Here is a 129,775-nt window from a genome sequence, read left to right on the forward strand (position 1 = left end):
ATTGAAGGGATGCTGAACAAGCTCTAGGAATGGGTAGTGATGGTTGCACAACATTGTGAATGTACTTAATGCCTCTCAATTGTGCACTTAAAAATGGTTAAAAGGTGGCTCACGCCTGTAATCCCAGGATTTTGGGAAGCTGAGATGGGTGGATCGCTTGACTCCAGGAGTTTGAGACCAGCCTGAGCAGCATAGTGAAACCCCATCTCTCCAAAAAACAAAAAAAAATTAGCTGGGTGTGGTGGCACATGCCTGTAGTCCCAGCTTCATGGAAGGCTGAGGTGGGAGGATTGATTGAGCCCTGGAGGGTGAGGCTGCAATGAACAGTGATCACACCACTGCACTCTAGCTTCGGTAACAGAGAGGAAATTCTGTCTCAAAAAAAAAAAAAAAAAAAAAAAGTTAAAATGGTAAATTTTGTGTTACACATATTTTACTACAATGAAAATTTTTAAGGAAAAAAAGGTAACCCACGTAGCAATCCCCATGCTTATCCAACTCTTTCTTTAACAGGAGACTCCTGGGTACTTATTAAAGCAGAAGCAGTCTTAACCCAGGCCTGCACTTGAAAGCAAGAAAACACCATGCCTTTAAAAAATAGCTCACGAGCGTGTGTTTTCACTAAACACAGGAGGCTGGTATTCCCCTCAGGTATTCCAAGTGAGCAAGATATGGCTGGTAGAGGGGAGAATTGGGAGGTGAGTCACTGGTTTGGCAGGTGACGTCACCATGAGGTGACCGTCTGCGTGGTGTGCCTTCCACCTCCCACGTCTCCCATTTTCTCCACTCAGGGGCGGCCAGGTCACCAGCTGGCTCAGCTGGAAGTCTATCTGTTCTGGTGTGATGTTTAGTGAGAAACATTCCTCTTTATGACTCAGTGACTCAATATCCCAACAGATGGGTTCAGGAAGGCTCCAGTAGCTAAAGCCAACTCCGAGGTCAAAACCTGGATAGCCAAGGAGGAGATGAAAGACATAAACCCTTGGGAAGGGAGAGAAGAGAGCTTGTTTTCTGTTTGTTGGAATGCTAAATATCTAAGAAGTAATGGGATGATTTAGGATAATAATTATTATCCTAAGACAACTTAGGAGACTGGCACACAAAAGGGGATAGTAAATATTTATTGAATGAAATATTCATTGATTATTATTTCAGAGGTATTCAACTGCAAGAACAATCCCAAACTACGAGTGAAAAACACAGATTCTGGGGCGGGCACAGTGGCTCACGCCTGTAATCCCAGCACTTTGGTAGGCCAAGGCGGGTGGATCACTTGAGGTCAAGAGTTCGAGACCACCCTGACCAACATGGTGAAACCCTGTCTCTGCTAAAAATACAAAATTAGCCAGATGTGGTGGCACACGCCTGTAATCCCAGATACTCAGGAGGCTGAAGCAGGAGAATCGCTTGAACCCAGGAGGCAGAGGTTGCAGTGAGCTGAGATTGTGCCACTATACTCCAGCGTGGGTGACAACAGCGAAACTCCATCTCAAAAAAAAAAAAAAAAAGAAAAGAAAAAGAAAAATGTATATTCTTACTTATGTCTCACCAACTCTAGTTTTCTCAAAGGGGCACCAGAAATGGAGCTTGATATATTTTCGTGGAATTGACACAGGTTTGATATGGACAACTATGATACTGACACAAAGAATCATGATGTTTATGCAGGTAATGAGGTCATTAATAAGTAGTAATGTGAAGGGATTGTCTTGGACATGTTCATACACTCATCCAGCAATTGTTAGCAGAGGTACCCTATCTATATAAGATGAAAGGAAGTGAGAAAGAGAAAGTATTTGCTTTATTTGTTTTTCCTTTTTTCTCTCTAGGCTCTATACTGTTGAGTCAATCTGGGATGGTTTAAGGTACATGAGCCTCGGTATCAAGCAAGCCTCAAATTAGTCAGTGAGGACTCTTAGTTGCAAGACAGAAAGTGGATTCAAATTAGCTACAGGGGGAAAAAAATCCAACAGATGGCTTCAGGCATAGCTGTTTCCAGGTGCCCAAATGCTGGTGTTAGATTTGCTGTTTTTTTAATCTTTCAGCTCTGCCTGCCTATAAGATGACAAGGAATTGTCCCAGTAGCTCTGGTCTTACCTTTTGTGAGCTTAACAACCTCATTAGAAAGAGATCTTTCTTCTCAACAAAAATATCAGGATTAACTCTGGCCGGCCTGGCTTGAGTCACATATTACTCCCTAGACCTGGAGATGGTGTTAAAGCCATAAGATGCTGTTTCCAGAATAAAAAGGAATGGTTGCTGGGCAGGCAAAAACAATAGGTGTCACTCCCTGTGTGTAAATGTATGCCTGTGGGAGAGAGGGTTTATAGTTTATGTGACACTTTCCTGATTTGTCACTACCTAGTGAGTCAGTCTGATGTGGTGGAATGCGTGCGCTCTGGACTCAACAGGCCTGAGTCAAAATGTTGGCTCTTCATTAGCTGTGTGGCCTTGGGCAACTTACTTAAAAGTAACCGTGCTGATAACTACCATGTTTTGAGCACTCAGCATGTGCTAGGTGTTACATATATTAATCTCATTATTCCACAGCTCTGCAAAATAGTTATTATTTTCTCCTTCTTATAGATGAGGAAGCCAAAGATCAGACAGATTAAGTGACCTCCTCAAGGTCACTAAGCTAGTTAGGGACACTCCAATCCAGGGTGCTCTGACTCAAGGCAGCCTCTCAGGCCCTCCCTCTCCATGCCTGAAAAATGGACATGACATGGAGAAGAAGAAAGTGGCAGAAGAGGAGGAAAAGGAAAAATACTGAAACAGTGAAATGCCCACAACATATTAGGTATGCAATAAATCTAGTTCCCTTCGTCTGTTCTTCCACTCACTTCTTTCCTTACTTTTCTCCATCTTTTTCTTTCTTTGGGCACTTCAAAAGGTCCTAGCTTTCTCCTTCCTTCCTTCCCTTCCTTCCTTCTTTCCTTCCTTTCTTCCTTCCTTTTTTTCCTTCTCTTTCTTCCCCCCACCTGCCTTTTCTTTTTGGACAGGGACTCGCTCCATCATCCAGGCTGTAGTGCAGTGGTGCGATCTCAGCTCACTGCAACCTCCACTTCCCTTGTTCAAGCGATTCTCCTGCCTCAGCCTCCCGAACAGCTGGGATTACAGGCGCCCACCATCATGACTGGCTAATTTTTGTATTTTTAGTAGAGACAGGGTTTCACCATGTTGGCCAGGCTGGTCTTGAACTCCTGACCTCGAATGATATGCCCACCTCAGCCTCCCAAAGTGCTGGGATTACAGGCGTGAGCCACTGCACCCAGCCCATTTTTTCCTCCTCTTTTTGAAGTCCTTACCTGGTCCAAGGTGATATTTCTGAATCATAACAGGATATAGTCATTGTTAAAGCACTCACCCTCATAAACGTGACTGCCACCCCTAGAGGAACCCCCAGCCATGGCCCCTACATCAGCACTCTGGCTTGACCAAGATCATGTTCTAGCTCACTGGGAAGAGCGAAACCCAGGTACATGGGATTCCTCCCACTCCAATTCACGCCTCTGTACCCACCAGTCTCTGCATGAAGTTTTCCTAATCTGTTTAACTCATGTGCCAGCTCTGACTGAGGTGGGGCAGTGGCAGGGGCACCCTTTTCTCTGCACACTGTTTTGGCTTCAGCCCTCGCCTGACCTTTGTTTCACCCCCTCCTGCCTACTTGGGGAGCCTGCCCAAGCCCTGATGAAAGGCAAGGGAAGTGAGGGCCAGGCTGAGCCGTGGGGTTTGGAGATAAGCACCTTCCATTTTGCACATGTCGGAACTCGAAATCAAGAGGAGCTGGCGCTCCAAAGGGAGAGTCGGGCTTCTTCCAGATACTGGGCTGGTGGTTGGAGGGGGGGTCCCCTGGGCAGAGGCAAGGGTGAGACTTCACAACATAGTCTTGCCAGGTGAGGAACTTGCCGAGGGTGAGCAAACAGTGAACCTCTAACTCCTTGATGATTTTTATAGCATGGTCTGGCCTTGGGAACAGGAAGTCCTCCTAGGTGACAGAGCCACCACTTCACACACACCTTGTACAATGTGTGAGTGTGTGCAGGTCATTCTCCACATGGCCACATGCCCTGTTTGGTGTGGGAGCCGTATCCCATGCCCAGGCCCCTCAGGCCACTCCACATGGGTTCCCCCACCCAGGTGGGCACTGCAGTTGGGCTCAGGGTCTTCCCTCTTGGGGTAGCATCCCTGGTAGCAGAAACTGCCTCCTGTTCACCCCATCCTCAACGTAGGGCACAACATTAAGAAAGTCCAAGTCCAAGAAGGCTTTTGTGAGATAAAGGGGGAGCTGTGGCCAGAGAGGAAAGGGGGCATGGCGATGAGTTCACACTTACTAAATACCATCAGCCCTAAGAAAGAGTATGAATAATCCCCATTCTAGAGATGGGAAAACTGAGACTAGAGTTAGTTAACAGGAAGAGGCGGTGTCTACCAACAGAACAGTTTCATTTAATGGACTTGAGTCGCTCCCAAGATGCCTGGCCCCTGAACATTCTGATTTCCTCACCCAGTTCTTCTTAAACTACAATGTGCCCACAAATTCCCTTGTTCAAAGGCAAATTCTGATTCAGCAGTTCTCGGGAGGGGCCCAAGATCCTGCCATCTGACAAGCTCCACTGCTGCTAGTCTGAGACAACACTTTGAATAGCAAGCAAGGCTCCAGGCTGAGGCTGTCTTTCTGATGAACTTAAAACAGCACGCGCTTAAATTCCTCACTCAGGCAGCAGGGCTGGGTGGTCTAGAGTCGCGCTATCCTAATTGAGATGTGCCGTGAGTGTGAAATACACACCAGATTTTGAAGATGTTGTAAGAACAAAAGAATATAACATATCTCATTCATAATTCTTTATATGAATTACATGTTGAAATAATATTTGAGGTAAAATCAAATAGATTTTTTAAAAATCTATTTTAACTGTGTCTTTTTTCTTTTCTAATGTGGCTACTAGAAAATGTAAAATCATGCATGTGGCTTGTATTTTTTTTTTTTTTTTTTTTTTTGAGACAGGGTCTCACTGTCACCCAGGCTAGAGTGCAGCAGCATGATCATAGCTCACTGCAGCCTCAACATTCTGGAGTCAAGGGATCCTCCCTCCCATCTCAGTATCCTGAGTCGCTGGGGCTACAGGCACGCACCACCATGCTTGGCAAATTTTTTTATATTTTGTGGAGATGGGGTCTCCCTATGTTACCCATGCTGGTCTCCAACTCCTGAGCTCAAGTAATCCTCCTGTCTCAGCCTCCCCAAGTGCTGGGATTACTGGCATGAGCCTCCATGCCTGGCCCCATTACCTTTTTAGTGAACAGCTCTGGTTTAGAGCAGTGGTTCTCAACCAGGCAGGGGTAATTCTGGCACCCCAGGAATATTTGGCAATGTCTGAAACGTTTTTGGCTTGGTTGCCCATAAGTAGTGGGGTTGCTACTGGCATGTAATGGGTAGAGGCCAGGGATAGTGCTAAACATTCCATACTGCCCCAGACAGCCCCTTATCACCATGAATTTACCCAGCCCCAAATGTCAGTAGTGCCAAGGTTGAGGAAGTCTCATCTAGAAACATCGCCACCATCTCTGAGATTATTTTATTGACTTTTTAATTTCTCCAGTGCCTTCACTCCTCCTACTAGAACATGAGCTCATGAAATCAGGGACTTGCCTGCCTGTAGCTGCCAGAGCAGTGCCTGGCACAAGGCAGCATTCTGTAGCACACATTAAATGTCCCTCTGTCCACTTGAGCCCACCAAGTGGTTCAAATTCGCCCATGCAAACTAGCACAGGCCCACTAGCCAAGGGCCTCAGAACACAGTGAGACCACTCCACTCTGAAATCAAGCTAAGACAAGACAAAATCTAAATCCACATCTTGACTGGTTGTCCTCACAACTGCACATTAATCAATCTCTCCACAGGCAGACATTAACCCCAGGGAGCAGAGATAGGAATTGCCTCTGAAGGGCTTGTTAGGCCTCTGTGCACAGCTTGGCCCAGCCCAGCCCTGGCAGGCCTTTCATCCTGGGCGGGGCCACCTACCAAGCTGCCACAGACCAAGCTGCATTGGTTTCCAGTGATTTTATTCACCACTCAGTGGTGGTTTCAAAGGGCTGGCTCCAGCCCATCTGATCTGCTGCCTTTTCTGAGTTGCTGGGCCATGTGTGGAGCCCAGACCTGGGCTTTCTAAGGGAGAGTTGTCTCCTAGCCCTCTCCTTTCGCAAGCCGGTGGGTGGGGTTAGGGTGAGGCCAAAAGAACAACTTGGGTCCACCCAGGGTGTGCGAGGGAATGGAATCAGGGCAGATTAATTTCTCTTGTTGAGATAACTCTTTAATCTTCAATATAAAGTCTTGAAAGCCACTGTTCTGGGCCTTCTCCCTTTCCCTCTTGTCACTCCCTGGGGTGCGGCCCTGTCCTGGTAGGAGTCCAGAGACCTGGGTTTGGCCCCAGAGCTGGGCTGTGGGACCTAGGGTAAGGGAAGAAAGCCCTTGGCTGAGCTTTTTAAATTTTTATTATTATTATTATTATTTTAGACAGAGTCTCGCTCTGTTGCCAGGCTAGAGTGCAGTGGCGTGAACTCGGCTGACTGCAACCTCCATCTCCCAGGTTCAAGCAATTCTCCTGCTTCAGCCTCCTGAGGAGCTGGAACTACAGGTGCGTGCCACCACGCCCAGCTAATTTCTGTATTTTTAGTAGAGATGGAATTTCACCATCTTGGCCAGGATGGTCTCAATCTCTTGACCTCGTGATCCACCTGCCTCAGCCTTCCAAAGTGCTGGGATTACAGGCGTAAGCCACCGTGCCCGGCCTCTGAGCTTTCTTCTAAATGGAGGAGGGGAGAGAGGAGTAGGAGTTATACTGATCTTTAAATCTTGTAGCATTTCAATCTTGCCTCTAGTCTTTAAGATAAAGCCCGAGCCCTTTAGCATGACCCAACTTCACTCCTGTCCACCTTCCTGCCTCCCAGTCGACAGTCCAGCTCCTTGCCCCATACGGTGAATACATCCCACTTCAGCCGCAGTGGCCTATCTTCAGTTTTGTTAACGTGCCTTGCTCTCTTTTACCTTCTAGTCTTTGGACATGTCATTCTGCGCTTCCACGGAGTTTTCTAGGGTAATGCTTAAATCTATGTATGGTAGATCACATGACATCTGTTCACTGTGTGCCCTTGGGAAAGTTACTTAACTTCTCTGTGCTTCAGTCCCCTCTTGTAGAAAAATGAGAATAACGCTGCTCCTTAATTCATGGGGTTATTGTGCAGGTTGAATGAGATGATGCTTGCGGAGTTGTTCACAGCAATATCTAACACCCAGAAAGCAACAAGGGGAAACGTTCCCTGCCATCATTATGATCATTTCTGGAACGTGTTCACACTCAACTCTCAGGAATCAGCTCAGTTGTTACCTCCTTTCAGGAAGGCTTCCCAGGTTTCCACTCTCCGGCTCCAGTGTCTGCCCCTCCTCTGCCTCCTGACTCACCCCGGGTTCACTGCTGTCACCACCCTTATCACTGGTGTGGTAACTGCCTGTTTACTTGTCTAGCTCCTCTCAATAGATTGTCACTTCCTCAAGTCTAGAGATTAGAAACAGACCACATGCTGGCCCAAACCACAGGTGTGCTTTAGCTGGACTGGGGGCAGGAAGTTTGGAAAACTTCTAATAAGGTGTACTTTTTAAAACCGAAGAAAATAGTTTATTTTAAAAATGGGATGATTTCACATAAAAATCTGAGTTTCCAGCTTCTCTTGGAAAATTAGAGACTCTGCAAATACAAGCCCCTGTCATCGCCTGCACCTGCGGGAGCATCGGCTTCAGTGGGTCAGGTGCTCCTGGCTTACTGCAGGCTCCACCCAGCCCGATTACTCACACTCTGCCCCCAAAATAAGGTGATGACACAAGCCTCTCCTCTGAATCAGGACACCTTTGAGAGTGAAAGTGATATGTTATTAATAACCACAAATAAACCAGACAGATCAGGGAAAACTGGAAAACAGACTCCCCCTAAACTACAGAGTCGGGGGCTTTGTCATCTTTGGGTCCCACATGACACACTTCCTGCCACATACATGCTCAATAAATGATTATCACAACAACTAGGGCATCTTGAGCATTTGCTTAATGCAAGCTTGTCCAATCTATGGCCTGCAGGCCTAGGACAGCTCTGAATGAGGCCCAACACAAATTCGTAAACTTTCTTAAAACATTATGAGGCCGGGTGCGGTGACTCACGCCTGTAATCCCAGCACTTTGGGAGGCGGAGGCAGGCGGATCACAAGGTCAAGAGATCGAGACCATCCTGGCTAACATGGTGAAACCCCATCTTTACTAAAAATACAGAAATTAGCTGGGCGTGGTGGTGGTTGCCTGTAATCACAGCTACTCGGGAGGCTGAGGCAGGAGAATTGCTTGAACCCAGGAGGCGGAGGTTGCAGTGAGCTGAGATCTCACCACTGCGCTTCAGCCTGGTGACAGAGTGAGACTCCGTTTCAAAAAAAAAAAAAAAAGTTTTTTTGCATTTTTTTAAGCTCATCAGCTACCGTTTGTGTTAATGTATTTTATGTGGGGTCCAAGACAATTCTTCCAATGTGGCCCACGGAAGCCAAAATATTGGACTCTCCTGGCTTAATGTATTAATAGCCCTCCCAGGAGCCTTATGAGGTAGAGACTGTTGTCCGCATCTTGCAGATGAGGAAACTGAGGCACAGATATATTTAATACTGTAACCTGTCTCAACCGCACAGCTAGGAAATGGGGAACCAAGACAGTTTGAGTCTAGAGGTTGTGTGTTGGCAAAATCAATAATTCGCTCCTAGGGTCCTTCCCACCTCTACAAACCTTGGGTTCTTTTGATGTTTTTCCTCTTGTTTTCTCCTTTCCCACGTCTCTCTTTTTGTCCTCTCCTTTCTCTCTCGTACTCTGTTCCCTTTGTCTCCCTCTCGCTCACTGTTTCTGTTCCACCAACTCTTGCTTTCTCTGTCTCTCTCATCTTTGTCTCTCTGTGTCTCTAACTGTTGTTCCTGTTCTTGGGAACTCTCTGTTTCTGTCCCTCTGTATTTCCCTTAACATCTTTTTTTTTTCTTTTCTTTTCTTTTTTTTTAAACAGGGTTTCACAATGTCACCGAGGCTGGAGTGCAATGGTGTGATCTTGGCTCACTGCAGCCTCAACCTCCCAGACTCAAGTGATTCTCCCACCTCAGCCTCTCAAGTAGCTAGGACTATAGATGTGTACCACACTCGGCTAATTTTTGTATTTTTTTGTACAGATGGGGTTTTGCCATGTTGCCCAGGCTGGTCTCAAATTCCTGGGCTCCAGCAATCCTCCCGCCTTAGCCTCCCAAATTGCTGGGATTACAGGCCTGACCCACTGGCACCTGGCCGCGACTCCTTTCTTGAAAGACTCTCACTGTCTCTTCTCTTGCCATCTCTCTGCTCTTCCTTTTTCTGTCCTCCCTTTGTCCTCCTCTTTCTCCTTCTCTGTCTCTCCCTCTCTCTGTGTGTCTCTCTCTTCCGCACATCGTGCATTCTTACCAACCATGACTAAACACTTATGCGATAGAAGAATATGTTTTCAGTAACTCACTGTGGGTCTTGGCTTGTAGAAATCCCACAAGCTAGGCCCTGTGCCTTTGCTACGCTTTTGGTGAGAACTTCTGTGGACAGAGGCACAAAAGCCTCAAGCTGTGAGATTCAAAATCTGGTGGTTAAGCCAGCCCCTCAGCGCTCCCAGCCTGCGCCTCCATCCTCGTTGGAAACAATAAGCTGGAACGTGTCTTGATGACTTTCAGCAGACAGACCTGCAAAGAAGAGAAGCTGGTCTGGACTCTGGCCTTCCTTCACAACACACTGACAGGTAAATAAAACTAATGGCATGTGTTTCTTTTCTGTAAGAGAAGGATAACCAGAGTATATTTTTTGCAACAAATATGTATATTTCAAAGCACATGAAATGAATGTCTCTTGAAGGAGAAAATAGCCTTGGAAATATCAGTTTGAAGCCAAGGAGAAAAGTAACATTTTTCTGGCTGGGCGCAGTGGCTCACGCCTGTAGACCCAGCACATTGGGAGGATGACGCAGGAGGATCTCTTAAGCCCAAGAGTTTAAGACCAGCCTGGGCAACATGGCAAGGCCCCCATCTCTACAAAACCACAAAAATTAGCCAGGCATGGTGGCACGCACCTGTAGTCCCAGCTACTCAGGAGGCTGAGGTGGGAGGATGGCTGGAACCCGGGATGTCAAGGCTACAGTGAGCTGAGTTTGTACCACTGGACTCCAGCCTAGGCGACAAGAGTGAGACCCTGTCTTGGAAAAAAAAAATTAACTTTTTATTAACATGGAAACAGGGAGAAAAGTAATCGAAAAGGAGAAAGTGGTACTCCTCATCGGTGAAGTGAGTGAAGAATTAAGTGGGGAGAGCAGAGAGGGAAAGAGAGGGGAAGGGATATTAAGCAGAAGTCACAGTGGCCGGAGGAATGAAGCAGAGGAGGAGGAGGGGGAGGAGAGGTGGAGGAAGAGGAGGAGGAGGCAGAGGCAGAGAAGGAGGAGAAGGAGAGGAGGAGGAGGAGGAGCTGAGAGTGGGGGGAAGAAGGTGACTGATCTTAACAAATTTGAGATGAGACTTCAGCACCTCCAGCTTAGGCAACTACCTGGTTGGCTCTGCCTGAATGAATGTCCACTTACGGAGGGAGGGAGACAGAGAGAAGGAGGAAACCTGGAGACAAAAAGGGCCCCAGTGATGTAGATAATCAGTCTCAAATCCCAGACTAGGCTCCACCCTCTTTTTCACCTTGGTTTCCAAATGGGTGTCCCTGTGCTCTGGAGGGGAAGTGTTCAGACAAAGTCTCACTGGTAGCAATGAGTCAGGGCCCCACCCAGACCCTACCAGCCCCAGGAGGCCTCTCCTTGCCCATAGGCCTGACAGTGGCTGGGTGTTATCAGGAGAAAGCAAGAAACAGTAGGGGCATGGGAAGCCATTCAAAGTCACTCCAAAAGACCTGCTGTGGCCCTAGGGTCTAGCTGCCAGAGCCCTGTAGCTGGGGTGGCTCCATTCATCCTGGCAATTAATGGTGAGTTGGCTGCCCAGTGTTTGCCATTTCAGTGTCAACAGCCCAAGGGAGACAGCCCTGTGGAGCGGGATCAGCCCAGCTATAAAGATCTGTCACTCGGCCTGGCCCGGTGGCTCATGCCTGTAATCCCAATGCTTTGGGAGGCCGAGGCGGGTGGATCACTGAGGCCAGGAGTTTGAGACCAGCCTGACCAACATGGCAAAACGCTGTCTCTACTAAAAATACAAAAATTAGCTTGGCATGGTGGCACATGTCTGTAATCCCAGCTACCCAGGAGGCCAAGGCAGGAGAGTTGCATGAACCCAGGAGGTAGAAGTTGCAGTGAGCCGAGATCATGCCAGTGCACTCCAGCCTGGGTGACAGAGCAAGACTCCATCTCAAAAAAAAAAAAAAAATCTGTCAACACACTTTTTCCACCATCAACACCCTTCCTTTAGCTGTAAGACCTGAGAGGGCAGTATCCCACAGCATACCCAGCAATTGACATGCAGGCTGGTATGCAGCAGGTGCTCAATAACTGAACAAGGTAGCATGCATTTAACTCTCCCTGCTGCCACAGACCAGCTGTGTGACCCTGCTCAACTTCCTTAACTTGTCTGAGCTACTACTTCCCCTACTGGCACACGGGAGAGTGCCAGTGAAAACACAGACTGTTGCCTTCCCACCTTTGTGAGATAAGAAAGCCGGAGCATCCAGTCCATAGCTGTCGTCAAAATATGGTGGGGGTGGAATGGAGGAGCTACTTTCCCTTTCCAAAAGTCTGCAGCTTCTGTTGCTGCTGGTTCCGAGGGTGTCGTACAGATGTTACTTTTTAGGAAGATGGTGTGGGGATGTGGTTAAGAGCTCATGATTTGGGGGCTGAGTACCAGGGTTCAAATGCTGCCTCCTCCACCCGTCACTCCCTGGTGGCCACTGGCAAGCCACTTCATCTCGCTGAGCTTGTTTTCCCATGTGTAAAACAGAGTTGTCAGGAGGCTTACGGGAGATAAATCCCACATCCCTGGCACGTAGTAGATGCTCCATGCACCTTAGCCATGATCACCAGTTTCCACCTCCCAACCCTGTGAGGGAGATGTGACTCTCCCCAGGGTGCAAAAGAGGAAACCAGGGCTTGCCAGGTGGAGAGGCCCTCTCCTCACAGCAGAACCAGAACCAGACACCCTTCTCCCACCCACCCAGGCCCACCACAGCTGCCAAATATGAGGTGATGGGACAGCCCTCGTGGCCTCCACCCACTGCCCTGGTGGAGAAGTGAAACATGAACCCACCAGTGCAAGACAGAGGAAGAGGCACCAGCGAAGGTAAGAAGAGTCGGGTGGCCCTGAATTTTGTCAAAGGGACAGTCCAGGACAAGGTCAAGTTCGGGGTGGCAAGAGGGTGGAGGCAGTGGGAGGATAGTATGACAAGAGGGGTATGGGGCTTGAGTCGGCCAGCGGTCCGGGGTGAAAAGCTGGTCCCGAGAATGAGGAAGGAAGCCTTTTTATCAGTGTTAACAAGAACAGAGAGGGAAGTTCTTTGCATCTGGCCAGATACCTCAGCTGTGACCTTCTGTCTCTAAGGAGGGGGTCCCTGCAAGTTTTGCTTTCAAAAGTCTCTTGGGAGAAAACACAAGTCCCTGATTCTTAGAAGCTGCCTTCATCTTAACTTAAGAAATCCCTCAGTGGCTTTTTGGTTAGCACAACAGGATTAGCCTTTCTGACTGGTGGGCTTCCCGCCTCTAAGGATAGCTGGATTTCCCTTGCTTTCGCCTACCCATTTGCAGGTGAGAAAACTGAAGCTGGACCCTGGCCTCCAGTCCTGTCTTTGCCATTAGCAGCCCTGGGATCTTAGCGCCTTCACCAGCTGAGCTTCAGTTTTTCCATCTGTAAAATGGAGGGTTGAGGCCACATCTTCCTTTTAGTCTTTCCTCTTCCCTTCCCTCCAGAGCAAGTGGTGTGGAATTCTAAGGCAAAAGTCACCCTGATTGAATGGCGTGGATTAGTCAAGAACCCAGCACTGGGGTCAGCCTCTGGAAGCAATTTAAGATAACCCAAGGATTTGAGATTCCAACCTCCCGCAGGCAAGCAGAAGTGCTCCCTTCTACATAGGGCCGCCCTCCTTCCTGGGCAACTGGGCTGATTTGTGGAAGAAACAGCTGTGCTTTCTGGTGGGTTCCAATGCCAAACACGTAGGCCTTGGATCAGGCAGGATGTTCCATCAGCAGTCATTGTTCACACCTGTGCTATATGGGCCAGGCATCGAGCCAATGTAACACCTCCTTTCACCCCACAACAACCCTGTACCAAGCACACACCCATTTTACACCTGAGGAAGCCGAGGCTCGGAGAAGCACCGCGCCCAGGGTCCTGTAACCACAGGTGACAAAATGAAGGTGTAAATGCAACCTGAGTGATTCCTTTTGACGGAGCCACACCATTTAAATCAATGCTGGGTGATTGGATTATATGTGATTTTTTTTAATTAAAAACATTTTTTGCCAGACACAGTTGCTCATGCCTGTAATCCCAGCACTTTGGGAGGCCGAGGTGAAGTGGATCACTTGAGGTCAAGAGTTTGAGACCAGCCTGGTCAATACGATGAAACCCCGTCTCTACTGAAAATACAAAAAATTAGCTGGGTGTGGTGGTGGGCGACTGTAATCCCAGAGACTTGGGAGGCTGAGGCAGGAGAATCAGTTTAACCTGGGAGGCGGAGGTTGCAGTGAGCTGAGATCGCACCACTGCACTCCAGCCTGGGCAACAGAGTGAGATTCTGTCTCAAAAAAACCCAAAAAACAAAACAAAAACATTTTTTTCTCTATAATGAATAGGATTGCTTGTGTTTTAAAAGGGAGTAACCAATCACAGCACTTGCAGATAACATTATATGTTACCTGGAATCTGATTTAAACTATTCCATGTGGGTGGTGGTGCAAAAATAAAGCAAACTTATCCGTGAATTGATAATCCTTGAGGCTGAGTGTTGGGTATGACATTCATTATCCTATTCTCCTGTAGTGAACGTGTTTGAGAAGTTCCATGATATTAAAAAAATTTAAACTTAAAATTTAATAAGTCTAAATTCAAGATAAATGAACTAGCCTGGGAATGCCCTGTCATGAGGGTAGCAGTCCTTCGCCCCACCCGACAGCTGAAAGCATTTTAAGGTCGGCTTCGAGAAGGTATTCATTAAGGCCTCCTGGTTCTGCTCTCCCTGGACCACAATGGCTCTCTTTGCGTCCAAGAGAACAATCTTCCCCCAGATTGCTGGCCAAGTCGAGACTGCGTGTTAGGGATCCCACAGCCAAGTTGTGGTTTTATGACAGAATTTGGAACCATATGTGGTTCACGTTCACTCAGTCCGGAGACTTGGGGAATCTCTTATAAATGTTCTCAGCAAAGGCACAGTGGCTGCCCACATCCTGGGACACCCAGAAAACTGGGGAAGATGAGACCTCTGGCTTCCACAAGACAGCCAAGCATCTGGGAGTGGCCCCTCTGCACTGGCCCCCCTCAGGCCCAGCACACACTGCTCCTGCCTGTCCCTAGAGTCCCTGGGGAGTTTGACTTGTCTTCCCAGACCCCTCTGAAACAAGGAGACCTCACCACGTACAGCCTTCCCTGTCCTCAGACAAGTGGAATCACCTGACCACTGGCCTGTATTAGATTGAACTATAGTCATTCATTTAGTCAATAATTATTTATTCAATTATTATTTATTTAGCACCAGCTATATGTACAGCCTTCCCTGTCCTCAAATAAGTAGAAGCACCTGTCTAATGCCCTGTATTAGACTGAGCTATAGTCATTCATTTATTCAATAATAATTTATTGAGTACCAACTATATGCACTAGGATTCTAGCATATAGCAGATAGATGGCCTATAAAGCATATACAGCATTTAAAAGACACAGTCCCCATATTCCAGGAGCTTCTAATTTCCTAGAGGAGAAAGGCAATAATCAATAGTTAATACTATTAATCATTTCATTATAATTCTGACAAATGCTTTAAAGAAGTACAGGCACTATGGGGGCATCAGGAATGTGATCTGATTGGGTGAGAAGGAAGGGAGTGGAGAGGATTCAAAGAAGGCTTCTTGAGCCTTGGCAACACAGTGAGACCCCAACTCTACAAAAAAAAAAAAAAAAAAAAGCCAGACATGGTGCCCTGTTTCTGTCATCCTAGCTACTTGAGAAGCTGAGATAGGAGGATCTCTTGGGCAAAGGTTGAGGATGCAGTGACCTGTAACCGCGCCACTGCACTCCAGCTGGGCAACAATGTGACACTCTGTCTCAAAACAAAACAAAATCAATGAAGGCCTCTTGGAGAGAATAATGTCTAAATTGAGATCTGAACATTCGAGGCATTAGCCAGCCAATCAGAGAAAAGGGGGTTATTCCAGAGAGAGGAAACAGCATATGCAAAGATCAGATGGACCATGGCTCCTTCAAGGAAGTGAAGCTATACCGTGTGGACTGCGTAGTATGAGTATGAGAGGGAAGGAGATGGTAGAGATGGCACAGAAGGAGCTGGGGGCAGGTCACGAAGGAGCTTGAAGGCCAAGTTAAGGATGATGGAGTGCTCATGAAGTAATAGGTGTGTGTGCAGGGGCAAGTAACTTATACCTAAAATGAGTGCTTTAATTGGTGGGAGCTGATTGGGTCAGAGCAAGGTAATGTGGATGCTGCAGGAGCTAGGCCAGCCCACACAGCACATGTGTAAGAATTAGGAGAAGGTGCCCCTCTGGGAAGATGCAGCCCTATCGGCCCATGCTTAGGAAAGGGACCTGACCTGAATTTCAGCCCCTCTATGCCCGAGCCAGCACCCTTGTGCAGTGAACAACCTACACAACTGTATACAATGGTCACAGATGCCAGGGAATAGTCAGAAGGGTGTAGCAACATTTGTTGACAAATCTGTCTCCTCCATCTTAAGCACCTTGAGTTCTGAGATCTTGAGCTCCATATCCATGTTTGTAACCTCAGTACACATAGGAGATGCTCCTAATATTTGTCGAATGGATTGTTCTTTGGCTACTTGTTTTTTCTTCAGACTTTCTGTCTTCTTGTCCTTCTAAATTCATAACGGCTTCCTCTTAATGCACTCCTGCTAGGGTTAGAAAGCAGGAGTGTTGGCTAATTTGACTTCTTTTTTTTAAGACAGGGTCTCGCTCTGTCACCCAGGCTTGAAGTGCAGTGGTGCGATCTCTGCTCACTGCAGCCTCCGCCTCCCAGGTTCAAGCGATTCTTGTGCCTCAGCCTCCTGAGTAGCTGGGACCACAGGCATACACCACCAAGCCCAGTTAATTTTTATATTTTTAGTAGAGATGGTGTTTCACCATGTTGCCCAGGCTGGTCTCGAACTCCTGGCCTCAAGCAATCCACCCACCTTGGCTTCACAAAATGCTGGGATTACAGGCGTAAGCTACCATGTCTGGCTCACTTTGACTTTTTAATCCTAACATCTTACCCTCTGTCCATTCAACAGAAACTTGGCTATGGCCACACAGCTAGGAAGGTGGGCAGGTGGTGGTGGGTAGGAAACTGTCAAGCTCTGGGGGTGTGGTCCAGGCTGGATCCCCTACCTTCTGGTGGGGATTCTTGTGGCTTAATCTCCGTACTTTGGATTCTAGAATGTCAGAGCTGAAAGGAACACTTTGGGACCCCATTTTACAAATGGGGCAACTGAGGCACAGAGAAGGGCTGGAAATTACTAGAAGCCACTGAGTAACAGCCAGAGCAGAAATGGAACTAGGTCCCTTGACATGTTTAGAAGAACTAGCTAGCTAGATATCAGGAGTGGAAATTAGAAGAGAAAGACCAAAAAGGAGAAATGGCTCTCTGAGGAGGGTGTCTGACTATGATGGCTGTCAGTGGGGCTATGAGGGATTAGAGAAGGACTTGGGAGGGTCCTTGATCACTGTTCAAAGGGAAGAGAGGGTTAAGAAAATAAGACTTCGCCAAGGAGTGGACAGCCCTCTAAACTGGAATCCATTTGGATCCAGCCTGGCCATAGATCTCCAGACACTAAACAGAATTTCTTGTTCTGGGCCTGGTCAGTTTGGAAGTGCTTGGTCCGTAGCACTTGGCTGGTAGCAAGCTGCCAGATGGCCTGCTCTGTGAGCACTTGCTGAAATCAGAGGCAAGGCTTGGTTCCCCTTCCCAGGAGCCTGCACTCCAGGTACCTCTGTGAGGCCCCACTCCAGTTCTCTGTCAGCATCTGCTTGGGGCTTTCCTCTTTCTAGGTCTTCATTGCAGCTCCTCCTATGTCACATTGCCTCGGGTCCCACCAACACTGCCCTGAGCTGGAAAATCCCTCCGAGCCTGAGCAGCCTGTGACCATAGAGGCAGGAAACTATGACACTAGAGGCACACAGGGTGTGAGGTTTATTCTTGGTATGTGGTTGGGAAAGGCGGGGTTGAATGGAGGTGGTGTAGGATGGGATCCTCAAGAGAGATAGAGAAATCCAAAAAGAAGGAACCCCTTTGAGAATATCAGAGTAGTTTTCTTTTCTTTTGTTTTCTTTTTCTTTTCTTTTCTTTTTTTTTTATGAGACAGGGTCTCGCTCTGTCACCCAGGCTGGAGTGCAGTGACATGATCTTGGTTCACTGCAATCTCTGCTATCCAGGGTCAAGCGGTTCTCCTGCCTCAGCCTCCTGAGTAGCTGGAACTACAGGTGCACACCACTGCACCTGGCTAATTTTTGTATTTTTTGTAGAGTCGGGGTTTCACCATGTCGCCAAGGCTGGTCTCGAACTCCTGGCCTCAAGTAATCTGCCCACCTCGGCCTCCCAAGGTGCTGGGATTACAGACATGAGCCACTGCACCCTGCCTCAGAGTAGTTTTCTTTCCCAGCGTGTTCCCTTTGCTTCAAGCCCCTGGGATTGTCTCTCTTCCTTGGGGTAGCCTCTGGATGTGGGGGGAGCAGGGGAGCATTTTAGGATCAAGGGTTCAGCCCCTCAATCAGGGACTCCAACCTATAGAGTTTAGTAGTAGCGATCATAGTAACATAGGGAATATTGTAATTAACTGATCACTTTCTAGATGCCAGGTTTTATGTATCTAGTACAGTGCCTGGAACACAGTAAGTCCTCAATAAATGGTAACTTGATTGTATGATTGTAATCCACCTTAAGAAGTGGCATGAGGCCAGGCACTCCTGTAATCCCAGCCCTTTGGGAGGCTGAGGCAGGCAGATCACTTGAGGTCAGGAGTTCAAGACCAACCTGGCCAACATGGTGAAACCCCATCTCTACTGAAAATACAAAAATCAACTGGGCATGGTGGTGGGTTCCTGTAATCCCAGCTACTTGGGAGGCTGAGGCAGAAGAATCTCTTGAACCCGGGAAGCGGAGGCTTCAGTGAGCCGAGATGATGCCATTGCACACCAGTGTGGGCAAAGAGCGAGACTCCGTCTCAAAAAAAAAAAAAAAAAAAGAAGAGGCATGAATCCCAATCCCATTTTAGAGATGGGGAAACAGTTTCAAAGACCACGAGTCATTTTCCAACATGGTACAGCTGGCTATTCATTCGCTCACTGGTTCAATAAGTATTCATGGAGTCCTTGCTGTGTGGCAGCCACTGCTGTAGATGAGAGGAATGGAGCCCTGAACTTGGCCCCCGCCCTCGGGGTTCATCTGTGTGTGTTCTACTGAAGGGAGTCGGGTGGTGAACACATAGCAAGTCAATAAGGAAGGGAATTGCAGATTGGAATAGAAAACAGGCATTGCAGGGAGATGTGGAAGAAGTGAGAACATGCCAGTGCTTTAGAAAGGGAGAAAAGGGAAGGCTTTTTAAAAATCTTTATTTTTTGTAGATATGGTATCTCTCTATGTTTCTCAGGCTGGTCTCAAACTCCTGGGCTCAAGTGATCCTCCTACCTCGGCTTCCCAAAGTGCTGAGATTATGGTCATGAGCCACCATGCCCAGCCAAGGGAAGGCTTTTTAAGGGAGGTGACATTGGAGCTAGGATTTGATGAGTGTGAAGGAGCCGGGGAAAGGTCATTTATAGCAGGGGCAACACCAACAGCAAAGGCCTTGTGTGGGGAGAGAACTTTGCTGGTTTTCAGGAGGTTCAGGGAGGCCATTGGGACTGAGGTGAGCAGGGAAGAGCATGGGAGGGAGGGAGATGAGGAAACCAGTGGGACAGGGACACATCAGCCTTTGGGGCCACGGGAAGAGCTGGGGCTGTCAGTGGCAGAGGCTGCCACTCTGGATTTTAATCCCTCACTTCGGACCTCCATGGCCAGCGTGGGCTCTGCCCCTTTGGCCCCAGTCCTGACTCTGAGCTGGGCTTCAGCGGGTGTGACTCCCCTACGTCCCTGCCGGCCACAGTCCCCTCCACTCACAGTGTGTCATAGGACAGGCAGGGCCACTCCTGTTTCCCAGCTCAGAGCCTGTCCAGGCCTGCAGATTCCCCACTGAGCAACAGAAACAACCCCCTGCTGATGGGACAGTCAGCCCTAAAGGAGGGAGCAGCTGTCCAAACCCCAAACACCTCCCTACCAGGTACCTGCGAGGCTTATGGGCCTTCTCCCTTCCTCCACCCACCCTTCTCTCACACATCAGCTGACCTGGGTTCAAATCCTGCCTCTACCTCACATAAACAGTACGGCAGTGAGCAAATTGGGTTTTATTTTGTTTGGTTTGGTTTGGTAGAGATGGGGTCTTGCTATGTTGCCCAGGCTGGTCTTGAACTCCTGGGGTCAAGCAATCCTCCCACCTCAGCCTCCCAAAGTGCTGAGATTACAGGCGTGAGTCACTGTGCCCAGCCTGAGCAAGTCATTTAATCCTTCACCTGTGAGGTGGGATAATACCTATCTGCTCTCACAGGGCTGTCAGTGAACATTAAATATGATAAGAATAATATCAGTTAGCATTGAGAGTCTACTCTGGGCCAGGTATGTGCCACTTGCCCTACACACTTTAACTCACTTTCTCCTCATAACAACAATATGGGGGAGTATTGTGATCAGAGCCAGCTTCATGGGCATGTGGCCTCTGCAGTCACAGAGGGCCACCCCACACTTAGAAGGGCCCCACACTTGGTTTAATTCTCCATCATTGCTGTCTTGAAATTCTTTTTTTTTTTTTTTTTTGAGATGGAGTTTTGCTCTTGTTGCCCAGGCTGGAGTGCAATGGCACAATCTCAACTCATCACAACCTCCACCTCCTGGGTTCAAAGCGATTCTCCTACCTCAGCCTCCCGAGTAGCTGAGATTACAGGCATGCACCACCATGCCCAGCTAATTTTGTATTTTTAGTAGAAATGGGGTTTTTCCATGTTGGTCAGCCTGGTCTCAAACTCCCGACCTCAGGTGATCCACCTGCCTCAGCTTCTCAAAGTGCTGGGATTACAGGTGTGAGCCACTGAGCCCGGCCGAAATTCTTAATAATTTTCTTTTTTTTTTTTTTTTTTTTTTGAGACCGAGTCTCACTCTGTCGCCCAGGCTGGAGTGAAGTGGCACTATCTTGGCTCCTGCAACCTCTGTCTCCCATTTCAAGCAATTCTCCTGCCCTAGCCTCCCAAGTAGCTGGGACTACAGGCGCATGCCACCACGCCCGGCTAATTTTTGTATTTTTAGTAGAGACGGGGTTTCACCATGTTGGCCAGGCTGGTCTCAAACTCCTGACCTTGTGATCCGCCCTCATTGGCCTCCCAAAGTGCTGGGATTACAGGTGTGAGCCACCGCGCCCAGCCCGAAATTCTTAATTTTTGAAACAAGGGCCCTGAATTTTCATTTGCGCTGGGTCCCACAAATTACATAGCTGGTCCTGATTACTACATTAGCATCTACTCTTGGCCAGGTGCTGTTTAAGGCACTGTAGAGACAGGAGTGAACAAACAGAATTCCATACGCTTGTGGAATTTACTTTGCATTACTTCCCAGATGAGGACACTGAGGTTCAGAGAAGGTAAGTTACCTGCTCAAAGTCACACAGTAAGTGGGTGTCCAAGTTCCAACTCAGAGCTCTTAACCGTGATACAATTCCCCTCTTCTGACTGAGGCTGTAAAGTATTTAATATGACTTCAAGCAAAGAAATAGCAAATAGCGTTCTACGTGCTTTAAATGGGTTAACTCATTTAATCACAGCTGCCCCATTTTAGAGATGAGAACATGGAGGCTCAGAGAGGTTAGGTACCTTGCCCAGAGTCACACTGCCGTGAAGAAGCAGAGCGGAGACTGGGAACCCAGGTGTTTCGCTCAGAACTACGTTTCTAGCCACGACAGCATGTTGCCTTCTGAAGGAATCATTCAGAAGATAGTGGCTTTTGCAATTCGTTTTAATCACCGTCATTTTCATTTTTGTCATTTTTGTCTTGTGTCTGGAGCCCCCACGCACAAGGCCTGACCCAAATTAATATGTACGCAATAAAAGGATTAACAAATAAATGAGCAGATTGAGGCATAAACCTGTGTGGTAACGGCTACAGTTGCCCCCACCACCACTACCACAACCATCCAAAATCTGACATGACTTATCACCAGGGCCTGACACCCAGCTTCTCTGTCTTGCCTTAAGCCAGTGATGAAATCTGTCATCGCTCAGGATGTAGAAAACAGGGTCTCATCTTCCAGTAAACAGGCCAGGGCTGGAAGGTAGGGGGTGGGGTGGGGTGCTGTGCGGAGGAGTCGGTTCACAGTGATGGTTATCAATGAGTAACAAGCTTTCCTTTTCCTCCCGAGGTGATGACAGGGCTCGTGACAGGGCTTGTAGATGTCTCCCTCCCCTAAAGGCTGTCACTCTTTAGAGGGTCTCATCCTCCATGCTTGGGCTGACTGGGGAATTTATCAGTCAGTCAGGCCTTAAGCGCCAGGCGATCTCTGGGGCTCTGAGAGAGACCCTTGCACAGAGTAGCACCTCCCATTATCCTCACTGATGTCTGACACCCCTATTCATTCATTCATTATTCAACGAATCGTTATTGCGTGCCTACTATGTGTCAGACACTCTTCTAGGAACTGAAGATATAGCAGAGAATGAAACAGATAAAAATCTCTTGCCTCAGGGAGCTCATATTCCAGTCCAGGGCACTTCCACTGGGAATTCTTTTGATTAGATGGTAGACATTGGGAACTTTATCTTGTGAGCACTGGATATGTTTGTACTCTTCTAAAAGCCATTGAACTTTGTCTAGGACACAGTTAAGGTACTTTTTAATTGTTTCAGTTGGGAGAGTAAATCTGGTATCTGTTACTCTATTTGGCCAGAATCCAAAGTTCCCTTCCACAGATTTTTTTTTTTTCTTTTAAGAAAGTCTTTAGGCCCGGGACAGGCAAGACTGGAAATATCATCAGATACTTATACCTTTTTGTGAATGAGTTTATAACAGCCGTTTTGAGGCACTGTGTTAATAGGAAATGAAGACCTGGAAGACACTGAAATAATATCTATGGTTTAGGAAATTAAATATTCACGTAGCCATTATTTCATTTGAATTCATTTCACTCTTGGAAATATTCAAGCAAGAAAAGTGCTTCAATTTCCATTTTATGGGTGAGGAAAGTGAAGCTTGGAGAGCTTCACTGGCTCAAAGTCACACAGCTAATTAACGCCCAGAGGCACTGACTTTTTAGAGATAGGGGGTCTCCCTTTGTCACCCAAGCTGCATGTGCAGTGGCATGATCATGGCTCACTGCAGCCTTGACATCCTGGGCTCACTTGATCCTCCCACCTCAGCCTCCCAAAGTACTGGGATTACAGGTGTGAACCACCACGCCCCACAGAGCCTACTGACATTTACCCTAGAGTGCGTTCTAACGCATCTTGGGGCAGGGATCATCATATGGAGAGAGCAAAGGGCACCTATGATTCCAAATACTTGTGCTGACTTTGTTATTTTGCACGCTGCTGGACTTGCCCCTTCTGCTTTGGGCCTGTCTGAGGAACAGCATCAGCTTCCTGGGGACACAAGTCAGTACTGCTTGTTCATGTGCCCTGAGCAGCAGCTACAGGTTAGGAAGACACACAGGAACAATCTGAAGAGACTGCGAATTCCACGAGGGCAGGGATTGCATCTATTTGGGTCCCCACTGGGACCTCAGCACCTAAAACAGCACCTGACCCCTAGTAAGTTATCAAGGAGTATTTGCTGAGCAACAATAACAACAAAACACATGAATAAATGAAACTGAGGGGTAGGCAGACGAAAAGGAATACCTACCTCAGTTTCTTCAGCTATAAAATGGAGACAATAATCTTTGGCTTTTAATGTTATTTTGATTTCACTGAAGGCAGGGGTTTTTGTCTGTTTTATTTATGCCCTACTATATCCCCAGCTTCTAAAACAGGGCCTGTCACATAGTAGCTACTTAATAAATGTTTGCTGGATAAACAGATGCAAGCAAAACATCTAGGTTTTAGTGAACATGTGTGCCTAAAAAGGACCTAACATAGTACTGTGGTTAAGGGCGAGGAACTTGAAGTCAGGCCTGGGTTGGACTCCTGGCTCTGACACTTATTAGCTGTGTGACCTTGAGAAGGTCTCTGAGCCTCTGTTTCCCTGGGGCATATAATAAGGAGAGTCATCATCTCTATACTAGGGTATCCTGAGGGTTAAACAAGGTCTTGTATGTAAAGTGCTTAGCATAATTCCAGCAGCAAATAAAATGCTCCAAACTTATTAAAGTTCTAATGTGTCTAGGGGCAGGGTGCAGCAGCTCACACCTGTAATCCCAACACTTTGGAAGGCTGAGGCAGGAGGATCGCTTGAGCCCAGGAATTTGAGATCAGCGTGGCCAATATAGTGAGACCTCATCTCTTTTTAATAAAGTAAGGAATTTTTATATAAAAAATAATACGTCTAGGAGTGAGGATGCATTTTTATGGGCCATTTTTCTCCCTTAAGGACTTTTATCCCTAGGACTCCCCAAAAGATCCCAGAATTTGTTCTCCTAAAAGATGAAGATGTATGGAAAATAAATACCAATCAAATCTCCCATTGGCAGCTAAGATCCCCCTTGAGCCTGTAGGCAGTGCTCCATCCGACCCTGCACCTGCCTGAGCCTGATGTAGCTAGATTCACTGCGGGGGCATGAAGCTCTGCTCAGCTGCCCTGGTCTTCGGCAGCCCTTTGAAGTTGGGATGTGTCTTTTCTTGTCTTGTGGTTGGCCTGGTCTCAAAGCTAACATGCAGCCTGTCCCTGCCCCGGGGTGAAATGGGTGCTCTCAAGATCTTCAGTGGAGATAGTAAAATCTAGCCCTCCAGAAAAAGCAGGTAAAGATAATTCCCCCAGCTTTGTCATCTGCCCTGAGGCCTGTCCACCTGCATCCTTGGCTCTGTTCCAAGCCTGAATCTTGGCCAACTCAGATCCCGGACTTTTGGTCCCTCTGGCCTCGACTCTTTGGGCCTATGGATGCCATAAGCATGTGTCAATTTTTGCCTTGGAAACTTGGTCATTACCAAGGGAAGATTCTGTGGCTTTGCAAAGAACATCCCACGAGGCTGACCTTCCTGTGGACTGCAGGGGATGAGGGGAGAGTAGTTCAGGAGAGTGATTAGACAGGCCTTTGACACCCTAACACAGAGAGGGCAGGAAGATTCAAAGATAAGTAGGCAGGGTGTGGGGCACAGAGAAATCTCTCAATTCACTAAAGCAATTATTATCTTGATTTGAGTATATGGATATTCCAGAACTAAATGTGCATATCTCTTTTCACATTCAAAAGTCCCACACCGATTTAAGGCTCATGGCATCCCACTTCCTTGGAGAATTTTCTGGAGCTTAAATTTCTCCAGGCTTCACAACCCTGTAGCTCTCTCCAATGAAAGCTCTCCTGAAATATATGTGTATGTGCAGTCCTGTAGCTAGCAGATGTGCCTTCATTCATTCATTCGATCATTTGAAGATAGGCAATACAGTCTAAGGTCAGGAGTGCACTTGAGGCCAGAAGGCTGGAGGTCCCTCTGACATTTACTAGCTGCGTGAACTCAGAGAAGTTACTCTGCTGTAGCCCTCTCATCTCTAAAATGGGCATAATAGGCTGGAGGCAGTGGCTCATGCCTATAATCCCAGCACTTTGGGAGGGCGAGATGAGATGATCACTTGAGCGCAGGAGTTTGAGACCAGTCCTGGTAACATACTGAATCCTGTCTCTACAAAAAATAGAAAATAAAAAATTAGCCAGGCAGTTCCAGCCACTTGGGAGGCTGAGAGAGGATTGCTTGAGCCCAGGAGTTTGAGGCTGCAGCGAGCTATGATCATGCCACTGCACTCCATCCTGGGTGACAGAGTGAGACCCTGTCTCAATCAATCAATCAGTCAGGCATAATAGTACCAACCTTACAAGGCTGGGTGAGGGTTACCTAAATGAATACCCACGAATCACTTAAAATACTGCCTAGCACATAGTGATCACTCAGTAACTAAGATCTTGTTCTTACTCTTTTTCAGCAAACATATCTTAAGCACCTAACTTATGCCTGAGATTGTGTGTATAGTGATTTCTGGGCTTATAGAGATAAAAGGTTGTGTTTGCCTTCCTGAATTCACACTTCAGGCTCTGCACAAACCTTTGGTAATTTCCCTTCTTTTTCTGTAGGGAAATGTTCACTGATGAATTCATGAATGAAGGATGATTACTTTTTCCCTGATCAGGGCTTGGGCTGCTGTTTCACGTGTACCATCTTAAGGACTGTGATGCCCAAAAAAGGCTCTGCCACTTAGATACAAAGGCATTTCTCCTCCTCTGAGCCTCAGTTTCCCCAACTGTAAGACTGGGGTGGGAGAGATTTAATTCCTGACTTGCAGGGTTTGCAAAGTGAAACAAATGCCGCCAGGCTCACAGAGGCATGGTGAAGACTCAAGCGCCTCCGGTGGTATAAAGAGTGAAGATGGCCTTTGGCTCCATGAAGGGTTTCCTAAGAGGGCAGGGACAGCTCCTTGGTCCCTGACACAATAGCACACACTAGGGCCAAGAGCAGGGTCTCATCACCTCACTCATAAACAGTGGCTGAGGTTGACACGAGGGATCCCTGTGTGAATCAGAACTCCTAGGACTGTAGGTGACAGAAACTCCTCTCCAACTAGCCTAGGGGAAGCTGATAAATGAAATGCAGAGTGAAGAATGTGCGGGTAGGGTATCTCCAGTAAGCCCAGGGGAGACGCGGAGATGCAGCAGGGCCAGGGTAGCCAAGGGGCTCGCTTGCACTCTCTCTCTCTTTCTCTCTCTCTCCCTCCCTCTCCCCTCCCACCTTCCTTCCCTCCCTCTCTCTCTCTCTCTCTCCTTCCCTCTTGTCTCTCTCTGGGTCAGCCTGTCAGCTCCATTCCCTCAAATCAGCCCCCACTATGTAGCAGCAAACATAGCCACCAAGAGAGAAACTGCATTTTCTTCCTTAGCTCCTGACCAAAAAATCCAGGGAAAGATTCTGATTGGCCAAGCTTGAGTCACATGTTAACCCTCACCCATTCCCCAGACCTATTAATTATGGAGTGGTGGGGTGGGTGAAGATGTATAGCATAGAAATTGTATCCGGGGCTGGGCGCAGTGGCTCAAGCCTGTAATCCAGCACTTTGGGAGGCCGAGGCAGGTGGATCACGAGGTCAGGAGATCGAGACCATCCTGGCTAACACGGTGAAACCCAGTCTCTACTAAAAAAAAAAAAAAAGAAAAAATTAGCTGGGCGTGGTGGTGGGCACTCCCAGCTACTCGGGATGCTGAGGCAGGAGAATGGCGTGAACCCAGGAGGCGAAGCTTGCAGTGAGCCAAGATCGCGCCACTGCACTCCAGCCTGGGCGACAGAGTGAGACTCCGCCTCAAAAAAAAAAAAAAAAAGAAATTTTATCTGGGGTCCCACTAGACTTCGAGACCCCCCTATGACGGAAGCCACCACTTTAGCCCTTCACAATGTCTGATATTGTCCACTTCACACACTTAGCACTTTCATTGTGCACTGGCCCGAAGGAATGTCATTCCCCAGTTAAACTATAAGCTCCATAAGATCCACAACTGTGTCCAATGCTGTTTTCATTCTTTTCTCTTCCTTCGCACCGGCTCACCACACAGGAGACAGCAACACAGAGCACACTGCTAGTCACATGGTCACAGAATGTCCCAGATAAGAGATCGAAGAACTAAGGCACAGAGACAGACAGCCATTTTCCTAAAGTCACACAGCTCAAACGAGGCTCTAGGTCGCCTGTGTACCCTGCTAGCTTCTCCTCTCTCTTAAGGTTAAAGGCTCCACTTCTACCCCTACAGGGAAGCCCCTGTATAGCTCTAGTCACTTCCTGCCTCCCCAGGCTTATCTGGTACACTCTACACACCTTCAAGGTGGTTATTTTTATTGCTATTTTAATAGTCGCCTGAGGTGCCCACACTGATCTGCTTCCCTGTCAGTCTGGACAAAGGAATTTTTGACTCTGCATTCCAGCCAGAGTGGCCTCTTTTCTCAAACCCAGCTCCCCTGCCCTCACTTCCAGGGCTTTTGCATGTGCAGTTTCCTCTGCCTGGAAAACTGAGTTTGTCTGCTAGGGCTACCTTGACAAAAGACCACAACTGGGGTGGGTTAAGCAACAGAAATGTATGATCTCAAGTTCTGGAAGCTAAAAATTCAAAATCAAGGTGTCAGCAGATTTGGTTCCTTTGAGGCTGTGAGGGAGCATCAGTTCTCGGCTTCTCTCCTAGCTCCTGGTGTTGGCTCACTATCTTCGGCATTCCATGGCTTGTAGCAGCCAACGTCACCCTGATGTCTGCTTTCATCTTCACGTGACATTCTTCCTGTGCGCATGTCTGTCTCTGTGTCCACATTTCCCCTTTTGATAAGAATACCAGTCAAGATTAGGGCCTACCCTAATGACCTCATGTTAACTTGATTGTCTCTGTAAAAACCCTGTTTCCAAATAAGGTCACTATCTAGGTACTCGGGGTTAGGACCCCAATGTGTTTTCCCCTGTCTCAACCAGACAACTCCCACTTACCCACCTATTTCAGGCAAACCTTCCCTGAACACCCCAGACCACTCCAGGCACTGTTGTCTGCTCTTCTGTGCTCTTCCTGCATATTGATACCGGATGGTTGATATCTATCTGTGTAATTATCAGGTTGCTATCTCTGTCCCTCTCAGACTGTCAGCTTCAGAAAGACAGGAGCATGACTCTTCTGTGCACCATTGTAGCCCCAAAGCCCAGTACCTGCCATGTAAAGTTACCAATAACTATCTGTGCCCTGAATGAATGAATTATTGAGAGGTTAATCTTTGCTAATCGCAAAAATGAATAGGAAGTTCTAAGTAAGGGCCTCAGAAGCAGTGAGGTTAATGTTTCCTCCAGAGAATGAATTTACTGTGAGATCCATAAGGGCTAAACCCCTGCCCTCACACACCCTCACCACCCTTTGACTAATGGTCATTGCCTCGTCCTCCCTCCCACCCAGTCACCCTAGGGAGAATCCATATCAGCCTGGCCATGCAGGAGAGGCCTCATGAAGCCCTGGGAAGCCAGGGGTGAGTCAGAAGGGATGGTAAGGTGAATAGCTCTGAAACCGGAACCCTGGCATAGAGCTGGGGGCAGGAAGGTTCACCGAAGGTAATGGTGCTTGCTTTAAAATTCAAGGGGCCCAAGGGAGCATCATCTTTCAGGAAGGCACCACTAGTTGATAAGAGGCCAAGTGTGCCTCAGGCTCCAGGTACCTGAGGTTGCTGCGCTGGCACGGCCTGTGAGAGATGCCAAAGGTGGACTTTATTTTATAAACTCCTCTTCTTATCCCCCTCCCCATGACTGGGCACAACTGGAAGGGCCATAAGAACTTACCCTTTGTGGCCTCTACTTTTGCTTGTATGAGCAGGGGGAGGTGGAGCGAGACCAGGTGGGCGCCTTGAGGGACCCTCATTGGGCTGAATTGCAGCAACTCAACCGCCCCAAAGGAATTCCAGCCCCCTTGCTTCCTAGGGACCCTTGGGAATACCTTGTAGGCAGCCGAATCCCAAAGGGAAAAATGAAGGTCTCCCCAAACCTAGCCCAGGACAAGGGCCAAGCTGGAAAAAATGACTTGGAGGCCAGTCACCACGTTTTTCCCCAGTGAAAGGCTGACTCATTGCAACAGGCCTGGGCTGGCTGGGACTTGAGCCGGTGGCTTGGAACATGCTTGGACAGTGAGCGCCTTGTCTGAAAGGCAGACCGTGAGAAGCCACGGGTCAGGGGAGCCGAGGCCACTGCCCTGAGAAACACCCCTCACACAGCCATGTGAGCCCCAGGGGAAGCAGGGGCCGGGTGGGAGTCCATGCTGCCTCCCATTCAGACTCTGGAGAGCTAGCGTCATCTTGCTGGGTAAGGGCTAGAGAGGCCCTAAGCCCCAGGGCAGTTAAGCCCGAAGGTCCTGAGACATGAGTATTTTGAGCCTTCCTCCCCATACGAAGTGCAAACTGAAAACACGAAGCTTAAAATAAATTTAGAGAAACCCCAACAAGGCCTTGATTTTAATCATAAGATGATCTCCGTGTTTTTCTTTGAAATATCAAAAAGAATTTATTTACCAATTTTGGGGAGATGGAAGGAAGCTGGGGCTGCTTTCCCAGTGTTTTGAGCACACACTAGGTCTACCTGACGGGTAATTCAGCAGTGTGCGCAGAGTGGGGAGCTTATCTCTGACCCTCTTCCCTCCTCATGCCTCTGTCCATTTTGACATCCTGGGCTCTTTCAGCAAGGACTTTTGAGTCATATGTTGAGTTAAATCCTGTCTGTGCCATCTGCTTGCTGTGTGACCTTGGGTGAGTCACTTAATCTCACTGAGTCTCAATTTCTGTAAATGTAAAAATGGAGATTGCACCAGATAATGCATGCCTAGTGCCTAGTACAGTACTTAGCACACAGTCTGATATATATGTATATATCAGATACATATATCAGAGAGATCTCATACACACACACATATATATGTGTGTGTATATGTGTGTGTATGTGTGTGTGTGTGTGTGTATGAGATCTCTGTCAGCTTTTCCCTCTACAAAGCATCTTTCAGGAAATAATGTTATGTCAGTTATTTACACTTTAGAGTGAATAAGTTCCTATAAATGTCATTCTTTCCTTTCATTTTTTTAAATTTTCTTTTCTTTTTAAATTAAATTAAATTTTTATTTTGAGATGGGGTCTCACTCTGTCACCTAGGCTGGAGTGCAGTGGCGTGATCATGGCTCACTGCAGGCTAAGATCCTCCCACCTTAGCCTCCTGAGTAGCTGGGACTATGGGTCCATACCACCATGACTGGCTAATGTTTTAATTTTTTTTGCAGAGACAGAGTTTTTGCTATGTTGCCCAGGCTCCTTTCATTCATTTAATCAACAAATGCTTGAGCACCTACCACATACCTGATTGTAGCCAGATGCTGTATATTCTACGTAAGGATTTCTTTTCAACCTCACAGCAATCTCTACAAGATCACTAATATCCCCATTTGATGGATGAGGAAACAGATTCAGGAAGGTGAAGGAACTTTCCCCAGGTCACACAGCAGAGTCTAGATTCACTTGTTCATTCAGGAAACACTGACTGAATTTCAGCTTTGTTTCAGGCTAGGCACTGGGAGCACTGCAGTGAATGAGTTAGAGCCTCCATCCCAGGACCCTCACAGCCTATTGAGTGTCTTTGTACCTTTTTCGCAGCGTTTGTCATCTCTGTAATTGTTAAAGTCCTTGTTAAAAGCTCCTATGTGCATGTGGGCAGGGAGAGCTTTCTCTAGATCTTCCATTCACCCTTTGAAGGGAGTTGCCTTCTTCCCAGGGTGTAGGGCTGGCCCTGCCCAGGGCTGAGCTGGCAAAACCAAAGAAGCATCCTGCCTCTCCTTTCCACATCATCCCCTGGGACTGCTGGGTGCACATGTCCGTGACAACCTTGAACTCCATTCTTGTCCCCCACTCCACTTATTTTGTTGCATTTCATGATATATATTACAGAAATACCATGTTCATTGTAAAATTTTAAAAAAAAAGGAAAACATAGAAAAGCAAAAATTCTTAAACGAACAATAACCGATAATTCTAAATCATGCTAAGGTGGTTAAAATTTTATTGTATTGCCTGCCAGACCTTTTTCCTCTGTAACTATAATACAATTACTAAAAAATAGTAATAATAACACTAATTTTAGCTAACCCTGACATGGGTTTCTCTGTGCCAGACACTGTTCTAAGCATCTCAGACATGGAAACTCATTTAATCTTCACAACAACTCAGTAGGCTAATTACTATTGTCCTCATTTTACAGTTGTTCAAAGTGAGGCAGAGAAAACATTTAGAAGCATACATATTATTCTTTTAAAAATGGGATCAGTCTGAACATACTATTTTGTGGCCTACTTTTTATCCCTTTACAACAAATGAACAATAATAAATTTACTTTCCTAGCATAATTTTTCATGACTATTTAGCATTCCAGCATTTGCACATACTGTAAGTTACTCAACCAGCCTCCTTCTCAGCCATTTTTCTGATTTCCTTTTTCTTTCCTTCCCTCTGTCCCTCCCTTCCGTCCTCCTTTTTTGTTTTACCTATGAATGGCACAGGGATGTCCAATCTTGTAGCTTAGCTTTGAAAACCTGATTAATAACTTCTTGGCTGGGCGTGGTGGCTCAGGCCTATAATCCCAGCACTTTGGGAGGCCAAGACAAGAGGATTGCTTGAGGTCAGGAGCTTGAGACCAGCCTGGTCAACATAGCAAAACCCTGTCTCTATTTTTTATTTAAAAATTAATTAATTAATTTTAAAAATCGTATTTAGGATAACTCCTAGAAGTGGAATCATTTGGTCTCACGATATACATGTTCTAAGCTTTCCGACATCTCTTGCAAACTGCCTCCAAGACAGGCAACAACGTTGGGTTCTAAAGGAGTATGACCTGTGTCCCACGGAGTGATACCCATCAGAATGACAGATGCTCATGACATTGACCCAGCAATTCCATCTGGGAGTTTACCCCATAAATATTGTTATACACTTGCAAAATGACCTGTGTATAAAATTACTCGTTGCAACCCTGCTGGTGATAGCGAAAGATCAAAAATAATCCAGATGTTCATAACAGGGAACTAGTCAAGTAAATTATAGGACATCTATACAATGAGATACTGTGCAGTTGTAAAAAAGAATTAAAAGCCTTTCTGTGTATTCATGTGGATAGCTCCTCAAGACATACTAAGTGCAGAACAGTGGGAACGGCATGCTATTTTTGTGTGGAAATGGGGACACATGACAGCCCACATCCATATTTATATGCACATGCATAAACTCTATTTTAAAAAATATTATTATTATTTTTTGAGACAGGATCTCACTCTGTCACCCAGGCTGGAGTGCAGTAGCAACGATCATGGCTCACTGCAACCTAGGCTCAAACTATCCTCCCACCTCAGCCTCCTGAGTAGCTGGGGTTACAGGCATGCACCACCACACGCTCATAAGTTTTTAATTGTTTGTGGAGATGGGATCTTGCCATGTTGCCCAGACTGTCTTGAACTCTTGGGCTCAACTGATCCTCCCACCTTGGCCTTCCAAAGTGCTGAGAATGCAGGTATGAACCAACATGCCTGGCCAATAAACTCTAAAGTAGTTGAAACGGTGCCTACTTACCTACTTGTGGGTGAGTTTGGTGAAGGCATAGAGACCAGGATGATGGATAGGGACACGGAACAATTTCTTTTTTTTTGATCACTTTTTTTTTTTTTTTTTTTGAGACAGAGTCTCGCTCTCGCCCAGGCTGGAGTGCAATGGTGCGATCTCGGCTCACTGCAACCTCCTCCTCTCGGGTTCAAGTGATTCTCCTGCCTCAGCCTCCCGAGTAGCTGGGACTACAGGCGCCCACCACAGTGCCTGGCTAATTTTTGTATTTTTAGTAGAGACTGGGTTTCACCATATTGGCCAGGCTGGTCTCAAACTCCTGACCTTGTGATCTGTCCTCCTTGGCCTCCCAAAGTGCTGGGATTACAGGCATGAGCCACCGCACCTGGCCTCTGATCACTTTTTATATTTTTTAATTTTGAAAACAATCTATATTCTTATTTAGAGAACTAGTCTAAAAAATTGCCTTTTTATGCCGTTAAATATTTTTAGGTATGATAATATTATAGTCATTTTTATAACACTTATCTTTTAGAGATATATACTAAATATTTTAGAAATATTTAGAAATGAAATTATATGATATCTGGATTTGCTTCAAAATAATACATGAGCAGGGGAAGTGGATGGGTATATATTACAGATGAAACTGACTTGGACATGAATTAATGACTAATGAAGCTAGGAGACTGATAAGTGGAGGGTTCATTATGCTATTCTATCTACTTAAAAGAAAATTTATTGAGGTGAAATCTACATATAATTAACCATTTTACAGTGAACAAGTCTATGCCATTTATTACATTCACAACGTTGTGCAACCCCCCATGCCTAGTTCCAAAATATTTCTATCACTCCAAAGTAAAATCCCTGTACCCATTTTATTCCCATTTTCTCCCTCCCTCATCCCTTGGCAACCATCAGTCTGTATTCTGTCTCTATGGATTTATTTATTCTGTATATTTCATATGAGTGGAACCATGTAACATGTGACTTTTTGCCAGGCTTCTTTCACTTAGCATAATGTTTTTGAGATTCATCCATGTTGTAGCATATACCAGTACTTTATTAATTTTTTGCGGCTCTATAATACCTCATTGTATGTCTATACCACAATTTGTTTATCCATTTATCTGTTGATTGACATTTAGGTTGTTTCCACCTTTTGACTCTTGTGAACAGTGCTATGGACACATGTGTCCATATATTTGTTTGCGTTCCTGTTTTCAATTCTTTTGGGTATATAACTCTTAGAAATGGCATCGGGTAATATGATAATTCCATATTTAACTTTTTGAGCAACTGCCAAACTTTTTTCTAGAGTAGTTTCATCATTTCACATTCCCACTGGCAATATACAAAAGCTTCAGACTTCTCCACATCCTCGACGACCTTTGTTATTTTCCGTTGTCTTGTTGTTATTATTATTAATATCATACCCATCCCAGTGGGTGTGAAGTGGTATCTCATTGTGGTTTTGATTTGCATTTCCCTGATGACTAATGACATTGAACATATTTTTATGCACTTGTTGGCCATTTGTATATCTTCTTTGGAGAAACGTCTATTGTTGTTTCTACTTTTGAATATGTTTTAAATTCTCCACAGTAAAAGAGATACAAAATATTAGATATTTTATTTAAAACGTTAAGAAACAGTTGGTTTTTTTTTTTCCATCTGAGAAGACAGTGGGTTTTCCCTCCTTCTTCCCCTGCTTGAATTCCCCTGAGACCCTTGCATAATTCCCACCCCCACATCCCCATCCATAATTCGGTTTCAAAAAAACATATTTGCTCTTCAAACAAATAAGCACAGGTTTCTTCCCTTTTGCCTCCTCAAAGGTGAGTGTGGGAGTGGGAGAACAGGGCCAGGACTTAGGGTGAGCAGAGGCTGGCTGCCCTACTTCCTTTGGTCCCAGTCTGAGGCTGGCCCTCCTACCCAGCAGCCTTGTGACACCCTCATGTCCCACCTCCACATCTTTGCTGAGGATCCCCAGGGAAGGGAGGGCCCCATCTATAGTGGAAGAAACCTTCTAGGCCCAAATCCAGCCACATCACAAGACTGGATGGCCCAGCCGCGAGACGAGCATGTCAGTGGCTTCCATGGCCAATGGGAGAGGCTTCACCCAGCTCATGTTCTGCTGTGGTTGTCAGGCCAAACAGATGGCTGGGGATAAACAGGGGGTGGTGCTGGGTGGGGTGTGTGTTGGGGTGGCTTTGAATGGCCTCAGCCTCCCTCTGGATCCTAGGGAAAGAGGCCAGTGAGGTGAAGGCAGTGCTTGAGGAAGGGGCTGTCATTTGTGGCCTTCAAAACTTGTTTGCGATGTTTTTTCAGCAATAAAACTCTTGTTCAAACAAACGATTGCAGTGGTAAGACACGAAAAGGAAGCTGTTCCTGCTGATGAAGGATGAGAAACCTGGAGCCTTCCCTCCCTCCATGCCACATGGCAGACACCTCAGGGAATGCTGGGTCTCAGGAGAACACGCCGATCCCATTAACACACAGTCTTCATATGAAACCATGTGGGAACTCAACACATGCTGTCTCCTCTCTAACCTGAGATCCTCGCCCCGTTCCACAAAGCGAGGCAGCCTCTTATATACCCCTCACCAACCAAGTACTGGGGTAGTGGCCAAAGGGGAGAGACAGGCCAGGGTGTTGGGTGGGCCAAAGAAATCTGAGAGGGACAGGAGCTGCGGTGGCCTGGTCTCTGAGCATGCAGAGGCTCCCTTCCAGAGAGAGAGCTTGGAACTCAGTCTCTGCCTCCCTCCTTCTCTCCCTCCCTCCAGCAGAACTGCCCTGCCCCAGGTGGTTCATACCTTGCTAGTCCCCTAGGCCGACACCTTTTCTAACCTTAGGAGACACATAAGAAAAGGAATCTCTCCCCTTCCCCACAGAATACTATTTTTTTTTTAAACAATGTCTCTCTCTGTCACTTGGCTAGAGTGCAGTGGCGCAATCATGCTCACTGCAACTCTGCCCCCTGGGCTCAAGTGATCCTCCCACCTCAGCCTCCCAAGTAGCTGGGACTACAGGAATGGACCACTATGCCTGGCTAATTTTTGTATTTTTTGTAGAGATGGGATTTCGCCATGTTGCCCAGGCTGGTCTCAAACTCCCAGCCTCAAGTGATCCTCCCACCTAGGCCTCCCAAAGTGCTGGGATTACAGGCATGAGCCACCGTGCCTGGCCCACAATACCTTGATATAGTTTCTTCAAGCCCAGATTCTGGTTCTTAGCACAGTCAACCTATAGGGTGCCCCCCCCACCCCCCCCATATTCCGTGATAGTCATGCTGGGTTAGTTTCTCTAACCAGAGGATGGGCCCATTCTTCGCTGTGGGATGGTGTGTGGGGACATTGGTGAGGAACAAATAAAGACTTGGGCAAATAACTTTGTTCTGAGGTTGGTTATCTTATCCACGGGCTGAGCATCATAGTACCTATTCCGCGGGGCTATTTGGAGGATTAAATGAGATAATGTGTATCAAAGCCCAACATCACAGGAGCTCAGCGTAGAAGCAGTTCCATACCAGAGAAAGGGATGGCTTTGTCCCTTACGTGTTGTGTCACCTCAGATAAGGCATTTCCCCTCTTTGAACTCCAGTTTTCTCATCTGTAAAATGAGCAAGTTTAAATTTTTTTTTTACTTAAAAAAGGGGCATATTAATATCTACCCTTCACAGTTGCTATAAGTAGAGGCGATTCACATGAGGTGGTTAATACCTGGCACAAAGAAAGTACTCAAAACAAGATAGTAATAATTGCAATTATTGCTACTTTTACTATTATTAACTTAACTAGAAGGGCAGTGTGGTTTTATAGTTAAGCACATAAGCTTTGCAGCCAAATTTCCTAGGTTTAAATTACAATTCATCACTGGAGCTGTGTGACTTTGAGCAAATTACTTAACCTCTCTGTGCCTACAGTTCATTAACTGTATATTAATTTACCTACTTCATGGACTTGCTGTGATAATTAAGTTATTGTATGTAGAGCACTTTGCAGAGTGCCTGGCAAATAGTAAATGCCACAAACACATTTGCTGTAATTATTATTAGTAATAAATATCCATATTTGTATTATTATAGTCATTAACAACTCGGCTCTGTGAGAGCCTTCTCCTTGGATCCAATTAAGAGACCCACAAACCAACAGATCCACCATCCTACAAAAGGTTTAGCCCCCTCAGAAGCTGTGCGACCTTGGGCTAGTTACCTCTCCTCTCTGAGCCTGCTTTTATTTATCTACAAAATGTGAATTGTAATAGTACCCATAATGATACTTCTAGGTTGTTTGACGTGCATTAGTGAGCGATGACCCGTGGGAAGCTTCTAGCTTCTAGTTAATTAAGCCCTGGTCCTCGCGCTCTGCCTGAATCCAACTCCCTACCCCACCCAGCCCTCCCTCCCACCGCTGACCGGGAGCGCTCGAATTCCCTCCTGCTGGGCGCGAGGGAGGGGGGGCGTCCCGCGCCCGCTGCCAGGCCCTATTTCTGGGGGCCGAGCGATCCCGAGGCCTTGCCAAGCTTCCCCGGGGATCAGGTTTCTGCTGACGCGGTGCCAGGCACGTCTGCTTCCAGGAACCGGCAGCCGCTTTTAGCCGCGGGCCGCACATGAAAGGGCTGCAGTCGGAAACGTGACGTTGTGTCAACAGGCGAGGCAGGTCAGCGCTGGGTGAGACCATCCCGGCAGGCCCGGCGGATCACGCCCTGTCTGAAGGCGGCCAGATCCCCAGCCTCCGCTCCCCTGCCTCCTGCCACCTCTCCTTGGCCCTGGAGCCAGCGCTTCGCCCCCTGACACTCACACACCCCGCTTTTTAAACAGAAGTCCTCTTTGTCGGCAGCAGGCATTAGGCTGGGGTGCACGCCCCTCCCCGGCACCTCCCTCTGAGCGCACTTGGATGCCGCTAAAACTGGGCTGGAAGAAAGGTTAAGGGCGAACTATAAGCAAAAAATGAAGTGGAGGGACAGCTGCAACTTTAGGGGCTGTTTGACAGGGGCAGGTTCCCATGGGGGATTCTGGGTTGACTGTGTGTGGAACCCTCAAATCTTTTTTTTAGTTCAGGTTGCTCCAACCACTTCCTCCTTTCCCCATAGCTACTCCTCCTGCAGTGGCCTAGGAAAAAGGAGGGTTATGCGAAAAGAGTTTGGTCTTGGTTTCAACCCCCGGCTATATCACCAGGGTAAGTTTGATTTGTTGGGTTTTTTCCAAAATAGTCTAGCTAGAGAGGTCTGGCAACTCATGGAGCAAATGAGGTGTTTCACAGGCATGAGACTTGGAAGCCCAGGCGTTGAGCTGGGAGAAAGAGTGGCTTACAGAATTTGTCATCTGCCTGCTCTGGGACTTGTGAGAAGGGCTCGGAATTCTTATTTTATCTAGTCAAAAGCAGGCGTGGAGAGGGAGGTGATAGACCACCAGCTATTGATGCCAGGCTTCCAACTCCTGGTCCCGGCTCCTTGCACAACAGCCTGTGGCCTGGGGACAGTTACGTGCATTCCGTATGCATCTAGCACAAGCAGAAAATGTTCACTTTCACCTGCTGGCCCATCAGGAGACAGGGAAGGTGACACGTGAAGCGAACAGTCTTCATGGTCAGGTGGAGCCTCTGCCTGGCTGAGAAATCCCTAGGGCCAGCTTCCCTGCTGTGCTCCAGACAACCAGGGGGTTCTGGCAGATTGGGATGCTTTGGGAGCTGGAGCGTGTTGAGTCAGGCGCTGGCCATCAGGAAACATCAGGACGCCTCTGAGAGGGAGTATCCCACAGGAATGTTGCAAATCAAGGCAAAGGAGAGAGGCAAAAATACACGACTGGGTCATTTCCCACCTTTCCCATGGAATTTTTTTTTTTTTTAAATAAGAGCACTTGTTGAAGGAACACCCAATATTCATTCACGCACAAACACACCGGAGAGGAAGTCCAGGAAGGATGTAGAAAATAATTATGGGATGTTGCCTCCAGCAGGAATAAGACAGGATATGGCAAATCCATTAGACCTTGCTAGATTTGAAAATGCTAGACTGCTTTGGCAAAGAGGTGCTATCCCAGCATCAATTAGTATTGCATAATAATCCAGTAAATCTTTTCTCAATGTGCCTCTCCCTCCAGGAGGCTCCCCAGACACTGTGGCCCACGGTGTCATATCTTGGTTTTCTGTCAAGTTCCAAGGACCACGATGAAAGCAGGCAGGGGAAAATATGCTTTTTACTTAACTCTGGAAGGAGGTAGAGGATGATCATGAACCCCTGGCAAGGGTTAAAAAAAAATTAAACTAATATTTACCTGCCAAGATGACTAAGCTTATTCTGATTGAATGCAAAGCACATGAAAAGCTGAATGAAATTACACTGAGATTAACTGGTTTGCTTCAGCCAAGAAAGAAGGACATGGGAGTCAGCCATATCACACCAATTGAGCTATTTAAAAAAATTCAGGAGACCATCTTTCTCTTCCACAGGAAAAGAATTATTTTATTAAGTATTTTAAAACAACTACTTAACATTTACTCATAGATAAAAATATTTACAATTTTACACCTTCAGGAAGGCTCCAAAATATAAACACTGTACCTCTCCCTAGAGAAAAAAATTATTCTTCTCTTCAAAAACAGGAATACATTCATTTTTTCTCACTGTGTGAATCAAGTAATTATACAAATAAACATCTGAAACATTTTCCTTTTTTAATATATTTATATAATATATATTTATAACAGCTTTACAAATAAAGGCAACGACTTAATACCAAAATAAAAACAGGAAAAGAAAAAGTTAAAACACGATCAGCAATCAGGCATAGTGCATTTCGAAAAGCTGCTGCGGAGCTGGCTGGACACATCGGGAAAACAAGTACTCTGGACCAAAAATAAAACTTCTTTGAAGGAGACAGAATCCTTTTTAGCAATAAGGACACTCCATATGCCGTTGGGCAAGAGGAATTAGCCTACAGAAAGGATCCGGCAGTGCCAAGGCTTGGTTAGGCCGTTGAGAAGCTAAGCTTGGTTAAAAGGAGTTTTAGGATGGAATTGAAAACTGAGTCTAGTTCTGCTTGAAGGGAGCAGCTTTTTACTCAGCTTTGTGCACTTTGGGGTGCTCGCTTGAGGTGTCTGCATCTCTCAGACCTTGGTTTGGTTCCCTGAACAGTAAGTACTAATGGTTAGGCCTAGAAACAGGTGCCAGAAGCCCAGGGAACTCCTCCCTCCCTCCGGGGCAGCTCAGCTTGTACAAGGTGCCCATTTTCAGTTCCTTAGTAAGCTAATCACTACGAAAGCCTGAGTAGGGAACTACATTCTCTTTATTCCTCCGAGGCAGGGGTGGGGAGCAGACCTGTGGAAACCTCCCCAAACCACTACCGTGCTATGCCAGTGCCTGCTACCTCACCATGTTAGCAGAAAGCTCGGTCTGACTGCTCTCTCCCCGTCGTCTGGTGAGTCACGTCGACAATAAAGGCAAAAGGGTGGGGTCCTAACAGCTGGTTGGGAGCTGAGCCCTGGAAAGCCCTCTTTTGAAAGTACCTTCTGATCAAAAGCCACAGACCCAGCTCCCAAACTGAAGAGTGACTCACAGACCAAGACTTTGAAGCTTTTGAAAATCCAGCTGATGTGTATCAAAGGGGGCTATTCTCTGGGTGGGGAAAAGCCCAGACGTCTGCTACAATCTCCCCCAAGTCTCCTGACGTCAAGCAATCCTTCGTGACTTCCCTATGCCAAAAGGAGCTTTAAAGTCCTATACCAACACGCAGGCACACATGTGCACGCACACGCACATACATACATACATACACACACACACACACACACACACACACCCTGAATCTTCTCTCCATGCCTCAGATTATCTCAGTGTACACAATGCAACAATCTCGCAGCATTCACAAAAACTTTTTTGTTGTTTTTTAGGAAGTAGCGAGGAAGGAAAGCAAAGCAGCAGGATCCCCTAGAGAGTTTAGTCTTTGGTTTCTAAGTTTAAAGGGGGGATCGGCTTCAGAGCTTGGAGCAAGACAGAAGAGTCGACGGACGGATGAGCTGGCAAGGGAGAGGGGAGTCTCTGGGGCATGAGCAAGGGAGCCGAGATCTTGTCTGGGTTCATGAAGCTAGAGAGGGCTGCGGCAGAGGCGTTGAGGCCTGGGTATAGCACTGGCACTGAGGTGGGATACCAGCACTTCTCCAGCATGGGCAGGTAGGCAGTCGCTGAAGGTGGGATCAGGTAGAAGGGCAGGCAGAAAGGAGGCTGGTGTGGGTGTGGGCCCAGGAACGGGGAGCTGATCAGGTCACTGCTAGTGAAATGGCCTTCATCATCCGAAAGCTGCATCCGGTTCTTTTTTGTGGGGGGTTCTTCGGTTTCTTGCTTAATTGCGCCGATCCTTTCTCCCATGGTGAACCTGCGTCCGTGGTCACTTTTGAAGCACGGCTGCTCACTGCGCAAGTCGCCTTTCTCCGATTCTCCTCCATAGCCACTGTCTGTGTCCGTGTCACTGCCGCTCTGCTCCCCACTCGAGTGAGCGAAAGTCCGCTGGATGACTGGCACGCAGTTTTTCCCAGGACCTTCCGAGCCTTTGGCCGGAGAGCTGGGTTTTTCCTTGAAGTCCATCACTCTGGGAGCTGGGTCTGATGGCTTCCTGGAGGTACCACCCTGCAGCAGCTCCGAGACCACCCGGTGGAGGTGGGTGACAAGCTGCGAAGACTTCAGGTCCCGAGTGTTCTCGTGCTTGGCCAGATACTGAAGCACCTCCCGGGCACATGTCTGGAAACCTGAGCAGAACATCTCTTGGCCTGTTTCGACATTTCTCCCTGACAGCTCACCTGGGGAAACAAAAGTCCGAAGGAAAACGTTTCAGAGGGCCTGTGGTGCACCTGGATACCTATACTCCAAAAAACCAGGTGCTTTAGTTTTTGTTAAAAAAAAACAAAACGCATTTACTGATTTGTGTTCCTAACTCCAAAAGTGGTATGCTCAGAGAAGAATTACACTGAAAAGCATAAATAATTAAAATAATCCATATATTAACACTCAGATAAAATGATTTTTAATGGTTGCATAATATCCTATCATGGAAATGGACCATAATTATTAATAGAGATGAGCTGTTTCCCCTCTTTTGGATTGTATAGGTGGTTTGTGAGTTTTCTATGTAAGTGAGGCAGCAAAGAACATTCTGATGTATTTATAAACCTAAGAGTCAATGCATACAACACTGCACTGTGGCAAAATGGGCAGAGGCCGGATAGTTATAAAATGAGGAAAAGAATGAAGAAACAATGATCACCTAAAGTAAACTAATTTTCAATGATTTGTAAAAGTTGCAGTCATGCTGTGACCTTTAATTAGGCTATTTCTATGTCTTCTCCACATATTCTATCCATGATCCTCAAGACATTAGGTATGACCATCTTCCTATTTTGAATGAGGAAACTGGCAGAAGCACTTGCTGGGTTTTTGCAATTTTCATCATATGAGCCTTCGAGAGGAAGGCAGAGAAGAATGAAATGAGGGAGTGGGTAGAATAATTCTCCCCAGTCTGTACAGTATTATTTGGAAGAAGTGAGACTAGAAGGTTAGAAGGTGACTCCGATTATCTGGAAGTCAGTAGAAACGAATGATGAAACTTCCGTGGTTTCGCTAGATTGTGCAATTCACCAAGATACCTAGTGGCTATTCAGGGAACCACATGAAATGCAGGAAAAACTCGTGCTGTATCCTGCCAGGATCACACCACACACCAAGTGACAAGGAAGCAAAGAAACAGGAAAACACTGGGGCATACCCACGATTTCTTCTCCAATGAAAGAGGGCTAAGAAGACCAACTGTAAAACACCCACAATGCAAATTATAGGTGCCTTGGCATTTTAAAAGGGAGTAGGGAAATCTCCCAGAACCCAGAGACTCTCAAGCTAAAATGCCACAGGAATATCTTATCATTTCACTAATACGTATTCATGCCAGGTGGCACACTGCATTTCAAATGAAAAGTCTGACCTTTTAGGAAAGATAAAACTGCATGTCCCCCAATGAACGTGTATAAGCAATTTGTTGCAGTAATGTTTATTACATCAGATGTTGAGCCCACAGGCTCTCTATTTGCGCTCAAACTCTTAAAGAGAGGATAGCCAGAATCAGCACTCACCAGCTTGTAAACCGCTCTGCAGGGCAATGATTTTCTGCTGCTGCTGATCAATTAGGTTTGTTAGTGCTTTCACATGCTTCAAGGTAAGTTCAAGAACCACTGCTTTCTCCAAGTGACCCAAAGTCTGGAAGGAAAAGAGCCTTAGTCAGCGGTGAGATCAGAGAAGTCCCACCTTTGGGACATTTATTAGCAATGAGAAATGAGAAAAGAAAAAAATAAGTGGAATAGTCTTTCCTGGTTGGCTGTTTTAAGTCTGTAGATCATGCTTTTAAAAAGATAGACAGATACACTCATATATATGTGTGTGTGTGTGTGTATATATATATATGTAATATATATATAATTAAATAATTTAAAAAAACGGGTGCCATCTATCTTTGGAGGCATTTTGGAAGCTGCAACTACCTCAGGAAAATGCTTTGACAGATAAATTTCTCCAACAGCCTCTGCCGACCTTAACTCAGGGGAATCCAGAGATAACATTTTCCTGCAGTGGTGTCAACTCAGAGAGGGACCTCTATTATGTCTGGCAGCCAAGAGGCTTTCCCTACTTCTTTCCTTACACCCTTTCAGAACTTCCAGCTCATCCAGGCTTTTTTGTTCCTCCCGAAATACTATTTTTTTTTTCCATTTCCCCAACCAAAGGCTGCGAAGTAGCTGAGGGCTACTGTCAAGAAAGGACAGGCCGTAAAAATCACACACCAAAGCAAGTCCCCTTATTTAACAACAACAACAAAGGTGGGGGGAGTGGTAGAGGGGAAGGGGTAAATAAAATGTGTGTGTCGCTTGGCGTGTTCCTTTAAGTGAGAAAAACTAGGGAATCCTGAAAATCACCAGAAGTTAAAACTCCTGAAAAGGAAGGCCAGTTGGTGTTGGAGCCAACTTGAAGAGGTCCAAGTGGTTCTCGCCTCATTTGCATGAGTCAGCCAGAAAACGCCAGGACTGTGGAGGAGGACCCCACCACAGAGCCACCCGCCAGCTCTGATCCGCCAGTCTGGTCTGCAGTTCCCCGCGGAACCTGCAGGCGGCGAGTGACCCGCCCGCCCTCTGGGCAAAGGACTAGGTTGGAAAGGCGCCAGCTTCTCACTTACTGTAAGTTTGAGATGTTCGGGTAGGAGATCCTTCAGCTGGGCGATGCACTCGTTAATCCGGTCACGTCTCTTTTTCTCGATGAGCCGGTGCGGCAATTTGTAGGTCTCCTGCAAGACGCACGGGGAGGCGGTGGGCGCTTGGGGAAGGAGATGAGAAGCCTATCCTCCCAGCCCCGCAGCAACAGTCCGGCAGAGGAGCAGAGGAGCAGAGTAGCACCCAGAACCATCATCTGCCCTTTCTTTTCCAAGTCACTCAGAAGAGGCACCGAGCCCACACCCTGCATCCCCTCGCCAACCTCAAAGCGAAAAAACTTTTCTTGGAAACTCAGCGCGCGCGAGGGGCTGAGCGCAGGGTCCCTAGGGGTGCACTTGCTTACCTTGCTGTCCTCGCTCCGCTTTATTCCCCGTCTTGACTTGTACACTTGGTACATGTGGGCAGGGTACATCCTGCAGGAAGAGAGACCAGGAAGGGTCGTGACTGCTTGCGCACGGCTGCAGGCGTTCTGCCGGGCAAGAACCCCCCGGTGCGCCCGGAGCTGCTCCAAGTTGAGAGTGGCGCATAACATGGGGCTGGAGTTGAGGCTTGAAGGGCCAAGGAGTGCCAACTTACCCTGGTAGGTCTCCGTGCTCCAGTCCCGGTGCTTTGGGCAGGCAGGCGGGGGGTGGTTGCGCGCTGGGGATCCGCTCCATAGCGCGGCGAGCCGGGGCCACTGCGCGCTCCTGTCTGCACTAGCGGAGCGTCTGGATGAGGACTGTCCTGGAGCGGGCTTCGGGGGTCTCTCCGCAGATGTTCCTCTGAGTCTGAGCTCTTTGAAATCCCCTGGGCTGCTGGAATCCTCGGCTTTGAGATGCAGCTTCAGTTGGGGGCGTGCATGGCCCGGTGTCCCCGCGGCCTCTGGCTCCGACTCAGCGCAGACTGGCGGTGTGTGCTCCCTGCGCGGTCTGCGCCGTGCGAGCCAAGTGAATGAGAAGTGGGGCGGGCAGGGAGGCGGGAGGGAGCGGGTGAGGGGGGGGCGGTTAGGGCGGAGTGGGGGGTGGGGGGGCAAGCCGAGGAGTAATGGAGAGGCTGCGGGCTGGGTTAAATGGGAGCGAGTGGGTGGGTTGGAGCTACGTGTTCTACCCTGTGACTCCAGGCACGTCTGGCCACTGCCGGGGAGGGAAGGAGCGACCTGCCCGCCCTCCCCCGGCTTCATCACATGAGTCTCACGTGTTGGACAACGCTCCGGCGGCTGCTAGGGAGCCCCCACCCCCAGCCCCGGCCCCCAGGTGTCTGCGGCTGCGGCCGCCTTTCCCCGAAGAGGGGGTGGCAGCGCGACCTGGGTCCTGCCCAGTTGGGTGGGGGGCGCGGAAGCTGGAAGGGAAGGGGGTGCTGGGGGAGGGGGAGAAGTTGGTAACGTGGGCGAACCTGCCCCAGGGAAATGAAGTAAGTTCCCGTCTCCTGGGAGGGAACGGGGGAGGACGGATCCGCCCGCGTCTGACTCAAGCCGGGAGAGGAATATCCCCTTGCTAGCTCCAGCCCAGCCCTCTTCCTCCTCCCCCGCCCGGCCCGCTTGGAGGAACCGGCGCGCAGCGGAGGGAGTCGCCCGGCCCCCCAGCCTTCCCCAGAGGCTGGGGTTTCTTTCCGTCCTGGCTTCCCTGCCCCCACTGCTCACCCTCGCGTCCAGGAATTGCCCGCCTTGGGGAGGGACCGAGGGGCGGGGCGGATGTCACCCCATGGGAAGCGGGCCGACGGCCAAGCGCAGGGGCAGCTGAGGCTGCCGCCGAGCACGCCGCGCGCACCTGACCGTGGAGGGTGTGAGCCGAGGGCCCCTCGCTCCCAGGAGCTCTGCCTCTGGGCACAACCTGCGGGCGGGCGGGCACCCGGTTGCGCAGCCCCCTGGGTGCCCCAGTGTCACCCCCTTCCTCCCGGCCAGTCAAGCACAGAAAGACACCGGGCGCGGTGCCCGGCGTTCCCTCCCTCCTCTGCCCCCTCCGGAGCAGAGGCGCCCGGGTCGCCTCCCCTCCGGCTGCAGCGTTACACAACCACGGCGGCGGCGCCTGCCCTGCAGCAGCGCAGGGCGTGACGCTTCACGTGGCCGGGCTCAGGTCGTAGCACCGCGGACCGCGAGCTTCTCTGCGTTGACCCAGGGACTGAGACCCCGGGGAGATGGTGTGCCAGCCCGGGTCGGCCCTCTCCCTGCCTGTTGGGAAGTTCGGCGGCGCTGTTTGCGGTCTGCACCCAGGGCAGGAGGGATGAGAGAGACAAGAAAAAAACCCGCCTGTTACAGTGAAATCTTAGCAATCATGCAGTCGACACATATTTGTTGAGCCCCCTACTCTGCTAGGCGCTGTGCTTGTTGATGGATCCGACACGGATCCTGCCCTTGAACTTACAGAGCCTCTAGGAAGAGGATAAACTGAGCAATAAAGGAAAGGCAGCCCTGGGAAAATTGTATCGAGGCCACTGGCTGACAGAGGGAAAAAAAAAATGAGAACTTGTGTTGCTTTGTGTTTTGTTTTTAATTTATCGTAACCAAGATGCCTAGGTAGAGAAGCGGGGCAGAAGCTAACCCAAAGCCCCAAGCCTGGGGCGGAAAGACCTCCTCCAGCGGCCCCAGATCTCTGCGATCTCACTTAGGCTGCCGGAGGGCCCCACCCACCTCCCCCGGAAAAGTCCGGGCTCTGTGACCTTCTCACTTAGCCGGGAGCAGGGAAAACAGCTTAAACTCCAATCCCGCGGTGTGAGCAGCGCTGATACAGTCAGAGGAGGGAGCCAGTGGAAACTCATGACTAAAATAAGGCCTGGCTGGGGATTTCACTGACCTCTGCGCTCCCCTGCCCTGCAAGTTCGGGGAGTTGAGAGATGACTGTAAGCCTTTCCCACTGCGCTTCGGGTCAGTCACCCCACTGCTGAGTGACCTGGCTGTAGGAAGGATTGAAAAAAAAATGGGGTCACTGCTGAGACTGGGCGAAGAGTAGCCTCGGGTGCAGTTAGGGGGTCAGTCTTAACTGGCAGTGTCCTTGACGACCTAGAGAACTGGCATTCATAAGTTGACCAAACTGGGAGTGTATTTCCTACAGGTCGCCTTGGAGAGCTCCCACTTCCTGTTTATATTTCACAAGCGTCAAACTCATTAGCAAGTGTGAGAAATGCCTCCTTTTCTAACTGCTAACTGGCATGACCTCACTTCGGGGCTCAGAGATCCCTCCCTGCCAGAATGTACTTTTGCTGGCCAAAGGGGGAGACCGGAGTGCGCTCTGGAAACGTGCTTTCAATCTTGGGCGACCTGCTTCATTGTGTGACTTTAATAAGGATGAAGAGTTGTCATGACTGCGTCAAAACCACCGTTCCACCAGGAAATAAGCACTGGGAGAGGACAGGACACATACCCCTTCCGCCGACAGCCCCCACCCGATGGCAAGAGTGAGCCCAAACCTTGCAGCTTCCATGGCTCATGGCTCATGGCTCATGACAATATCATTCTTAAAATTCTTTGAGTTTATCAACACATTTTGCCCTTAGCTGCCCTACAACTGTAAATAACAAAATGTATGCATTTCCTACTTTTTATTTGTTCCGAATGTGTTCTCAAGCTTCAAGAACTGTTCTCATCCTACCAGACTTCCACCGTATCAGGATTAAAAAAAAAAATCTCTTATTCTCTCCATAGCTTATGGCTTTTAAAAAATAATAATTTGAACAAACAATTCCTACGTGGCATAGATCTTTCCATCCTGGAGAATGTTACTATTTCAGTCTGTCATCTTTTGTAGATATTAAAAACCTTTTGTATGTCAATTTCTTTGCTCCTCAACACTACCTTTTAGGCAGGTACTAGTATTAGTTCGATTGGTTTAACACATATTTATTGTTATTCAATGCCAGACACTGAAATAGGCCCTAGGGATGTATAACATATTCTGTTTGGAAAATTGAGGCTCAAGGAGGCTAAATAACCTGCCCCAGGTTATATAGTCTGGGATTCAGTCTGAGACAAGCCCCCAGGTTTGTTGGACTCCAAAGCTTGTGCTCTTAATCACTATACTTACAGGTCGCCTGGTAGGGTTGTTTGGGTTGTGCACCGCTCAACTCCAGGGGGAGCTATTCACATTGCAGTCTGTGTGAGAGCACCCTCTGGAGTTGTGCAATGTGGCAATGAGCAGCTGCACTGGGTAATCCTGCCATTTTGTAGTCATCCCTGCTGTTTTGTCTCTTCTAAGTGGGGAGAGAACATAATTTTGTACAAGAGAAAGATGGGATCTTTCTCTTCTTTCCTGTTGGGACTCAGCATCTTGGTGGCCTTACACTGTGTGCTGAATGAGTCTACACTGTTACTATCTATAGTAACTCCTGGGTCCTTCCTGTGCAAGAATTTAGAGCCCCAAGCTCCCCTATGCATCCCCACAACTTGCTTGCTCAGATATCACTTTTTACCTGCTTATGAAGCCTCAAAAATTTTTATCTCAGCTCACAGTAAGAAATACCTTTTACATCATGTCTCAATACAAACACATATGTCTTTATACACATCTTAAGTATATTTAAGCATAGGGCAGCCAAAGCTTGGTTGGGCTATAGCAATAAGTGACTGCTACCCTCTCTCCTATACTCCTGAGTAGCCATTGCTTTCTTAAAAAAGAAAAAAAAAATTTAGCCACTTAGAAGTCAATCAGGCCAAGTGTGGTGGCTCATGCCTGTACTCCCAGCACTTTGGGAGGCCAAGGCGGGCAGATCATCTGAGGTCAGGAGTTCGAGACCAGTCTGGCCAACATGGTGAAACCCCAGCTTTACTAAAAATACCAAAAATTAGCCGGACATAGTGGCGGCTGCCTGTAATCCCGGCTACTCAGGAGGCTGAGACAGGAGAATTGCTTGAACCCAGGAGGCAGAGGTTGTAGTGAGTGAGCTGAGATCACGCCATTGCACTCCAGCCTGGGCAACAAGAGCAAAACTCCGTCTCAGGAAAAAAAAAAAAAAAAAAAAAAAAAGACAATGCATTTCAGACAAAAATTTCACAGAACAATATTTCACTCTTATTATATACATTCTGATATTTTCTAGTTTAGTCTCATCTGTTTTATTAAAAGTATTCAGGTCATGACTTACTAAGTTGATCTCACCACTCATCAATGGATCATGACCTGAAATTTAAAAACTTGCCTGCGGGGCACGGTGGCTCACGCCTGTAATCCTAGCACTTTGGGAGTCCAAATCAGGTGGATCATGAGGTCAGGAGTTCAAGACCAGCCTAGCAAATACGGTAAAACCCCATCTCTACTAAAAAAATTAAAAAATTAGCTGGGCGTGGTGGTGCACGCCTGTAGTCCCAGCTACTAGGGAGGCTGAGGCAGAAGAATCACTTGAATCCAGGAGGCAGAGGTTGCACTGAGCCGAGATCATGCCACTGTACTCTAGCCTGGGCGACAGGGTGAGACTCCATCTCAAAATAAATAAAAAATAAAAACTTGCCCTACTCTAGAGATAGTGGTGTATTTTTGGCTTGGCCCCACCAGAAAGACATCAGTGGCATCTGCACACTTGCAGATCTTCCAAATAACTTATAAAAATGTTAAATAAAATTGCTTATCCTGGTCGGACTTAATGGTATACAGGTCTCCATTCAGGAAAACGTCTGTTAATTCCTACCTTTGTTCCCTATTTATAATCACCCTTCTCATTTTCTGCTCTTTTAAAAAATAATGGCATTTAATTCTTTAATTGAGAGGTAAACATAAAATACAGATCTTAAATGTTTGGTGCATGATTTTTGGTAAATGTACATCTATGTAGCCACTGCCCCACACAAGATACAGAACATTTTTATCACCCCAGAAAGTTTCTTTATATCTTTTTCCAGTCAATCCCCCAACCCCCACAATTACTCTCTGATTTCTATCACTATAGATTAACTTTGTCCATTATTGAGATTCATATAAATGAATGTACTCTTCAAAGTTTCTGTCAATATAGTTTTGAGATCCTACCATATTATCACTTGTATTAGAATTTTGTTCTTTTTTTTATTGCTGAGTGTATTTCATCGTACACATATAGCACAGTTTAGCTAGTTCCCTGTTAATGGATATTCAGGTTGCTTCCAGTTTGGGGCTGTTATGAATGAAGCTGCTATTAACATTCATGTACAAGTTCTTTTGTGAACGTATGTTTTCATTTATGTTGGATAAATATTAGGAGTGGAATTCTTGGGTCATAGATTAAATGTATGTGAACTTTATTATAAATTACCAGACAGATCTTCAAAGAGGTGTTACCATTTTACAATACCACCAACAATGTATGAGAATTCCAGCTGCTCCACATCCTCACTAACATTTACGGTAGACAGATTTTTAAATTGTAGCCATTCTAATGGGTATGAAATAATATTTTATTGTCATTTTAATTTGCATTTCCCTGATAATTAATGAAGTTGAGCACTTTTTCATATGCTTATTGGCCATTGGTATATCTTATTTTCTGAAGTATTTGTCCACATCTTTTGCTTAGTTTTTAAATTGTTTATAATTGTTGTGTATAGAAATACAATCCAATTTTCTATATTGACTTTGTATCCTGCAACTTTGCCATTATATTGTTGACTTTTAGGAGTTCCTTATATATTCTAATTACAAGTGCTTTGTCAGAAACATGATTTTATTAATGATGTCCTTTATAAGTAGAATTTTTAATTTTGGTAGAGTCCAATTTATCAGTATTTTCTTTTACAGCTTGTGTGTGGGTCTTTATCAAAAAATTTTGCATGACTCAATTCAGAAAGATACTATATTTTTCTCTAGAAACTTTATAGATAAGATTTTTGTACTTAGGTCTGTGATCTGTCTCGAAATAATTTTTTGTTTATGGAGGTGAAAGAAGAGTAAAGATTCAGTTTTATGTTCCAGCAATACTTAACGAGACTTTCCCTTCCCAATCAGATTTACCTCACCACTTTGTTGAAAATCAATCAACCATATACGTGTGGTTCTATTTATATACTTTCTATTTTGTTTTATTGGTCTGTTTGTCTAGGTTTCACCAATACCACACTATCTTGATTACTGGAGCTTTACAGAAATCTTGAAATTGGATGGTATAAATCTTCCAACTTTGTTCTTTTTAAAGATGGTTTTGGCACAGTGGCTCATGCCTGTAATGCCAGCTCTTTGGGAGGCTGAGGTGGGCGGATCACATGAGGTGAGGAATTTGAGACCAGCCTAGCCAACATAGTAAAACCCCATCTCTGCTAAAAATACAAAAATTAGTTGGTCGTGGTGGTGGGCACCTGTAATCCCAGCTACTCAGGAGGCTGAGGCAGGAGAATCACTTGAACCTAGGAGGCAGAGGCTGCAGTCAGCCGAGATCACACCACTGCACTCCAGCCTGAGCGAGATATCTAAAAAAAAAAGATTGTTTTGACTATTTCGGGTTCTTTGCATCACCATATAAATTTTAGATTCAGCTTTTTTCTTTCTTCAAAGAAGCTTGCTAGAATTTCTATGGGAATTGCATTATATCTATAGATCAGCTTAGGAAAAATGAACATTTAAACAATATTACGCCTTCTTATCTATGAATATGGTATAGCTTTCCATTTTTTTATGTCATCTTCATTTCTTTCAGCAATATTTGTAGTTTTCTATGGAGAGGTCTTACACATCTTTTGTTAGATTTGTTCCTAGCTATTTGATTTTATTAAATACGTCTGTAAATTTTAAAACATTTCCCAATTGTTTATTGAGTGTATATAGAAATGCAGTCAATTTTTGTATCTACAGCCTTGCTAAATTCATTTATTAGTTTGAGTAGTATTTTTGGTAGGGTTCTTCACATACACAAACATGTTGTTTGTGAACAATGACATCTTTACTTCTTTTCTGATCTTTTAATTTTTTTTTTTTGCCTTAATACTTTATCAGGATAATGCTGGTCTTCTAAAACAAGTTGAGAAATATTACTTCTTTTCTGAAGGAGCTTATGTAGGATTGGTACTATTTCTTCCTTAAATGCAGAAGCCACCTGAGCCTGAAATTTTCTTTGGGGGAAAGTTTTTTACTATGAATATAATTTTATTAACAGATATTAGTCTATTTAGTTTTTCATTTCTTCTTTCATTAGTTTTGTTCATTTGTGTTTTTTAAGAAATTTGTCTATTTCACTTAAATTTGCCAATATATTGGTATAAAATTTTATCCGTTTCAATGTTTATAGTCAGTAGGGATAAACCCCTTTTTACTCCTTTTAAAAATTTTTGTTAATGTATGTATTTTTCTTGATTATCTTGCTAAGGGGCCTATCAATTTTATTAAACTTTACAAAGATCTGAATTTTGATATTATTGATTTTCTCTATTGTTTGTTCATCTTATATTTCATTAATTTTCTTTTTCCTTCTTTTTACTTATTTTGGATTTATTTGCTCTACTTTTTCTGGTTTCTTGCGATGCAAGGTAATGTGATTTTAAAGCTTTCTTCTTGTTACTTTTATTTTTTTATTTTTTATTATACTTTAAGTTCTAGGGTATAGGTGCACAACATGCAGGTTTGTTACATATGTATACATGTGCCAAGTTGGTGTGCTGCACCCATTAACTCGTCGTTTACATTAGGTATATCTCCTAATGCTATCCCTCCCTGCTCCCCCGACCCCACAACAGGCCACAGTGTGTGACGTTCCCCGCCCTGTGTCCAGGTGTTCTCATTGTTCAATTCCCACCTATGAGTTAGAACATGTGGTGTTTGGTTTTCTGTCCTTGCGATAGTTTGCTCAGAATGATGGTTTCCAGCTTCATCCATGTCCCTACAAAGGACATGAACTCATCATTTTTTATGGCTGCATATAGTATTCCATGGTGTATATGTGCCACATTTTCTTAATCCAGTCTATCGTTGTTGGACATTTGGGTTGGGTCCAAGTCTCTGCTATTGTGAATAGTGCCACAATAAACATACGTGTGCATGTGTCTTTATAGCAGCATGATTTATAATCCTTTGGGTATATACCCAGTAATGGGATGGCTGGGTCAAATGGTATTTCTAGTTCTAGATCCCTGAGGAATCACCACACTGACTTCCACAATGGTTGAACTAGTTTACAGTCCCACCAACAGTGTAAAAGTGTTCCTATTTCTCCACATCCTCTCCAGCACCTGTTGTTTCCTGACTTTTTAATGATGGCCATTCTAACTGGTGTGAGATGGTATCTCATTGTGGTTTTGATTTGCATTTCTCTGATGGCCAGTGATGATGAGTATTTTTTCATGTGTTTTTTTGGCTGCATAAATGTCTTCTTTTGAGAAGTGTCTGTTCTATCCTTCGCCCACTTTTTGATGGGGTTGTTTGTTTTTTTCTTGTAAATTTGTTTGAGTTCATTGTAGGTTCTGGATATTAGCCCTTTGTCAGATGAGTAGGTTGCAAAAATTTTCTCCCATTTTGTAGGTTACCTGTTCACTCTGATGGTAGTTTCTTTTGCTGTGCAGAAGCTCTTTAGTTTAATTAGATCCCATTTGTCAATTTTGGCTTTTGTTGCCATTGCTTTTGGTGTTTTAGACATGAAGTCCTTGCCCACACCTACGTCCTGAATGGTATTGCCTAGGTTTTCTTCTAGGGGTTTTTATGGTTTTAGGTCTAACATGTAAGTCTTTAATCCATCTTGAATTAATTTTCGTATAAGGTGTAAGGAAAGGATCCAGTTTCAGCTTTCTACATATGGCTAGCCAGTTTTCCCAGCACCATTTATTAAATAGGGAATCCTTTCCCCATTGCTTGTTTTTGTCAGGTTTGTCAAAGATCAGATAGTTGTAGATATGCGGCATTATTTCTGAGGGCTCTGTTCTGTTCCATTGGTCTATATCTCTGTTTTGGTACCAGTACCATGCTGTTTTGGTTACTGTAGCCTTGTTGTATAGTTTGAAGTCAGGTAGCATGTTGCCTCCAGCTTTGTTCTTTTGGCTTAGGATTGACTTGGCAATGCGGGCTCTTTTTTGGTTCCATATGAACTTTAAAGTAGTTTTTTCCAATTCTGTGAAGAAAGGCATTGGTAGCTTGATATGGATGGAATTGAATCTATAAATTACCTTGGGCAGTGTGGCCATTTTCACGATATTGATTCTTCCTACCCATGAGCATGGAATGTTCTTCCATTTGTTTGTATCCTCTTTTATTTCATTGAGCAGTGGTTTGTAGTTCTGCTTGAAGAGGTCCTTCACATCCCTTGTAAGTTGGATTCCTAGGTATTTTATTCTCTTTGAAGCAATTGTGAATGGGAGTTCACTCATGATTTGGCTCTCTGTTTGTCTGTTATTGGTGTATATGAATGCTTGTGAATTTTGCACATTGATTTTGTATCCTTAGACTTTGCTGATGTTGTTTATCAGCTTAAGGAGATTTTGGGCTGAGATGATGGGATTTTCTAAAGATACAATCAGGTCATCTGCAAACAGGGACAATTTGACTTCCTCTTTTCCTAATTGAATACCCTTTATTTCCTTCTCCTGCCTGATTGCCCTGGCCAGAACTTCCAACACCATGTTGAATAGGAGTGGTGAGAGAGGGCATCCCTGTCTTGTGCCAGTTTTCAAAGGGAATGCTTCCAGTTTTTGCCCATTCAGTATGATATTGGCTGTGGGTTTGTCATAAATAGCTCTTATTATTTTGAGATATATCCAATCAATACCTAGTTTATTGAGAGTTTTTAGCATGAAGGGCTGTTGAATTTTGTCAAAGGCCTTTTCTGCATCTATTGAGATAATCATGTGGTTTTTGTCTTTGGTTCTGTTTATATGATGGATTACGCTTATTGATTTGTGTATGTTGAAGCAGCCTTGCATCCCAGGGATGAAGCCAACTTGATCTTGGTGGATAAGCTTTTTGATGTGCTTCTGGATTCGGTTTGCCAGTATTTTATTGAGGATTTTTGCATCGATGTTTGTCAGGGATATTGGTCTAAAATTCCCTTTTTTTGTTGTGTCTCTGCCAGGCTTTGGTATCAGGATGATGCTGGCCTCATCAAATGAGTTAGGGAGGATTCCTTTTTTTCTATTGATTGGAATAGTTTCAGAAGGAATGGTACCAGCTCCTTTTTGTACCTCTGGTAGAATTCGGCTATGAATCCTTCTGGTCCTGGACTGTTTTTGGTTGGTAGGCTCTTAATTATTGCCTCAATTTCAGAGCCTGTTACTGGTCTATTGAGGAATTCAACTTCTTCCTGGTTTAGTCTCGGGAGGGTGGATGTGTCAAGGAATTTATCCATTTCTTCTAGATTTTCTAGTTTATTTGCGTAGAGGTGTTTATAGTATTCTCTGATGGTAGTTTGTATTTCCATGGGATTGTTGGTGATATCCCCTTTAGCATTTTTTATCGTGTGTATTTGATTCTTCTCTCTTTTCTTCTTTATTAGTCTTGCTAGCGGTCTATCTATTTTGTTGATCTTTTCAAAAAACCAGCTCCTGGATTCATTGATTTTTTGAAGGGCTTTTTGTGTCTCTATCTCCTTCAGTTCTGCTCTGATCTTGGTTATTTCTTGCCTTCTGCTAGCTTTTGAATGTATTTGCTCTTGCTTCTCTAGTTCTTTTAATTGTGATGTTAGGGTGTTGATTTTAGATCTTTCCTGCTTTCCCTTGTGGGCATTTAGTGCTATAAATTTCTCTCTACACACTGCTTTAAGTGTGTCCCAGAGGTTCTGGTATATTGTGTCTTTGTTCTCATTGGTTTCAAAGAACATCTTTATTTGTGACTTCATTTCATTATTTACCCGGTAGTCATTCAGGAGCAGGTTGTTCAGTTTCCATGTAGTTGAGCAGTTTTGAGTGAGTTTCTTAATCCTGAGTTCTAATTTGATTGCACTGTGGTCTGAGAGACAGTTTGCTGTAATTTCTGTTCTTTTACATTTGCTGAGGAGTGCTTTACTTCCAACTATGTGGTCAATTTTGGAATAAGTATGATGTGGTACTAAGAAGAATGTATATTCTGTTGATTTGGGGTGGAGAGTTCTGTAGATGTCTATTAGGTCCACTTGGTGCAGAGCTGAGTTCAAGTCCTGGATATCCTTGTTAACTTTTTGTCTCGTTGATCTATCTAATGTTGACAGTGGGGCGTTAAAGTGTCCCATTATTATTGTGTGGGAGTGTAAGTCTCTTTGTAGGTTTCTAAGGACTTGCTTATGAATCTGGGTGCTCCTGTATTGGGTGCATATATATTTAGGATAGTTAGCTGTTCTTGTTGTATTGATCCCTTTACCATTACGTAAAGGCCTGCTTTGTCTCTTTTGATCTTTGTTGGTTGGTTTAAAGTCTGTTTTATATGAGACTAGGATTGCAACCCCTGCTTTTCTTTGTTTTCCATTTTCTTCGTAGATCTTCTTCCATCCCTTTATTTTGAGCCTATGTGTGTCTCTGCACATGAGATGGGTCTCCTGAATACAGCACACTGATGGGTCTTGACTCTTTATCCAATTTGCCAGTCTGTGTCTTTTAATAGGGGCATTTAGCCCATTTACATTTAAGGTTAATATTGTTATGTGTGAATTTGATCCTGTCATTATGATGTTAGCTGGTTATTTTGCTCGTTAGTTGATGCAGTTTCTTCCTAGCATCAGTGGTCTTTACAATTTGGCATGTTTTTGCAGTGGCTGGTACTGGTCGTTCCTTTCCATGTTTAGTGCTTCCTTCAGGAGCTCTTGTAAGGCAGGCCTGGTGGTGACAAAATCTCTCAGCATTTGTTTGTCTGTAAAGGATTTTATTTCTCCTTCACTTATGAAGCTTAGTTTGACTGGATATGAAATTCTGGGTTGAAAATTCTTTTCTTTAAGAATGTTGAATATTGGCCCCCACTCTCTTCTGGCTTGTAAAATTTCTGCTGAGAGATCCACTGTTAGTCTCATGGGCTTTCCTTTGTGGGTAACCCGACCTTTCTCTCTGGCTGCCCTTAACATTTTTTCCTTCATTTCAACCTTGGTGAATCTGACAATTATGTGTCTTGGAGTTGGTCTTCTCAAGGAGTGTCTTTGTGGCTTTCTCGGTATTTCCTGAATGTGAATGTTGGCCTGCCTTACTAGGCTGGGGAAGTTCTCCTGGATAATATCCTGAAGAGTGTTTTCCAGCTTGGTTCCATTCTCCCCATCACTTTCAGGTACACCAATCAAATGTAGATTTGGTCTTTTCACATAGTCCCATATTTCTTGGAGGCTTTGTTCATTTATTTTTACTCTTTCTTCTCTAAACTTCTCTTTTTGCTTCATTTCATTCATTTGATCTTCAATCGCTGATACCCTTTCTTCCACTTGATCGGATTGGCTACTGAAGCTTGTGCATGCGTCACATAGTTCTTGTGCCATGGTTTTCAGCTCCATCAGGTCATTTAAGGTCTTCTCTATGCTGTTTATTCTAGTTAGCCATTCGTCTAATCTTTTTTCAAGGTTTTTAGCTTCTTTGCAATGGCTTCGAACATCCTTCTTTAGCTCGGAGAAGTTTGTTATTACCGATCTTCTGAAGCCTACTTCTGTCAACTCATCAAAGTCATTCTCCATCCAGGTTGGTTCCATTGCTGGCAAGGAGCTGTGATCCTTTGGAGGAGAAGAGGCTCTCTGATTTTTAGAATTTTCAGCTTTTCTGCTCTGGATTCTCCCCATCTTTGTGGTTTTACCTGCCTTTGGTCTTTGATGATGGTGTCCTACAGATGGGGTTTTGGTGTTGATGTCCTTTCTGTTGATGTTGATGCTATTCCTTTCTGTTTGTTAGTTTTCCTTCTAACAGTCAGATCCCTCAGCTGCAGGTCTGTTGGAGTTTGCTGGGGGTCCACTCCTGACCCTCTTTGCCTGGGTATCAGCAGCAGAGACTGCAGAACAGCAAATATTGCAGAACAGCAAATATTGCAGAACAGCAAATGTTGCTGCCTGATCCTTCCTCTGGAAGCTTCATCTCACAGGGTTACCCGGCTTTATGAGGTGTCATTCTGCCCCTACTGGGAGGTGTCTCCCAGTTAGCCTACTCAGGGGTCAGGGACCCCCTTGAGGAGGCAGTCTGTCCATTCTCAGATCTCAAACTCCATTCTGGGAGAGCCACTACTCTCTTCAAAGATGTCAGACAGGGACGTTTAAGTCTGCAGAAGTTTCTACTGCCTTTTGTTCAGCTATGCCCTGCCCCCAGAGGTGGAGTCTACAGAGGCAGGCAGGCCTCCTTGAGCTGTGGTGGGCTCCACCCAGTTCGAGCTTCCTGGCAGCTTTGTTTACCTAGTCAAGCCTCACCAATGGCAGACACCCCTCCCTCAGCCTTGCTGCCACCTCATCGTTCAATCTCGGACTGCTGTGCTAGCAGTGAGCAAGGCTCTGTGGGCATGGGACCCACTGAGCCAGGCACGGGATATAATCTCCTGGTGTACCCTTTGCTAAGACCGTTGGAAGAGTGCAGTATTAGGGTGGGAGTGTCCCGATTTTCCAGGTACCGTCTGTCATGGCTTCCCTTGGCTAGGAAAGGGAATTCCCCGACCCCTTGAGCTTCCCAGGTGAGGCAATGCCCCGCCCTGCTTGGCTCACACTCCATGGGCTGCACACACTGTCCAACAAGTCCCAGTGAGATGAACCCGGTACCTCAGTTGGAAATGCAGAAATCACCCGTTTTCTGTGTCACTCACACTGGGAGCTGTAGATTGGAGCTGTTCCTATTTGGAACCAGTCCCTGTTACTTATTTTTAATAAGGCATTTAAAACTAAAATTTTTCATTGAGCACTGCTTTTGTAGCATCCCACAATGTTTGGTATGTTTGTTTTTTTAAATTGTTTAGGTCAAAAGGTATTCTAATGTTTTTTGTAATTTTTCATTGATTTATAGTTTATTTAGAAGAGTGTTGCTTAATTTCCAAATATTTATGAATTTTCCAGGTAACTTTTTTCTTTTTCTTTTAAATTAATTATAGGCTGGGTGCTGTGACTCATGCCTGTAATCCCAGCACTTTGGGAGGCCAAGGCGGACAGATTGCTTGAGCTCAGGAGTTTGAGACCAGCCAGGGCAATATGGTGAAACATTGTTTCTGAAAAAATAAAAAAAAAATTAGCCAGGTGTGGCAGCACACACCTATAGTCCCAGCTATTTAGGAGGCTGAGATGAGAGGATCACTTGAACCCAGGAGGCAGAGGTTGCAGTGAGCCGAGATCATGCCACTGCACTCCAGCCTGGGTGACAGAGCTAGACCCTGTCTCAAATAATAATAATAATAATATCACAAGAAATTACAAACATAATACAGAGAATTTCCATGTATCTTCTCTCAGTTTCACCCAATGGTAAAAATCTTACATGACTATAATATGATATCAAAACAAGGAAATTGACATTGGTGCAATCCACAGGCATATATTCATATTTCACCAGTTTTACATGCATTCACTTACATGTAGGTGTATATATAGTTCTATGCAGTTTTATCACAGGTGTAGACTAGTGTAATCACCACCACAATCAAGACGCAAAACTATTCTATCACAGTAAAATTCCCTCATGCTACCCCTCCATAGTCATACCCATTCCCTTCTTCTCACCTGTCCCACAGCCCTGGCAATCAATCTATTCTCCATGTCTGTAATTTTATCATTTCAAGAATGTTATATAGGCCAGGCATGGTGGCTCATGCCTATAATCTCAGCACTTTGGGAGGTCAAGGCAGGAGGATAACCTGAAGCCAGGAGTTTGACACCAGCCTGGGCAACATACAGACCCTGTCTGTATATTAAAAAATTAAAAATAAATATTAAAAAATTTAAGAAGAATGTTATCTAAATAGAATCACATCATATATAACCTTTGAGATGGACTTTGTTTCACTCAGTATAATTCTCTTGAGATTTATCCAAGTGGTTTTGTGTATCAGTAGTAAGTTTCTCTTTTATCATTGAGTAGTATTCCATGATATGGATGTACCGTAATTTGTTTATTTATTCACCCACTGAAGACATTTGAATTTTTCCAATTTTGGGCTACTACAAACAAACCTGCTATAAAAATTTATGTACACATTTTTGTGTGCATATAAATTTTCTTTTCTCTGAGATAAATGCCCAGGAATGCAATTACTAGGTCATTTTGTAATGTAGATTTTTTTAAGACACTGATAAACTATTTGCCAGCATAGCTGTACCATTTTATTTATTTTTTAATTTTTGTTTTTTTAAGTTACTCAAGACTTTATTCTCCTGTTATTACTCCTCAGCTCAGTCACTCTTCTCTTCCCTACAATTCCAAAACTATGTTGCAGTTCTTTAAGGGTCAGCCCTCCTGAAGGGCTGTTTTCTTATTCTGCCGACTTTGACTCTGTAAAATTCCAACAGGCAACATAAAGGCTAAAAAAATTTTTTTGCCTTTACTCATTTTCAAAATCTGTCAAACTCTGCTCAGCATAAAATTAATTATCCCTTTAACTAATCAATATACAAGGATGAATGAGTAGTACTTTGGGTTACTTCCTTCTCTTCCTCCCTCTCTTCCTAATAGACTGAGATAAGGCTTCTCAGAACCATGGGATGTATCAGCAGTATAGAAAAGGGACAGTGCTGAATGAGTCAGCACCCAGTGCCTCCTACCCATTCCCTTCTATACCAGCTGGTAGGCTCCCATTTTATATTTCCAGTCGCAACGCATGAGAGATCTAGTTTCTCTGCATCCCTACTAGCATTTTGTATTGTCATTATTTTTAATTTTAGATGTTTAAATAGGTGTGTAGTGCCAGGTATCTTTTAATTATTGATTTCTAATTTATTACTATTTGGTCAGAAGATACACTGTATTAGATTTTAATTTTTTGTTTTTGTTGTTCAGAGGGGGTCTCATTCTGTTGCCCGGGCTGAGTGCAATGGTACAATCATGGCCTCAGACTTCCAAGTAGCTGGTACTACAGGCGTATGCCACTGTGACCAGATAATTTTGGTATTTTTTGTAGAGATGGGATCTTGTTATATTCCTCAGGCTGGTCGCGAACTCCTGGACTCAAGCAATCCTCCTGCTTCAGCCTCCTAAAGTACTGGGATTACAGATGTGAGCTACCATGCCCAGCCAGATTTTAGTTTTTAACAGTTATTAAAACGTCTTTCATTGCCCAGCATATAATCCATCTTAATGAATGTTTTATGTGGGTTCAAATACAAACAAATGCGTATTCTACATTTGTTCGGTATAATATTTTATAAAATCAATTGAGTCAAGTTGGTTGACAGTGTTGCTCAAATATAATATATCTCTATTGGTTTTTTGTCTATTAGTCCTATCAATTACTGAGACAAGAGTGTTAAAAATCACCCAACTATGATGGTAGATTTGTCCATTTCTTTCTTTTCTTTTCTGTTTTCTTTTTATTTTTTTTTAAGAAGGGATCTCACTCTGTCACCCAGCCTGGGGTGCAGTGGTGCAATCATAGCTCACCATAACTTCAAACTCCTGGCTCAAGCGATCCTCCCACCTCAGCCTCCCAGGTAGCTGGGACTACAGGCATGTACCACTATTCACAGCTAATTGTTTTTTTTTTTTTTTATGTTTTGTAGAGACAGAGTCTCGCTGTTTTGCAAAGGCTGGTCTTGAATTCCTAGCCTCAACGGGGATTCTCCCACCTCAGCCTCCCAAGGTACTGGGATTAGAGTATGAGCCACCATACCCAGCCAACTTGTCTGTTTCTGTCAAATTTTGCTTTTGCATTTTGGGACTCTATTTTTTTTTTTTTTTAGATGGAATTTCACTTTTGTTGCCCCAGCTGGAGTACAATGGCATGATCTTGGCTCACGGCAACCTCCGCCTCCCAGGTTCAAGTGATTCTCCTGCCTCAGCCTCTCAAGTAGCTGGGATTACAGGCATGTGCCACCACGCCTGGCTAATCTTGTATTTGTAGTAGAGACAGGGTTGCTCCATGTTGGTCAGGCTGGTCTTGAACTCCTGACCTCAGGTGATCCACCCACCTCGGCATCTCAAAGTGCTGGGATTACAGGCATGAGCCACCGCACCTGGCTGGAAGTCCATTCTTAATTGCATCCACACTTAGTACTGATAGATCCTCTTGATGAGTTTTTCTTTTATCATTAATACTTTTCCTCTTTATCGCTAGTAATATAATTATTCTGAAGCCTATCTTAATATAACCACACCTGCTTTTTTATACTTAATGTTTGTGTGGTATATTTTTTCTACCCTTGTGCTTTCAAACTATGGCTTTTTATATTGTATTTATTTTATTCTGTTTTTTAGAGACAGGGTCTCACTCTGTTGCCCAGGCTGGAGTGCAGTGGTGAGATCACAGCTCACTGTAACCTTGAACTCCTGGGCTCAAGCAATCCTCCTGCCTCAGCCTCACAAGTAGCTGGAACTTCAGGCGTGTCTCACCACAACTGGCTAAGTTTTACATTTTTTTGTAGAAATGGGGTCTTGCTGTGTTGCCCAGGATGGTCTCAAACTCCTGGCCTCAAGCAGTTCTCCTGCCTTGGCCTCAAAGTGCTGGAATTACAGGCATGAGCCGCTGTACCTAGCCTTAAACTATGTCCTTATAAGTTTGTATTTGTCAAGAGCATATTGTTGGATCTTGCTTTTATATCAATCTGACAATCTCTGCCTTTTAAGTGTTTAATATGTTTATATTTGATATAATTACTAATCTGAGTTAATTCTCCCATATTGGTATTATTTTCTACTTATCCCTTTTATTCTTTGTTTCTGCTTCTACTTTCTTGCCTCATTTTTGGTGTACTGCATTCTTTTTAATTAATTTTTTTTTTGAAATGGGGTCGTACTATGTTGCCCAGGCTGGTCTTGAACTCCTGGCCTCAAGTGATACTCCCATGTCAGCCTCCCAAAGTCTTGGGATTACAGGCATGAGCCACTGTGCCCAGCCCATATTGCATTTTTATTTTTATTTATGTATTTATTGTTTTGAGATGGTGTCTCACTCTATTGCCTAGACTGGAGTGCAGTGGCATGGTCTCTGCTCAGTGCAACCTCCGCCTCATGGTTTCAAGCAATTCACATGCCTCAGCCTCCCCCATAGCTGGGATTACAGGTGTGTGCCACCACACCCAGCTAATTTTTCCTATTTGTGGTAGAGATGGAGTTTCACTGTGTTGGCCAGGCTGGTCTCAAACTCCTGGCCTCAAGTGATCCACCCACCTCAGCCTCCCAAAGTGCTGGGATTACAGGCATGAGCCACACCACCTGGCCCCATATTGCATTTTTTAATCATTCCATTTTATCTCTTGTTTTTAGCTGTATTTCTCGTGGTATATTTTTAGTGGCTGTTGTAGAGCAGTGGTTCTTAAACTTTATGTACATTAGAAACACCTAGTGCTTTTATTAAAACATAGATTTCTGGGCCATACTCCTAGAGCTTCTTATCTAGTAGGTCTGTGATACTGCTCAAAAATATTCATTTCTAGTAAGTTTTCAGATGATGCTGGTGGTATATGTCTGGGAACTACATTTTGATAACCACTATTCTAGAAATTATTCTCTGCATTTACCTTCAAATAGTATACTAAAAAAAAAATATTATACAACTTCACAGATAGTGCAAGAACTTTACAACAGTATAATTCTATTTCTTCCCCCACCAACATTTTGTGCTCTTATTATCTGACATTTTACTCTTTATTCCCAAATATGTAATAAACCTCACAATATATAATAAACCTCACAATATATTGGTTTTTTGCTTTAAACAATCAATTATCTTTTCAAATATTATATATACACACATATATAAAAGAGAGATATATAAATATTTCTTTGTAAAAGATCTTTAATGTCATTTTTTGTTTTCTGGTTTTTTTTTTTTTTTTTTTTTTTTTTTTTTTTTGAGACAGAGTTTAGCTCTTGTTGCCCAGGCTGGAGTGCAATGGCATGATCTCAGCTAACCACAACCTCTGCCTCCCAGGCGTGTCTCACCACAACTGGCTCAGCCTCCTCAGTAGCTGGGATTACAAGCATGAGCCACCACGCCTGGCTAATTTTTGTATTTTTAGTAGAGACGAGGTTTCTCCATGTTGGTCAGGCTGGTCTCGAAATCCCGACCTCAGATGATCCACCTGCCTCAGCCTCCCAAAGTGCTGGGATTACAGGCATGAGCCACCCCACCTGGCCTTTTTTTTCTCTTTGAGATGGAGTCCGTCTGTCACCCAGGCTGGAGTGCAGTGGCATGATCTCGGCTCACTGCAAACTCCGCCTCCTGGGTTTAAGCCATTCTCATGCCTCAGCCTCCTGGGTAGCTGGGATTATATGTGCACACCACCATGCCCAGCTAATTTTTATATTTTTAGTAGAGATGAGGTTTCACCATCTTGGCCAGGCTGGTCTCTAAGTCCTGACCTCAAGTGATCCACCTGCCTTGGCCTCCCAAAATGCTGGGATTACAGGCGTGAGCCACCACACCTGGCTCTATCCATTTTTTAAAATGCTTTCTGGGAGTCTTAAATTCTTCCTACAGATCTGAGTTTCCTTCTGCTATCTTTTCTGTTCAGTCTGAAAAACTTATGTCAGCTTTTCTTGCAGCATGGGTCCACTGGAAATGAATCTTCCCAATTTTTACCTGTCCGAAAATGACTTTATTTCAACTTTTTTTTTTGAGACAGAGTCTTGCTCTGTTGCCCAGGCTGGGGTACAGTGGTGCAGTCTGGGCTCACTGCAACCTCCGCTTACCAGGTTCAAGTGATTCTCCTGCCTCAGCCTCCTGAGTAGCTGGGATTACAGGTGCCTGCCACCACACCCAGCTAGTTTTCTGTATTTTTAGTAGATATGGGGTTTCACCATGTTGGCCAGGCTCGTCTGAAACTCCTGACCTCATGATCCACCCGCCTCGGCCTCCCAAAGTGCTGGGATTACAGCTGTGAGCCACTGCGCCTGGCCTTCACCTTCATTTTTAAAGTATATTTTCACTGGGTATAGAATTCTAGTTTGACAGTGTTTTTCTTTTAGCACTTTAAAGATGTTCTATTGTCTTCTGGCCTCCATTGATTCTAGTGAAAAGTCATCTGTTATTTCTGTCATTATTCCCTTATATTTATGTATTTTTCCCCCCTTTGATTGCTTTTCAGATTTACCACTTACCACTGCTTTTCAGCAGTTTGGCTGTGATTTGTTTAGATGCTGCTTTTTCCATATTTATTCTCCTTGTGGGTGTGTTAAGGTTCTTGGTTCTCCTCCCACCCCCAACTCTCCCCGACACAAAACAGGGATGTAGAACTTCTTGATTCTATGAGTTGATATCTTTAATCAATTTTGGTAAGTCTTGACCAATAAAGCTTTAATGATTTCTTCTGCCATGCTGTCCCTGTTCTCTTATTTTTGGGATTCCATTTGCACATATGTTGGGTTGTTTGAAATTAACCCAAATACCATCAGATGCTCAGTTTCCTCTGCTGTTGAGTCTGCTACTAAGCTGCTACTAATGAATTTATTTTTGATATTGTGTTTTTCATTTTTAGCATTTCCATATGGTTCTTTTTTTTCTAGCTTCCACCACTTTTTTGAAATTCCCCATCTCTTCATGAATGTTGTCCTCTTTTCCATGAGGTCCTTTAACATTTTTATATTATAGATGTTTTTTATTTTAATATCTCAGTCAGATAATTTTAACTTTTAAGCTAGCTCTGGATCTGATTCTATTGATTATTTTCTATCTTAACCATGAGACCTATTTTCTTGCTTTTTCACAGACCTTGTAATTTTTTATTGCACACTGAATACTTTGAAATAAAAGTAGAATGAATACAAAATAAATAATATTTAAGTCCAAAAAAAGAAAACAGCAAGCCCCTTCTGCAAGGAGCTGAGTCTGTCTGATCTGTAATTGATCTGGGTCTGGGCATTGTTGTAGCTTTAGTTTAATTCAGTTCACAACTGTTCTCAATGTTTTGAGGGTTGGATTAGGACTTTGTCTTCAGCAGAACTGGGTATTTGAGCACTGGTGAGATTCTTGAGATGAGCCTTTATTTCAAAAATGAGCTGACAGACTTCAGAACTGTGGGGGATCGCAGCCTGCTTTACAGCCCAGCTGATAGCTCTTTGATTTCTCATTGCCCTTTGCTTCCCTGCTTTCTGTATCCCTGGAGAAGTCTTTCAGCTCTTTGGCTCCTCACCGGCCCTAGAAACTTCCTAGACTCTATGAAGGCCCAAAACGCCTCAAGGAGTTTCCCCTAGCCATTTTTTTCTGCCCCCAGCTTTGGTGAACTATTCCCAGCATGATGTGAAGACTCCCGGGAAAGAGGAGGCAGGCAGGTGCAGACTGCCTCTGTGGCTGGGGCTCCTCCGCCCACAGGCAGCCATTCCAAGCTTGTTAAAATTGCAGCTGAGTTCTCATCCCTGCTGTTCACAGACTCGTCTTCCTTCTGCCATTTCCCCAGAGGTGACAATGACCATGAGTCTCTCCTCTCGTATGTAGAGCTTGTCACTTGCTTGAGTTTGGTTCATTTAGGTTTCTTTGCTCCCTCAGTTCTCTGATGGGTTTTAAAAATCAATGATTATTTTGAGCTTACCTGTCTTGTTTTGGTTGATAAGGTGCGAATAGTCTCATGTAACCCTGTACATCTGGTAGAACTCCCCCAGATAACTGCCTCTTACTAGCAATGAAAAGGTATGTAGGAATCAGAAGAAAGCAATCAATCACATAGGAATTGAAAAATTTAAAGCCAAAGCCAGTGCAGAGATTAAAAAAAAATAGACGATGGTAAAGGTTTGCATCGTAGTCTATCAAACAGATGCTGAGGTGCTAATCACACACACACTCGCCCAAAGACTAAGGCAAAGAAGAGATGATCTGTGCACCTTGCAAGTGACATTTATTTTCTGAGACTGGATAGAATGCATAGTGCACTAAAATGTGTTGTGTTTTATTTGGGTGATCGCCTACTCCCTGCTCTGTCTCTTAGGGTAGTGAGTCTCACATTTTACTCTGCATCTGAATCACCTGGGCATCTTGTTAAAATTCACATTCTCTCTTAGTAGGCCTGGGGTTGGGCTCGAGATGCTATATACATTTCTAACAATTAGATAATGCTAATGGTATATGACCAGCAAGGTCCTAGAGTATATACACCTTTATTTTTAGGTGGGTCATAGCAATGGAACTTAATCATTTGTGCTAAGGTGAGTTTACAGTATAAAGGAAACAGAAAATATTTAAACTGAATAAACTAAATAAAATCAACAACCTAAAAACTCCCAAGAAGTAGCTAGAATGTGGCTTATAGTCATGCAAGGTGCAGAGAAAAGTGACATTTCAGTGTTGAGGAAATCTAGTGAGAGGCAGACCTATAATTCATCAAGCTGGCTTCTCTGGGGGTGGTTTAGTTTTTCTTGAAGTGGGTAGCTGCCATTCTGGGAGCTGGGGCTGGAACTGTTATTCACTGCCATTCAGAACCAGGACTTTGACAGCTCTGCTCTCTCACATCTGCTGAGGGCATCAAGCACCAGTTCAGTAGGGAAGGAAGAATGGGGAAAGGCTGTGGGGAGAGAGGTTGGGTAACATTAGGGAGATGCCAAGAATCTGGCTATTCAAGACAGTGTTCATAGCACCAACAGTTGCAGAAAACATTCATTGAGTGGTTATAAATTAGCACTTGTATCCCACTATCCTCTTTTTCAACTACCAAATTTGTTTGTTTTTCACCAGAAGAGACTTAGTGATTGGAGTTTTGTAATTGTGATATTAGCTATTGGTCCCGCATTTATCACAGAACTAATTAATGCACCCATAGAAGAGAAAATAAGTTCCCCATCATTTTCTGGGCTTAGCAAGGCAGTACGAATTTCCAACAGATGTGACTAGGGCACAGGCCACCTTGTTAGGAAGAAAGCAAGGGAAATGATTTTAAATCCACTAAAGGTAAAGATTTAATTTAATAAAACTTTACCACTGAAAGAAACACAGAGGGAAGTAGTCTAAAATTTTGGTGACATTTAATTAAAGAAAATTTAAAAGATTGAATTCATGTATTTAATCAAAAACATTTACTGAGGGGTTTCTATCTACCACACACGTGCTGTATAACAAAAATTTTCGTGATTTTACTCTCATGGAGCTTGCAATGTTATTACTTTGAAGCATGTGAGGAACTTGAACTCAGCTGATTATTGTATGCTATTTCCATAGGGCAACTGTTTAATAACTAGACAGGAATTCTTCAAAATTATCATGTTCTCTGCATACAAACAAGGACATCTTAACTGGAAAATAATGTGTCCTTTTAAGTACTTAGACCAAGTTTATTCAGTCATTATCGGCACTGTTAGTTTTCTTTTTTTTCTCTCTCTCTCTTTTCTTTTCTTTTTTTTTTTTTTTGAGACAGAGTCTCACTCTGTTGCCCAGGCTGGAGCGCAGTGGTGCGATCACGGCTCACTGCAACCTCTGCCTCCTGGGTTTAAGTGATTCTTGTGCCTCAGCCTCCGGAGTAGCTCAGATCACAGGTGCATGCCACCACGCCCAGCTAATTTTGTATTTTTAGTAGAGACAGGGTTTCACCATGTCGGCCATGCTGGTCTCAAACTCCTGACCTCAAGTGATCAGCCCACCTCGGCCTCCCAAAGTGCTGGGATTACAGGTGTGAACCATTGCACCCAGCCACTATTAGTTTTCTTGAGCAGTGCCCCTTTCTTACTTAAAGCCTTAGTTTGCTCAGCTGTAAAATGGGGCAACAATGGTATCTACCTCCTGGCATCATTGTATCAGATTAAATTATTTGTTTAAATTATTTATCACAGTGCCTAGCATATGGTGATGACTTAATTAAGGTTAGTTAATAATATTTGTTTTTATTGGTAGAATGCCAGTAATTGCTTAGCATACCTGAGTATATAGTCACATAGATGTAATTTGGCTATCAGTAGCACAACCAGAATTTTCTCTGTAGAATGTGCTGAAGGTGAACTAAGGTTCTAAGACTGAATGGTTCTTGTTGAGTGTTCTTTGGCACTGGCAGCAAAGAAACGACTCAGGAGTCCTGAACTTTTTATCCAGAAAAAGGCAAAATTGACCTTCCCCAACATGAAGTTGCTCAGAATAACCTAATATCTTTTTTTAACAAACAAAGAAAATTTAAATTTTAGCTTTTACCATAAAAAGGAATGAATGGATGGGATTGGAGATTATTATTCTAAATGAAGTCACTCAGGAATGGAAAACCAAACATTGTATGTTCTCACTCATAAGTGGGAGCTAAGCTATGAGGATGCAAAGGCATAAGAATGACACAATGGACTTTGAGGACTCTGGGGGAAAAGGTGGGAAGAGGGTGAGGGATAAAAGACTACAAATTGGGTTCAGTGTATACTGCTCAGGTGATGGGTGCACCAAAATCTCACAGATCACCACTAAAGAACTTACTCATGTAACCAAATACCACTTGTTCCCCAAAAACCTATTGAAAGAAAAAATTTTAAAACAAACAAACAAAAAAACAAGCTATGCCCTGACCACCTTGGGCACATGTCCTCTGGAGGTGTTCAGAACTTTGTGGATTTGTCTAGATGGTGTTAAAACTTTTGAACAATTCAAACAACTGGCCAGTACTTTTTTTTTTTTTTAAGCTATTTGATAGATAAGCCTGGTTGGTTAAGACTTATGAACTCATGGCCAGCTGTGCCCATGAACTTTGCCTGGAGGTATCTTTCAGTACAGTTTAGAATAATAAGGATTTATGATAAGAGTACCAAAGAAAAATAGACAAGTTGTATTTAATAAAGCTCCATGTCCCAATGGCTTCACAAATATAGTGTGAACTCCTGGCGAATGGATACTTAAAAAAATTATCCAGAACCACTCAGATTACAAAATGTAACTCTTGATTACTGCAGGAGATTGTACATTCATTCATTCATTCATTCAACAAAGACTTAAGTGCTGTATTGGTTAGCTTCAGGTGCCTTAGCAAAATGCCATAGACAGCACGGCTTAAACAAAAGGAATTTATTTTCTCACTGGAGGCTGGAAGTTGAGATCAGGGCACCAACAAGATCGGGTTCTGGTGTGGGCTGTCTTCCTGGCTTGCGGTCAGCTGCCTTCTCCTTGTGTCCTCACAAGCAGAGGAACACTCTGGTGTCTCTTCTTATAAAGACACTAATGCCATCATGAGGGTCCCTCCCTCACGACTTCCCCTAAACCTAGTCACCTCCCAAACGTCCCATCTCCAAACACCATCACATCAGGCATTCAGCCTTCAACATTAGAATTTGTGGGAGGACACGATTTAATCCATAGCAAATGCCTTCCTGCGCTTAGCATTGTGTACTGGAGAAATAAATCCAATCTCTATGCTTCTAGAGGGGAGAAACAGACAACATATGAATAAACAAATAAATAAAATCAATTAATTTCTGAACATGATGGCTGTCATGAGGGAAATAAACAAGGTAGTGAGATAAAAAATAATGGGGCAGGAGGTGAGGAGGCCACAAGGCCCTTCTGATGATGGAACATTTAGGCTGAGACCCAAGGAATGATAAGGAGCGAGCCAGAAAAGCCAGGACAGGGGCATTCTGGGAGGAAGGACAGCAAGGACAAAGGTGCTGAGGTGGGAGGGCGCTTGGCATGTTCTCAGACCAGATACAAGGCCAGTGTGATTTGAGGGTCATGATTGTAGGGCGTTTGACACAGACAAGATTGTATTGGTAGCTAAGGGCTGGATTATCTGCAGTTTTGTTAATAGTCAGTAATACCTGGGTGTTTTTTGGTACATTGGCACTTGTTATAAGTTAAACTCAATTGCCTTCAATACTCTACAATGTGTGTTGATTATCTCACTTCCTCAATTGACTGTACCTACAGGAATATCCTTTGAAACCAAGACACCTAACCACGTATGGTCATTCAGGAAGACTCAAGAGGGGGCAGATACCATCCCCAGCATGGGAGAAATTAAGCCAAGTTGATTCATTACCTGGAGCAGGTTTTCATTATTGTATTAATAATGAATTCTTAGACCATCTGACACCACACTGAAATCAGCTGGGGATGACCAGCCATACACAATGGTGTGACCAATTAAAAACACCCTTTTGGACTGGAGACTTGACCCTCAAGAGAGAGGATGCAGTGTGACTCACTAGAACTGAGGCAGTGAATTAGCCCACTTGGTGGTGAAAACCCACTCTGTTCAAGCCAACCCAAACCCAACAGGTATTTTCCCCCTCCTCATCCAGTACAAAAGAGCTTTTGTCCTGGCAGAAGAACTTGAGGAGGCCTTTGTATACAGACCTGATGTTATGCCAACAACAACTTGCAAAGGTACAAAATATTTGCTTCGTGGAGCTTTTGGTAAGTTTAATAGTTTCCCCCAATATCACTGAGTGTTTAGGAGTAGAATCCAAGGTTCTCCTCACCCAGAAAGGATCTTTAAGTCCTCTCCTCTGCTTTCGTGTGTTACAGTGAAAGGGTTCCAAAAAAGCATGCAAACATAAACACAGGAACAGCGTGGAAAATTGGCAGACTTTGATCTCTAGTGTCTGCAGTTTGGAGGGTAAGGTTTACCCTCCAACCTGCATTCATCTATGAGGATGCATGGATCCTTATAGATTCAACCACTTGATTATAGACGTTATAAAATGTATTACAAACATCTTATGTGCTGATTGAAATGTTTTGTCATCAATAGGTATTGTTACTTAAAATGGTCTGGTCTAATGAAATGCAAATACTGAAAAGAGATGGAGTATTGAAAATGTTTAAGAGGCAAGATAAATTGATAATTTAATGGGATAGTGCAGGCATAGTCTCCATTTACACCAGCGAGTCATGAGGTCCTGAGAAACACAGAAAGATGTTTTTTCAGATTTCTGGATCTGGAGTGTTAAATTTCTGATGCCAATTCTCAGGAAAGCAAATGATTACCCAGGAAGTTTATAGATATTTGGTAAATACGGTAGCCATTTTAATTCTGGAAATATGCCTTTTCAGCTTTTTAATTATTTAACTGGACTATGATATATAAAAATGGTATTTTAATATCAGTTGCTTATAATAGTTTAATTAGATTAATGACCAAACAAACGAAGCTTTGCTCATTATGTAATATTTCAGCATGCCATCTGAATGGGCATGGTTATCATGCCAACGTAGTATTTAAAAACCATATATTTCACTACATTTATTTAGATTGAGTTTACCCTGAAGTATTTTCACTTAAGAGGAAGTGGAGTGGCCGGGCACTGTGGCTCACACCTATAATCCCAGCACTTTGGGAGGCTGAGTTGGGCGGATCACCTGAGGTCAGGAGTTCGAGACCATCCTGGCCAACATGGTGAAACCCCATCTCTACTAAAAATACAAAAATCAGCCGGGTGTGGTGGCAGGCGCCTATAATCCCAGCTACTGGGGAGGTTAAGGCAGGAGAATCGCTTGAACCCGGGAGGCAGAGCTTGCAGTGAGCCGAGATTGTGCCACTGCTCTCCAGCCTGGGCAACAGGGCAAGACTCCATCTCAAAAGAAAAAAAAAAGAAGGAGTGGAGTGCCTAAGAGTTAAAAAGACACTGAACTCATGAGTATATTAAGTGCTGCTGAGTGGCACTTAGTATAGGGGTGTCCAAGGAAGAGAATACAGTCATGGGTTCTTAGTTTCTCTTTCTGGTTGGGCCAGTAAAGCCCCTTCCTCATCCCTCTTTTCCGCTTATCACTAGAGACAGAAACTAAAAACCACGGCTTCAGACTGCCAAAACCTAAAACAAACAAAACAGAACAACAACAACAAAATAAGGCAGGCTGGACAAGCTTGCAACCCTTCAAGATGATTGTTTTCATGGATTTAAAGAAACAGGATAGCACTTTGTGAGGCTGAAGCAGGCAGATCACCTGAGGTCAGGGGTTCAAGACCAGCCTGGCAAACATGGTGAAACCCCGTCTCCACTAAAAATACAAAAATTAGCCGGGCATGGTGGCACACACCTGTAATCCCAGCCACTCGGGAGGCTGAGGCAGGAGAATTGCTTGAGCCCAGTAGTTGGAGCTTGCAGTAAGCCGAGATTGTGCCACTGTACTCCAGCCTGGGCAACAGAGTGAGACTCCATCTCAAATAAATAAATAAATAAATAAATAAATAAATAAATAAAAAGAAACTGGAAGAAATAAAATGGATGAGGGAAAGAAAGAGAGTTTGCGAGTGTACGCACTTTCTTGAACAAACAGTTTTTTCTCGGGCTTTTTGCCCCACCCAGCTTTAGTCATTAGCTCTAAGATCAAACAGGACCTTACGTTGGGAGGGACATTAATGAGGAGACTGTACAAACGGAAAAACCCAAAGATCTAAGCAGAACATCCGGTTCAGAGGAGAGACTGCAAGGAGAGGTCAGTTATTGCCATAGTGCGAAGGAACACAATTTAAAAAGAGAGAGATGTCAGGGACCTCTCTGATTCGTCTTTGTTTATTCTGTGATGCTTTTCCTGGCTCCTCTTCCATTTATTTATTCATTATTCATTTACTCATTCATTTAACTTACTGAGTGCTGGACATCGTCCTAGTCATTAGGGAATTCTTTATTGGTTTTCTCTTAATCTCTGTTGTTTTCAAGAATGAAGGGGGCCAGGCTCAGTGGCTCACACCTATAATCCCAGCACTTTGGGAGGCTAAAGCAGGCAGATCACTTGAGGCCAGGAGTTCAAGACCAGCCTGACCAACATGGTGAAACTCCATCTCTACTAAAAATACAAAAATTAGCCAAACATGGTGGCACCTGTCTATAATCCCAGCTCTGGGGAGGCTGAAGCACGAGAATTGCTTCAACCCAGGAGGCGGAGGCTGCAGTGAGCCGAGATTGCACCACTGTACTCCAGCCTGGGTGATAGAGCAAGACTCCATCTCAAAAAAAAAAAAAAAAAAAAAAAAAAAAGAAGAAGGAACGGAAACTGAGCAACTGGCAACTTCTTCTGGTGTGTAGAACAGACTCGTTCCATTTGGATTTCCTTTTCCTGAACCAGTCTGAAGGGGCTGCCCGATCCTGCTCCTTGCACCAACTGGGTTCCCGTGTCCTTGGCCAGAACTCCATAGAAGGCTCTGCCTTGGGGCCAGGGCCAGGAAAGGCCTCCACAACTCACAACTCTAAAGTTGAGCCAGAATCATGACAAAATAGGGAAAAAGAAGATTCAGAAATTTTTGTTGCCATCTTCAAAATGATTACCCCTTCCTTGTTTGTAGAGTACTGATTTAAAGACAAACAAACAACAACAACAACAACAAAAACAGAAACAAAATGATTACCCCTGATCTGGGCCTGGGATGAAGCAAGGTGACCAGGGTGCAACATGCAAGGAGACCCTCAGTCTCAGGGTTGCACTAGTGTTTTCGTGCAAGTAGGTACTTTCTTAAATTTTGCGCCCTAGCCGTCTCCTTTACCTTTTTCTAGTCTTGACCCTGCAATTAATTCTTTTCTTTACTCCCTCCACTCCTACCTTGAAATGTCCACTGTCAGATACATTTGGAAAATATTGCTTACCATGTACAGTATATTCTTCAAGCTACCTACAGCTTCTGGTTTATGCACAGTGCACGCCAGTCTATTAAAGGCTCTGAGATCTCCTGCAGTAAGGAAATCCTATCTAACCCTTCATTTCCCAAATGTACTGGACTGTGGAATTCTTTCTTCTTTTTAAAGAAATACTTATTAACATCTCATGGGACATCCAGGGATGCTGGTTCAGAAATACTTTGAATGGTTGCGTGTGGAATGTACTCATTATTTTGAAAAGTTTTCCTTGCTCAATAATAGCTATTTTCTATTCTGGATTTAGATATCTTTGCAAGTTTCACTAAGCTCTTCAGCATCTGAGAAAGGATTAGAATGTTTATTCACACTCTCCAAATTCCAGTTTATCAGTTCATTGATTCATCAACAATTGATTAAGCACTTACTATGTGCTGAGAATAAAAAGGTGAGTGAAATGGAGTTCCTTACCCCTAAGGGGCTAAGGAGGAGCAGAGACTTGCACAACTTAAGTCCAAATGCAATTTGATAATTGCTGTAAAGGCACAACACAAACAGGGAAAGCAGCTCCAAAAAAATCCTTTGATGCTTTTTGTGTGTGTGTGTGTGTTTTGTTGTTGTTGTTTTTTTTTTTTTTTTTGAGGCAGTCTGGCTCTGTAGCCCAGGCTGGAGTGTGGTGTTGCGATCTTGGCTCACTATAACCTCTGCCCCCTGGGCTCAAGCAGTTCTCCCCACCTCAGCCTCCTGAGTAGCTGGGACTACAGGCATGTGCCACCACACTCAGTTATTTTGTTATTTTTTTGAAGAAACAGGGTCTCACTGTGTTGCCCAGGCTGGTCTCAGACTCCTGAGCTCAAGCAATCTGCCCACCTTGGCCTCCCAGAGAACTGGGATTGTAGGCATGAGCCTCAGCCCCTGGCCTATCCTTTGATTGTTGTACCTCCAAACCAAATTAACTGCTCCTTGGGGAAAAGAGCTATTTGTGATATTTTTCAGTCTTTCCTATCACACCTAGTAGGGACTGTGCACATAATAGATGCTCAATAAATATTCGTCAAATAAATATTTGAAGAAGAAAGCTTGCAACTTAACTGATGTATATTTGGTTATAATATCTATTAAGGAGCATTCACAAAAACACTTTAAAAAAACATAAGCAGAAGGTTGTACTAACCCCTCTAAGTTTCAGTTTCTCCATCTGTAAAACAACAACAACAAAAGTCCTAATTTCATGGGGTTCTGAGAGGATTAAATGAGAATGTATGTAAAGCAGCTATTACGTTCCCCAGCATGTTAATGGGTGGCCAGTAAACAACAGTGATTATGACTACAATGCACCGTGCTTTTCATCCACAAAGGCACACTCTGATTTGATGAAAAGGTCACTTGGAGTTTTATTTGGCTCCATGAAACACTCTCTCGCTTGATAAGAATGTAGTGAACACATGCTGGCCAAGAGCCCTAGTTAAGACTACGCACCACATACACACGCACACACACACACACAGAGCACATCACAGCACACCACAGTGCACACACACACACTCCTCCAACCCTCCCTTTCTTTCCATAAAACGCATCAGCAGGAGGCCAGCTCAGTGGCTTATGCCTGTAATCCAGCACTTTGGGAGGCCAAGGCAGGAGAATCACTTGAGCCCAGGAGTTTGAGACAAGCCTGGGCAACATAGGGAGACCGCATCTCTACCAAAACAAAAAACAGAAAAGTAGTGGGCATGGTCGTGCACCCCTGTGGTCCCAACTATTCAGGAGGTTGAGGTGGGAGAATTGCTTGAGCCCAGGATGAGGAAGTTGCAGTGAGCCACGGTGGCGCCACTGTACTCCAGCCTGGGTGACAGAGTGAGATCCTATCTCACAAGAAAAAGGCATCAGTAGGAGCTCCCCAAATGGTCTGATTTCCCCAACTCTCCAGTGTGAACTTGCTGAAACATAGGTTGACTCCTTCCTTGGAAGGCACTGTTTTGAGATCCAAGCAGGCTTGATAATGAGAAGGGAGAACCCATGAGTGCCCATCAGCAAGACCCAGCGTCACCTTAGGACTGGTCAGCTTTCACGCCTCCACGAGGCTGGGAAGGGTTCTCTTGGTGCCCAGCACTGATTCCTGCTTCATAGTATAATTAGCTCAGTTGCCTTATCCTTTTCCCTAATCTAAATGCTCCCTGAGAGATGACTTTGAGCCACATTTACTTTGATATCCCTCTCTGCCCCTGCAGTGTTTTCCAAACCCAAACAGGCCTTCAAATTACCTGGGTGGCTTGTTAAACATACAGATTCTCTTGTCAAAACTTCTGGGAATGGGACCCAGAGAGCTGTGTTTGGAAGGCTTCTGGGGGATTTTAGGTGGCCAATGTGATGTTTGGGAAGCACCGGGCCACAGCATTTTGCTCAAGGTTTTGCTCACAGTTGGCCTACTGTGTCTACGGAAAGAATGACCAATGAGAGGGTAGGACCTTGAGCAAACAAGGAGACATTTGGTGGAGGGGCACATACACTTGCGTATGTGCCATGTGGTCTACAGAATAGAATTCGGTCTGTGGCATAAGATGTTGCCTGTAATTTAGAAACAGAGGCCCCAGGAACCAGAAGATCACCTTCAGGGGACCCTGAAGCAAAGCTAACTGCTTCTCATTCTGCCTGCACATCACCCTGTGGAAGGGCACAGCTGTTAATCATAATAATCTGGATTCTTGGTGGAGCTCCAGATTGATAACACGCTAGCCAAAGGATGCCAGGGGAAAGTAGCAGCATTTAGAAATAAATAAATAAATAAATAAATAAAGTCTCCTGGCACCAATAAATAAGATAGCAGGATAGGAGCCTGATTGGCCCAGCTAAGGTCCCACACCCTTCCCTGAGCTACTCACTGTGACCAGGGTGCTGGGGTACATTGTTGGCCAGGCCTGGATTACTTGCCCATCCTTTGGCCCGGGGACAAGGTCGCATGATTGGCAACCACAAGAGAAGCACATGACTGAGGAGAGGCAGTTCCCTGAAGGTGTGGTTGCTACTGCCAGAGGAATGTATCTACTCCAAACTATGCCCTTGACTTGCCCAAACAACTGAAGACACCAGCTAGCCCCAAAGGGAGATGTCCTATGCCCCAGGCAAAGCTCCTTTAGGCTCCCCATTGAAGGAGCCTTCTTGAAGTAACTTCGAAGATAGTGAGTTTTTATTTCCTGAAGATAAAAGCTCAAAGCAGACATATTCAGACCTAACTTTTTTTGGAAGTATCTTATTTCTAATTAAAAATAATGTTCTGGCCAGACGCAATGGCTCATGTCTGTAATCCCAGAACTTTAGGAGGCCAAAGCTGGAGGTTCGCTTGAGTCCAGGAGTTCAAGACCAGCCTAAGCAACACAGGGAGATCCTGTCTCTATAAATTTTTTTTTTTTTTAATTAGCCAACAATGGTGATGCACACTTGTGGTCCCAAGCTACTCAGGAGGCTGAGGTGGGATGACTGGCTGGGCACCACTGCACTCCAGCCTGGGAAACAGAGCAAGACCCTATCTAAAAAAAAAAAAAAGAAAAAATCCCAAATTTTTATTATGAAAAATTTCAAACCTACAGAAAAGTTGAAAACATAGTACCAACACTACCAACATTATCCTTAAGTTTCAACAATTGTTAACATTTTACTACATTCACTTTATTTCTTTCTCTCTTCACACACATATGTAAAGAGAAAGGCACATAAACAAAAACACGTGTATGTTTACTTTTTTTTCTAAACCAATTAAGAGTTAGTTGTGGGTAGGCTGGGTGCGATGGCTCACTCCTGTAATCCCAGCTCTTTGGAAGGCTGAGGCGGGTGGATCACAAGGTCAGGCGATCGACACCACGGTGAAACCCTGTCTCTACTAAAAATACAAAAAATTAACCGGGCGCGGTGGTAGGTGCCTGTAGTCCCAGCTACTCAGGAGACTGAGGCAGGAGAATGGCGTGAACCCAGGAGGTGGAGCTTGCAATGAGCCGAGATTGCGCCACTGCACTCCAGCCTGGGGGACAGAGGAAAAAAAAAAAAGAGTTAGTTGTGGGTAAAATGACACTTCTCCCCTCAATACTCCAGCATATATTTTCTAAGAACAAAGACATTCTCCTACATGACTACAATGTAATTATTGAACTCAAGATGTTTAACATTAATGCAGTTATTATCTAACATATAGGAACATTATGGAACATAATCTATATTCAGATTTTTCCCAAATGTCTCAATAATGTGCTTTTTTTTTTTTTTTTTTTTTGACGGGATCTCACTCTGTCACCCAGGCTGGAGTGCAGTGACGTGATCTTGGCTCACTGCAGCCTCGACCTCCCAGGCTCAAGCAATGCTCCTTCCTCAGCCTTCCTAGTAACTAGGACCACAGGCGGGTGTCACCACGCCCAGTTAAATTTTGGTATTTTTTGTAGAGACAAGGGTTCGCAATGTTGCCCAGGCACTGGTCTCAAATTCCTGACCTCAAGCGATCCACCCGCCTTAGCCTCCCAACATGCTAGGATCACAGGCATGGGCCACCGCGCCTAGCCTCAGTAATGTCCTTTAAAGTGTTATGTTTTGTTTCCCTCCTGCTCTGGTATCCAATCAAGGATGCTTCATTGCATTTAGTTGTCTTATTTCTTTAGTCTCCTCTCTTTGTCTTTCATACCATTGATATATTTGGAGCTCAAGTTCCAGTTTTGCCAAACGTCCCTTAATTTGGAAATCTATGGTTTTTTCCTTATGGTTAGAATCAACAATTTTGTCTGGAATACTTCTCAGTGCGTCCCCTCAGGGGCACATGATATAACTTACTTGGTGATGTTAACTTTGATCACTTGGTTATAATAATGCCTGCCAAATCCGCCATTATAAGACTCCAATTTCCCTGTATAATAAGTAATTCACATGAGATCATGTGAATATCCTGCTTTCCAACAACCTTCCACCCAATGGTGATTTTTGTCTGAATCAATTATTAGTATGGCAGTTGTGAAATGGTGATGTTTCTATCCCTTCTTCCACATTTATTAGTTAGTATTGTTCTGTTAAAAAATTTCCCTCCACCTAACATTAATTTTTACATTTTAAATAACAATTAGTAATAATAATTCAATGCATAAAAATCTATCACTGTCTTTATTCATTTTGATGTTTCATATTATCTGAAATGTGGCCAAAGTACCTTCAGGCTGGCACTCCTGTCCTTTTGAGATAGCCACATCAGCTTTTGAAAGTGTCCTTACTGTCTGTGAGAAGATGTTCCGGACTCACACTTGTACTTTCTTCTCTCTAACTCTGGAAACAGTCATTTCTCCAAAGAGCCCTGATTCTTTATCATAGAAAATGATATTTAGAAACCAAGGTATAGGTGGAAGGTGTGCTTATTACTGTTGGAACGACACTACTCCCAGGCTCTATAAGTAGACAGAACCAGGGAATACTTGTCTGTATATATGCATGTACGTACTGAGATATATCCACACATATCTTCAACTACTTCTATATGTATCTATACATTTTAAAAACAATGAGTTCATACTGGTAGCTCCAATTCCAATCCAACGCTATAGAATTTATGCTATTTTTCTCGCCTTCCATATTTGCAACTCAGTTCTTCAACAATGAGAAACCATTAGGAGAGAAAAATTAATTCTGCAAACATTATATCCATAGAAGATCAGTAATAAAAAGAAATAATGCTCAACACACAACATGGATGAATTCTGAAGAATTATGTTGAGCAAAAACATTAGACACATGAAATAATCAGATACACATTATTGCATATTCCATTTATATTCCATTTATACAAGCAAAAGTAATTTATGAGAATACAAAGCAGAAAGTGGTTGCTTCTGGAGTGGGTGGGAGGATTGACTGGAAAGGAGTCAGAGGGATTTTCTAGGGGGATGGCAATGTTCTAGAGATTGTGCTCAGTGGTGGCTACACAGATATATTCAACCGTCAACATTCATGGAATCGAACACTTCAGAGCTGTACATCTTGTTGTACGTAAATTATGCCTTAATAAAAAAGAAAGACATAAAAATCTATAAATTGCTCTTTAATGGAAAGTTATTAAGCTTAACTCGTAATAAGAGAATACAAATTAAAACATTGAGACACCACTTTCACCTATATCAGCGGCAAAAATCAAAAGCTTGACAATACACACTGTTGGTGAGGCTGTGGGGGGGAAACAGGCATTCTCACCTGCTGGTGGGAATGCAAAAGAACAGCCCCAGTGAAGGGGAATTTGGCAATACCTAAAAATAGCTATATTGACCTTTGCCCCATCAATCTCACTTTTGGAAATTTATCCTAAATATGTATCTAAAGCTAATTTTCCCTATATACTCAGGTCTATTTCTTCACTTTTCATTCTTTTCTACTAGTCTATTTATCCTCCAGTACCACACAATTTTAATTCTAGAGGTTTTGTAGTATGTGTTCATGTCTATTAGGGTTACTTCTACCTTTTTGTCTTTTTTTAGTTTTTCTAGCAATTCTCGTGTGCTTTATTTTAAATAAATAAGTATATATATATGTACACATGCAAATAGGTATTATATATATTTGTATATATGTGTGTGTGTATGTATATACTCATACAAATAGATATGGGCATTAGATAGGTATATATTTGTGTAGGTGTATATACACATACACACACACACCTATACAAATAGGTATAAATACACACATACATATATATACCTATGTACACACATATACAAATAAAATATATATACATATATACAAATATAAAAATAAGTATATATACTTATTTAAAATAAAGCACACAAATAGGTGTGTATATGTGTATATACCATTTGTGTATATATATGTGTATATATAAACCTATTTGTGTGTGTATGTATGTGTATATATATACACAAATATATGTGTATGTGTATGTGTGTGAATATGTGTATATATATATATATTTGAAGTTTTGAAACAAAGACTTATTGGTACTTTTTATTGGAAATGCATTAAATTTATAATTTAAGGATAAGTAACATTTTTATGATAGTCATACTTTCTGAAAACAAAGGATGTCTTTCCATCAAATGTATACTTATATCTTTTAAGAATGTTTTACAGATTTCTTCATATAACTTTTGCACATTTCTTATTAATACCTAAGTTTTTATCTTTATTGTTGTTGCTATTGTAAATGGGATTTTTGCTTTCATTATTCCTTCTAACTAGTTGGTCATTGTTTGTGTATATGAAGCTATTGATTTCTGAAGGTTACTTTTATACTCTGTTATATTATTGAATTACTGTATTGTTTGAGTTAGTTTTATTATTTAACCTCTTGGGTTTTACAGGCATACTAGTATATCATCTGCAAATATACATAGTTTTACTTCTGCTCTTTCAATTCTTATGCTTCAAATTGCTTCCTTCTGCCTAACTGCATTGGCTGATACCTTCTATACTGTGTTAAATAGTAGTAGATATACTTGGCATCCTTGCCATATATCTGACTTTAGTGAGAATGTCACCAATTTTTTCCAATTAAATAAAAAGTTGGCTTTTGACTTAAATATTTTTATTATGTTAACCACATATCCATCCTCCTATTTTATTGAGAATTTTTTATTTGAAATGAGTGTTGAAGTTTATCAAAATCCTTTTCAACATTTATAGAAATTATTATATAACTGTTCTTACATTAATATGATGAATTATTTTAATGGATTTGCTAATATCAAACCATTCTTGCATTCCTGAAATAAACTCTACTTGATCATGATATATTTCTAAATGAGGCATTAGATTCTGTTTGTGAATGTTTCATTTGTTTTTTTGCATCAATATTCATGTTAGAATGATTTATATTTGTGTGTGCATGCACTGTATTTATTAGGTTTAAGTATAAATGTTATTCTTGTTTTATAAAAAATTTAGAAGCCTTTTTCTATTTTCTATGCTCTGGAATAATTCATGTAGCATTGGTACTACTTGAATTTTGAAGGTTTTCTGGAATTCTCTTGTGAAACCGTCTGAGTGTGATGGCTTTTAATGGGGTAGTTCTTGAAATGTTCTTTAACAATTCTTTGGAAATTTGTCTGTTTAAGCATTTTCTCTCTCCTGGGGTCAATTTTGTAAAACTATATTCCTAGGAAGTTATCCATTTCGAAAGTTTTCACGTTTATTTATGTATGATTATGCAATGTAGTCTCATGATTTAAAAAAATTCCTCCATGATAAGAGTTATTTGTCACTTTTCTTTTTTATAGATTTATGTTTTCTTCTTTGTTTTCTTGATTAGGTTGGCTATTGTTTCCCTTTGCCCAAGGAACCACCATTTTAATTTATGTAGTTTTATCATTTTCCTGTTTTTTAAGCCCTTTACTTTCTACTTCAATATGTATTATTTCTTTAAGCCCTTTAATTTCTACTTCAATATGTATTATTTCTTTCCTTATGTTTTCCTTTGGTTGATTTCATTGTTGTTTTTCTAGCTTATTTGAGTTGGAGTTTAATTCACTTGTTTTCCTCTTTTTATTTTTATTAATGTAAGCATTTAAGGCTATGATTTTCCCTCTGATCACTAGTCTAATGTATCCCATAAATTCTCATATACAGTGCTTTCATTATTATTATTATTATTTTTTTCAGACAGGGTCTCACTCTTTCACCCAGGCTGTAGTGCAGTGGACCAATCATGGCTCACTGCAGCCTCGACCTCCCAAGGCTCAGGTGATTCTCTTGCCTCAGCCCGCTGAGTTGCTGGGACTATAGGTACGTGCTACCATGCCCGGCTGATTTTTGTATTTTCAGTAGAGACAGGGTTTCGCAATGTTGCCCAGGCCAATCTCGAACTCCTGGCCTCAAACAATCCACCCGCCTTGGCCTCCCAAAGTGCTTCCAGGCATAAGTCACTGCGCCTGGCCTCATTATTACTATTTTTTAGAAATGCCACCACTGCAGTTTTTATTTCCACTTTCGCCTAAGTGTATTTTTTTTTTTTACAGATTCATATCTGACCAATCCTCAGTGTTGTTTAATAGGCGAGATTTTAATTTTCACCTGTAAAGGCCTTTAAAATATTTTGTAGTTTTATTGTATTGTGATAAGAATTGTGCCTTATTTTTATTTTTAATTTTTAGAGACAGGGGTCTTGCTATGTTGCCCAGACTGGCCTCAAACTCCTGGGCTCAAGTGATCCTCCAGCCTTAGCTTCCCAAGAAGCTGGGACTATAAGCACATGCCACTATGCCCAGCTAGAATTATGTTTTAAAGCACTTAACAGTTAAAATGTTTTCCTCCTAGAATATTTAAGTGCAATTGACATGGGAAGATGCGCTGTATTCACCTGGTGGCATCTCATATCCTCTGGCCCTACAACCACATATCCCTGACAGCATGTTCAGCATTTTTTGGGTCACACTTTTTAAAGAGTAAAATCAGTTCTTCTCATAATGTTCTAGTATTACCTTTTAAAAAATGGTTTTCATTTATTACATACGTATTTTTTTAAGAGACAGAGTCTTGTTTTGTTGCCCAGGCTGGAGGGCAGAGCCCATTCACAGGTACAATCATAGCACACTGCAGCTCTGAACTCCTGGACTGAAGCGACCTCCCACCTCAGGCTCCCAAGTAGCTGCGACTGTAGGTGTACCACCGCACCTGGCTAGTATTACCTTCTTCTTCTTCTTTTTTTTTTTTTTTTTGAGACAGAGTTTTGCTCTTGTTGCCCAGGCTGGAGTACAATGGCACAATCTCAGCTCACTGCAGCTTCCACCTCCTAGGTTCAAGCAGTTCTCCTGCCTCAGCCTCCCGAGTAGCTGGAATTACAGGTGCCTGCCACCATGCCCGGCTAATTTTTTGTATTTTTAGTAGAGATGGGGTTTTGCTATATTGGCCAGGCTGATCTCAAACTCCTGGCCTCAGGTAATCCACCTGCCTTAGCATCCCAAAGTGCTGGGATTACAGGCATGAGCTACTGTGCCCGGCCAGCTAATATTACCTTCTTATCAATATAATGATAATGTTTGATTAAAATGATCTGGATACATCAAACCATATGGTTCACTAAAATACCAACCTAAAATATATATGCCTTCAATTTTCTTGTGGTTCAATAATTTTATGAGAAACTAAATTCTTTTTTTCCCACTTCACTGAGAAAATTTGATCTCATGCAGTCTTTGTTTTACTGTATACTAAAGGTCAACTAATGGGCTACAGTTCTACATTAAGAGCAAAGTGATGGCTGTATTTACCAAAACCTAGCATAAGACCTAACAATTTATGAATGTTTAATGAATATTTTTGAAATTCATAAGTGAATATTCTAATATAGATTATAATTTACTTTTGTAAAATAACAGCACTTTGAGAGATCTTTAAGTAGTTAAGTATGATTGCTTTAATCTTACTGCTAAAAACCATTTTCTATCACATTTGTAATCTAAGTTTAATGGGTTGTAGTGCCTTTTAGCTTAAGTGCAGTGCATTGGAAATAGCATTTTTAAGGGTGGGTATCAGAAGACCTAGAGTTTTCTCAAGCTAATGGGAGGAAGGAACTGTTGTCTTTAAGTAATAAATCACAGATTCTTTTTTCTTTTTTTTTTTTTTTTTTTTTTTAGACGGAGTTGGAATTTTGCTCTTGTTGCCCAGGCTGGAGTGCAATGGCGTGATCTCAGTTCACTGCAACCTCCACCTCCTGGGTTCAAGCAATTCTCCTGCCTCAGCCTCCTGAGCAGCTGGGATTACAGGTACCCACCACCGTGCCCGGCTAATTTTTTGTATTTTTGGTAGAGATGGGGTTTTGCCATGTTGGCCAGACTGGTCTCAAACTCCCGACCCCAGGTTATCTGCCTGCCTCGGCCTCCCAAAGTGCTGGGATTACAGGCATGAGCCACCATGCCTGGCCAAATCATGGATTCTTTAAAGTGATGTTAAGAAGATAATTCTTGAAAGGATCAAAGGATGGCTTCACAAGTCACCAACATTTCCCTTAGGTGAGGGTCTTCAGACAGAATATGGAATGAAACACAGTTTTAATAAGCAAACCTCTTAGAATTGTGTGATGGTCTGTAACATTTGGTGAACCATGCCTCCTGGTACTTACACCCTTTCATAACCTTCTCCCTTAAATCTGGACTGGCCCTGGGGTTCATTTTAACCAATGGACTGTGGTGGAAGTGACACAAGTTCCAGGCCTAAGCCTGTCGACTTCTGCTTTTCACTCTTGGAACCAGCCACCATGCTCTAAGAAGCCCAAGCCACATGAAGGGTGGGTGTCAGAAGACCACACAGAGCAGTGCCAAGGCACTCCAAGAGTGAGCCATCTTGAATGTATCACCCCAGACTGAGCCCTTAAATCATGGGTGGTCAAACAATGCCTTTCAGCAAAATTTGGTCCGCCATCTGATTTCTGTAAATCAAGTTTTATTGGAACAGAGGTATGCCCTTTCATTTATATATTATCTATGACTACTTTCTCACAACAATGGTATGGCTGAATCATCATGCCAATTGACCATATGGTCCACAAGGCCTAATATATCTGTTATTTGGTCCTCTATGGGAAAGTTTGCTTGAGCCCTGCCCTAGATAGCTGCAGCACCAGCTGACTTCATGTGATGAAGAAATGCCAGCCTGAGCCCAATCCACCCACAGACTCATGAGCAACAGTATAATGGTTGCTGTCTTAAACCATTAAGTTTTGGGATGCTTTGTTACACAGCCACAATAGCAACAAATTATACAATCCAGTATCTGAATTGTATAAGCTTGATGATTTCATAGTTTAAATTTTTATGCTCTTTTGTTTTAACTTTTTGTAAGCTTTATTTAACATTCTCTAAGTTGTGTTATCCATGTGTCATTGAAACTTCTCTTACCAAGACAATGTTCTGCTTGTTGTTACATTCAATGGAGGTTTTTCAGTCTTCATCTCATTTGACTCTTGACCAGCATTTGACACTGTTGACCACTTCTTGGTTCCTGAGATATTTTTCCCTTTTACTTAGTTACAGCATGATCTCCAAGCTTTCTTTGGTTTTACAGGAAGCTCCTCATCAATTTTCTTTAGGAAATTCGCCTAACACTTAATGTTAGAGTTCCTCAGAATTCTATCTTAGATTTCATTCAATATTCAAAAGATATATATATTTTAATTCATAAGTGAATATTCTACATATAGATTATAATTTATATAATTTCTATGTAGAAATACAAATTATTCTAAATTATAATTTATATTTTCACATAGAAATTATATAAACTATGGCATAATGTACTTTATGCCAGGCATTTTTCTAGGTACATTGGATACCTTAATAAACAAAACAGGCAAACGAAAGTCATTCCTGCCCTTGGATAAATTTTTAAATGTACACATGATAAAATAAATTTTTGCTAAAGCTAGAAGTTGATAAGTGCTTTAGAAAAGAAAATCAACAGGGAAGGGGAAGGGAAGTAGTGCAGGGGAAGTTAAGGGCAATTTAAAGAAGGGTGCTCAGAATAGGCCTTCTTGAGATGATGATATTTGAGCAAAGCCTTAAAAAAGGCAAAAGACCTAACATGTGCCTATCTAGAGGAAGAGCATTTCTGGCAGAGAGAGTAGTATTTCAGAGACCTGAAAGCAAGGAGCATATCTGAAAGGTTTGAAGATAAGAAGGTTGTCCCCTGTGGTGGAACGGAGTGAACATCAGGAGATGACGCTGAAGAAATCTCAGGCTCCCGGGGTCCTATAGGACCTTATAAATTACGGTCAGGCGTTTGTCTTTTCTGAGTGAGATGGAGGGTCACAGGGGAATTTTAAGAAGAATGAAGTCATCTGATCATCAAAAGAATCGTTCTAGCTGCTGAACTGAGAAGAGAGCAGAGGTGGCAGGAAGGGCAATAGAGAGACCAGCTAGAAGCTCTGGGAGTGACCAAGAGGGCAGCAGTGGAAGCAAAGAGGAGCGACCATCTCTGGACAGTCGTACAGACTCTTGCTTCCATGGTTCCTATTACCATTCACATGCTGATACTCCCAGGTCTGTTCTAGCCCAGATGTCTCTCCTGAGTTTCAGACCCACATATTCCAAATACCTGTTTGTCTTCCCTTTTTTTCCCATGTTCCATAGGCCCTTCAGTTTCTACTCTTTCCTCTAAAGCCTTTTTGTCCTCCCAAGCTCCCTCTATGTCACTACTAAAGCCATGCAGCCACACCTTTCTATGAAGGCATTATCTTTAAAAGGTCACTGTTAAAACGTATGTTAGTGGAGAATCTGTGCTGGCCCATAGACATTTTGGTTTCCACTAACACATCATTACGGTTTAGTTTATCAGCTTTTCTGCCTATAATGGTGGCTTGAAGGATTGGATGTAGGATCAGTAGGTTTTAATTGGCATAGGAAGATGGAATGCTGCCTTAGAAGTCAGTTCAGGGCAGGGTGTAGCATATTGGTGGGATACTGAACACCCTGAGGATGCAAGATGGAGTTACAGAGGGAATTCCTTTCATTTCACAGTTTTACCCAGTAGAGTCACTGCCACTGGAACACATAATTCTGAAATTGTCAGTTTGTTACAAATAGTGCATTTATCACGTAACCGTCATGGGAATAAAATTCTGTATATGTTATAGAATTTTAATATGTGAATTCCATTTTCTTCCGTCTCTCTTGGGAATTGTTTTGTCCACTTGCCGTAATAATTTTAGAATTTTGCATTCATCCTATTGACTTGTAGCAAAGGCAATACTTTCGCTCTGGAAAACATTTGGTCTGAAGGTCGTGTGACTCCTTTTTCCACAATCTTTGTTTTTTCATAATTTGTGTGTAAAGGAGTTGTGTGTAAAACTCCTTTACACACAAATATCTTAATCTTTTATTTCTAACCCTTACAAGAATTTTTTTTAAAATAATAGATACAAAGGAAATAAGTTTTCCTGGATTATATTTTACCACATCATACTTGTATGTGGGAAAGAGTCTTGTAAAAATCATTAATGTGAAACTAACTAGGCCAAGGAGAGCTATTATTTTTTATTAGAAAATTAACTTCAAAATGAATGTTTAAATGCAAGCTTCACATAGTTAAAAATGCAATTAAGGCTGATTCCTTGACACTTGAAAGCTCTTTTTATATATTTATCATTTATTCAACAAATATTTATCAAAGGATTGCTCTGTGCCAGGCAGTATGATTGCACTTGGGATGGAGCATAAACAAAGACAAGCACCCTGCACTGTGGAGCTTGATTCTAAAGAGAAAAGTAGACAAAAAATAAGTTAAAAAATAAATTACTGCTTGCAAAAAGTGCTAGGAAGGAAATAAACCAAATGAAGACAGAGAGAGAGAGAGAGAGAGAGAGAGAGAGAGAGAGAGAGAGAAAGGAGAGGCTACTTGAAAGAAGGTCTTTCTGAGAAGATGAATGTGAGTTGAGACCTGAAACCACAAAGGTGAGGTTGAGTCAGCCACGAGAACTGAGAAATGCCTCCCAGCAGAGGGACCAGCAGGAGCAAAGGCCCAGAGGCAGGAAAGGCTTCATGTTCCAGAAACAGAAACGAGGCCAAAGTGGCTTCAGTGAAGTGACCAAAAGTGAGAGGCACGAGACAGGCTGGAGGGAAGGGCAGAAGCCAGATCACGTAAGACTCTGTAAGCCTTGGGAAGGAATTTGGATTTCATTCTGAATGTGATGAGAGGACAATGAAGGGCTTATGAAAAGGAATGATTTGACCTGATGCTGTCCTTTTTGTTTTTTGTTTTTTGTTTTGAGACAGAGTCTTGCACTGTCACCTAGGCTGGAGTGCAGCGGTGCGATCTCTGCTCACTGAAACCTCTGCCTCCCAGCTTCAAGAGATTCTCCTGCCTCAGCCTCCCAAGCTGCTGGGATTACAGGCATGCACCACAGGGCCTGGCTAATTTTTGTATATTTAATAGAGACGGAGTTTCACCATGTTGGCCAGGCTGGTCTCAAACTCTTGACCTCAGGCGATCCACCAGCCTCAGCCTCCCAAAGTGCTGAGATTATAGGCATGAGCCACAATGCCCAGCTCTCTGGTTTTTCATTTTTTTATCTTTTATTTTTATTTATTTTTTTAATTGTGGGAAAATATACGTAACATAAAATTTACCATTTGAACCATTTTTAAGTGTACAGTTCAGCAGTATTTTGTACATTCTCGTTGCACAACTGTCACCACCGTCCATCTGAAGTACCTGTTTCATCTTCCAATGGAAATTCTGTCCCTCTTAAACACTAACTCCCCATTCTGTGCCTCCCCTCCCACCCCATCTAGTCACAATTCTACTTTGTCTCTGATTTGCATATTCTGGATATCTCTAATAAGTGGATCATATAATATCTGTCATTTTATCTGGCTTATTTCACGTAGCATCATGTTTTCAAAGTTCACTCATGCTGTAGCATGTGTCAGAATTTTATTCCTTTTTAAGGATAAATAATATTTCATTGTATATACACGCTACATTTTGTTTATTCATCTGTTGACAGACACTGTCTTCTGCTTTTTAACGAAGGATTAATTATTTCAATGCTTTTTGTGGGAAGAAACAACAATGTGAAAAACAGTTGTTGAATGGGGTTGTGTCTGATAGGATTTATACTCAAAATGATAATTGTGTAAACAAGGTATCAGTTTGTTTTTCTCTCACATAGAGGTAGATGGTCCAGGACCAGTATGATGGCTCTGTGGTTGTCAGGTTGTCAGGGACCCAGAATCCCTTCTGGCTTTCTCCTCTATCATCTTTAGCACAAGGGATTCACATTCAAGTTCATCTCATGGTCACATGATAACTACAACAGCTCCCACAACCACATACGACCTCCAGGCAGCAGGAAGAAGAAAGAGGGTAATACAAAATGGTGGCCAAAGACAAAATGTGCCACAACCAACTGAGTGGTATGCTTGTGTAATTTGTTTTTAGAGATGGGGTCTTGCTATACTGCCAGGCTGGACTCAAACTGCTGGTCCCAAGCAATCCTCCAGCCTCAGCGTCCTGAATCATGTGCCACTGCATCTGGCTCTGAGTTATATTCTTTAAAGAGCTCTCCTAGAAGCTCATTGGCTGCCCTCACCTGCAATGGAGGCTGGAAATCTAGTCTTACAGCCATGCACCTTACCACACCCAGCATTATAGGGAGGTCTCTTCGGAAGGAAGGAAAGAAGGAAGAAAGAAATTCCTGATTGTCTCAGAAATAACAGAAGTGTTCTTGGTATCTTGGCATTTTGGCTGCTTGTGATGGTTGGATTTTAAAATTATAGCAATGGCTCCATGGAAAATACATCATTTTTTCTTTTTCTTTTTTTGATATGGAGTCTCAATTTGTTGCCAGCCTGGAGTGCAGTGGCACAATCTCAGGTCAGTACAACCTCCGCCTCCTGAGTTCAAGCCATTATCCTGCCTCAGCCTCCCAAGTAGCTGGGACTATAGGCGCGTGCCACCACGCCCAGCTAATTTTTGTATTTTTAGTACAGACAGGGTTTCACTGTGTCAGCCAGGTCAGTCTCAGTCTCTCGACTTCGTGATCTGCCCGCCTCGGCCTCCTGAAGTGCTGGGATTACAGGCATGAGTCACCGTGCCCGGCCAACATCATCTTTTTAAGAGGATACAGTGTGTGGGAATTAAGTTGCCTTGCTGTCAACTTTTCAGTTGGTCCATAGGCGATTTCCCTGTCCTATCTAATTATATTTGAAATCCACTATTAAATGATGGAACTCAGAGGTACATGTTGTGCTTATTGGCTAAAGAAATCTTTTTTTGTGTGCAGTTGCAGTTGGTTTTCTTGTCTTTTTTTGTTAAAAATTTAAACTTAAAAAGGACTAAAGTCACTTCTGGAATTTCAGGAGTGGGTGGAGGTTTAAACAAATAACAACAGAAAAAACGAGAGTAAGTATGTCCAATCAGATACACTTTCCTCTAGTTATAAATAAATAAAAATACTAGTTTTTTCATGTTTTCTTCACCCACTTAAGAAGCATAAAATACATTTTCTCTTTTATTTTTTCTTTACTTTTGTGTTAACGTATGGTTTACATATAGTAAAGTCCAAAAATCCTAAATGGAAAGCTTCTTTGAATTTTTACATTTTACATTTACATTATACACCTGTATAATTGCCAACTGGATCAAAATATAAGCAATTTCCTGCATCTAGAAGTTTCCCTCAAATCCACAACCAATTTCCCCCCCAAAATGCAACTACTATTCTGGTTCTTATTATTATAAGTTAATTTTGTCTGTTCAATAAAATACATGTATTTATTTATTTATTTATGTTTTAGAGACAGAGTCTCACTCTGTCATCTAGACATTACCTCGGGTCACCGCAGCCTCGACTTCCAGGCTCAAGTGATCCTCCCACCTCAGCACCCCCACCACCCTGAGCAGCTGGGACTACAGTCGCACATCACTATCATCCCTGGCTGATTTTTGTATTTTTTTATAGAGACAGGGTTTTGCCATGTTGCCCAGGCTGGTCTCGAACTCCTGGGCTCAAGAGAGCCTCCTACCTTGGCCTCCCAAAGTGCTGTGATTAACAGGCGAGACCCACCATGCCCAACCTAAAATACGAGTTTTCAAACTTTTTATTTGGAAGCTTGCAGAAAGGTTGCAAAAACAGTACAAAGAACATCCTTATTCCCTTTACCCAGATTTACCTGTTGTTAACATTTCGTTTCTTTTTTTTTTTTTCTCACCAAGACCAGGCTCTCAAATCTGTTGTTAACATTTTTCTCTCCTTTATAATTTGCTCCTTTTCTCTCTCTCCCTGTCTCCACCTCCCTTCCCTCCAGCCACACATACTTTTTTTCTGAAGTATTTGAAGTATTGAGGTGTTTTTGTTTTTGTTTGTGGTAGAGATAAGGTCTCACTATGTTCCCCAAGCTGATCTCAAACTCCTGGCCTCAAGAGATCCTCTGACCTCAGCCTCCTAAAGCACTGGGACTACAGGCATGAGCCACCGCACCTGGCTGAGATGTTAATATTAATATAATATTTTCATCTAGTGTACCATCCATGCTCCAGTTTTGTCAACTGACTCGATAATTTTCTTTTTTTTAGCATGTTTTCCTTTTCAATACAGGATCTAGTCTAGGATCTGGCATTGTATTTAGTTGTTACATATCTTTAGACTCCTTTGATCTGAAACATTTTTTCAGCTTTCCTTTGTCTTTTATGACAGTGACATTTTTGAAAAATACAGTCCTTCTCTTTTTAAACTAGAGTATTTCTCATTTTGGTTTAGACTGATGTTTCCTTGCTATTAGATTCAGGGTCTCCACACCTAGCCATAATACCACACATCTGCCCCATGCTAGTGCTGTTAATTTTGATCATCTGGTCAAAGCTTTGTCTGATTTTTCCACTGAATACTTACTATTTTTCTTTTACACCTAGCAATCTGTGGGTAGACATTTAAAGATCATGCAAATGCCCAGTTCTTCATCAAACTCACCCTCCTAGATTTAGCATCCATGAACAATTCTTGTCTGTATCAATATTTACTTTGTCGATTGCAAAAAATCATGATTTTCCAATGGCCACACTCCATTTTTAACTTCATCTCAGGATGACGTTAGGATTTAGAACATCCCAGAAAGAACAAACCAACGGCCAATTCCTAATTTCTCTTAGCATAGTCTCTTTATTCTGCTTGCTGCTATATATTTGAATTTACTCTTCTCCCATTTATCTCTCCTGGTTACTTCAGCTGCAGATTTCATCATGGCAGATTTCACCTATAGAAGAATTTTCCAGGAATCATGCTTTTGAGTACATCTGGGCATTTGATATCTGCTGTCTTTAGACCCTTAGAAGATGAAGTACTTCATCTTTCATTTAGAAAAATAATCACACACACTCATACAATTATTATTCTGAAGACAGAAATCCAAATTATTGAATAGTGGTTCTTGGGGGAGGGGGAAGATATGATTCCAATTAAATATGATGTTTCAGATAAACACCAGCATTAGAAACCACTAGAAGTGATAGGGAAAATATGACGTTGATGTTTTTAAATGGAAGCTGTTCTCATTAGGGGCATGATATGCAAATTACCAGTAAAACATCAGAGATAACAAACATTTTACTTGTTTTCTCAATTATAGAAGGTTGCCTTATTTTTCTATTCCTTAAAAATATGAATACATTATAATTTTTCATAGAAATTCTCCCTAGACAGATATCTTTCTGCCCAGGGACAGCTACAATGGCAACTCTAGTAGTTCTGTCCTTAAACCTTATCTTCATACCTGTAATCTAGACTGGAGGCCAGTGAAGTGCAGGCTAATATTTCTGGTTGGGGACCTGTAGGACGTAGTGGTTGGATTTTAAACCAGTTACCAGGAAATGATCTTCCTCATCTCAAAAATCAACTATGCCACTTTGGAAAAGAGTTTCACAATTTTCCAAAAAGTTCAACATAAAACATATGACCAGCAATGCTATTCCTAGGTATCTACCTATGACAAATGAAAATGTGTCCACATAAAGACTTGCACATGAATGTTCACAGATGCTTTATTCACAGTAGGCCCAAACTGAAAACAACCTAATGTCCATCAACTGAAAAATAGATAGACATAATGTGACTTATCCGTGAATGGAATTCTTTTCAGCACCAAAAAGGAACAAATTGCTTACACATGCTACATCGTGGATGAACCTCAAGAATATTATGCTGGCTGGGCAAGGTGGCTCATGCCTATAATCCCAGCAGTTTGGGAGGTTGAGGCAGGAGGATCACTTGAGCCCAGGAATTTGAGACAAGCCTGGGCAACATGGCAAGATCCCATCTCTACAAAAAATAAGAAATTAGCCAGGTGTTGTGGCACATGCCTGTAGTCCCAGGAGGCTGAGGCAGGAGGATAGCTTGAGCCTAGGAGGTCAAGGCTGCAGTGAGCTGTGATTGCACCACTGCACTCTAGCCTGCGTGACAGAGTGAAATCCTGTCAACAAAAAAATATTATGACAAGTAAAAGAAGTCAGACACAAGCAAGCATGTATTGTATGATCCCATTTATATAAGATATCCAGAAAAAGCAGATTTATAAAGACAAAGTAGATTAGTAGTTGTCTGGGATTAGGGCTGGGAACAGAGATCACCTATAAATGGGCATGAGGGATCTTATTGCAGGGATGAAACAGTTTTTAAACTGATTTATGATGATAGTTGTACTTGCTCAGTGAAGTTACTAAAAATAATTATATTGTGCACTAAAAATGGGTGGATGTTATCGTATGTAAAATATATCTTAATAAAACTGTAATATGTCACATAGTCAATATCCAGATCAGCACCTGGATAAAGTGTAATATTTACTGTTCTCTGGAAGATGAGACGTGTTTGACTGGACCAATGTTTAAACATTTCAGCTGGGCAGAATGGGAGGGGAAATTTATTCTAAAATTACTGATAGGCCTGGACTTATCTGTGACAATTATATTTTGAAAGGCTCTCAATATCTCTATTTTAAGAGGAATTAAGGTTTCTAAAACCATTTTGAAAGCATAATTCTTTACATTTTTTCCATTAATTGTGCATTCTTATTTCCATTTGTTTTCACAACTAAGATATAGGATCTAAAATAATTTCTGCTCCCTGAACTGTTATATCCCTAAGTAAATTGGTTGTCCCAGAGGTTACTACTCAAGATTTCACTTTCTATGGTAAAAAGGATTTGATGAATTCGTTTTTAAACTTTCAGAGAAGCATTTGTTCCTCAAATGGCTAAAAGGTTCTGATAAATATGAGGGGAGAGGGAATAAGGCTTCCAAAGATCCCTTGGCTAGCACGTACTAAAGGCCTATGCTTGACTGTTTCTAAAGCTATCTTCAAATTAATTTTAGTTTACAGGTTATGATTAGGAAAATAATAAGTTATTTTACAAAAGTCCTTTTGTAAAGGGGAGCTTTAGGAAGAACTCAAGAAGGAAGGTTAGAAAGACCTGGATCCCAGCCGGGCACAGTGGCTCACGCCTGTAATCCCAGCACCTTGGGAGGCCGAGGCGGGCGGTTCACAAGGTCAGGAGATCGAGACCATCCTGGCTAACACGGTGAAACCCTGTCTCTACTAAAACTACAAAAAATTAGCCGGGCATGGTGGCATGCACCTGTAGTCCCAGCTACCCGGGAGGCTGAGGCAGGAGAATTGCTTGAACCAGGGAGGTGGAGGTTGCGGTGAACCAAGATCCTGTCACTGCACTCCAGCCTCTGCGACAGAGTGAGACTCTGTCGCAAAAAAAGAAAGAAAGACCTGGATCCCAGGCCTGTGCTGCTTTTTACCAGTGGTACATCCTTGAGTCAAATTACCTCCCCATCTCTGTTTTCTCATCTGTACGCTGGGGGCAGTATCTACCTCTCGGCAAACTTAAGAGGATTCAAGAAAGAAATATATAAAAGCACCTAGGAGAGTGACAGCCAGCTAGAAGTCACTCCGTAATTTTTATTTTTTTAGATACAAGAACACGCTATGTTGCCCAGGGTGATCTCACACTCCTGGGTTCAAGCCATCCTCCCGCCTCCACCTCCTGAGCTTTTAAAATAAGCCCTGAAGTCTCTGGACCACTCTGGTCCTTCATCCTAGAGCTCTTCATAGCATGGTGGTCTTGAGAAAGTGTTCCAGGAGGCAAACGCAGAAGTAGAAAGGCCTCTTGAGGCTCCTGAATGTGCATACAGTCACTTAGGGAATATTCTTTTGATCAATGAGTATCACCAGATCAGCCCAGACTCAAGGTATGGACAAAAAGAGTCTACCTATTGAGAGGAGTAGCTGCAAAATATTTTGCCGTATTTTTCAGTCTGCCAAAGAAGGCAACAGGAAGACTCTAGACATCTCTCCAAAGTTGGGATGGGGAAGAGAAGGAAGATTGCTAAGAGGAGGTCCAAACACATGAGGGTCCAAAGACATCCTGTATCTAAAAAAATAAAAATTACGGAGTGACTTCTAGCTGGCTGTCACTGTCCTAGTGGAGTGGAAAGAGGCCCAGACATTCCAGTTATCCCAGCAGAGCCCAGGGGAGTCCAGCCCAGCTAACCCACCAGCTGACTGCAGCTGCATGAGTGAGCGTAGGTGAGACCAGCACAACCCACAGAATTGTGAGAAACAATAAATCATTGTTTTAAGCCACTAAGTTTTAGGGAGGTTTGTTATACAGAGAATACATAAGTGGGACTCCAAACTTCCTATGACCTCATCACTATCACCACCCCACAACACACACGCACACACACACCCTTGAGCATCTCTCTGGCTTGCTAGTGGCAATCAGTGACCACTTTGCTGTTCCTGTCTTCGTCTTACCCCACATTAAAACTCACCATCTACTTTGGCCTGGCCTGCAAGAACCTTGCAGTCCATTAATGGGTTTGAAAGCAGACTCATACTTTGGTTCATACTGAGGTGTTAGTAACTGGTGTTAGCTTAAAGTTTAACATGGCTTTCACCCAAAGGACTAGCTCCCTTAAATGAGGAAATTTAGGCCTCAAGGCAGGCAAAGTCCTGGGCAGAATCCTCCTTGTAAATGGCTGTATCTTTGACTTAGAGGTAGACCTTTATGTGTATGGAAATGAAAGAAGGTGCCTCCTAGCTTCAGACTCCTTTTACCTGCTTCTAATACTGCACTTTGTCTAAGAGAACAGTGGTTTCCAATGAGGGTGGAGACTTCAGGGTTTATTTTAAAAGCCCATTCTTGGCTCTGCCCACAGGGATGCTGAGATTCTGATTCAGTAGGCTTGGGTGTGGCCTAGTTCTCTTTACTTTCACCAGGTTTCTTAGTGATTCTGAAAATCTCTCTCTTTCTCTTCGTCTCTCTCTCTTTCTCTCTCTCTCTCTCTCTCACACACACACACACAGACACACACACACACACACACACACACACACACACACACACACACACACACAGAATCCAGCTCAGCTGAACGTAGAGTAGGCAGCAGTGGAAACAGCCCAAAGTTCACCTCCTGTGGTAACATGGTGGGGGTGAATGGGTCTAATTTTATAACATGTGACTATCTTTTGTCACTGATTGAAAGAAGGGAATAATTATACCTTCCCACAAGAGGCAGAGTGTGGTGTCTATACTAGAATTGCATCCTAGAAGTACTGACTTTCTAAGATCTAGGATGGAAAGGGAGATTTGAGAGATGATCTGATTATACATGGAGATATTCATATGGATCCACAGGAAAAAATAAGATATACTATTTTTAAAGGTCCTCAAAGTGGGCAGTTTTAAAATTTGGTTTCAGGTTCATTAATTTCCAGATCTGGAATTTGTCACATTTTGTCATTAAAAATGAAAGCCCAGTAATTTATTTTTTTAAATCTTTTGGGGTTTTTTTTGTTCGTTTTGTTTTGTTTTGTTTTTACAAATTCACATGGTACAAAATTCAAAAGAGACAAGAGTGTATACAGTGGATTATTTCCTTCCTATCCTTGTCCCCTAGCCATCTAGTCCCCTTCTCTGGGCCCAAGTTTACCAAAAACAATGTTTTTTAATTGAGGTAAAATTCGCGTAACAGAATTCACCATTTTAACTATTTTAAGGTATTATAATTCAGTTGTTTTAGTATAACCACAGTGTTTGGCAACCATGATGGTTATCCATTTCTGAAATATTCCCATTATCCCAAAATGAAACCCCTTATACCCCAATTCCCCATCCCTTACCCCTTAGCAACCACTAACCTACTTTCTAGCAGTATGGGTTTGCCCATTTTGCCATTTCATCAAAGTGGAATCATACAACATGTGCCCTTTTGTGACTGACTTCTTTCAGTTACCATAATGTTTTCAAGGTTCATCTATGTTGTAGCAAGTATCATTTCCTTTCTATGATTTGATAATAATATTTGATTGTATGGATACACCATATTTTGTTTATCCGTTCAACCATTGATGGACATTTGGATTCTTTCCTCTTTTTGGCTATTATGAATAATGTTGCTGTGAGCATTTGTGTACAAGTGTTTGTGTGGACATACATTTTCAGTTCTTTTGAGTGTATTTTTAGTAGAATTTCTGGATCCTTTGATAACTCTAATTTTTTTTAGAAACTGCCAAAGTGTTTTCCAAATTGGCTGAACAATTTTACATTCCCATCAGCAATGTTGGAGGGTTCCAATTTCTCCACATCCTCACCAACACTTGTTATTTTGTTTGTGTGTTTTTATAGGCTTCCTAGTGAGCTGAAATTGTATCTTACTGTAATTTTTATTTGCATTTACCTAATGACTAATACAGCTGAGCATATTTTCATGTGCTTATTTGTCATTTGTATATCTTCTTTGGAGAAAAGTCTATTCAAGTTCTTTTCTTATTTTTTGAATTGGATTGTTTATTGTTGAGTTATAAGACTTACTTATATATCCTGGACCCTTATCTAGACCCTTATCAAACATGATTTGCAAATATTTTCTCCCATTCCTTAGGTTGCCTTCTCACTTTTATGATAGTGTCCTTTGATCCACAAAAGCTTTTAAATTTTGGTCAAGTCCAGTTGTAACTACTTTTTTTTTTTTTTTTTTTTGAGATGGAGTCTCACTCTGTCACCCAGGCTGGAGTGCAGTGGCGCAATCTCGGCTCACTGCAAGCTCCGCCTCCTGGGTTCACACCATTCTCCTACCTCAGCTGCCCCAGTAGCTGGGACTACAGGTGCCCACCACCACGCCTGGCTAATTTTTTGTATTTTTTAGTAGAGACGGGGTTTACACCATGTTAGCCAGGATGGCCTCAATCTCCTGACCTCGTGATCCGCCCGCCTCAGCCTCCCAAAGTGCTGGGATTACAAGTGTGAGCCACCACACCTGGCCCCAACTACTTTTTCTTTTGTTGTGTTTTGGATGTCATATTGAAGAAATCATTACCTAATCTAAAGTCACAAAGATTTATGTCTAGCTCTCTTCTAACTATAAACATAGTTTATAACTATAGTAATTTTATAATAGTTGTAGCTCTTACATTTGGGTCTTTGATCCACTTAGAGTTGATTTTGATATATGGAGTGAGGTAGGGGTCAGTATTCATTCTTTCGTGTGTGCATATCCCGTTGTCCCAACACCATTTGTTGAAAAGGCTATTATTTCTCTTATTGAATTTGCTTGGTGCTCTTCCCAAAAATCAACTGACCATCGATGTATGGATTATGTTTCTCCTTATGGCAGTACAATACTGTCTTGATTATCATTGTTTTAAATTAAAGTTTGAAGTCAGTAAGTGTGAATACTCCAAATTTTCTTTTTTTTTTTTTTTGGCTATTTGGGATCCCTTGCATTTTTGTATGAATTTTAATATCTGCTTGTCCATTCAGCAAATTAGAAAAAAGGCAAAAGGTAATTGGAATTTTGATAGGGATTGCTTTGAATCTGTAGACCAATTTGGAGAATATTGCCATCTTAACAATACTAGGCCAGGTGCAGTGACTCACACCTGTAATCCCACTTTGGGAGGCCAAGGCAGGAGGATCACTTGAGAGCAGGAGTTTGAGAACAGCCTGGGCAACATAAAGAGATCCCATTTCTACAAAAAAATACAAAATACAAAAACAAGACTAAGTCTTTCAATCTATGAACATGAGATGTCTTTCTATTTATTTAGGTCTTTTAATTTCTTTCAACAATGTGTTGCAGCTTTTGGTGTACAAGTCTTACACATCCTTGGTTAAGTATATTCCTAAATATTTTATTTTTAGTGGTATTGCAAATAAAATTGTTTTCTTAATTTCATTTATTCATTGTTAGTGTATAGAAATATAACCGGTTTTTGTATATTAATCTTGTATTCTGCAACTTTGATGAACTTATTAGCTCTGATAGTTTTCTGTGTGGATTATTTAGGAGTTCTGTATATTATATCATGTTATTGGTGGATAGAAATAGTTTTACTTCTTCCTTTTCAATCTGGTTGTTTCATTTCTTTTTCTTGCCTAATTTCCCTGGTTAGAACTTCCAGTACAATGTTGAATAGAAGTAGTGAGGATAGACATCCTCATTTTATTTCTGATCTTAGGAGGAAAGCTTTCTGTCTTTCACCGTTAAGTATGATGCTAGCTGTAGGTTTATTCATACACGCAGCCTGAAGGTTTTTGTGTGTTCTTCCAGATATAGTTTATTCATATATAAGAAAATAATTTTTAACATAAATACTATCCTATATATACTGGTCTGCACCTTGCATTTTTTAACCTAACAATATATCTTGGAGATCCTTCTAAGTCAGTAAAGAACTTTTTTATTTTTAGAAAATGTTGCTTAGTTTTTCATTTTATGGCTATACCATTATTTATTGAATGAATTCTCTATTGAAGGATAGTCTAACTATCAGCAGTATTGGTCACATAAATTCAAAGTCAGCAAATATTTATTTAATCTCTACTACTTATTTAACCCCTACTGTTGTATAGAGCACAATAAAACTTGTTAAAGAAAATAGAGTAGCCGGGTGCGGTGGCTCACACCTGTAATCCCAGCACTTTGGGAGGCTGAGGTGGGTGGATCACGAGGTCAGGAGATCAAGACCATTCTGGTCAACATGGTGAAACCCCGTCTCTAATAAAAATACAAAAATTAGCTGGCCGTGGTGGTGCGTGCCTGTAATCCCAGCTACTGGGGAGGCTTAGCTGAGATTGCGCCACTGCACTCCAGCCTGGGCAACAGAGTGACACTTCATCTCAAAAAAAAAAAAAAAGAAAGAAAGAAAATAGGGCCTAACTTTTATTCGCTCCATTTTCCCACTTTCATTTATGGGAATACTTCAGCAAAAAAAAAGTTGTTAATACCATTTCTTCCAACTTTGAAAATTTCAACAGAAGAGTTGAAAGGATTGTACAAGAAAAATCAAATAACAATTACTTAGATTCAAACATTTTTTAAATTTTGCATCTTTGTCTATAATGATACATTATTTGCTTTGTTTGCTGAACCATGTGAAAGGTTTTCTTCATTTAAAAAAATTTTTTTTCTTGAGATAGGGTTTTGCTATGTTGCCCAGACTGGTCACAAACTCCTGAGCTCAAGCTATCTGCCCACCTCGGCCTCCTAAGATGCTAGGATTACAGGTGTGAGCCACCACACCTGGCTTAAAAATTTGCATATATTTAGGATATCTAAGTGAGGTTTCTTACATGCATATATTGTATAGTGGTAAAGTCTGGGCTTTTATTGATATGAAAGTTTTAAATTATAGATTTCTTGACATTGTCTTGAAATTTCTTGACATTTCTTGAAATTATAGATTTGTTGATATTCTCTTACTTAACCACAATATCCTTATCACACAGACATTAAACAATTTCCTTATAAAATATTATCAAACATCTGGTCCATATTCAAATTTTTCTATTTGTCCCCCAAAGTGTCTTTTTTAGTTATTATTTTTTTTTTTAAACTAAAATTCAGTCAAGATCCACACACTGCATTTCTGTTGTTATCTCTCTTATTTCTTTATCTGTAACAGTTGCCGTTATCTTTTTTTAAAAAAATAATATTGACATTTTGAAGAGACTAAACTAGTTGGCTTTTAGAATGTCCCACATTCTAGATTTGTCTGATTGTTTACTCGTGGTATTGTTAATCTTGCTTTTTTATTCCCATGATCTTCTGTAAATTTGGAGGTGAACTCTAATGGTTTGATTAAATCCAGGTTAAATATTTTTGGAAGAATATTTAGTAAGTGAAGCTATATAGTTATAGCATCCTATCAGGAGGCATATGACGTCAACTTATTGCCCTTCTAAGTTCATCTCTCAGTTTAAGTGGTCTCCACTAGAACTCTTCATTGAAAAGGAAAATTTTTTTCTTTTAAGCTCTAAAATAGCCACTGCTTTAACGATGAGAAAATGTCAAAGACCTAGAATTGGAGGGGTGGGGTGGAATCCATTTGCTTCTTTTCTTCCATATATATCATAACTCCAATTAGTGGTTTAGATAACTTTTAAATACAAATAGAAATTTAGATGCAATAGTGTTGAGAAGCAGACCTCTATTTTACAAAATAGATGCAAGAGTGCGATAGATCACATGGGCTCCTACAACTCAGAGCAGCAGGGCACGATCAGCTTATTACTCAGGGGTCCATGGAAAGGTCATTGCATTAGAAAGCCAAATCTGAGACCAAGGTTTCAGTCTCTAATCTGCCACTAACTAGCCATGTGACCTTAACTCATTTAACTTCTCTGGTCTCCAGTTTTTCTCCATGACTTGAGATGGTCATTATCATTCCTACAGCTTTGACAGCTCATAATCCTATGATTTCACTTTGTGAAAGATATTAGAACACATTTCTTAGATGTACAATGTGAGAGCTTTTTTTAAATTTAAAAATCACAACACTTGAGAATTTCAATTAATCTCATAAATAAGAAATGCCTACTCCATGTAGGTGCTCAATAGGTATTCTTGTAAACCAGGACACTGGTTTTCGTGATTGCATTTTGCTGTGTTCATAATCAATGCCTGTATTCCACAGGACCCTGGGAAATTGTTTGATAGCTAGGTCACTTTTTCTTTTTGTAAAGGGTTGAATTGTGTCCTCCTGCCAGATTGATATGTTCAAGTCCTAACCCCCTATCCCTCAGTAATTCAGAACATGGCCTTGTGGCCTTATTTGCAGATTGACAAACTGGTTGTTGCAGATGTAATTAATCAAGTTAAAATGAGGTCATTATGGTGGGCCCTAAACCAATATAAATGGTGTCCTTATACAAAGGGGAAATTTGGCTGGGTGTGGTGCCTCGCACCTGTAATCCTAGCTCCTGGGGAGGCTGAGGTGGGAGGATTGCTTGAGGCCAGGAGTCAGAAACCAACCTGGGCAACACAGTAAGACCCTGTCTCTAAGAAAGGTTTTTGAAAACCCGACTGGACACAGTGGCATGCACCTGTAGTCCCAGCTACACAGGAAGCTGGGTCGGGAGGATCTCTTGAGCCCAGGAGTTCAAGGCTGCAGTGAGCTATGATTTTGCTACTGCACTCCAGCCTAGGAGCCTGGGTGACAGAGTGAGATACTTCATCCCTTTAAAAAATAAAATAAAAAGATAAATTTAGACACAGAGACACATAGGAGGAATACCATGTGAAGATGAAGGCAGAAATTGGGATGTTATGTCGCCTACAAGCCAAGGAACAGCAAAGATTGCCAGCTAAACCACCAGAAGCTTCCAGAGAGGCCTGGAACAGATTCTACCTCACAGGTTTCAGAAGGAACCAACGTTGCCAACATCTTGACCTTGGACTAGCCTCCAGAACTTTGAGGCAATATATTTAGGAGAGTGAGCCTTCACTAGACATTGAATCTTCTGGTGACTTGATCTTAGAATTCCTGTCTCCAGACAGTAAGAAATAAATTTCTGTTTCCTTATAGATTATCCAGTTTAAGATATTTTGTCATAGCAGAAGGAATGGACAAAGACAATGACCAAGTTGAAAAGGTCTATTTTTTTCTTTCTTGCAAATTCTATACAAAGCCAGACACATTTTCTGAACTATTCATGGGATACTTTGCTGCTATTGTGTCTCTGGTAGGTTTTTTGTGCATATGTACATTGGCACGCGTGTGCACTCACAGGCACATGTAAGTGAATTCTAACTCATTCTTTCAATAGATTACAACTCTTGATACCAAAAAGACAGACTAGAACTCATTATTCTCTAACTGAATTTAAATCTCTTAGCTGTTTCAGCATACATATGGTCACATCTACAATACACAAAAATTATATTCAGACTTTTGAGTAAAAATCTCAATAATTCTCACACTTCCTATATGGATATCAGAAAGATATCAATCATAGAAAGCTATAAAGGGACCCAGTTAAGTAGAAAAGGCTTCTGAGGAATATAGATGTCTAAGATGAAGACTGATCTGCTAAAAATTTCCATTCATTTCTAGCTTTTGCTATAATCTTAGAATGTGGAACTGTTAATACATGTTGTACTTGTATCATTTTTTAAGAAAACACAGATGCAAAAATACTTTTGTTTTGTTCAGATGCATGGCTTCAGAAAACTATATGAATCTAGTGGTTTTATAAGAACTGCTTCATCTATTCTAACAGTACACTTTTGTTCTTTGAAAGAATTTCCTCACCTGTGCCCTGATGATTTCTGTGGTCCCTTCCATTTATAAAATGCTATCAGTCTAATTTAAGTCATGGCATATCTACTCATTTCTTTAGGGATGCTTCTGGAATCATTGATAGTTATCTCACAATTGTCACAGTGCTAGCATGAATTTTTCAAATATGGCCCTTTTCAAGGGTGACATTCTGATATAAGCCTTTGGTATGGTTTGGCTCTGTGTCCTCACCCAAATCTCATGTCAAATTTTAATTCCCAATGTTGGAGATACGGCCTGGTGGGATGCGACTTGCTCATGGGGGTGGTTTCTAATGGCTTAGCACCATCCCCCTAGTGCTGTCTCGTGATAGAATTCTCACAGGATCTGGTTGTTTAAAAGCATGTGGCACCTTCCCCCATTGCTCTCCCTCTCCTGCTGGCCATGTAAAGATGTGCCTGCTTCCTTTTTGCCTTCTGCCATGATTGTAAGTTTCCCAAGGCCTCCCCAGAAGCAGAAGCCTAGCCTATACAGCCTGCAGAATGGTGAGCCAATTATACCTCCTTTCTTTATTATTATTTTTTTTGAAACCAAGTCTCACTATATAGCCCAGGCTGGAGTGCAGTGACACGGTCTCAGCTCACTGCAACCTCCACCTCCCGGGTTCAAGCAATTCTCCTGCCTTGGCTTCCCAAGTAGCTGGGACTACAGGCACATGCCACCACACCTGGCTATTTTTTTGTGTTTTTAGTAGAGACAGGGTTTCACTATGTTGGCCAGGCTGGTCTTGAACTCTTGACCTCAGGTGACCCACCTGCCTCGGCCTCCCAAAGTGCTGGGATTACAGATGTGAGCCACCATGCCCAGCCTTTTCTTTATAAATTACCCAGTCTCAGGTGTGTCTTTTTTTTTTTTTTCTTTGAGATGGTGTCTCGCTCTTTCACCCAGGCTGGAGTGCAGTGGTGCGATCTATGCTCACTACAACTTCCGCCTCCTGGGTCCAAGCTATTCTCTTTCTTTAGCCTCCCTAGGAACTGGGATTACAGGCATGTGGCACCACACCAGCTAATTTTTTGTATTTTTAGTAGAGATGGAGTTTCACCATGTTGGCCAGGCTAGTCTCAAACTCTTGACCTCCAGTAGTCCACCCACCTCGGCCTCCCAAAGTGCTGGGATTACAGGCATGAGCCACCGCACCTGGCCAGGTGTGTCTTTATAACAGTGGGGAATGAACTAATACAGCCTTCATTAATGATTTCTAATAACAAAATCATCTTGCAAACCTATCAAACAAGTCCAGCTTTCATTATCAATAATTTAACTTTCCATGCCTCTGATTATATACTGTGATTAAAAACACAGAAATTAAGAGAAGATCAATAGATCTGAATAAAATGGGGGCAGTAATTAGTTTTTATGCTTATTAATGAGTAGAAATTTATGTATATCTGGATGTCTGCTATGAAAATGTAAGCATAATGCATGTTTCTGCTTGAAAAGAAGGTCATCTTGCAAAGATTAAGGGTTTTCGCTTGTTTTGTTTTTTGTTTTTTTTTTTGTTTTGAGATGGAGTCATGCTCTGCCCCTCAGGCTGGAGTGCAGTAGTGCGATCTTGGCTCACTGCAACCTCTGGCTCCTAGGTTCAAGCGATTCTCCTGCCTCAGCCTCCTGAGTAGCTGGGATTACAGTGGGCAGCATGACGCCCGGCTAATTTTTTTTTTTTAAATAGAGGCGGGGTTTCGCCATGTTGGCCAGGCTCGTCTCAAACTCCTGACTTCAAGTGATCTGCCCACCTTGGCCTCCCAAAGTGCTGGGATTACAGACATGAGCCACCGTGCCCAAAATTAAGGTTTTAAAACAGTTCTTTTTTGCAAAAGGTAAAGTGACTGGCGATACATGAGGAGCTTGTGTTCATTCTAAAGACAACTATGGTTCATAATTAGATGCCATAGGGCCAGTGACAAAACTCCTACACTTGTGGTTGCAATTACAGTGGCTTCCTTAGGCGCACCATTTGGAGTGAAAAGTCGTTATACATAACATTCAACTTCTGTAGTGGTAGAGGCAGAGTGGAGACTTCAGATTTTCTTCTCAGATTCACAGTGTTATAAAGACAAACAAATGAAAATCAAAATGAACTGCTAGGAGCTCAAAGGACATAGCTCTGACAGTATCATCCTAAAATACTGACTTCGCCCAGTCCCATGGAAGTTCTAATAAACACCAGAGGAGGCATTCATCCAGGGGTAAAATTTATCCCATAAAAATAGTCGTTTCTTTAGGGATGCTTCTGGAACTATCAACAGTTATCTCACAAAGAGTTCAGAAAATGATTCCATAGTTTCTAATTTATCTTTTCAAGTGTATGTCCTAAGAGCCCAACTCTGGTAATTACATTTTCAAAACCCAGAGAGATATAAGTAGAACTCTGACTTATGTCACAAAAATGATAATAACGAGTGATCAAGTTTAATCTGTTTCCAGATTTTCTAATAATGTTAATGGCATTACAGTGTTTGGCTTCAAGAAATGATGTAAATAATGCATTTTTAAAAAGCCAACATTTTTATGATCTCATTTCATATCTGTCAACTCAGGTTATTCAAGACATCCATCACTGTATACTGAACATTGGTCCATTTATTTGATTTTGCTTGGATCCATGTGCTTCTATTAAAACCTGTGCTAGAATTATGACAGTGAATTTTTTAACATTCACACATGTGGCAAACAGAATTATTTTGATATTTACTAATTCATTTGTTTTATAATCTTATAGGTAGTTCAGGCTGCCAAACGCAAGCTTGGTGAGACTTTATAAAGGCAGGGAAGGATGAACTATTTAATATCATTAATTATTCCTGTTTTGTTCACAGTGATAATCAGTCTTAGGACACCTCAAGACATGCCCTGAGTTTGGACTCTGCTCTCTCCTTAAACTCTCCAATATTAGCAGATATGCAAGAACTCAGGAAGACAACTGTTGATAAAGTATCAGCTAGTATCCAAAAAGACCTAAGGCCCATATGTAGCTGAACATTATCACATCCTTCATCTCACCCTGCAATAGAAGAAGGAGTGCTCCTTTTCCATGCACTCACCTGAGGATGTGCTGTCTGTATTCCTCTTTAAGGGCTGGGCCATGTTTACACTGTATATGTGCACTCCCCCTTCCAAACCTGGTATAGAGTGTCCTGATGCTCTCCCCTTCCTTCCTTCAAACCTTAGCTTGGATATCACTTCTTCTAGGAAGCCTTCTTTGACTATGCTAAGATGGGGCAGGGGTCAGGGCTGCCACATTGCACAGCTGCAGGGGACATCATTCAGCAAAGTCTCAGGATACAAAATCAATGTGCAAAAATCATAAGCATTCCTATACACCAATAACAGACAAACAGACAGCCAAATCATGAGTGAACTCCCATTCACAATTGCTTCAAAGAGAATAAAATACCTAGGAATCCAACTTATAAGGGATGTGAAGGACCTCTTCAAGGAGAACTACAAACCACTGCTCAACGAAATAAAAGAGGACACAAACAAATGGAAGAATATTCCATGGAAGGCCATTGTGTTTCAAGTGAATCCTGACCCCTCCTGGAGTTAGGCCATGGAGCAGCCCCCTCACAGGCCCTTCTTCTCTGCTTTGGTAGCACTCTGGGTTTACTTCTTCCAGGGACTTCACTGCTAGATTGTAATTGCCTGTTTCCTTGTCTACCTCTCCTCAAGGGCTGGGACTATATCATAGAACACTGAACTTGACGCAGATGGTGTGCTCAGTAAAAGCTACTAAAGGATTGAACGTGTTGTTGAGTTGGATGGCCATGGGTCCAGCATTTCCTGAGGGGCAGCCCTGATCAGCCGGTTGCTGTGGTCTTATTTTGGAAGAGGGGTGCTACTAAACCCATATAGAGGGCTTCCTATTTCTTGTTGCTTATGAATATCACCTACTGCCAGGCCCCGGGGCCTTGTGTACTTTCTCAGAGAATGGGACCGTGTTGGGAGCTAGAATGGGAGAAAGAGGGGCTGAATAAATCCAGGAATCCCAGCCCTCCTGCAACCCCCCTTCTCTTTAATGAGAGAGACTTGTAAGTCCTAAGTTCAATTTTTAGTGACAGATGATTCTCTAATCAAGAAGGTCTGACTTAATATTTATTTATTTAATGAGCATATAAATATATAAAGAAGTATTAAAAAATCATTGAAATCAAAAAAAGTTGGTTCTGCTTTGTGGAAAACAAATCCTTCTGCTGTAGTATATTTTTCCATTAAAAAAAAGTTGATTTTCAGAGTCCTGCCAACGACATTCTAAATGTAAGTGCTAGATTTGCAAATAGGCTTATATTCATATTTAGAGAATATGCATATTCAGAGACTTATTATTCAGGAAATATTTGGTTATCTTCAGACTAAGTAAAACTTATGGCTAAAAATAAGAGAGGTAACATATAAATAGTGGGGAAAGTTAGGGAGCATGAACAGCAGCCATGGCAAGAATAGAACTGAGAGGAAGAGGTAGAGAGAACTGCATGTTATTTTTCTGTTTTGGTTTTTGCCTTCACCACTACCTAAAATTCCATTCCATTCCCTTCCATTCAATGTAACAAACATTAGCTGGGTGCCTGGCACTCAGAAGATCTGAAAATGCAATTTTTGCCCCCATGTTCTTAGAGCTGGATGGGCAAGATATAATGGAATAAGGTTGCCTCTCCAACATCCTCTCCTCCACGATGATGTAGCCACTCTGTAGTTGTGGGGCTGGACTTCAGTTCCATAGGTAGCACTGACTCGTATAAACCTGTCAAGGTAGCCCTACTCCCTGCCAGTGATTGGTTCAGATACCCAGGCTCCAGCCTGGCATGGCATTCCTTAGGCCACAGTGGCTGGTTCAGGAATGGTGTGTGACTCCATTTAGGCCAAGGAGATAAAAGGGAGTTTTCTGAGGATTCCAGGGAAAGTTTCCTGGCTACAAAAATAGAGAATAGACAGCAGAGTATTCTTCTTATAGTCCCTATTGGACAGGGATAGGAGGCCCTGAACCATTGCATCCTCTTGTTGTTTGTCTCGGGATAAACATCGTAAACGCAAATCAGTAGAGTCAATAAAATCACAGAGAAATAGATCAAGAACTCTGATCCAACTTTGCTTGAACCTGCACTACTCCTTAACTCTTAGTTCTATGAGTCAGTAGATCTTTTTTCTCGTTAAGGCGGTTTGAATTGGTGTTTCTCATTCTAACTGACGCAAGTGATAAGCACACTGGTACCTGCAATGCTTGTCAGAAGATGATACATAATAGAAAGATTACCCAGGGAAACAAAGCAAGGTCTAGCGGGGATGAGATCCTGTACCTAGTCGTAATAGAATGCAAATAATAAAAATATTGTTAATTGAAAGTTAAACTAGGCCCACAAATATGAAATAATATCTAACAAAGCAAATAGCAAATATTAAATAAGAGAAACCTAAGTTGGAAATGAATCATAGAATTTGAGAGTTAGACAAGATCTCAAAGCTTAGATAGGAAAACCCCTAGATTTCCTGTACAGAAATAGGTTCTGAGAGGTTAAGTAACTTGCTGAAAATCACACAGCTAAGTCAAGCAAGGCTGAGGACTCGGCCTTCTTGAATTCCAAATGGGGTTCTTTCTGCTGCATTACATAGTTTCCTCTCTGAAGATATAAAATGAAATAGGAAAATGGTATTTCTAAATGTCAGCATAGGAAGAAGAGTGAGGAAAATACTGCATTTTTATTTAACGGGGATTTGGGAGGCTCATAATAGAAATTTTGGATGTTTTGTTTTTAAATAAGACCGTGGCCTTTTCTAAAAGGTTGAGCATATGCTACAGTGTGGAACCACCTGGGGTAGCACTGTTGCTATGCGCCCCACCAAAAGCAAGGCAGGGCTGGTTCAACCCATGCTCACCCCAAACTTGTGACCTGTCTCCAGCTGTTAATTAGCTGGCTGTTGCTAAAGTTAGACTCTGTACATTCTTTACAAGATCAAAAGTCAATCCATAAGGAGTCAGACCAATAGCATATTCTGCCTGGTGTCCACCCCAACACTGGCACTGTTTTTCTCTCTTTCTTCTTCTACATATTAAGTGAGGTAGGAAATTCCAATTGAACGACAGTGCTAAAACAGCAGTAAAACAGATCTCCAAGAACTGGATTCTGTCTCAGGTGCTCTATTTTAATTGCTCTAAGATCTTAAACACGTTGTTTTATCTCTGAGTCTCCATTTCCTTGTGTATTAAATAACAAATGCCCTGCCTCCCTTCAGCGTTGCTGTGAAGATCAAAAGAACTGATGATTGTGAAAGCAGTAGGCAAATTCTACAGCCCTATGATCTAACTTCAGGCCCCTCAGTTTAAAGACAAGGGAGCCCCAAGCTACTGACGGATTTCCTTAGGTCGCCCAGTCTCTTAGTGACAGGTAGAACTACCCCGTCCTAAGAACGAGGAGTGACAACCTCCAGGACAGAGATTCATAGTTACAATCAAAACAGCCACAAGATTTGCTAGATCTATTCAATAGCTCTCTTGCGAAGCTATATGTGAATGTTGGATTCTATTCCCTCTTTTTCAGTGATGCCCCAGATGTAATAAAACATTATACACAATGTCAAGAGAGATTGCTGTGAACAATCTAGCACAATGATGTCTGTTTCAAAAACAGTTTCCAGTGCTATTTTGCTTTCTGGCTAGTGAAAAAAAAAATTCTCAAAGAACAAAACGGAATTTTAACAAAGGAAATGGAATTATTCCTTATGAACTTGCATTAATATTACAGCCATTCAATAAATTATCCTGTTCTTTAGAGCTTTCATAAATTCTCTTTTACCCTGAATTTGAGAGCCCTGCAACTTGAATACTTGAGGGATTTATTCACACTTAGAGTCTCCAGGGTTAACAGTTTAAACAAGTGACATCTCCGCTTCACTGAAAAGGACTCTGAGATCTCATGGTCTATCATATTAACATTCTTTCTATACTTTATGTATTTGTCTGTTTGTGGCTTTCCATAGAGGGAATTGAAGCAGCTTATACAAATATAGGCTCTGCTTAAGAATAAAATAAACTGAAATGAGTTTGAGGAAAGAAAAAAAATATGGCTAAGAAAATATAGGCTGGGTACAGTGGATCATGCCTGTAATCCTAGCACTTTGGGAGGCTGAGGCGGGAGAATTACTTGAGGCCAGGAGTTTGAGACCAGCCTGGACAACATAGTGACACCTTGTCTCTAGAACAAACAAAAAATTAAAATTAGCTGGGCATGGTAGCGTGTGCATGCAGTCCCAGCTACTCAAGAAACTGAAATGGGAGGATGGCTTGAGCCCAAGAGGCCATGGCTGCAGTGAGCTATAGTCACACCACTGCACTGCAGCCTGGGAGACAGAGTGAGACCCTGTCTCAAAAAATAAGTAAAAAAGAAAATATGATGGTTAATTAGATAGATATATGTATATGCATATTTGAATATGTGTGTGTGTGTGTGTGTGTGTATACACATACATACATACCCAATAGCCCAATTCACTTGCAAGCAGTAGAGGATTAAAAAAGACTAAGCCTCCTCACAGCCAGTGCAAAGACAAGTCATTGCTACCTGGTGATTGGCGTTTGGCTTATAGTCAGCAGCCTATGCTGGGCTAGAGAGAAGGGGTGGAAGGCAAGCTTGGCTTATAGCCAGTGCTGTGTATGCAGCCATATAGTGAATGCCTTCATGTGCACCCTGAACTCTGAATATTCACTTTTAAAACATCCATCTGTCATCCATCTAGTGAGCTCAGGAGAGTGGCTGCTTAACTTCTGGGGTGAGTAATTCATCTACAGATTCACCTACCCCAAGCAAAGCGGGTAATATTTAAACTCAAAGCCTGCATTTGCTCTACAGAAACCACTTGCAGAGTCGGCTGCCTTGGTAATGTATTGCCCTAGGCAACTGCTTCTTCTGACTCTGTTCTTTTCCCAGCTGGAGACATTGTTCCGACTTATTTGTATGAGTTAATGCTTCTTGGGTACCCAGAAACCTATTCCCAGAGCTCACTCATTAGTCAAGTTTTTTTTTTCACTAATCAATTATGTTCTCTTTAAACTAGCTAATCTGAAGAAAAGCAAGTTAACTAATTTGGAGAAGGGTGTTTAAATCATTGTAATATAATGTTTTCGTGAAAAGTGCTTCTGTGAATGAGAGTCAGGTTGTGTACATGGATGATCCAAGAGGTCTTGGAATTTGAAGACTGAGTCCTTAGCTTGTGTTCCCACCTAAACATTTTCCATTTTCTTTCTTTCTTTCTTTTTCTTTTCTTTCCTTTCTTTTTTTGAAACAAAGTCTTGCTCTGTCACCCAGCCTGGAGTGCTATGGCGAGATCTCGGCTTACTGCAGCATACACTTCCCAAGCTCAAGCTATCCTACTACCTCAGAGTCCTGAGTAGCTGGGACTACAGGTGTGCACCACCACACCAGGCTAATTTTTTAAATTTTTTGTAGAGATAAGGTCCCACTATGTTGCCCAGGCTGGTCTTGAATTCCTGGGCACAAGCAGTTCTCCTGCTCAACCTCCCAAAGTGCCGGAAATACAGGTGTGAGCCAACACACCCAGCCCTAACCTAGACTTTCTTCCCTCTTCACGTGTTCTTCTTTGACAGCAGTGTCACATGAACCGCTTCTGCCCTTGTTGAAAGAAGAAACTATGAAATGCCAGGACAATAGGTGTGCAGGGGGTGGTGAGCTTGACATACATGAAATAGTCAAAGAATGGGCAGCTTGATTCAGCAGTGTGTATAATCATTAGTTTGTGATCATTTTTATAGTCGCCATCTGCTTACTAATAATGTTTTTAAAACAGGACCTTAATTCAACCTCTACAGATTGCTTGTGTTAAATTATTTGGTCTATCTCACAACTGGTGAGAACTTTTCAAAGAAAATTTTTTAATGCATTTATACAGACTTGAATGTTTAAATTAGATGAACATATCATCACTTTTATTTTAGTCACAGTTTCCTTCTCTTGTTTTGATGTGCTGTTTGACTTTTTGCCTTGCCAACCCAGATTCAACTGTCTTCAAAATATCTTCAGCTATCATTTAAAAAATCAGCTTTCTTTTCTTCAGATAATTCTGCAACATGAAGAATTAAAACAATATTGTCTAGTTGTGCTGTCGACTCTTGTGCAATCTTCAGGAAGCTAAATCATTTTCATGTGGCTGCTTAGGTTTTAGAGCAAGGTTCCCATAAGCATATGCTCTTTTTTGGAGAATGATGATAATTCTGTCTGTTTTTCTTTCCTATTCTTTGTGATATAGAAAATATAAGCGGTACAGAGGATATAAATTACTAAGAGTCTATATGCCTTTAAAAATGCATCTCCTAGTCAAAAGATTTGTATAATTTTTGTTGAACAGTACAGTTTAGGAAAAGAAACTATAAATCTATAAAACTGATATCTATCAAAATATTTTCTATGGGTTCTAATTTTTTCTTGTCCATCTGTTGCCACAAACTTACAAATGAGAAATAGCAATTATTATGAAAACACAAAAACCAAAGAGTGCTTCCTTCCAGTTTTGGAATAGGTTATATTATTTTGTATGTCTTCATCTAAGGATGTAAAATATCATTGGAAACCTCAATGACTCTATGAAGTAGATAATTTTACATTGTTTTACAAATAAAGATAATGACATATTAAGAAGTTAATTAAGTCCTGGGATCATATGGTCACACCCAAAGATGGATTTTAAAGTTCAAATTCAAGGATCAGAAGTACAATTGGCCACCAAACCACTTAAATAGGAATTTCCAGATTCTGACACCAAGGCTGCATTTGACCTAAGGATCTGAAGGTTGACTGGCCAAAATTTTTCTCTATCTCTCCTCTCTTCCCTCTATTTAGTCAAATACATTGTAGAATGAAAAATAGGTTTTGTAGCTGTCTTGCTCTCCCAAAACTTTCATCTGTAAAACAGAGATTATAATACTAACGCTTATCTCATAGAGTCATTTTGAGGAGGAAATAATAACATGTAAAGACTTTATTATACACCCAGGAACATAGTAAGTACTGGACAGTCAGCCCTCCATATCCCCACGTCTGCATCCAAGGACTCAACCAACCTCGAGTAGAAAATATTCAAAAAAATACGGATAAAAAATACAAATAAAAATGCAATATAACCCTATTTACATTTTATTAGGTATTATAAGATTACTTATAATTTAGAGATGATTTAAAGTATATGGGAAAATGTACATAGGTTATATGCAAACACTATGCCATTTTATAAAAGGAACTTTAGCATCTTGGATTTTGGTATCCATGAGGAGGTCCTGGAACCAATCCCCATGGATACTAAGAGATCACTAGAAATGTTGACTACTATTATCATGATGATCAGCAAATAAAAGAATGAAATGAAGGGCGTCAAAACCTCTTATTGCAGAAGGTTAAAAGAGTGCTTGCTGGCTGGTCGGTGTGGGGATGCATGCTTATAGTACCAGCTACTCAGGAGGCTAAGGTAGGAGGATTGCTGGAGCCCAGAAATTTGAGGCCAGCCTGGGCAACATAGTGAGAAAGTGTCTACTTTTTTTTCCAAAAGGCTGGAAGGAAGAGAAGACTCTTCTGTAGACATACAAATCTTGCAGCAGAAATTCTATCAATACTATTATTTTTATCTACCTACCTATTACCTAGCTAATATCTGTATATCAATTATCTATTATTATCTATTTTCTATCTGTTATTATTATTGTTTATTACCCTATTATCCAAGAATAAAGTTTTTATCCTGTAATTGTCCCATTTACCCATGGCCAATTGACGAGGACCAAAGATTTTATCACAGGGATAACAGAAGAAGCACTGAAGTGGTAGCCAGCGACCACTTATGAAATTGCCAATATTTGATGTCATTTTAACTAAATAAGCATCAATTTCATATGATTCAGCCTAATAGACCTTGAATCCAGATACATCCAGGCAAAGGATTCAAAACCAAAGCAGACAGTCTATTTTCTACTGTTTCTTCTCACCTACTTCCAAAACGTGAAACAACCCTAGAGTAAAAAACAATAGAATAGGAAATAGTGATTCACCAGAGCTGTTGGAAGTTTAGAAAGTATTGATATAATTAATTCAATGCAATTTCAGTTGGTTGCTTTTCCATTTTCAAAAGCCATTTTAGATGTAGGAAATGACATTTTCTAAATATAAAATATAAGTAAGTATCACATTTTAAAAAAAAATTATAGCTATTTCTAGCATGAAAGCCCATTCTCTCTCTCTCTCTCTCTCTCTGTCTCTCTCTCTGTTGTTAAGAGAGGGTCTCACCCTGTCACCCAGGCTGGAGTGCAGTGGCCCGATCATAGCCCACTGCAGCCTCAACCACCTGGGCTCAAGAGATCCTCCCACCTCAGAGTTCCAAGTAGCTGGGACCACAAGCCCGTGCCACCACATCTGGCTATTTTTTCTTTTTAATTTGTTGTAGAGACAGGATCTCACTATGTTGCTCAGCCTGGTCCATTGTCTCTAAATGGGATACAGATATGTGAACAGTTTATCGTAGATCAGCTTTACTTTTACGGGACAAGGTTATTTTTAAATAAAATTCTCTACTGCCTTAGACTATATATTCTTGTTATGTGTTAAATATCTCTATTTTTGAAGAGAATTTTAACAAGATAATTTTATACCTCCTTCTCGCTGTTTTCTGCTTCCTTAATTGGTCACCTAGCTAATGGAGCTTTCTATTTGAAACATTGCAGCTTTCCTGTCAAGGAGACGGAGTCAACATGCTGTAATTATAGCTGTCTTCAAGGGTTGGATTATTATTCTGTCGATCTGACTTTCATATAAATGGAGCAGCTACCTATTGTAGTGTATGTGCACTGTTCACCCAAACGGAGTAAACTCAGCCTACTAACGACATGACGTGCCCTCCAACACACAATTACATTTCACGGCAGTTCAGAGGCTTTCCAATGTAACATCTGTAATACAATTTTCCCTGCCAAAGTTTTACAAATCGCACATTCTGGCAAATGATCAACAATACCGAATCAACACTATTATTCACAGCTGGATCTCCTCAGGAAGATAAGTTGGAATATTAATCTGAAGTTTTCTGGAAAGCTCCCATGGTACCTTAGCTGAAGAGATGTTAAATTAAACAGCTCCTGATATGGAACCAGCGGTTTGAACTATAACTGAGTTAGATAACTTAATAGGGGAAGGCTATGATGTCATGATGCAGGAAATGACTAAACATTTTTTTTTTTTTTTTGAGACGGAGTCTCACTCTGTCACCAGGCTGGAGTGCAGTGGTGCCATCTTGGCTCACTGCAACCTCCAACTCCCTGGTTCAAGCGATTCTCCTGCCTCAGCCTCCCGAGTAGCTGGGATTACAGGCACGCGCCACCATGCCCAGCTAATTTTCGTATTTTCAGTAGAGACAGGGTTTCACCATGTTGGCCAGGATGGTCTGGATCTCCTGACCTTATGATCTGCCCGCCTCCCAAAGTACTGAGATTATAGGCATGAGCCACCACGCAATGACTAAATATTACTTTGCAGTATTCCTGGATTTAGGGAGGGAGTGTTAATGGCATTGCGTGGGCACTGATGGTAACCCAGGTCAGTGAGACTTTAAAGGGACCATTACTTTGTCCTTCTTTCTAAAGTTTCAGGCATTAAAAATGTTAACTTGTGGCTGGGCATGGTGGCTCACGCCTGTAATACCAGAACTTTGGGAGGCCAAAGCAGGAGGATCACTTGAGCCTGGGAGTTCAAGACAAAGCCTGGGCATCGTGGTGAAACCCTGTCTCTACAAAAAATACAAAAATTATCCAGGAGTGGTGGCATGCACCCCTGTAGTCCCAGCTGAGAGGTGGGAAGATCCCTTGAGCCTAGAAGGTTGAGCTACGGTGAGCCATGATGCTGCCACTGCACATCAGCCTAGGTGACAGAGCAAGACGCAGTCTCAAATAATAAAATAAATAAAATAAAATAAAATAAAATAAACTATTAACTTGTCCAAGATCCTGTTTCACAGCAGTCACTGATGAGACAAATGAAACATTTCGGGGCACCTTAAAAAAATCCCATCAGTGTGGCAGAGCTAGTTTTATTATCTCACTTCCCAAAAAAGCCATGAGACCTCACCAGCCATGGTAGAATCTATGTAAAGCTGAAGGAATTTGGCCCTTTAATGATGCACAAAGATGTATGCATGGATTTTGCAAGTTCCTACTTTCACCTTTATAAATGCTGGGTTTCATCCATGTTTTAATTGACTGGAGTTTTAAACAAAATAAATACTGATACCATAGTATGTAATTTCAGAGACTTTTTTAAGTACAAAAATGTATTTGGGCCCCAAAATGTATTTGGGCTATGTGCTGCAATTGATCTTTCACAATATGAGAAATCCAGGCCCCAGCTGACCTGGGAGTTAAGAATGATTTTTTACATTTTTAAAGCATTGTAGAAAAGGAATAAGAATCAGCAGAGACCATTTGTGGCTAGCAAAGCTTAAAATATTTCCTAACCGATCCTTTGCAAAAAAAGTTTGCCCACTCCTGTAGTCAGCAGCTCCCCTACTGTGCGCAGTCTATGTGCCATCTCAGACTAGCAAAGGTGAGTAAAACCATCCCTGCCCCTAATCAATTTACAATCTGCATCCTTAGGGCAAGAGCCTAGTAAGCAAAAGGCAAAATAAGATGGCACCAGATAAGGGCTTCAAAGGAAGAGAGACCAGGTTTGGTGGGGAAATAGGGGGTGGCTTCTTAGCAGGTTTTCTTTAGATGAACCTTGAAGATAAAAAGAGATTTTGATGAATAAGGGTGGGTGAGATGCAGAGGGTGTCAGCGCGGTGTCCTGGAACCAGTGAGTGATTCCATTTCAGAAGCATCTGGGGAGGCTAGCGGGTAGATTCTAAGGCCAGAAAGAGAGGAGAGGGTCGTAGGCTGGAGACTATCATGAGGAGTGTATATAGAGGGAGAGAGGGGAGATTCCTGCATTTAGAGGCCAAAAGGACACCAATTTGCACTTTTACTTTGGTGTTGGAAAGAACCGTAGTCTCATATGGTTACACGGAAGTGTTTTATGATAATCAGTGAAAAATGAGGAAAATAGTCTCTCTCAGGCTGAGCACCTAGGAAATGAGTGGCTCTTGGCTGTAAGTCAATGAACAACATTAATATATTCAGTTACCAAGTCATCATTAACACATAAAGCACTGTAGGGTTTCAATCTATTCATCAGAATTCTTGAAAGTCCTATTTTAAGGCAGTTCAAACAGAGGCGAGGCAGCTGAACTTGGTGAGGTTGCCAGGAACACCGAGTTCTGCCTCCGAATTTGCTCCTGACTCAGTGCCTGACCTTCGGCAAGCACTCAATGTCTCACTATCTCAGTTTCCTCAGCCATAAAATGGGGATAACAGACCTTAGCCACCTCATAGGAGTGTCATAAATGTCTGCAAAAACCTTTCAAGATAAGTGCTCCTGGAAACGGACAAGGTGGGGAGGGTTCTTTTTCAATCGTCTAGGCGGGAAAACGAGGTTATCAAAATTAAAATAGGAAACTACTTTGTGAAACAGAAATGATTGTGGATGAATGATGCAAAGCCTGCAGATGATTAAAGGTACCCATAGTCTACCAGTTAAAATCTCCGTCAGGATTTTCTAAATTCACGTCAGGACATCTTCTTTGTTGTTGTTTAAGGATGGAAGAGAACATTAAAAATCAGACAATCAGACAGGACCACCTTAGAGAATGTGGTCTCAGACATCTGTTCTATCTGCTTTTTCGAAGCTTAGAATATTCTGCTCAATTCTCTGGGTATTATTCAGTTATAAAGGTGCAGAGGGAAGCACCTCCTTCTGCACCTTCTTTACTCTGTAGATTTTCCTAATCTGTCCTAGAGAGGGACTGTGGCAGGGTCTGCAGACAGAAGGGCTGCCTCGTAGCCAGCCATCTTTGTATGACCACTGCCATTGGCCGTTGGTGGCCGAGGAAGACACTAAAGTCTCTTGAGAAAGCTGAAGACCCAACCCTGAGATGTACCCACACTGCACCTGGAGCAGACAATTGGGCTAGAAGACAAGTTCTGCTCTGTTCTGGAAAGTGTGAGTGGTAAAATATTTATTAGGATCCTGCTGAGAACACTTGCCATTTTAACCTTCTGTCTCTCTCTCTCCTTTTCTTTCTTAAATAAATTTTTACCTTACAGTTGTCCAGAGAGGAAAGACAGGCCAAAATAGTTCAGTATGCTGTTTTACTGGGAGGACAACAGCTTAAGCCACAAAGCCCTGAGTTTGACCCTAGAACTCTGTGGCTACTGATGACTCATCTTGAAAATTATCAGATTGAATCTTCTCTACTGGTTTGATAACAACTGATGAGTGGAAAAAGAACGCCAATCAAATGCGCATGCTTAATGAGCAGCCTCGTTATTCCCCTCTGCAGATTTGTGCTTGGATCATCTACACTTCCCTGTATGTTGAAGAAGATATGCTATCCATGCAATCTTTGTGGACTGCTTGATTAAAAAGTGGATAAACTGTCCTCAGGCCCTTGGAGTATGGTGCCTGTGTGAAGAGGGGAATGAGGCAGAAGTAGCAGTCAGTGGTGGCTGAAGTAGGAGAAAGTGCTTGCTAATGAAATCTTGATTTTTCTGTGGCTTTTCTGTGCAATTGGGTGGCTAAGCAGGAAAGCCATTGGAACTTCACTATATCAATTCTGCCTTTCTTGTTTTTTGGAACTCCAGTTCACCAAGGCTCCCTGCCACTCTATCCATCTATAACTTTTCATCACTTTTTCCTCAAAGTAAGAAGTGTGTCCCAGAAAATGTGCCTTTGTGACTCAGCAACATTTCAAATCCATCTGAGCCTTCCCAGCGTTCCAAAAGAAATACTGATTTGAATTCAGCTGCTTAAAAAACCAGTCTCTAAGCAGGCAGCTTGAAACTTCCTTACAGCAATAGCTTAGGCATTGGAGGGGAAATTGGTTTGTTTTTAATTGTTTTAATTTTTCAGTTAATTCATTTGCCACCTGCTTATGTATGATCTTTTGAGCCCAATACTCTGCTAAATTAACCTTGATTTTCTTTCTCTCTTTCTCTCTCTCTCTTTCTCTCTTTCTTCCTTTCTTTCTTTCTTTTTGACAGAGCCTTGCTCTGTCGCCCAGGCTGGAATGCAGTGGCACAGTCTCAGCTCACTGCAAACTCCGCCTCCAAAGTTCAAGCAATTCTCCTGCCTCAGCCTCCTGAGTAGCTGGGATTACACGCGCCCGCCACCATGCCTGGCTAATTTGTATTTTTAGTAGAGATGGAGTTTCGCCCTCTTGGCCAAGCTGGTCTCGAACTCCTGACCTCAACCTTGGCATCTCAAAGTGCTGAGATTACAAGCATGAGCCACCGTGCCTGGTCTTACCTTGATTTTTTTTTTTTTTTTGAGACAGAGTCTCACTCTGTTGTTCAGGCTGGAGTGTAGTAGTTCGATCTTGGCTCACTGCAACCTCCATCTCCCGGGTTCAAGAGATTCTCCTGCCTCAGCCTCCCAAGTAGCTGGGACTACAGGTGTGGGCCACCACACCTAGCTAATTTTTTGTATGTTTACTAGAGACGGGGTTTCACCGTGTTGGGCAGGCTGGTCTTGAACTCCTGACCTCAGGTGATTCACCTGCCTTGGCCTCCCAAAATTCACACACCCGGCTCCTACCTTTGGTTTTTAAGTCAAGAGGGAAAAAGTCGAAATTTCTATTCAGTTAAATTATATACCTTTGGACATTGAATCACTTTTAGTATAACAGTAAAAATCATGTATGAATCACCAACAATTTCACTCCAACAGGAAAGTGTGTATATGTGCACAAAAACATTAGATTGTTCACACCAGTGCTATTCATAATAGTCAAAAACTGAAAACAACTCAAACATCCATCAACTGTATGTATAAATAAATCATGATATATTCACACCATGGAACATAACAGTGACAATAAATGAACCACTGCTACACACAACGGATATGAATTTCACAAACAGAATGCTGAGCAACAGAAGCCAAACACAGAAGGATACACATTTATGAATCCATTTGTATGAAGTTCATAAATAGACAAAATTAGTCAGTGGAGATCATTCTCACAGAAGTCTGAAGGGTAGTTGTCTTTAGGGAGGGGGATATAGTGGCTGAAGTGGGTATAAGGGTTTTCTGGGGTTTGGTGATGGTACACCAGCATATTCACTTTGAAAATTCATTGAGCTGTGCAATAATGATTTTTCAAACTTTTGTATATGTATGATATGCTTCAATAAAGCTTTGCTTAAAAACACACATAGTCATTGCTATGGTGTGAATGTTTGTGTCCCCCCGTTCACCAAATTCATATGTTGAAATCCTAACCCCCAAGGCGATGATATTAGGAGTTGAGGCCTTTGGTGATGATTAGGTCACGAAGGTGGGGCTCTCATGAATGAGATTCGTGCCCTTATGAAATAGGCCAAGGGAGCTGGTTCACCGCTTCTGCCACGTGAAGACACAGTGAAAAGATGGCCATCTATGAACCAGTAAATGGGTTCTCACCAGAAACAGAATCTGCCAGCACCTTGATCTTGGACAGGTCAGCCTCCAGCAGAGTAAGAAAATTAAATTCTATTTATAAGCCACACAGTTTATTGTATTTTACTATAGCAGCCCAAATGGACTAAGAGAGTCATTATTATCAGGTATAGTTTAGTGTTACCACTTTTCATCAGATTGAAAGTGATCAAATATTGTGTGAATGCTTTTGAGGTGCAAATGACAGGAGACTCAACTCAAAATGATTGAAGGGATTGGAAAACTTTTCCTTTAAAGAAATAAATAGTAAAGATTGTAGTTTCTGCAGGCCATGTGGCCTCTTAACTACTCTGTGTTGTTGCATGGAAACACCCATAAACAATGTGTAAACAACTGAACATGCCAGGGTTCCAATAATACGTTACCTGCAAAAACAAGTGGTGAGCAGGATTTGTAGTTTGCTGACCTCTAGTTTAAACAATCACTGAATTTACCATCATACAAGTAACAAGAAGTTCCAGGCAACGTAAGCTTCAGGGTTAGGTGATTCAGCAGCTTCCCATCTCAATCCAGGACCTCAATTCATTCCATCTTCTTGCTCAGCTTTGTGCAGGCTGTGTCCCCAGTCTTGGTCCCTCCCGGTCATGAGATGACCACAGCCCCCCCACATCATGTCTTCACACAAGAGTGTCCAAAGGCCACAAATGTCTCTTTCCTGTGTCCCCTTTCTAGGAGCATGGAAAGCTTTCTTTCTTTCTTTTCTTTTTTTTTGAGACAGTCTTGTTCTGTCACCCAGGCTTGAGTGCAGTGGCGTGATGTTGGCTCACTACAACCTCTGCCTTCTGGGTCCAAGCGATTCTCCTGCCTTAGCCTCCAGGTAAGTAGCTGGGATTACAGGCACCCGCCACCATGCTCGGTTAATTTTGTATTTTTAGTAGAGACAGGGTTCCACCATGTTGGTCAGGCTGGTCTCAAACTCCTGTCCTCAGGTGATCAGCCCACCTGCAGCCTCCCAAAGTGCTGGGATTACAGGCATGAGCCACCATGTCCGGCAGGGAAAGCTTTTTTAGATGCCTCCTAAAAGATTTGATTCACTTCCTAAGACTGAGAAAGCAGGTGAGGTGTGTGTGTGAGTGGTTGTTTTTAGGCAGACAACCCACATCGTGATCTGCATTCATTTCCTATTGCTATGAAACAAATTGCCACATAGCTCGCAGCTTAAAACAACATACAAACTACCTCCCAGTTTCTGTGGCTCATCCAAGCAAGGCTTGAGGTCCTCCACGCAGGGTCTCACAAGGCTACAATCAAGGTGTCACGAGGCTTTTCTTCTGGGGTGTGGAATCCTCTTTCTAGCCTATGTAGTTGACAGAATCCAGTTCCTTGCAGCTGTGGGACGGAGGTCCCTGTTTTCTTGCTGGCTGTCAGCTGGGGGTCACTCTTGGCTCCTAGAAGCCACTCACAGTTCCGCGCCCACCGCATGCCCCTCGCCATGAGACACCTCATTTCTTTAAGCCCAGCTGGAGAATGGCTCTATCCAATTTGCTAAGAGGGTCTCATATAATGTAATCTAATCAAAAGAGTGAAATGGATTACATTCACAGGTCCTGACTGCAGTCAAGGGAGGGGGGATTAAACAGCACACATGAGCACCCCCAAGAGACCCAACTCAAAATGGTTTAAGCCAGAGGCTGAAACTTCCTACAAAGGGACGGATAGCACAGACTGTAGGTCTTTCAGGTCATCCAGCTTCTCCTCTCAACTGCTGTGCACAAAAGCACAAAAGCAGCCATTGATAATACATAAAAGCAAATGAACATGTCTGTGTTCTTTTTTAAAATTATTTTTAGAGATGGAGTCTTGCTCTGTTGCCCAGGCTGGAGTGCAGTGGCACAATCTCAGCTCACTGCAACCTCCGTCTTCTGGGTTCAAGCGATTTTCCTGCCTCAGCCTCCCGAGTAGCTGGGACTACAGGTGCGGGCAACTACACCTGGCTAATTTTTGTATTTTTACTGGAGACAGGGTTTTGCCATGTTGGCCAGGCTGGTCTTGAACTCCTGACTTCAAGGAATCTGCCCACCTCAGCCTCCCAAAGTGTTGGGATTACAGGAGTGAGCTACTGTGCACAGCAACATGGCTGTGTTCTAATAAAACTCAAGTGAACTTGGAGGCCATCTGAGAATTCTGCCTAATGATAGCTCTCACCTGAAAAATTAAATCAGATAATGTAACAGTAGAACATTACACACTTAGAAGAGAAAATATGCTGTATTTGGCATATTCCTTGCTTGGAGGATAGACATTTAAAACACAGCTCCTTAAAACACAGTTTTGGTTTTTTTTAACTTTTATTTTAGGTTTGGGGTACATGTGATGGTTTGTTACATAGGTAAACTCATGTCACTGGGGTTTGTTGTACAGATTATTTCATCACCCAGGAATTAAGCCCAGTACCCAATAGCTATCTTTTCTAATCCTGTCCCTCCTCCTACCCTCCACCATCGAGTAGACCCCGGTGTCTGTTGTGTTCTGAAGACCGCGGTCCTTCTTTGTGTTCATAGGTTCTCATCATTTAGCTCTCATTTATAAATGAGAACATGTGGTATTTGGTTTTTTGTTTCTGCATTAGTTTTCTGAGGATGATAGCCTCCACCTCCATCCATGTTCCCGCAAAAGACATGGTCTCGTTATTTTTTATGGCTGTGCCGTATTCTGTAGTGTGTATGTACCACATTTCTTTATCCAATCTGTCACTGATGGGCATTTAGGTTGACTTTGCTATTGTGAATGTAAGAATGTTTTTGTTAGTGTGAAGAGTGCTGCAATGAACATTCATGTGCATGTGTCTTTATGGTAGAATGATTTATATCCCCCTGAGCATATACCCAGTAATGGGATTGCTGGGTTGAATGGCAGTTCTGCTTTCACCTTTTTGAGGAATCGCCATAGTGCTTTCCACAATGGTTGAACTAATTTACACTCCCATGAACAGCGTATAAGCCTTCCCTTTCCTCTGCAACCTCACCAGACTGTTATTTTTTTACTTTTTAATAATTGCCATTCTGACAGGGTGTGAGATGGTATCTCATTGTAGTTTTGATTTGCATTCCTCTAATGATCAGTGATACTGACCTTTTTTCATGTGCTTTTTGGCCACATGGATGTCTTCTTTTGAAAAGTGTCTGTTAATGTTCTTTGCCCACTTTTTAATGGGGCTCATAAACACAAAGTTAACCTGAAAGTCCTGAAGAATCAATTTTTTAGTTTTGCTCTTGTTGCCCAGGCTGGAGTGCAATGGCGCAGCCTCGGCTCACTGCCTCCTGGGTTCAAAGGATTCTCCTGCCTCAGCCTCCTGAGTGGCTGGTATTACAGGCACGCACCACTTTTGAATCTTAAAATAGGATCCATGTAATTTTCTCATTCTTACAAGTCACTCACTCTTCATATTTTGCCTATTTTGGGTACACATATTATTTCTCAGGGCGCTCTATTAACTGTTTACCTCTCCCTAGGGGAAGGCTGGTAGCTCAGCTGTTCTGATTCTGTCTCACCGATATCTTAGGACACAAATGTTTCTAGGAAGTAGAGCTCCTAGATCAAGCAGAAGAGGCAGCTGATGCCTCCCCTTCTTCCCTACCTGCAGGTTCCCATCATCATAACCTGGCGGAGCAGTCATAGCCTGGGAAAGCAGTACTTACGGAGGAAATTAAAGCTCTACCCACAACTGAGAACATTTCCAAGGTCAGCTACAAAGAAGAAAGGTGGAAGCCCTTTTAGAAGACTCCCAGATTTGTAACCTAGGAGGATGCAGGATACAGGAGTGAGTTGTTCTGCAAGGGGAGCCTGGAGCTGGGAGAATACTCGTCTGTGTAGCCCTACGATGGAACAGCCTCATGGAATGGGAGTTTTCCTTCAGTGAGTGGCCATGTTGGAGGCTTGCATCTCATTTTTGGACTCGAGTTGCTTGGCTCTGACTTTGGAAGAACAATTGATAGGGCGGGGAGGGACTAGAGGCTATAATCTCCTTTTCCTAACACCCCAAAGCCCCCTTACAGGCAAAAATTCTACTTGTAACATTTTCTTGGCTTAATTGGTAGTATCTATATTTATTGAAAAGCAATCAACAGGCCTTCTGCATAACAATACAGTACTATTAATAATAAAAAGTAGAAATGTCAATATATTTGTAGAACCAAGCCCTGTACTCATCCTTTACATAGATTCTCTTATATTTTTCATTTTTAAGTTTTTTTTCTTGAGACAAATTCTCAGGCTGCCCAGGCTGGAGTGCAGTGGTACGACCTTGGCTCACTGCAGCCTCCACCTCCCGGGTTCAAGTGATTCTCCTGCCTCAGCTTCCTGATTACCTGGGATTACAGGCACCCACCACCAAACCCAGCTAATTTTTGTATTTTTAGTAGAGACGGAGTTTCACCATGTTGGCCAGGCTGGTCTCAAACTCCTGACCTTGAGTGATCTGCCCGCCTTGGCCTCCCAAAGTGCTGGAATTACAGGCGTGGGCCACCACACCCGGCCGGATTCCTTTATTTTAGTCCTCACAGCAGCCCTATAAATTTAGTAGTACAATCATTTCAAATTGATAGATGAGGAAACTCAGGTTTAGGGAAATTCAATAACCCATTCACGGTCACATAGCAAAAGGCAGAGTCAGGATTTGAAAACAAGCGCCTGACTTTGATGGTCATGCTTTTTACCACCACTCTTAGGAACATTCATGGTAAACCTAGATATTTTGAAATAAGGGTGAGCAAAGGGCTTAAAGTTGTTTTTATATATTAAATACTCCGTCCTATCATTTTACATATTAATATATTTGGTTTAAAATGTATGTTTTACTTATACTGACAGAGCTCATGTCTATGAGAGATATTGTAAACTCCATTCACAGGCATTTAATGCTTTTGCCTTTAAGTGAGTGATGTACTCATATAGACATTGAAATATAAGCAACCAATTAACTAGAATGTTTATTCTTCAGTGCTCTGAAGATTATTCTACTTGTGACTATAATTCCGTACTCAGTTTATAACATTCTTGCAGAGATGTCAGGATGTGTGTGTGCGTGTGTGTGTTTATTATGAATAATATGATTTCCTTGTGGGTGTGAATTTCATCCTCTCTGTGATTCCTGTGCCCTAACCATATTGCTAGGCAACACCAAGCAACACACATCCCACATTTTCCTAATTCCTTTTGATGTTTCACAAATGGACCTTTGCTTTTATCTGCAAGCAGAATAAAAGCAGTGGGTTTAGGATTTTGGCTTTTTAAATAATCAGGTGTCCGGTGAGATCAAAGCTAAGTGACCATAACTATCAGAAACTGGCAGAAAAAAGGAAGAGCTGGCATGAAGCAAATGCACATATTTGTTTTAAGACTTTGGCTGATGATTCGTTAGTGAAGTCTAATGTGATTTCTACCATTCTGACTTTGTAGATGACATCAAGGGACAGTGAGTAGGTTGGCTTCCTTCCAAGGACTTGAAGTCCTCCTAGAGCTTGGAGGGTAATTGCATATGAAATACTCTTTCTGATACTGGCAATGTTGCACACATATCATTTTCCAGATGAAAATCAGGTGCCCATCTCCTCTGTCAAAACAGAAACCAATATTTTCAGGTCAACATCCAGAATCTGGCAGGTGTAACGCACAGACATCACATCACAAGCTAAAGTGCATTTACAGTTTTCCTGCCTTCTATGTGTAGGGAAAGGTCAGAGAGAGGCCTCAGTGGGCATGGAGAATGCCAGAACTGGGCCTACAATGGACAAGGGCTCAGCATTTCATCACCACAAAAAAAGATCATTTGGTTTTTCCCCATCCACTCAAGCCAAGCCACAGAGAACCACAGGAAGTAAGACTGACGAGTTTCCCCACTGCTAACTGACAGTATTTGAGAAGTTGTGCTGCCCAAGTTAGAAAGCCCCATGATGGCACTCTAAACTCACACTCAACCTGTGAAAGCAAATATGTTATAATACCTTACTTGCAGGCTTGGGGAAGCGAATATTTTGCCAGACGGGAGATGAAACGGAAATGGGGCCACTGGTAAGAAATGCACTTGTGGGAAAATATGATTGTTTTAGTTATCTACGGTTGTGTGACAAGTCTCCTGCACCCCACCTCCCCCAAAAAAACTCTGTTATCAGTTTAAAACAATATTAAGCATTTACTACTTCACTCAGTTTCAATGGGCCAGAAATGGAGGAGTGATGCAGCTTGGTGGTTCTGTCTCAGGATCTCATATGAGATTGCAGTCCAGATGTCAGCCATGGCTGCAGTCATCTGAAGGCTTGCCTGGGACTGGAGGAGCCACTTTCAACAGGGTTTACTCAGGTAACTGGCAAGTCAGTGCTGGTGATTGGCAGGAGGACTCAGTTGCTCACTATGTGGCCCCCAAGCATCCTCGTAACATGGCAGCTGGCTTCCCCAGAGCAGACAAGCCAAGAGAGAACAAGGCAGAAGCCACAATATCTTTGACAGCCTAGTGTTGGAACTCACGCTCCATCATTCCCACAATATCCTATGGGTTCTACAGGTGAGCCCTATTCATTGTGGGAGGAAACTACATAAAGGCATGAATACCAGGAGGGGAGAGTCACCAAGGGCTCTCTTGAAGACCAGCTACAATAATGATGGAGACATTTCTGTGCATACAATACTGAGAAGAAATTCGTATATTGGTTGGGTGATGGATGGCACTCTGTCATGGGTCTCAATGCAAGCTGCAAGCCAGTGCCTGCATTGGAATCATCTGGGGGCACTTTTTAAAGCACTGGTTTCCCTGGACCCTTCCCTGGATATTCTGATTAAGTCAAGGATGATGCCCAGGTTTGGGAACTACTGGATTAGATGATCTCTAAGGTCAAGTCCAACATTAACAGTGTTCCTCAGACTTACCTGATCATAGGTATTAGCCAGGGAATTTATTAAAAATACAGATTTTTTTAGGCCCCACCTCCAGCTTCATGAATCAGAATATGCAGAGATGGGCCTGAAAATCTGTGTATTTATTTATTTATTTACTTAAGAGACAGAGTCTTGCCAGGCTGGAGTACAGTGGCACCATCACAGCTCACTGCAGCCTTGAATTCCTGGGCCCAGGCGATCCTCCCATCCTGGCTTCCTAAACAACTGGGATTACAGGCATGTGTCACCACACCTGGCTAATTTTTAAAATTTTGTTGTTGTTGAGACGGAATCTTGCTATGTTGCTCAAGCTGCTCTTGAACTCTTGGGCTCAAGTGATCCTCCCACTTTGGCCTCCCAAAGCACTGGGATTACAGGCATGAGCCACTGTGCCCAGCCTGTGATTTTGTTTAATTTTTAAATTTTTTGACCAGGTCATACATTAAAAATGACGGGAAATTCCGAAAGGTATAAAAGAGTGCCATTATAAAGTCTCTATCCCAACTTTGTTCTCTCAGTATCCCTTCACCTACCTGGAGGTGCTCAATGTTGTTGGTTTCTTGTGTGTTTTTCCAGCAATATATGAATATATAAGACATATAAAGTAAATATATTTATTTTAAATGAGAGAGAGAGTGTGTGTGTGTGTATTTTTTTTTTAAACTCAAGGCAAATCTAAAGGGTATGCAGAGAAAAACAAGTTTATTCCTGGTTCTGATCACCAGTTTTTTCCTTCAGATTCGCTTTTACCGTTTCCCGTGTGTCTCTTTAAGAGACAGGATGCTGTTAGTTTGTCAAGTGACTCAGGTGATTCTTATAATCTGGTGCTTGGGACACCCCAGTTCTGTAATGTAAGTTATAATAGAAGCTGAAACAGCTGGAAAACCTCACTTGGTTACAAACGAGTTGCATGAAATGCATTAGATTGTATCTGGATATCTTAGTTACATTTGTTCATGTAATCATTATTTACCAAATAATGATTATTTACCAGGCCAAGTCATTATTTGCCAGGCCAAGTCAATGATGAGCAATGAACCCAGCTCACGGGAGCTT

At 42.8% G+C, this 129,775-nt stretch overlaps 1 protein-coding gene and 1 long non-coding RNA gene across 3 annotated transcripts; one reads left to right on the plus strand and one right to left on the minus strand.

Moving 5' to 3' along the window:
* Positions 1-39,022: 39,022 nt before the first annotated feature.
* Positions 39,023-45,001, minus strand: BHLHE40 (basic helix-loop-helix family member e40). The gene is made up of 5 exons (XM_003264924.4): positions 44,404-45,001; positions 44,171-44,240; positions 43,794-43,901; positions 42,703-42,826; positions 39,023-41,379 (listed from the first exon to the last, which is right to left on the minus strand). The coding sequence occupies exons 1-5, from the start codon at positions 44,481-44,483 to the stop codon at positions 40,523-40,525; spliced, it is 1,239 nt and encodes a 412-aa protein (XP_003264972.1). The 5' UTR covers positions 44,484-45,001; the 3' UTR covers positions 39,023-40,522.
* On the plus strand, positions 44,241-121,561 carry LOC100588387. Of its 2 annotated transcripts, none has more exons than XR_004027553.1 (3): positions 44,241-44,407; positions 117,706-117,862; positions 119,458-121,561. It is a non-coding gene; the product is annotated as an uncharacterized LOC100588387 (long non-coding RNA). The 2 variants fall into 2 exon arrangements; XR_121713.3 differs by lacking the exon at positions 44,241-44,407 and adding an exon at positions 111,915-112,040.
* Positions 121,562-129,775: the final 8,214 nt, after the last annotated feature.

Source organism: Nomascus leucogenys, chromosome 21 (assembly GCF_006542625.1).
Source record: "Nomascus leucogenys isolate Asia chromosome 21, Asia_NLE_v1, whole genome shotgun sequence".
In the NCBI taxonomy this organism is placed as follows: Eukaryota; Metazoa; Chordata; class Mammalia; order Primates; family Hylobatidae; genus Nomascus; species Nomascus leucogenys.

What these genes read in the sequence shown, in the direction of transcription:
- BHLHE40 (XM_003264924.4), bottom strand. Translation starts at nt 44,483, where the DNA reads ATGGAGCGGATCCCCAGCGCGCAACCACCCCCCGCCTGCCTGCCCAAA. An exon ending in GAGCACGGAGACCTACCAGG is followed by an intron (nt 44,241 to 44,403) that starts GTAAGTTGGCAC and finishes CTCTTCCTGCAG; the next exon opens with GATGTACCCTGCCCACATGT. An exon ending in AGCGGAGCGAGGACAGCAAG is followed by an intron (nt 43,902 to 44,170) that starts GTAAGCAAGTGC and finishes TGCGTCTTGCAG; the next exon opens with GAGACCTACAAATTGCCGCA.